This window comes from Netta rufina (genome assembly GCF_964035555.1).
Source record: "Netta rufina genome assembly, chromosome: 1".
Taxonomy (NCBI): Eukaryota; Metazoa; Chordata; class Aves; order Anseriformes; family Anatidae; genus Netta; species Netta rufina.
The window spans coordinates 123275312-123387824 of record NC_140123.1 but is presented as its reverse complement, the minus strand read 5'-3'; the positions used below and the strand labels follow the sequence as shown (position 1 = coordinate 123387824).

At 44.5% G+C, this 112513-nt stretch overlaps 5 protein-coding genes across 7 annotated transcripts; 3 read left to right on the top strand and 2 right to left on the bottom strand.

The window, feature by feature from the left end:
* Positions 1-10751: 10751 nt before the first annotated feature.
* TENT5C (terminal nucleotidyltransferase 5C) lies at positions 10752-18531 on the bottom strand. The gene is made up of 2 exons (XM_084298827.1): positions 18502-18531; positions 10752-16542 (listed from the first exon to the last, which is right to left on the bottom strand). Exon 2 carries the CDS (start codon positions 16514-16516, stop codon positions 15344-15346), a length of 1173 nt encoding a protein of 390 aa, XP_084154953.1. The 5' UTR covers positions 16517-16542; positions 18502-18531; the 3' UTR covers positions 10752-15343.
* Positions 18532-25167: 6636 nt separating this feature from the next.
* DUSP12 (dual specificity phosphatase 12) lies at positions 25168-28621 on the top strand. 2 transcript variants are annotated; one of them, XM_084291735.1, is made up of 6 exons: positions 25168-25448; positions 25543-25656; positions 25756-25874; positions 26888-26984; positions 27241-27409; positions 27942-28621. In XM_084291735.1, exons 1-6 carry the CDS (start codon positions 25174-25176, stop codon positions 28101-28103), a joined length of 936 nt encoding a protein of 311 aa, XP_084147861.1. In that variant the 5' UTR covers positions 25168-25173; the 3' UTR covers positions 28104-28621. The 2 variants fall into 2 exon arrangements, with proteins under 2 accessions (XP_084147861.1, XP_084147860.1); XM_084291734.1 differs by having other exon boundaries at positions 27223-27409.
* A 276-nt stretch (positions 28622-28897) lies between these two features.
* ATP6V1A (ATPase H+ transporting V1 subunit A) lies at positions 28898-54916 on the bottom strand. The gene is made up of 15 exons (XM_084292372.1): positions 54833-54916; positions 44929-45023; positions 42813-42941; positions 41449-41663; positions 40566-40703; positions 40276-40427; positions 39271-39433; positions 38061-38169; positions 37147-37269; positions 36943-37057; positions 36096-36159; positions 35129-35332; positions 33364-33458; positions 32567-32738; positions 28898-31155 (listed from the first exon to the last, which is right to left on the bottom strand). The coding sequence occupies exons 2-15, from the start codon at positions 45008-45010 to the stop codon at positions 31063-31065; spliced, it is 1854 nt and encodes a 617-aa protein (XP_084148498.1). The 5' UTR covers positions 45011-45023; positions 54833-54916; the 3' UTR covers positions 28898-31062.
* A 239-nt stretch (positions 54917-55155) lies between these two features.
* On the top strand, positions 55156-76133 carry NAA50 (N-alpha-acetyltransferase 50, NatE catalytic subunit). 2 transcript variants are annotated; one of them, XM_084301753.1, is made up of 5 exons: positions 55156-55348; positions 67373-67506; positions 67971-68090; positions 69790-69856; positions 72248-76133. In XM_084301753.1, the coding sequence occupies exons 1-5, from the start codon at positions 55341-55343 to the stop codon at positions 72426-72428; spliced, it is 510 nt and encodes a 169-aa protein (XP_084157879.1). In that variant the 5' UTR covers positions 55156-55340; the 3' UTR covers positions 72429-76133. The 2 variants fall into 2 exon arrangements, with proteins under 2 accessions (XP_084157879.1, XP_084157878.1); XM_084301752.1 differs by having other exon boundaries at positions 55157-55348; positions 67370-67506.
* A 2350-nt stretch (positions 76134-78483) lies between these two features.
* On the top strand, positions 78484-109055 carry USF3 (upstream transcription factor family member 3; the record flags this gene model as incomplete). Its single annotated transcript, XM_084289701.1, has 6 exons — positions 78484-78531; positions 90034-90098; positions 92066-92094; positions 95071-95153; positions 96657-96753; positions 97863-109055. The coding sequence occupies 6 exons, from the start codon at positions 78484-78486 to the stop codon at positions 104300-104302; spliced, it is 6762 nt and encodes a 2253-aa protein (XP_084145827.1). The 3' UTR covers positions 104303-109055.
* Between the last annotated feature and the right edge of the window lie 3458 nt (positions 109056-112513).

Sequence of the window (112513 nt, the reverse complement as noted above, 5' to 3'; positions counted from 1 at the left end):
TCAGTTGTGTGGAAACAACCCCCTAGCAGCTTTTGACTAGCACACACTGCGGGAAGCAGAGGTGGGAAGCCGCTCTTCTCATATTTGACCTGTTATGGTCTACTCTTGAATTATCTTCTCTGTGCAGCCGTCTCCTAAACAGGCTTTGCCTTGAGACTTCCTTATGCTTGGCTGGGCTTCTTGAGGAGGAAGCACAGGAATCCGTGCAAGCCCACGCTGCAGCGAGGAGCGTTTCATAGCATTTAGCTGGAAGGGACACAACGCCGTGTGACTATTTCAGTTTTCATTTCCTTCTCCTTACAGGTCTCCACTAACAAATTAAAAAAAAAACGGGGTTTAAAACTCTTTCTCCCCCCGGCTGAAAGGCAAATCGATTGACCCAGGGCGGCGGGGTGGGACGGCAACAAAATGGCGGCCGCCCAGCGCACCCGGCCCGGGAGCGGGATGGGGCCGGCGCTGTCCGCGGTGCTGAGTGGGGTTTCTGCCCCTTGGGGGGCTGGATTAATGGGGTGGGGACGAAGTGTAGAATAAAATAGCGATTGGACGTTGGAAATCGGGTTTAAGGCATGGAATCGTGGATTGTAGAATATCCCCAGGTGGACCCACAAGGGTCATCGAGTCCAACTCCTGGCACCACATAGGTTTACCCAAAAATTCAGACTATAGGACCACAAGCACAGCCCAAAAGCTTCTTAAACTCCAACAGGTTCCATGACTATATCCCTGGAGACCCTGTTCCAGTGCCCAACGACCCTCTCGGTGAAGAACCCCTTCCTGATATCCAGCCTGAACTGCCCCTGATGCATGAGTTTCTCCACCCTGTACCAGCTCTGGGGTACCATCATCTTCCAACCCTACAGACAGAAAATAACACCCAGTCATCTTGTGTGCTTCACAACATAATCCATGTTCCAAACCAAATTTTCTAATGCTGCAGGAAAGGGCCTCTTGCTGAACTCTACAGCAACCTGAAGTCTGGGGGGGAAGCAGAGAGGCCGAGGAGTTTCAGAGAACCACTTCTGTAAGGACACACTAATAAGTGTCCTTACACCTTTCAGCTAGCCTGCCTCTTCACAGACACTACGAGAGTCCCTCCAGGCTGTCTCTGACCTGAAATTAATACAAATCATAAAATGAAACTCAAGGCAGAGGTGGCCCATTTATCACAGGCCCAAACAGGCACATGCAGCAGCTGAACAGGTGTGTGATACATACAAATTATGGCAAGGAGCAATAGAAAATGACTGAGGGATTTACTCGAAGAACACAGCAAGCACGCACAAGTAGAATGAGTTACTGCTCATTCATTCAGGCAAATAATCAGAGACAGAATAGAAAGGGGAATGACTTATCTCAGCCTAAATACAGGCATTGAAATACCTGCTTCTTTTCTTTCTCTTAATTGTAGAGCCTGTGTTTCTCTGAAATGAGAAATAAAACACAAAAGCTTTCTTCATTAGCAATATTTATTTAGGGTGAGCAGAACTGGTTTGCAGATAACATGACCTGTCCTAGAAAACTTCAGAGAATAAAGGTAATTGGCTAAATCATGCAGGAATTAAATAAAAAGGTATATATATCCACTTCTGCAGACAGGATCGGGGGTCTGAACGTTAGCCATTGCCTTGTTTTCTCTTTGTAAAATGAAACCTCTCTCTTGTACCAGCCTCACTGATCAGTGCACATTACACCATCCACTTTTCCCCTATATGGATCGGGGATGGATCAGGGAAAGCAGGAAATTAGAAGAGGCAAAGAGATAACATCAGAAGACTAGGATTCAAACAGTCCACCATGGTTTTAAGCTTTGAGGCCAAGAAAGCTGAAAGTCAAGAAACTCCAGTAACACTCTCCACCTCCTAGCATACATCTTCCCTTTCCAAGCACCAAAACTTTGTTGTAGAAAAAGAAAAAAAAAACCTCTCGGGTATAAAAAATGGTTGTCAAAACCTCCTCTCTAAAGCTGTAATCACTTAAAGGTGTCCATGTGAAACTGTTTTAAGGAGCATGTACCCATTTTTTAATACTGTGTAATAAGCAGAAAGCATGCACAATCACCTTTTCATTGTCATAAAGGAAAATGACTTCTTTGGCTATGTGAGTTTGTCAAGCTATCCTGATTGTACAAGACATATTCAAAAGCAGGATAGTCATAAGTGGGCAACAAACACTACATGAATGTGTGGAAGTCTGACCTCCATCAAGACACTTGTGAGGGGGCTCAGATGTCATCTTTTCATTCAGGAGGGTCCATCTGAAAGACTTTCTTCTGTATTGTCCATCAGGATGGTTTTTGGTGGGTAGGGTGAGGACACCTATGTCTTTCCATGAAGATGGGGTGGCTGATCTCCTAAGTACTATTGTCCCACTGTCAGAGAAATTATTTTTTGTCTCCACCAAGGCCTGTTGCCCTTAGGGTGGCTCTAAGGAAGGGAAAAGCTGCCTTGCACTCAGCGGAGGCACCGTGCACCTTGTGATGACCACTGGGACTGGTGATGCACTCTGCTGTTGAGTGCATCCTAGCTGCCACTGCTCAGCAGGACAGGAGTAAGTGTGGAGCAGGCTACTGTGGGGGAGCCCCTATGGCCAAGCAAGGCTATGGGAGGATTCTCAGAGCTGACACCAGACTTCCAGCCGTATGAGGTGTGTAATCTCAGATCTGGGTGGACTGACAGGATTGTTTACGTGTGCTAACTGGGGCTGGATGGGGGCTTACACATTTGCTAGCTGAAACTGGAGAAGGCCATTTGTACGTGGTTACTTGACCCCTCAAGCCGGTGCCACAAAATGAAGGGACATATCTTGTATCATCTCTCCTTAGCCTACTTCCAGTTCCTCTCATGTGACTTAAGCAAGTGGGGATGGCTCTGTTGCTCTGTAGTCACAGCAACACCTCAACACCTGCGGCTGCTGGTCAGGACCTGTATTACCCCATGCTCTGCAGCGACACAACAAACTCAGTGCCCTCACCCACAAAACAACATCCTGAAAAAGCCCATGTACTCCCTTACATGGACAAGGCATTTGTTCACTAACCTGTAAAACTGGAGTCAGAAATGAGGATTTATGCGGTTCTTCCTACATCCCCTCTTACAGTACTGGAACAGAAGCCATATACTTTCCTTCTCCTGCAGTTTACCCTGTACTCCGAGATTTAACATTAACATCGGCAGACCAGAATGCTCTCCAGCCAACTCCTATCACAAGTTACTGTTTTCTAACAATTTCCCCCATTACTAATGGGCTGAAGAGCAGTTTGTCATTGAAGCAGAGCACCTTCCCTTCCAAACATTGTCAGAAAAAAATATTAAACACTTCCATCTTTTTGAATCTCTATTAAGAGACTTACTTCCAAACAATAAAAGGGTGCGTGCCTTCAGTATTGTAAGTTTTGTTCCAAAAATGAAATATCTTTCTATTATCTTCAAGGAAAATACTTCTTTAATGTGGGAATATAGCTATTTGGCTATCTAATATGTTATTCCTAAAGAATTTTCCCCTTTTGAAAGCTTATTCTTTATCCACAGAGTTTTCTTCCCATCTGTTTTACTCACAATTTCCTCCTGTTGGGATATTAGGCTTCTAGAAACATGCCACAACATATCAAATCACAGTTTCACTGTTTCACATCCTGAACTTGCAAACACATTTCCAAAACAGCCTCCAGACCCCTGCACCCCTGCTCTCTGAACCAGTCTCGTTTGCACAGTCCCCAGCCACTTCTCAGCACTGACTGAGTAGAGAGACTCAGTCAGACTTGTTTTAGAGAACAAGTCTTATGAGGAGCAGCTGAGGGAGCTGGGGTTGTTTAGCTTGGAGAAAAGAAGGCTCAGGAGAGACTTTACTGGACTTTACAATTACCTTAAAGGAGGTTGTAGTGAGGTGGGGATCAGGCTCTTCTCCCAAGCACCAAGTGATGGCCTCAAGTTGCACCAGGGGACATTTAGTTTGGATGTTAGGAGAAATTTCTTTACTGAAAGGGTTGTGTGGCGTTGGAACAGGCTGCCCGGGGAAGTGGCTGAGTCACCGTCCCCAGAGGTCTTCAAGAAACCTGTAGATGTAGAACTTAGCAGCATGGTTTAGTGGTGGACTTGTCAGTATTAGGCTAAAGGTCATACTAGATGATCTTCAAGGTCTTTTCTAATCTGAGTAATAGGTGAAAATGGCTAGGAGAATGGGTTAAACATAATTGAAAGATGTGAGTCTTTCCCCTTTGACAAAGCTATGGTCTCTGAGACAGACTTAGCCCCTGAACACTGCTCCTGTCATCACAGCAGGGCTTCCTGGCACGTACACAGAAGTGAAGGAAAAAAAAAAAAAAAAAAAAAAAAAAAAAAGGCAGAAACAAGCAGGTCACCAGACTTTAGGGAAGACTGGATGTCAGAGAATGTATAGACATCTCTTCCCTGAAAGGGACTTCTCTGCCCTGTTCCCTGCAGACCTTGGGCTGAAATGGCTCCTAACACCCAGCTTGACACGAAATGGCAGAGACTCAAGCAATCTGCAAGAACAGACCATGAGACAGAAAGAAATGCTTGCAAAGAAAGTGGGCTTGAGAGAAAAATTCCTGGTGTTTTTGTCTGATTTCTGACTGCTTGAGATAAGATTCTTCTTGACCCTTGTCAGTGTAGATTTCTGAGCCAGTCACTCTGGGATTTCTTCATAGTCACTGGAGGCAAATTGTCATTTTAGAGTCTGAGTTTGGACCCCAGCTAACCTGAAACCAGAGCCTCAGAGAGCAAAATGCCCCAGCCAGGCTGCGCAGCCCGGCTGCCTGTTCTCACAGTGACTCCCCGGGCTCAGGACGCACGCTGTGTGAAACGCTATGAGCAACTTATTTTAGGTGGCTGCACATCAGGAAGCCTCGGCCAAAATAAACGCTGAGGTTTGTTCCAATGCATCTAGATTCTAGAAAATAATTTTTATAAATGATATTTCATGAAAGAAAAATATTGTTGCAGGCCTGTGCAATATTTCACCCTGATTTTTCAAAGAAAATGTGATCTTCACTCCGGAGCATAAGTACTACATTAGCCTGAATACCAGTCAGAGCTACATTTTGCTGTCCTTATCACCTACGACAGGAATATCGAAGTAACATCTGGGAGCAAGGCTACAACTGGTACATACCTGAAGAAAAATTAAAGTGGCAACTATGTAATAAAAGTAAGATTTTAGTTCTTTAAAAATATCTTCAGTAATAGATTCCTCTGACCTTTAAACCTTTTTTTTTAAGTTTCATTAGAACATTTATATGGCAGTTACACCTTATTTTTAAGTGCTTCAGTTCTCTGCTGCTCTATACTGCGAGAATGAAGATTTGGTTAAAGTCTCGATAATTTGCCAGCACTCTGGCATGTCTGGATTCTCAAGAATCCATCGCTACGGAAATAAAAAGGAAATTAAACCACTAGAAAAATAAAAAAAGTATGTTAGGTTGCTATGGAGCCTGATTAACAAGAGCAAGGAAATGTGGAGGTAAGATTCTTACTTTATGCTTAATTCACTCCATTATGCAGTGGCTATGGCAGGAGATTCAAGGGCCCCGTGCCACCGCTCCACACTCACCTGAGCACCGAGCCCTCTCCAAAACCCACCAGGCACCCAGGCCCCCTCCTCAGGAACCAGACCGAGTGCTGCCAGCTTCTCTGGGCACCCGAACTTCACGTTTCTTTTTGCAGGTTTAGCCATTTATTCAGCCTGTTTCAAACAGCCCCATGAGCCAGTACTATTACATCGCAGCCTATTTTTGATCTATTACAACTGCAGCAATGGAAGGCCTCCTCTGAGATGGCCCCTCTCACAAATTACACATCGTAATTTATTAAGCATGCCTGGAACAGCCTTGGGAATCATCAAGAAATCAAACTGTTTTTCTGCCGTTTTCCACTATTCGAGTACAGACTAATATAATGACCTACGACAGGACTACTACTTTTCAATGAAATCTGTGATCCAGAGTTCTTGTCAGCAATGGATGTGTGCTCTTTGATAACAAGCGGGTATTATAATACTGCAAGAAAAGTCAAAGGATCTCTGAGATGGACTGGAGCTCCTCTCACTGCTCATTCTTTATGAGCAATAAGTCAGGCAGTGGGGGCCTTCAAAGTAAAAGCAGCTGGTCTGGAATTAAAAGTCATAACTTTACAAGTAGTTTTGCACTTAAGGACAAGACCACTTCCATCAAACACAATATTGTTAATGAACTCTCATTAACAATAATAATTAGTAAGTAATTATTAAGTAAATAATTAGTAAGTAATAATTAGTTAATGAACTCTCATTTCTGAATTACTTTTTTTCTTTCTTTTTCTTTTTTTAACTAAATGAATGCTTTCAATTTCAATTTTCTATTTCAGTGAATCTGGATTTTCGGCAGTTAAAACAAAAAAAAATCAGGTTCTGGTCACACAAAACAAAAAGCCAAGAGTACCAAAGGGCAGAGTTGACACCCTAACTGCTGAGGCCAGCCGGGTTTGTAGCACACGATAACAGAGCAGGGTGTTAATCACCATGATTTTGTATTGCAGTTGAGTAGTGCAAGAAGTTACAAACCAGGAGGGTCTACAACGAGTACCTGCATGTGAACGTGGGCACAGTGTGGCCCCCTGCGAGTCTCACTGGCATGTTGCTTCCATTGCAAGAGCCGGATGTGCCTGTAAGAACACGTATCATGCAGCTCTACCTCAAAACTACAATTCCCCAATTCATCTCTGTGCTTTAAGTTACCCTATCCTTCTATTCTGTTTCTGAAATGAGTGAAACAAATGCCCCAGCACCCCCACCCTTCCCTCTCTACCCTAGCAATATGCAGGGCTTCCAAAATATCCACTCCTGGCCCTGTCAGCAAGCCACCTGGTTACCTAACCATGCTGCTTCCTCTCCTCAGGGCTCGTTTTTTGTCTGTGAAACGGTAGTAAACAGGAATCCTCCTGTCACAGGAGTGCTGCGAGGAGGGAGGGTAATGGCTAGTGTAAAGTGTCCATATACTCAGCTAGAATATTTCTCCCTGTTCAAAGCTTCCTCCCATCCAAAACAGACACCATTTTTTTAACAAATATATATTTTTTTACAAGTATTCCTCCGGAGTAACTCCATGAATTTGATCCTGAAGGCACAGCCCCATCTGCACGCGTTGCTTCCTCAGGTTGAGCAGAGCTGCAGAGACACCTTCCAGGGCAGCCAGCAAGGCAGGAGCCCCGGGCACATCGGTCTGCCAGGCTGTTAGCAAATCCATCCTGCTCTTTGATGAACCCCCTTGGGAGCAGGCAAGTGGGACTGATGGCAGGCTCTCTTCCCAAAAATAGCTTACTTCCCCCTGGTCTTGAGGAAAGCTGCCTGGGAGGAGAAAGCAGAAGGCGGCTGCTCATGAAGTCTATAAAAACTACATCAGCCCTGGCAATTATTCAGTACTACACACCATTTGGGGAGCCCCAGATGAACAGTAAAACAGCCCGGCAGATGACATGATGACTACCAGATGTAACAGCAAGAGCAGTTCAGTCATGCTGCTAAGTCCTGCCCCTGGGATACTCGTCACTGCGGTATTTTAGGTGGAGGGGTGCAGAGGAAAGGACTGAGGAACTGCTGTTAAGCACAGTGGCAGAATATAGGCTTCGTCTGCTGTCTGTACCTTGCATTTGAAAAAAATAAAAATCCCAAAATAACCTGCCTCCTGTACCTTTGTGGACATGGTGCTGACATTGTTTCTAAGCCACCTGCAGGTTTCAAAGTGCCCGCAGCAACCTCAGGCACACTTCAGTATGCAAGAACAACCCCAAACCATGAGTGCTGCTGTCATTTGCAGGCATTTCACCACACTTGTAGGTCGGTGAGCTCGTGAACAATGAAGTTGAGTTGCTCTGTCCTTCTACTTTGTCAGGGTTTGACCACAGGACTCAGACAAAATGTTTTTCTAATACCACCAAGTGCAAAGCGCTACATCTGGAAGCCAGGAGCACAGATGTTGTCAATACCAGATGGGAGACGGAGCTTTGAAAAGCAGCAGATGGACTCTGAGCTCGCTGCAAACAACTGCCAGCAAGAACGCTCAGCATGCCATAACGCTACGGTAAAAACAGCAAGCACAATTTTGGGACGCAGGCATCAAGAAGTTGAGAAGTAATCTTAGCACTATTTCTTTTCTGTGGCTACGTGGAGCACTGGGCTAGCCACTGGTGCTGGTTCATTAGATACAGAGAAACAACAGAGCTCCCAAAGAAAAGGTTTCCAGCTTCCAAATCCAATACATGCAATATCAGGCTTCAAGGGCTCATTTTCCTCAGTTCATCCAAGAGCTGAAGGGATTAGTGGCTAGCACGAGACAGCCTGGGACGTTTCAGCCGTGTTGATAAGGAAGCAGCAATCCCCAGGTCACAGATTCTCGGGAACCCATCACTACAGAAATAACGTCATTCTCAGCGAGGGCTACAACCAAATATTAGAACAGCTTCCCAGAGCACACGCTAAATTTCAGGCAAGCGCTTTAGAAAGATTGAATGACTTTCCAGTAGTTATACAGAGATATAGCTTTCAGAGTAAGTAATTCAGATAAGGGAGATATAAAGGGTGGAGAAGGGAATTGCTGCAGGTGGTGGGTTGACTCCGAAGGGAGAAGAGTGCCCGCAATGAGACCCATTCGTGGGTGCAATTCACGTGCTTCACATCCTACATGCTCAGAAGCCTTGCCTTGCAGTGCGAAGGCAGCAACCGAAGCCGAAGGCTCACATTGCAACCATTCCCTTGCAAGGAAGGCAATTTTCCCTTTGCCTGATGTACAATCAGTATAATCTGTAGGTTTCACCCTTTTCTGAAGCAGTTTTGCTGTCCAAGCACCATACGAGTCAGATAGAGAACAAAACTAATGTTTCGGGGATGGCAGTGAATGGGCACAGAGCGTTCCCTGCACAACTTAGCAGCCGTGAAGACTCAGTGCAGCATTTTGCTGGATTAACTAGCCTAAGTAACTGGTTCCTGGTGGTTTACTGAACCTCCCATCTGAGAGCAAACGTGGTAACGCTGCAGCAGATAGCAGAGCTTCCCTTCATTTACATAAGCGAACTACCAGCTTCCATCTAGCAGCTGCTCTGCACATGGCTCTTGGCAAGGCTCTGTTTTTCCAGCACGATGACTCAACTCCTTCCTACTAGGAAAATTACTAAGGTTTGGGAGGTTAACTGCTCCCTCCACTAGGCAGCCTTGCCCAGAGGATATGGAGCTTATCTTTTTATCACCGAACCAAACCCGGTAGATTACAGCACTGCTACTACAGCAAGACACGTCTGGTACGTCTAACACCCACACTCGAGTGGTGTATTGCATCCTTTGATACATCTCCCTCCTTAGTGGAGGCTGCATAAATGCAAACCCTATTTTACTGCTGAAGACAGCAACCACCCCTGTTCAGTGTGTTAGGGCACTAAATCTAGTAAATATGTAGTGAGCAGTGCTCAAAATAAGCAGGCACACAGTCTGGTTCTCCTACAGAAGCATCTGCTCTGTCTGTAGGAGGGCACATCGAGCGCTGGCTTCAAAATATTAAAGTCAACAGGAGCCACCATCACAGGAGGCAGGCAGGAAGTAATTACATCCACCAGAACAGCAGTGACAATTTGGAGGACCAGTCCTCTCAATCCTCCTCCTCCCCGTCACAAAACAGAGCTCATCTTGCTCAGCAGGGGTGAGGCTGGGTTCTGGCAGTACCACCAGACAGGATGCTTGTTTCCACTGACCATGCAGCAGCAAGAGGGTAGAGCAGTTCACTTCTTCATTTATTATCAGTTTTCACCGTGCTGGAGGTTCCTCGTGGAACTGAAAGTGTGAGCACAGCCACTCGCCTAACCCCGGCCGCCTGGCTGTGGCACCGTCTGACCCCACACATTTTAAAGTCTGGTATCCGAGAAACCTACGGGAGGCTGCCCAAAATAACTCCCGAAACTTTTACGACAAGATAAATGGAGGGGTTGAGGTAAGGGAGTTTCAGGTGACAAACAGATGGTTTGTGGCACCCACCCTCTGTGCAGCTGCATTATCAGTTCTCCATTTAAGTCCATAAGGGAGAAACTACACCTTGGAAAGGGACTACACAGGCTCCACGATTGCCTTTGTAAGATCACGGTGCTCCTGCTAGCCTCTGCAGAAGTTTCCACTGCAGTTGTTACAAGGTCCTGAAGGCTGGACTTTCCTCCAGCGTTACCTAACTGAGAGGGTAGAGCTTCTCTGAGCTCTGGGAGGGATTAGGAGCAGGCATGCTTTTTATAGTACATTTATTTTTGATTCTATAGCAGCAAATATACTGCCACACATCCCCAGCTTTTATTTAGCTTTGACCCGCTCAGCCTACGTAGACCAGTAAGTTTTAGCAGTTCACTGCCAACAGAAGCATCCGATCTCAGGACAGAGGGAAAGCACAAAGACATTCAGCTTGTAGGTACCTTAGAGGGTTGCTGCTCATAGGACTAGGGACATGCTCCCACATTTCACTCTCAGACCAGCAGCAGAGGGCAAGTGCTTCTTTAGAAACCATCACTGTAATCTAAGTGAAAGATCAAAATCACCTACCTGCCTCATTTAACTCACTCATCCTCAGCCAGTTAAGAGGCAGATCTGTAGATTAGTGATAAAAATTCTTGAGGAAGATCTAAAAACCAACCATTTCTTCCCCTCCACCAGTGTATTTATACACACCACTCAATAAGCTCCATGGACTCCCAGTCAGCACGACTCCGGTGCAAGAATAACTCGAGGCAAGCAATGTTTAGCATAAGTTTATTTGTACAGGAATTGCAGGATCATTAAGGTCCAAAACCCAGTTCCCAAGGGTGAACAAGTGAATACCACAGTGCAGAACAGCAGATCGAGTTCTTGTGACCAATCTCACATCAGGGCTCGTCACGAATCCAAGTACTCCTAGTATCTTGTTCTGCCAGCCTAAAGGAAAAACTCACTTTTTCGAACAAGCGTGAGATTTTCCAAGAGCCGACTTCTAATGGTAAAAAAAAAAAAAAAAAAAAAGGAAACAAACATAGAAAAAAAGCTTTCAAATTTCAACAAAAAGTGCAGTTTTAATCAGAAAGAAAGACAGACAAGCCCAATGCAGATACTTCAGTGAGCGGCCTTCTCTTCCCATGGAGGAGAGAAACTGGAGTGCTCCAACCATTCCCACAAAAGCTCCTACAACTATCGCCCAGCATCCCACCTCGTAACGAGTTTCAATGAAATTAAAGAGCAGATATGAAAGACACTTTGCCATAGTTAACAAGTCATTGACAGCAATGGTTTGAATAAGACTTCGACGCAAAAGCTACAAGTATCACTTATCCATTTGGCTCTCCCGATGCCCAAATTAGACCGATTTGCCAGTAACGATGGCCAGCTTATTGCTTATTTCTGTGCCTAACATTTATGGCACTCTGATTCAACAGGTTTAGTAAGAGGGACAGCAAACAATTTCTGTCAGTACGCTGAATTGAAACAATTTGCCCAAGTTATTTCCTAAGAGGCCTTTTCCCAACCAATGGCACGACAAGCAGAGATCCCTACAAACGTTTGCAGGAACTCTAACGATCAGAAAAACCCACAACATCTAGGCACAAAAACATACCAAGCGCTTAACTCAGCAACTCCATCACGAAAACCGTGGGGTTTTAAGTCTCAGTAAAATCTCCAGGTACTTGGACTAGATTTAAACACTACCTTCTTCTTTGTAGATCAGCATAGGGATTTCAGGGAAGTGACTAAAATCCACCCTGGTCTCCGTGGTAGCATCTTGATCAAATATAAGACTTCATCCAGCTTACAAATGAGCAAAAATATCAATAAACTGTATGTAAAGGAGGACTCGGTGATAAATATTCAGAACAGATGCTTAGCCTCAGACTGACTTAGCCCCGCAGAGTTTAAGCTACAGGAAGAAGAGAGCTATTTTATGCACGGGGTCTAATTTCCCAGAAGCCTAGCCCTTAGGAATGATGCACAGACACAAGTCCTGCAGTGCAGCGTTGCTGTAACTTTGCTTTGATGCTGCTGCCTTGAGGGAATTGGGGTAATAGCCTGAAGCGTAGCAGCCTGTCCCAAACCTCCACTTGCTACAGAAGCAGAGGAGAGTGCAGGTTTGCATCATTTAGCACCAAAGGGAGACTGAATCAGGCAGCCTGAACTTGGCCTAGGGTCATCACTTTAACCTAGCACTTCTTCTCGTGTTACTCCCAGCTACAGGGCCCCCAAAAACCTGACCCCAAACCAACCCACACGCAGCAGATTAAGCTGCTGCTACCTGCAACAGCAGGCTGCCAGGACAGCTTGAAGTCAGGAAGGGGCAGGCTGCTGGCAGCACCACGATGAAAAGCTATTAATTATTTCAGCTCCACCTAGACTGCCGAGCCGGGCTTGTTTTGAAGGCAATGAGACCACACATCGTCCCAGCAATCCCTTATAACTTAGTGCCAATGCAGTCGGTAATGTGCAACTCCAGGCTACGGTTTAACTGCTCAAGACCTTCACATCCAGACTAAAAAGCATCAAGTATTTATCATCCCAGAGCAACGTAAGATGCTGACAGGGGAACACAGCAGTCCTGCAAAGCTTAAACCGAGGAAGGCAGACGTTCAGAGAACAGCCATTCGACTTTTAAGAAAGCTTCCTTAGGATCCTCTGTTACAAGAGTCATTAGGAAAAGCACAAATACTTTTGGCAGGAAGCTTGAGTTCTCCATAGCTCTGTCCCAACATAAATCCAGGAGAGCTTTCTAGCACTTTCTTTTCTATTAGATACATCTGGCCCAATGTACAGCAGCCAAGGTACTCAAAGACCAGTAAGAAACAAGGCAGCTTGCTTCAAGCTAATGAGGACTGTCCCCTGAGCATGGGCTGCTTCTCCCACAGGAGCTGATGCACAGAAAGTTCCTAAAGATCAGCCATGAGATTTCCTAAAGGTAAGCTGTGAGATGCTGTAAGACCAGAGTGTAAGCTACTTGAAATGAAAATCAAACACGTTCCTCTAGGCACAGCTATTTTTTTTTTTTTAAAGCCAACTGCAGCTATTTAAGAGATGAGAGCAATTAAACCCTTAAAAAGGCTTCCTTCCTTCTGGTGATACTCCGTGCTGGTCCAAGTATTGCTTCTCATGCAGAAGTTACTCATTCTGGCAGTAAGCTTGCTCTAAGTCTGACACACATGACAACACCAGCCAAACCATTAGCTTTTAAAAAAAGCCTTCCAGCTAGTGTCTTGGGTGAGAGGTACCTTGCCTGTATGCTACTCCAAGTCCAAGCCACAGTTTATACAAAAGAATGGGTTTACTTTTGAATCCAACTCCTTTGGCAGACTATTCAAGAGCCTTCGATAATAAAAAAGCCAAACTGTCTATTTGCTACTGAAGATGCTTACAAGACTGCTGGAGAAATTAACCTAAAGCATGCCTGGCTGCAGCCAGCTTCCTCAGTTGGATCCCTCCCTGCCTTCCTAAGCTAACTGAAGCAAACAGCAGCTCTGCTGCTGTACTGATGTGGTCTTCATCAATCAGTTACATTGCAAGTTCTCCCACTTTTCATAACCAGAAGTCTTTGGTCCTACCAAGAAGAGGCAGTTTTTCACTGCCAGGTAAGAGCTGCACTGCTACTGTTTTCTACCTTTGTTATCAGCGGTAGGTGTTTCATCTGCTTTCTGCTTTCCCTTCTACACAAAAATCATTTGTTTGATCCAGCACTTTGACTTCTAGCTGTCTGTGTGAGCTTGTGAGACCCACAAAGGGTTAGCAATTAAGTATCCTTAAACACTGCACCGCTACATATTTAATATCTCAACAATTTGCCTTTCTAGTTCTGCACCCCTTTCTGTTTCTAGTACTTCTCTGGTGAGGCAAAGGAACCTCAAGATCATTTGCTATACGTATTTTATTATTGCAGCTCAGTGAAAAAGTCTTCCAGTCAGTTTCTAGTACTGCTGCATACAGCACCGTGGAACTCTGAACCATCCTTATAAAGCACAGGGGCATCAAAGCAGCAAGTTCAGCACATACCCGTTAAGAAGGTCAGCCTCCAAGGGAGCACACGCTCTCTCAGAGGCTGTTCTGAAAGCAGGGGTAGACTTCCACTACACACAGCCTCTGTGGAAAGCTCTGCTTAGGGTTTATATACATGAAGTGAAGGTTAAGACTGCTAAAGACAAAGATCTCGGCTTTAACCTCCCCAAATCCTATCTCATACAGTGACCAAGTGATAGTGACAAACTTAAAAAAAGAAAAGTGATAAAGCTTAACCCTTAAGAGGAGACAGAAAGGCAAGCCTTCAGGACCTCCTGAATTTGTACAAGAAAAAAAACCCTTAGGAGGCACTTAAGGAATTTATGCTGTGGCAGACGTGCACATCAGACTACAAGTTAGTGGTTTGGTTTTTCTTTTTTTGCCTGCTGTGGACCCATGAGGAAGAAAGTTAAGTCACACTTCAGTGTAAGAGCTGCGCTACTTTCCAACTGTGCCAATAACTCTTTTGAAAGAGACTTTATCTTAAGCCTATACTTAATAGTATTTTCCCCATCTTAACCATTCAAACAGCAGTTCCAATTTAAAGGTTTTAGTGCCTTATTCCAAGGACTTAGTCATTTTTTTAGATCAGGTTTTGGTGCATGTTTAGACAAGCCACCTTCCATCCCTTTTTGTACTCAAGAAGGGTTTAGCCAGCTCATGCTTTAGGGACAGATTTACTAATTCATCTTCAACTTCCAAGACGTTATCTTGAACTTGAGGCAGGCCCACATACACCCGTGTACAACAGAAAACACCCTTCAGGCCCTCTATGAGAGGGACAATATCCATCCTGTCATCAGTTCTACACAGCCAGAAAGTAGAAGCAGCCCAAGCATGACACAAGCCCACTCTTGCACAATTAGTTCAATAGAAAGCTGACTAAAAATTGAACTGAGGAAGTATAAAGTAATGAGATTAGGCAATAGAAAGCAGAGTTCGGGATCAACTTCTGCTCTGCACAAGACGTTTTCCAGTCTTTGCTCTATTAGCTAACCCAGTTCACTGAATACTCCACACTTAGGTGACATTAACAGCCATTTCCAAGACTGGTGCCTAGTTTTGTAACTATTCCTTTAACACTTGGCTGCTGGTTCTCTTCTCCCAGTGAGGAGGTAATAAGGCTCCTTGGCATTTGTAGAGATATACTGAAAAAGGTTCTTCACACATCACCTGGCTGTGCATTCCTACCGCACACCAAGAAATGGATAGTCCGACAGTCCTATTTATTAGAAAGCCTCCAACTGGCAGTCATTACTTGTGTATTTACACTCGGCAACTCGGCTTTTAGTAGCCTCCACTCAAGAACGCTGGAGAGAAACGATCAGTTGCAAGGCAACCAAGTCGGGTAGGACTGGCTATATGGCACGGGAGCATTGGCAAGGTAGTAGTTGCTGAAGTTCACGTCACTAACGTAAGGTGCTGGCTGGTAGTAACAGGTAACAGTAGTGGCATTAGGGATGATGTTCTGCTCCGCCAGTACTCTGAGAGCCAGCAGAGAAATCAAGTTGAGAGTCTGCCTTCGCTCGTGCCCCATGAGACAGACCGTGCTCTCGTTCACCACCCTGCGCAGGATCATGAGGTAGTCATATTTGCTCCTCTCTTCTTTGGAGAAGTGGTTCTGGAGGTAGGTCTCGAGCTTGCGCTGCTGATCCAGGATGTCTGGGAAGTCTATGAAGAACCGGGAGCACATGTAGCGCTCCAGTGTTTTGATCTCATCTTTATCCATGGGCCTGAAGTCCCGCACTAAGAGGTTACTGTACTTCAGAAGCCCACCACCTCGGATCTCTTCAGGATTTTTGGTAGCTATCAGCTTGTTCTGGAGGTGATCAAAAGCTGCTTCGAAGTCTCCATACATACTCTCCCCAATCACAGTTGGATGGAAGTGCTCTGACATAGGGTTTTCCGAGTAGTCATAGTAGAAAAGCAGGGAATCCAGTATGATTTGGAAGGAGTCCACACTGAACTCGAACTGCCGTCTTATACAGTCTACAAACTTCAGCTCCACGTTCCTACCATGTTTGTTGGAGAGTGATATCAAGCTCCAACGGTCCGATTCTGTGGACACTTTAACCAGCTTCTGGATGTAGGCTTCCTTCAGTGTTACTGGACTGATTTTTAGCTTGCTTACTCCTTCTGGCAAGAAATTCAGGAGGGAGCGCAACACCACATCTCGAACTAGCTGAAACTCTGCCTCACTCGGAAGAGACACTTGAAAAATGAGATCCAGGTCTTTGCACCCCAGACCATTATCCTTGACCAGGACGTGGCCAGCTGCAGAGCCGTTCAGACGGACATCATGTACCGCAATGCCTGCTTCATTCAGCCTGCTCCGAACGGTCTGAACAATGTCCTTCAGAGTTATCTTCAGCGTCGGGAAGTTACCTCGTCCATGGATCGGGACCACCTCTGTAAGAACCTCATGCAGGCGGCTGACCTGCTCCCAGTTCAGTACGCTGCATGACATGCAGTCTGCATTACTTCCTTTGCTTGCCATGTTCAGGTTTTTCTTCTCCAAAGAAACTGTAAGGAGGTGGAGGAAGAAAAAAAAACGTAAGTTAAACTTTCGGTTTGCACTTCCTAAACATACATCTTATGCTCTGCTTGCTGTCTACATGTAGAACCTAAAAAGAAATAATTCTACAGACTAATGATTATCAGCAAGCCTTTCACCCGAAATGATTCTCAGCTTCCCTGCTTGTTCAGGCACAAAATGTAGTTGTCTGTGTCCTTCTTGGTGATGCAGAGTTAAGTACTGCACCACAGAAGTTAATTTCAAAGGGCAATTATCAATGAATAATACAAATAAGCTTTGCCCAGGTTTCCAAGATCCGCAGTACCAGCTGAAGCCAATGAGAACCATAAGCACAGAAGGCTTCCAAAAGCTAACCTTGAACTTGTTCCATTATAGGTAAAGCTCAAACCTCTCTCCAGCTAACACAACAGTGGAAAACACTCAGGTGTTTTAGTTCCAGGGCTTAGAGATCCAATCCACTGAAAGCACTCCAGTTATGCCAGAGGCACAAGATTGCTTTTTCATAGAAGTTTTTTTGTTTGTTTGTTTGTTGTTTTTTGTTTTTTTAAAAAAAACTTTTAGTATTTCCAGTAGTTTCCATTATCTTCCTCTTACAGGCTAAGGGAGAAGTCCACCTTGCTCCTGCAAAAACTATAGAACTTCAGCATCTTGGAGAGCATTTCAGCTACAAAGCCAGATAACAGAACTTTTAAATTTGCATTCCAGTCTGCAAGCAATTCTTTTTCAGATACACTACATAATCAAATTACCTTTTGGGCAATATTCCTACTTTCCCTGACCTTTTTAGTCGTTTGTGGAGGGAAAACAAGCTTGTAAGAGCTGGCATATATTCAGGTGGGATTAAGGCGTACATGTCAGCATTACACTAAGGACCTGAGAACCTCAATGACCAGATTTTGTCACAGCCTAGTCCAAGCATTAGCACTTTAAGGAGTGCTGTCACAGCTCTCGTAACAGTTGAGCAGATATTCTCTGGTACTTCAGCAGCTTGTTTTGAGGTATATCAATACTTACATATACTCTACAGTCACTCAACTCCAACAGGAGTTAATATGCTTTCCTGTTTTAAGTGCTACAGCTTTTTATGGTGGCCAGGTGCTCCCTGACAGCCACAGACTGAGGTCTCACCTTCATCTGCCCCAAGTACTTGTGAAGGCTGCGCTGGCAGCTGCCAAGGTCAGACCTCTCAGACTTAGCTCAGTTAACTCCTGCCTACCGGGAGCTGCTTAAAAAGCAGCCACACTGTTTGGCAACACGAACCAGCGCTGCGTGGGGAACGCTTCAAGCAAGATTCAAGCAGCAGCTCTTGTTATCTCTTGCTTGTCAGCCTCCAGCTTTTGGCTTTCAAGAAGCTCTTTGACTGTGTTCACAGAGCGAGACGGCAACGCAGAAGTGCTCCGGGGGAAGCAGCTTCTGTCCTTGGGCATAAGCAGCTGCGTATCATATCAGCTTCAGTAGCCATGAAACAAGCTTGCGATTCATAAAATAATTAATCCAGGACAAAGCAAGGGTTTTTTCAAACACAGACCTTAAAGCTCCAGCACAGTATAGCCCCAGAGGCACCGAGGCTGACAGGAGCTGCCCTCAGGCATATTAAAACACGCTTTCACCTTAAAGCACTATCTTCTCCACAGCATGGGAGCCTCTCCTGACTCCTGGCTCACTCTGCAAGCCCACAGGCTCCTCCTTTCCAGCTGTGGGCTCCTCAGCAGCTGGGGCGAGGCACACAGCACCCCACGGCAGCACTTCTCCAGCGGAGCTTTCCACCCCACCACCCGCGCCTGGTTGGGCTCCAGCGTTTTTATCGTGCAGGGGCACAGCGTGCATCGCTGCCCTTATTACCACAGAAATCATTACCACACGCCTAGCCCCAGACGCTCGAAAAACGAGGAGCTCCGCGCTCCTCCGCGCTCCTCCTCGCCTCTCCTCACCCCGTCCCCGCTCACCTCAGCCCGGCCCCGCCGCGCCGCCCGGCCCCGCTCCCGCGCACGCCTCCCTGCCCCCTCCGCCCGCCCTTTATGGCCGCGCCGCCGCCCCGCCTCCGCTCCTCCTCCGCCCTCAGGGGCGGCTTCTCCGGACACACGGACACACGGACACGGTGCCGGGACCGAGCCCGAGGAGAAGGGGACCGGCTGCCTCAGTCACGGGGAGCCCAACGCCACAGTGGTTGTCCTGAAGAGACCCCCCCCCCCCCCCGGGGCAAGAGCCTCAGGGAAGAAAAATTGCACTTGCTGCTGGAAACCCTCAGTATTTGGGGCAAAAGAGGAGAAAAGGGAGCTGGGGTGGTTGCTGTGCGCCTCGCCGTGCCACAGCTGTGTTTGCAAAGCACTGGGAAAAGCACATCTGGAGTGCTGTTCTGCCACACGCACCAAGGGGAGATGGAGTCAAAGCTGATCCTGTGAGAGGAGGCTGAAATGCTGCTCTTCGCTCAGCCACCAGAAACAGGCCCTCGGCCACCAAAACAAAAGCCGGGCAGGGATATGGGTGGGTTTCTTTTCTTTCTGTATCTTCCTCTATGAGCACACTTGGCATAGGTCAGCATCTTTTTGTCTGCTGACAGCACCATCCCTTCAGGCTAGTGCAGTAGAGAGGGAGGAGAGTAAAACTAACTCATTTTAGATACCTGCTAGATAACAAAATCCATAATAGGGTTGCCTGTGACAGAGTTACAGGGTTGAACTTCTGAATGCAGGACATCTTTTTTTTTTTTTTTTTTTTCCTGTGCTTCTGAAACAAGAAAGAGAAATAGGGAACTCAAAAAGGAGTAATAGCAGACATGACAGAGGCATAACCACCAGTAGGGAAGTGTCTCACTCGGAGGTTAAAATACTGAATGGTGTCCCCTGTTAAAAAGGTGTTTTCAGCAGTACTTCTGCCTCACATGCCATTGTCTATTTTGGATGGTATGTTTTCTGTTCCCTCTTGGAGAAACAGCAATTACACGTTGAAAAAATATTTTGTAATATTTATTTGACATCAATAAAGGCAAAGAAACTTGCAACACAATGATATTACAGATGTTAAAATACTGATAGAAGGATCGTACTTTATTTGTTTAGAAGTTCTTGTTTCACAAAAATGTGAAAACAAAGGGGTGTCTCAACCATGTCTTAGACATTGAGTATGCTTCAGTGGAAGTGCGGAGCTCTTTGTCATGAATTTAAAGCTCCCAAAAATATGTCAGTCACTATCCATCGATCCTACAGGAAGGCCAGAGGGACTGGATTTTGAAACCTGCTGGGCCAGACTTGTGTAGGTTGCAGGAGGAGTGAGGAATGCATCTTTGAGTAATGGACGCCTAGGGGAGCGAGCCCATTTCCCCCTGGCAGGAGCCAGCCTCCTGTTATCCATCTGCATCTGCGCGGTGGATTCCTGTGCCGTGAGGATGGAAAACACGGGAAGGCACAGCCCACTGGCGAGACAAGAGATTAAAAACACACGAGTGCTGTGGCTGCTGAGGGGGTTCTGACCCCGTCCCAGAGCACATAGTGCCTGACATTTAGGCAGGACTGACTGTCCCGCTGTCAGCTCGAACACCAAGCATAGGGAGAAGTGGCAGGAGACAATCCCAGTCTCAGCAAACCCTCCTTTCTTCGAGAACAACTGGAGGACAGATTCCTGCTGAGAGGCACCGTCTCCCTCTGCTCCTGGATGATCACCCTCTTGTCCTTCTCCCACAGCCGCTCTGTCCCTCATCTCTGCCTGCAGTCCCACTGCCTCCCCACAGCTACACTCACTCTTCTCCTGCCTGTAGCTTCCCTGTGTTGGGTTCCCCTTTGGGACACACTCTGTGGGAACCATTTCAAAGAGTTTTCAGAGAGGATGGGGAAGGAAGAAAGACCAAATGGGTGCTGGGACATTACCGTAACAGAGGGGGAAAAAAAAAAAAAAAGAGTCTGGAAACCGCCAAAACAGAGCTAAGTATGAAGTTTTATAAACACAGAGCAACGTGTTCATTTTAATCCAGTAAACAGGGCAGCAAATTTGGCAGATGAAACGCACTTAAAAACTTGTAAGTCAGCTCAGTGACCTGGCACTGTCAGATTAGTTTCCTTTCGTGATGCATTGCCGAACGTAATGTGTCACTATAAATCTTGCTAGCTGCAACTGTTAAAGCCATAAAGTGAAGTAGGGTTATTAATACACACTAGTAAAAGCTGTCAGGCTCTATTCTGTAATTGAGCATCAAATCTGCAGTTGGAAAACGTTCCCTTTTGTTTGACATGTGGGATAACTGCATGTCTGCTGATACGGAGAGCATGGAGACAGGTAAGAACATCCCCGTCATGTGGGGTTATTGTGAAATCCTCCTTCAGAGTATCAGGAGTGAGCTCCTCTCTCTGTTAGTAGCTGCCTCTACAAGTCTTTGAGGTTTCCTGTGGGGAGACGCAGCAATTTTCCCTCTCCATAAATCAAAATAGACATGTAAAGTCCTGTATAGACCCACAGAGTCTAATGCTGGGAAGAGTAGTCTTTCACAAATCTGAGGTTAAATTTGCCACTAAAAGCACAGCAACAGCTGAAAGGTTGTCCGAGGGATGAGATGCTGCTGTGTAGGGCTCTCCAGCTCCCACCAAATTCCCGAGCTCAGCAAAAGCTGAGAGGTTTTTCTCCAAGAGGCAAGAAATGCCACCGGGGTGCTTCACCAGCAGGACCCATGCAAAGCATGACCTTCAAATGCTTGCTACATGGAGACCTGAGGAGGATGCAGAAACTGAGTCATTGTCTCTCACAAATGTCTTAAGACGTGTTTCCACCTGTTGGCCCTTTCACACAGCATTTTTGCTTCTGCAGTAGACCCAGTTTTGCTGATCTGGAGTGGGAAGCCCAGGGAAGCCCAGCACTTTCTTTTCCATTACGAATGAGCAGCGTTGAGATTTCTCCCACGTCAGCCCTCCCTCGTGATGCATGCTGAGATGGAATGCACTTACTGGAGCAAGTGGGCAGTGGTCCGTCATCTGAGTTGTTTTTCCTTGCACCTGAGCTTGCCCCAGCTACTTAATTAGTCACACGGTTTCCCAGAACCCGGGGGAGAACGAACCGTTAACAAATTTCGGTGGCGTAGGAGAAGACAAAAGCTGAAGAGGGGGAGGAGGAGGGGGAGTTTGCAAATCAAACTGAAAAAAATATTTACTCTATTTTGGGAGTTGTGAGCAAACCCAGGATACATCACCATATGCTCAAGCTGCAGGTGGCAGACACAGCAAAGGGGGGTTCACAGAAACAGTGAAGCTGTTTAGGGAGTGCAGCCTCAGTTGTGTGAAGCTCTTGCACACGAATCTTGTACTTTCCCTCACCACAGATTTTCACTTTGAAATTACAGCTTTTTCCCATTCCCTCATCATCCGTAGCTCAGGGAGCTGATGTACAGGAGCATAGTGATCACACCACACCTGCAGCAACCCCACAGGCATCGGACAGCAGTCTTCTGCATGCGAGCTCAGTCTGTTGCTTCTGTCACTGTAAAAAAAAAAAAAAAAAAAAAAAAAAAGGCTACTGGTCACCCCTACAAATTCACAGATTTGAAGGCTAACAGACATGATTAACTATCACTTAGTACTAAAAAAATACTGACATAAAACTCACAGCCCCTTCAATAACATATACTTTCCTGCAGACTTCATTCAAATCCCTCCAGAGTTGGATAATCCAGTGCTTTGCCATAATAGTTTGTTGCAGCTGTTAGTTACTTTCACAAATAAAGGTCCACAGAGTTTGATCTGGTTTTAATTTTCACCTACCTTTATTTTCAGTATGCTTTTCTTTTTCCCTGCTAGATGATGGGGGCTTTTATTGAAAAGTTGCCTGAATTCTTTATGATTTTTTTTTCTTCAACAAGTCCTTTTCTTCTAGCTGGTGGCAATGGTAACTGGAAAAGGAGGTTTTGCATACATAAAGTAGGTATGTAGTTTAAAATAATCTAAATCAGAGCTATCAGAGACTCTCCTAACCCATGCTCAGAGGTCAGGTTTATGCCACTGGGCAGTGAGGCAGCTCAGGGAACTGACCCAGCTGAAAACTGATCCAGCCAAAGAGGTCAAATTCAGCTGGGCTAGCCTGCTAACAGGGCCACCACGCAATCGCATGGGCACCAGCACAAGCACGGGAGGTGAGGCAGGTTGACAGCAAACTTTACATGGACTGAGAAGCCCTCTTGGCCTGCTTTGTGGGCCACCAGCACTGTGCATGGAAACTCTATAACCCTGTAAGCTGCTGTGTCCCAGCACAAGGCTGACAACCTTGCTCCCTACTGGCATGGGTCAGGGAGTCCTTGAAGAGCACGTGGGTGGGTAGCATCTCTGTCAGGATTTCTGCTGTGGCCTGTCCTGCAGTGTGACAGCTGCTCCTCCAAGCCCCAGCTCCATCCACCTCTCTTGGTGGATGGGGATAACAATCTCCCTTCCCACCAGGTTTAATCTCACCTTATCAGGTCTGAGGTGACTGCCAGCCTCACCCCCCTCCATGGCCAGCTGGCATCCTACAATGCTCTGAGGGGCCCCTGCAGTCTGTTTTTGCAGCAGTTCAGCCTACAGCTGTCTCATCCAGGGCTGTGCAAGAACAATCCTCCCAGAGACAGATAATCGGGGCTTTCAGGCTCTCTTATCTCATACAGGGGAGGTAGGGTAAGGTTACACATCTCAGTCTGGGAAAACAGCATTACCATACCTCTTTCTAATGAAACCCAACATTTTCCTTCTGTTTAGAAACTTGTCAAGCAGCCTATGGGCCTTTCTGCCTATGCTGGGAAAAACTTGCAGCTACATGCTAGAGATCACTTTAGACAAATAAAGTTTGAGGAAGTAAAGTATCAGGATCTTTTGAGATAAGGAAAGGTTAAGGCTGTGGATGTACTGCATGGTGATGTTTTCCATGGGTGTCCTGCTAAGACAGCACATCTTCCTCTGTGGGAGTGAGAGTGCTCTATCTCCTTTCGTCATACGACAGGTCTGAACCCTATGCAGGGCAGAAAAAAAAAGTAGCTGCACCAAGATTTCTGCATTGCTCCATGATCTTCCATAGCTTAACTTGTAATAAATCTTGGATTCAAGGAAGAAGGGTTGCCTCTGTCTACACGGTATCAGATTTCAGCACCAAACACAAGTCATGGCCTGGTTAAGAGATCAGAACAGAAATAAGGAGTTAGTTAGAAGTCTCTTGCAGTTTAAAGTCCACTTGCTGCATGAGAACCAGCACAAAACAGATGAGTGTGACAGGTTTCAAGCTGGGACAGGCATTTGATTTTTAGTAGCAAGAAGCTACTCAGAGTTTTTACGCAAGGCTCATGAGGAATTACTTGGTCTGGACTCAGTTCTAGGTTACAGTGAGAAGCACAGTCAGTCCGTAAGGTGTGTAACAAAAATGTTTACAGGAATGCAAAATCTGTGATAGTAAAAGGTGCTTATAGTTTGAGTCCCAAATGAGAAGCCTCAGTCTAGAAAGAGTTAAAGCTAACTGCTGGTAGTTTTATTCTGTAAATCAATTTTACTCATGTTTATGTGGATGTGATTGTGTAACAGATTTTACAAGTGAGCTGATTTTGTTTCCCACCAGATTTTCTGTGTGGCTGATTTCCTGTAGAAAAACTCAGCTCAGATAAAGAAGACTGCTTATCGTGAATATCCTACAAAGGTAACAGACAGGGAATGAAGGGCCCTCACAGCCCTAGGGGTTGTTTTAATCTCCAAGCCAGCAATTCACAAACACAAACCTGCATACCAGAGTTGGTTCCAGAGGCTTCCCAAATAAATACTCCTCCAGGCCTCCTTTCCTCACTGAATGTAGTGTTTACATCGCAGGACTACATTGAGGTAGAAATTTAACAGAAATCTTTGAAAAAATGTAGGTGCTAGGTTGTCCTGCAGTGACTGATCTCACCTTTAATCTGTTTGTCCACTCAGGCCCTATTGTTTCAGCAACGCATCTGGAGTTTTATTAACAATGCTTGCTTTCTGAGTATTTGTAAGACCACAATATTCGATGCTTTCATGGTTTTCTCTGTGACTAGAATTTTTTCTGTGACTGGAATTAAGTACATTAAAGGAGGCTGTAGCGAGGTGGGGGTTGGTCTGTTCTCCCACGTGCCTGGTGACAGGACAAGGGGGAATGGGCTTAAGTTGTGCCAGGGGTGTTTTAGGTTGGATATTAGGAAGAACTTCTTTACTGAGATGGCTGTGAGGCATTGGAATGGGCTGCCCAGGGAAGCAGTGGAGTCACCATCCCTGGAAGTCTTTAAAAGATGTTTAGATGTAGAGCTTAGGGATATGGGTTAGTAGAGGACTTGTTAGTGTTAGGTCAGAGGTTGGACTCGATGATCTTGAGGTCTCTTCCAACCTAGATGATTCTGTGATTCTGTGATATTCCAGAGCTGGCATGTTCACAGCCTCATCGTAGCACTTGAAAGGCTGGCAGCACTGAACACGTATCAGCTGGTACTTCTCGCCTTATAACGTCTTATAAATGCAGGTTGGGGAAAAGAAGAGTGGGGGGTGCACCGCTGCCAGCCGCCCCTCACAGCTCCCCACAGACCCCGCCACCGCCTCCATCCCGCCCCCCTCCGCCATTTTGTGGGCGGCCGCCGACGGCCGCCACCATCTTGTGGGCGGTACCGGGCGGCCGCCATGGCGGAGCCCGGTGCGGGCGGCATGGTGCCGGTGGCGGCGGGGTTGTACGTGGGCGGCGCGGCGTCCTGCTCGTCCCCGGCGTCGCTGGCGGCCGCGGGGGTGGTGGCGGTGCTGACGGTGGACGCCGAGGAGCCGCCAGCGCTGCCGGGGGTGCGGAGCCTGCACGTTCGTGTGCTGGACGAGCCCGGCGCCGACCTGCTGAGCCGCCTGGACGAGTGCGCCGCCTTCATCGGCGCGGCGCGGGCGGGCGGCGGGGCAGCCCTCGTCCGCTGGTGAGGGTCGGGACCGGCACCGGGACCCGGACCGGGGCTCGGCTGGCAGCCCCCCGGGGCTGGCCTCGCCTCATCCTGCGCCTTTCCCTTGCAGCCATGCCGGGGTGAGCCGCAGCGTGGCCGTGGTGACCGCCTACCTGATGAAGACGCAGGGGCTGGGCTGGGAGGAGGCGTACGCCGCTGTCAGGGCGGCCAAGCCCGATGCCGAGTGAGTGCCTGGGCTGAAGGAGGGGGTGAGGAGGCGCTGCCCCTCTCCCCTTGCCCGGCCTCAGCCCCTGCCCTTCTCTCTCCGTCTCTCTCAGCGCAGGGTGAACCCGGGCTTCCAGGGGCAGCTGAAGCTGTACGAGGCCATGGGCTGCGCGGTGGACAGCGGCAGCGCCCTGTACAAGCGGTACCGCCTGCAGATGCTCAGGGAGAGGTACCCCGGTGAGTGGGGGGCTGGGGGAGCGCTGCCCATGACAGGCACTCGAGCTTGAGGTGAAATTTGCCTCTGTGGTCTGCCAAAGGCCTGGGTGGGTGATCACAGTGTAAGGGCAGTCATACGGTTTTTCTGCTCTGTTTTTTTTTTGCCCCATGGGCAGCACCAGGCATCCAGGTGGATCTTTCTGCTGTGTGCTTGCTTTAAGTTCTCATTGTTCACAGTTTTAAGGCACGTGCCCCCATCTGTGGTCTCTGACCTGTGCTGCTGTGGTTTGTGACTGTCTTTCACTAGCTGTGCATCAAGATCTCTGTGTCTTGTGTGCTGTAGTGTATGACTATGGTGGTGGGCCATGGTTCACAGATCGTTAAAAAAAAAAACAACAACAACATACTAATTGCAGAGCCTATTTGATGTCTCTCTGCATGGACAGCAAAGCAGTGGATGTCCTTCCATAGCTAGACATCTCAGGTGGGATGAGCATGATGCATCCATCTATCCTTAAAGGCACACAGAAGCACATCAGTGAGATGCCACTTTACAGACTGAGCTCAGTTGTTGTTGACTGTGAGTACTGCCCTCAGAGTAGTCCAGCCTTGAGTCAACCAGACAAACAAATGTTCACATCATATTCTCTACACAGTTCTAGCTCATCAGTGGGAGAAAAAAGGGTATTTGAGGCGTTTCTGAGAAACAAATCTGTGATGAACTGTTCTCTAACAATTCCTCCTATGCTTTTATTTCCTGTTTAAGTGAGAATACAGGGCAAAAGGCAACTAATTTGCCTTTATTAAGGCCAAATTCTAGATTCCATTTCACTGGGCTGAATCCTAATCTTACTTGTGGTGGGATGAAGCTGTTTTAGTTTGACCTTACCTAATGGAATGGGTGAGTGAATGAATTAATGTGAAGAAAGTAGCTTTTACATACAGTGACTAGGGCAGAGGCATGGTGCTCTCCCGCTGTAATGTATCATGGCTTTATTGATCTGATTTGCAACTTAATCTTGTCTGCTCCGCAGAACTTCAAGACTTACCTCGAGAAGTCTTCGCTGTTGATCCGACCAATATGTGTCAAACGCCGAGCACAGAGGTTCTCTACAGGTGCAGGAAGTGCAGGTATTGAACCATTCATATTTCCCACAACATAGCATTTTGAAGTGATCTCAAGAGGAAAACAGCCTGTGTAAATCAGTGGGTATGTCATTATTGTTAGAATAGGGATAAGATCTTCTGTAAATGTCCACATAGCGTGTGCCACACACACTATATATATTGTGTCTCTAAGTTTCCGCAGTAAAACCAAGCATTTTACTTTTTTTTTCTGCTTTTTCCTCCCTTCTGTCATGGAGGACAGGCGCTCTCTATTCCGTAGCTCCAGCATTTTGTCCCATGTGGAAGGAGACGGACCAACAGCCTTTATTCACAAGAGAATAACGGAGTCAACGCAGCTTTCTGGCGGTGGCCCTGATAAGTGCACCTCTTACTTCATTGAGCCCGTGCAGTGGATGGAGCCAGCATTACTAGGAGTCATGGAAGGACAGGTGAATGTGTTTTATTTTTTATTTATTATTATTTTTTGCCAAGATAAACTGTTGCTATTCTCTCACGTGAAGGCCCCCACACACTGTCCTAGGTCTCCCAGCCTCTCCTGTATCAATTTTGCAGATTACTGACAGATTCTCAGATGTGAAATATCCTTTTATAAGGAAATGAGCTTGAGATCTTGTTGGCCTGAGAACACTGGCAAGGGTGTTGGACGAGGGTTTGTGAGACTTAAAAACCTGCTGTGGTCTCAGGCTGGCTGAGGCCTAACTCCTGGAACCACACCAGGTCTGATGAGCTGCATTTCCACGCCATCCCTTCTGCCAGCACAGCTGTCTCCTACACCCGAGGGCATGGCAAGCACCAGCCCATTCAGCTCTCTTTTTGGCCTGTTTTTCTGTATCATTTCAGCTACGGGGACAGGAGCTGGCTTAGCGCAGGTTGCCATAACTTAATGTACCGCAGAATTACATTTCACGTGGAATTACATCTGAACGCAGCTTGTAACGGGGTCATTTGTTGTTCTTGCAGCTTCTGTGTCCCAAATGCACGTCGAAGCTGGGCTCCTTCAGCTGGCGGGGTGAGCAGTGCTCTTGCGGCCGCTGGGTGACTCCTGCCTTCCAGATTCACAAGAGTCGAGTGGATGAAGTGAGAACGCTGCCGGTTGGTAACCTCCTCACTGCCAAAACCTGAACTCATCGCGGCTCTTGGTGGACTTCTAAAGGACCCCAGAAATGCTGGGTAGCCCACGATTGCCAGAGCTGAGGTTATGACTCGCACCCCCTTTGTAATACGATGGAATTACTTGAACACCTCCTCCGTTCTCACTTCCAGCATCTCTAATACATGATGTGTATGCATGTGTATATATTTGTGTGTATATATATAAATATATATATAAAGGCAAAGCATGGCCCTTAAAGAGGTGTTACAGTGTCAAAGATGTACAGAAATGCCTGAACGTGAGTGAGAATATACTATTTACAGAAGGTTCAAACCCTTATATAGAAAGAATGTTACCATATTAGTTTAAGGGTGTGGACAGTCATGCTACTACTCTGATACAGGAGTTCAGAACAATTTACCTGAAACGGGCATCTCAGATTTTAAGAGGAATATTCCACAACATGACATACAAGGCAGGGAGATACTTCAAGGCTTAGGGAAGTGCCTTAACCTTGGCACCATTACCGGGTGTTGCATTAGCACGTGTCACAGCAAGATTACAGTGATGCTTCTGTTACAATAAAGCTGCTACACTACAATATGACACTTTCCAGATAATGTCTGAGGAGATTACGTAAACTGTACTGGAGTGGGGGAACTGAGGTAAAGTGTCCCTGCTAAGTTGTTTGTTCCAAGTTTAAAGAGACTCCAAAATGATAAAAGTAAGATTTTAAGGAAGGCGCAAGCTTTGCTTAGGGTATACTCTGAACACCACCGTGGCACAGCTTTGGTTGGACAGCAGAAAATAGGACAGCTAAAACTACATTAAATCCATTTTATTCTCATTGACTTCAACAATTTTTTAATCTTTTTTTACACAATTTCCAGCAACATACATTATGAAATATACAAGATAAAGTAGGTGGCTGGGTTCTGCCCATCTTTTTGTTCCTCCCACCTCTGTGGAGGGAAGACTTGCAGTACACAGTGAACATCAGAATCTCAACACTGAAAACTGAGACACAAAACAAAACAAAAAAAAAGACAAAAATATATATGAAACTGTTTGAACTGGTCACACGTCAGGGCCAGGTACAGCACAATAAATATTAGAACTGCATTATCTTAGACATCTTCTGTAAAGTTTATAACATCCTCTATTTAAAGAGATAAGAACATCTGTTTTCTAGCATGAAATGCTACATAGTACAGTGCTGAAGGGTATGAACAACGAGGAATCCAGCAAGAGCTTGAGTGGTGACTATTCATTCACACATGCTCATCGTTAAAATAAGCAGCATTCACTGAAAGTTTCGTGAACTGTAAACCTAACCATTCACTACCAGAGTATCAGCTGTAGTAGTAGTTTCTTTTGGGAGAACCAAAAATAGGAAATCCATTTAGGTTTTGGCTGGGCTTTCCATGGCAAACAGCGAGCTGATACCGTCATGGGAGTGGCAGCGTTTGGTCCTTAGCGCCAAGATCCCTTTGCACCACTACTATTCAAAGCTGGCAGCTGGTGGAAGAACACTTCAGTGCGGAATGAACGCTTAAACAACCAGGCCACTGCCAGTGTCAGCCACAAGTTATGTTTGGTGACCATACCAAGTCAGCAGCTGCCAGCCGGGCGCGGTGCTGCACGACAAAGAAGTGTTAGATGTTGTCTGACCCAAGTGAGAGCCCAAAGACTGGAGAGGATGACAGCATCTTTTGCTCTCTCTGCAGCAACGGAGTGCTGGCACTTGAAATTTGTCAGCAAAGCTGCGCTATGCTCACTCCTCACCTCAAATCTAGTTTTGCCAATAAGCGAGCCCGAGACACAGCAGTTTCGGCTGCTTGACTGACTGTGCTTCCAGAGCATGGTGCAGAAGTCACCGGTTTCTCTTGCATCATAATCAAGAAGGCAGAAGTAAATCCGCTCTGTACTGTCGCCCTTCCTCCTCCTCACCCCCTAGCCCCAGCAGCTTTACATCATGGCATATTTTTACGCATGAACCGAGGACCTGTGCCACTGCCAAACAGGCCAAGGAGGCAGAGGTGGGGCGGGAAGGTTAAGCACGTGCTTTGCTTTGCCTAAAAGCAACCCGGACACTGCACTGGAGGCAAGTGTTGGTAGAGAGCACCACCTAGGAAGGACTGCGTTCCTGGTCCACGCATGGAATTGCCACAGCCCGTTACGGCCTGTAGGACGAAGCAGCAGTGCCACGCTTCACAAACTAAAGCAGCTGAGTGTTGTGAATTTTTATGGGGTGAGTGGGATGCGAGAAGGCAAAGATCTGCTGGAAACCGAGCAGCTATGGCTTTGACTTTAGCTGATGCTCAGTCCAACAGTCCCATCTGTATTAGGTAGGAAAATAAAACTCTGTTTCTCCAGTGTACAAAAGCATACTGGCTACTTGTACATGCTCATCTTCTAGTCGGTCCTTTCTTGGAGAGAGCCACAACTACCACAATTCGATACCGACAGGCTCGGTTGGAGGTTGCAGAAAGGCCAGGGTAGTGAAGAACTTTGGTCATCACAGTATGGTCAAAAATTCTGCTCAAGAATAGGGAGTTTCATGATAGTCACTTAGCAAAGTGCTAGACCTAAATGCCCTTACCACTGCCAGCTCAGACCGTACCACACGACTGCATTAAGATTACACCTCCTCTGCCAGTGCAGCTCACTTGGTTGGGTCCCAAGGCAAGAGACGGCTTACCAAGAGAGCTGGGAGAGGGCAAGGGGACGTTTTGCCTGCCCTAGAAGTGTACAACAGCATTTCTTCACTCAGCCGGGCCCATTCGCACGTCACTCACCATTTCAGACATACAAAGCAATGCCGAACACAAACTGAGAGGAATGTTTTGTAAAGACACTGAGGATGAACAGGGAAACGGGGCTATTTATCAACTCAAGTACTGTTGCATCATTCTTGTAAGGTAGGGAAGCAGAGGAGTTGAGATGAGGAATTCGGAGGACAAAACGGAGTGGTCACAGAGGCCGAGTCTAGTCTTCCAGACTGCGGAACGCATTCTGCATATCCTCAAACAGCTGAGCGTAGTCTGCCTTGATTTTTGCTTCACCATCTTTGACAGGGTCCTGGAAAACACCGCGGCGGATGAACAGATCAGTCTTGAAAAGCCTCCAGTACTCGAGACAACCCTGCTTTGCCAGTGCTATCGTTTCCTGACCTCAGCATTAACACCTGCTAACTACAGAGCAGGCAGTTATAGCTCCATGTCTGCTTTCTGTCTGCCCTTTGTCTCAGCAACAGCCCCAGGATTTAAATCTCATCCACTTCCCACATTCAGCGAGCAGGCAGAGTGGATGCTGAACAGAGAATTATTTGCATGAGCAGTGCTTACTTTACCTACTGAAAAGCAACTGATTTGGAGAGGATCCAATAACGCTTAGCGTCTTTTTTAGTCCTGTGTGATCCAAGAGCTGCAGTAATTCCTACCAGCTCCTGTCCTGAGAGCAAATGGAGTAAGGTTCTTGTGCCTCAGAGAAATGCTCTGCTGTATTTTTGGGGGTGCATTCCCTGTAAATGCAAGAGTTACTTTGCCATCACTCAGATGTTGATCAGTTAATTTAAATAGCCTTGTGAAATCCTAACAAGCTCAAGGACATTTTTGAACAGCTGCATTTTCCTCAGAATACCTTTCACTAAAGGCAAGGGCAAATACTGTAACAATCAGCCTTGTTCTGAGGCTCCAAGGCCTTCCCTGAAAGAAGCAACAGCGGTCAAGCTATGAAGTCTGTTAAATGCCTTCACCATTCCCCTCTCAGCATTACGTTCCTCTAGGTCAGTGCAGCTCTTGGTGAGTGCTCTGTGTTTACAAGTACGATTGCATTACCTATCACTCCAAAGTGCACAGACAGCAGGACATTTAAATTCATATGCCTTTTTAGTTGCTCAGGAAACACTTTTCTTTCATAACTATTACTGTGTTAGAGGGCCACCTCCACGCAACGTTTTCATTGTACAGATTATATTTTTCAGCCATGCCTATCCCCTGCTATGCTGCATGCCAGATGTCTTCTAGTGGCCAGGGTTTGTAAATGAAGGTATTACTTCCCCTATTTCCACATAACCAGCTCTCAAGCAAGCTCCCACGCCCAAGTGTATCTTGTTTTGTTCTTGATGGTTTCAGAATATATACCAGGGATCTGCTTGTTGCAGAAACAAGCCGGTACCCTGCAGGAATAGAACACTGGCACACAAGAATGCTCAACTTTAAACATAATCTTATCTCACGGCATCAATTCTTGAAAGCTTTGTGATACTGGCTTATAAGAGTTTTAAAATAAGCCTCGTGTTTTTTAGAGAATATTGCTTAGCTACTTCAACATCAGACAGTGCCACAGGTTACTGTCCTAGCAGTAAATGTTATGACCAGCAAGCTCTGCGTGTGTTTTAAGAGAGGAGTAGGAAAGCTGCACTTTAAGAAGATGGATACCAAAGTTACTCAGAGGATAATCCAGTGTGTAGACCTACAAACAAACATACCTTGAATTTCATGGAGGTAAGTCTGTAGAGGATTTCGCTCATGTTCTCTCGGATGATGGACCACGTGATCTTGTTGTCACTCTGGGCTGTGGTTTCTACAGCACGGCGTGCCATGTCATAAAATGCAATCATATTGGAGAGCATTCCCACGGTTTTATAGAAAGGGCAGAACCTGATGGAACAGAAGAAGATTCGTCAGGCACCTTGGAACAACTAACAGGATCAGCCTTTGCTCCTGCCTTCACAACAATGCTGAATTCTCACCTGAGATAACAGCCTGCTCTATTCCACAGGTTTCTGATACATGCTGTCAAAGGAGATAGTGAGCCTACGATTCACCTAATCAAAAATGTGGGACCTATTAGAGGCAAAGGCAATCACCCTGAAGTGAGGTTTCCTGAACACCCAAACACTGAACAAAACAGGAGATCAGTAACCATCGCTGTACAAGTCTCACATTCAGTCCTTCCTGTTTGGTCCGTTATGGGATTAGGCTTTCTGCAAGCAGCCTGGGAGAACCTGGCAGTTCCACAAGTTTCTTTGCTCACAGGAACGGGAGTATTTTTATGATAAGAACAATCCAGAGGCTCAACACACAGAAAGTTTCTTTTTTAACAGATAAGTGACTGCCACAGAAGGTTCCTCATTATTATTTCTATACATCAAGGTACTTCCTGTGCCTCCCTGTCACATACAAGCATTCCTTGCCTTAGCAACATAACCCAAAGGCACACACTGTTATAGAACATGTCTAAGTTTCTAGTGATTAACAAGAGAGCTACAGATTCAGACCTCACCTGTCGTAAGGCGTATAACCATTCTGTTGCAAGAAGTCATCTTTTATCAGCTTGGCAACCTCCAAGGTAATCTTGTCTGTTTCTGCCAAAGAAGCCTAGAAAGAAAGGCCCACCGTTAGTTTGGTACTCAGCTCCACTGAAATCACAGAATAGTTTGGGCTGGAAAGGACCTTAAAGACCATCTAGTTTTAACCACCTGCAATGAGCACAGACTTCCACTAGACCAGGCCAAATCCAACCTGATCCTGGACACCTACAGGGATGGGACACCCACAACGTCTCTGGGCAACCTGTTCTAGTGCCTCACCACCCTCACAGGGAAGAATTCTTCCTGATATCTAATCTAAATCTATCCTCTTAGTTAAGAGATACATTGAAACATTACCTTCCTTCATAAAGAAGTAAAACCATTCGCCCTTCCCTAAAATTCTGATATCCATGGAAGAACAGCAAGATCTCAGCATTTTAGATCAATAAGTAATATTAAGGATTTGATAGGAGCCTCCACAGCTAACCGTGGACTTTCCCTTTGTGGCAGTCAAGAAAAATAAAGACGTTGATGCCAGCAGTATGTCGTACTGTGCAGGGCAGACACAACCCTGCTGCAGAGTTATTACTGGCACCACAGGGCACTCACTCTTCCCTACCAGTCTGAGTGCTTCTGTGGTGGGAACACCACCCGCAGTTACAACCACCAGGCTCAGTATCACTTCCGTGACAAGAAAGCCATTCTATCCTGTTCTGTAAAGTAGTCTTTTAGAACCTATTTTTGTAAGAAAGAAACTGCAGAAGGCCCTAAGATGGTATTTCCTTTCCTTCCAAGGCATATCTAAAACAAAGAGCTCTGCTAGGCAAGATCTGGTGAAAGGCCTCCTCATAGCTGGGCTACAATATCGGTGAACAGGGCTAGCATCAGGACCAAACTTTCTTCAAACAACAGCAGTTGCAACGTGTTACAGGTAGCATTAGCTGTACCCTGTAAATCAGGGCAGCTCACCTATGTACCACTGAATTAAATTACTCTCAAATATGTGCTGGGCGCCTTTCAATTATCATATGTACAGTGCTAAGCTAAAACAGTTTTCACTTGGTCCCTTTTGAGAGCTCTCCGGGGAAATTTTGCTGTCCAAGTTCAGCACTCCATCCAAAACAGTGAAGTGAAGGAAGGAAATTAAAGGATGCCTGTAAAATGGAGCCATGTGTCACGTCACAGGTCTCCATACAGAAACTAGATAACCGCCAGTTTTAGAACAAGGAGACCACTTCTGTTTCTGCGTACCAACTTGTAAATACCAGCACCTCTCTTCTGCTGCTGGGAACATGGTTTCTGAGAAATTGTAACTTTCCAGGCTACTAAAAATAAAGGTCCGTCTGCATCATCTCTCTTACGAGGTCTACTTCCAACAGTGCTATTGCAGTTTGCACCACAGGGCACTTCAGCAGGACTTGAACACTGGAGCGAAGTTTCTTAACTCCACCATTAGATGCCCTGCAATCTAATTTACGTGAGAAAAGTAGCCTCAAGCCAAGATTTATCAAATCCAAAAAGATATGTGTCATTAGAAGTCAAATAACATACAAGAAAGTTTCATAAAAACATGGTTAAATGCAGGAGAGCCTGGCATCTCCCAGCAAATGTTTGCCTTTTTTCCACAATGCAGTATCCATCAAGTTTGGCCTAGGATATGGTCAAAAGCCCGTGCTTGCAGTAAGGAAATGGAGGACAGTTCACAGACCCCCTGTTCCCTCCCAGCTGGCTACTCACCTTCCCCACAAGCTGCACAATCTCTGCAAGGTCTTCCTCTTCTTGTAGGATCTCTTTTGCCTTTGTCCTGAGAGGGACAAACTCTGTAAAATGCTTGTCGTAGTACTCATCCAGAGCGCGCGTGTATTTGCTGTAACTGATCAGCCAGTTGACAGAGGGGAAGTGTTTGCGTTGTGCCAGCTTCTTATCCAGGCCCCAGAAAACCTGCCAGAACCAGAAAGATCCCCTAGTTTTTCAAACTGAAAGCAAAACAAAATAACTGAAAGCAAAATGAAAACACACACACACACAAAAACACAACACAACAAGCAAGTCTGAGCCAACAACACAGCAAAGGCTATCACAAAGAAGCCTGAGAAAGAAAAAGAAAACCTGCTTTCTGCTAATTTAACTATAGCAGTGACTTTCAAACACGTATCTCAAAAAATGAAGAAGTTGTTTAAGCTGAATTTAGCTTGAGACTCCTCCTAACGGAGGAATAAGCAGTAACAATGTCACTAGTGGAGCCTAGTTAAGCAGAGCCCTATTTAACTTTGCTCCTTTTCCCAAAACAGGGATGGGCAATCAGTTGCAAGATGTTCCTCTCCCAATCAACTGCTGTGAGGATTTTTTCCTGATTTTGATGTACCTACTAAAAGTGCTTCACTTTCCATCCTAGCCATGAGTGGCCGTGCTTCAAGTGCAGCTCGAAGGGCTGCAATCAGGAGGCACACGGATATTCCCGAGCAGTCACTGTTGGCAGGATTTGCCACCTCTTCTCCCTCTTCCAAAGGCTTCTCAAACACATCAGTTCAGAGACCGTCTCGTAAAGTCACCTCTTACTCTGTTAGAACATTTTCCAAAGCACCCTACAAAGTTTCCTGTATTGAATCGAAGCTCTCACATCAGCACTGGCACAAAGGTACTGAAGCAAAACCATTTTGAGCCTGACAGTGTGGGCAAAAGAGCTGCAGCTTGAGGGACGTACCTGCACAATGCCCAACGTAGCTGATGTGACAGGATCTGAGAAGTCGCCACCTGGGGGAGAGACACTGAGCGGGAAGACAGAAGGAGAAATAATCAGAATCCCTGTCACGGTTTAAGCTGAAGTACCAAACATATGACTACTCGGGTCAGTGATCACAGGAACAAGCAAGGCTAACACCGTTTCACATGAATAACAGATCGCAAGCTTCTGCTGCACGATAGTGGCAGCGCATTTACACAGGGGTGATACCAAGCGTACCATGGATTACAGTTATTTCAGTAACTGATTGGTGATATCAAGGTATGATTTTAGTCACTTCACCTTCAGGTAGTAACTCCAGCTTGGATTACCAAACCCATCTCAAGGGGAACAGATTCAATAGGCGTGCCGACAGGGCAGCTTGAGACACAGTGAAAAGATTATTTTACAGAAAATATCCCCCTTTGAAATTATTTCAGGTAAATATCACATATTTATCTATACTATAACCAATTCAATTCCATTTGGGCTTGACATGCCTTCCCAAACAGGTAAAAACCTTCCCTTCCCTTCTCCCTGGTTTGACATCCCTTGCAGTGCCAGTGCTAACGACACTCTTCCTGGAGCCGCTGACTCTGACTGCTGCGACTGTGACTCCACACTTCACAGAACTACCCTCCACACTCATTCTTTCTGCCCCTATGCACGTTTTAGCATTACTTAAGGGTGAACAGAGACTAAGCATCTGTTTACAGATCTGTAGCTCTGCAGCTGGACAGAGCAACGAGGCCTTCTTCTCTGAAGGCACTTTGACTTACAAAGATATACGGGAAGAACTGCAGCCAGTGTAAATAAAAGAAACACTCACGCTCCAACAATGCTGACGCTGCCTTCCCTTTCGGGATTTCCCAGACACTTCACTCTGCCAGCTCGCTCATAGAAAGAGGCTAGACGGGCACCAAGGTAGGCTGGGTAACCGCTGTCTGCAAGTATCAACACACAGGAATCGAGTCAAAGGCTCTGAGTTTAAAGGATGCGTTTACAAGACCGGACTGAGGAAAGGACTACTCACCAGCTGGCATTTCAGCCAGTCGTCCCGAAATTTCTCTGAGGGCCTCAGCCCATCGGGAAGTAGAGTCTGCCATCATGCTGACATGGTAGCCCATGTCTCGGAAATACTCAGACAGGGTGATTCCTAGAACAAAGACAACAGCATGCTGCAGGATACAGTTTAGAAAGGAATTCTACCCTCATGTGTTGCCACTAAGAGGCAAACAAGATAAATTATTTAAGTTTACGTTCTGATGTCAACAGAGACTGAAAGTTACTCTATTCCCACAAGATCATGTTAATGCTGCCTTTTTTTTTTTTTGTTTATTTCATTTCACTCTCCCCATTTTTGCATACAAACCACTCTGGCCCATCTTATATTTCTGTGCGTTTCTTGAAGGAGACAGGGCAATATCATTGCCAGTGTTCTTTGCCTCACTGAAACCATGAACAAAGCCTCTTCTTACTGTAAAATGTCTCCTTCCTTTCTAAGCTACCAGAACACAAATGTCAGAAAAGATGTTTTATCTGACAACTTTTCATTAAGAATATTAAAAAACAAAACAAAAAACTCTAAGAGGCTGCAAAGGAAAGCAGACGACTCAGAGAGCACTATTCCTGCCCACTGAGTAGCTGTACTTGTCAGTAAAAAGCAATTCATGAAGAATGTAAGCTTACATAATTAATACATGGGGCAAATCTAAATGAGACCTGGTGTGGCGAGTTCAACTTATAAGCAAGAATTAATGAGTGGAGATCATAGTTATATACAAGCAAGTCAAATTCAATTGTGACACTAGAAAGACAAGGCCTGAAAGGGTCGATTTCTGTAATTAAGCATGTTTCATGGTACCAACCATCTCAGGAACTGAAAATATTAGAGCATGATGGCTTGCTCTACACACAGAGCCTTTTCCAGCCTGCTGGAAATCTCACCCGTGTAGATAGAGGCCTCTCTGGCAGCCACAGGCATGTTGGAGGTATTTGCAACCAGAGCTGTTCTCTTCATGATGCTTTCTACCTTACCATCAACTTCCATTGTTAACTAAAAGGGGAAAAACAAGACAAAACAATTACTTCAGCTAATTATTTAAACTGTAGTTCTCACCTTGTATCAGGACGCTGTACCACAGCCAGTCTAACAAAAGCAGCGACCAGATACAAGATTTCAGGACGCTACACAGTTTCCCCATCCAGATTGCACACAGCTTAGCCCTAACGTACACACCTCAGCCTCATTTCACCTTCTGCAAGCGGCAATCCCTATTAAACCCACTTCTTACCACAAATGAGTGATGACAGATCCACTGCGTCAGGTAGTACATTATGTTCTTTCAGCCTCACTTTACTAGGCCAGAAGAGCCAAATATCTTACCCTCCCCTCCTAAGTCCATGAGGAAACAGAGCGTTTTTTCTCCCACCTATACCAATCTGAGATCATTTTTGACAACTGGACATAAACCCAGATACATCTCTCAGATGAAGTCTCACAAGCATGTGAACAACAGAACGCACATCCTGACATTCAGGCAGAACTCTTAAAAATATCCTGGGATCTACTTTTTTCATGGCCGCTCTCCAGCTTGGCATCCTCATCTTGCAATCGACACAAGCAAGATTTCTACCCCTCATTTCTAACAGTGGAGTTTCAACCTAACAGTTCAGACTATCTGCTCTTTCCCTTATTTTACAGAAGGCTGTGCCACAACTAATCCACAAATATCTAACAGGCAGGACAGAACCTGTTGCATCTTTTTTTTTTTTTTTTTTTTTTTTTTTTTTTAAATCTAGGTATTTTCTACTGCATCCTTTAAACCTGCATTTGCTATATGTGCTAAAGCTAGAAAAGTTAGAGAGAACGCCAATAAAAAGTAATATCTTTATAAATTACACCCACGCATTCATGTTGGCTTTATTTTAAACAAGTTAAAAAGCACATTCAAATACTAGCCCAGATGTTTCTTGAGGGGCCACTGAAGTCATTCCTGAATGAGCCAAAAGTAATTTCTGCTACTACAGTCAGAACTAACAGCCAGGAAGATCTTTTCAAGCCAATGTACCAATATGAAATTGTACTCAGTAACAATACAGTATAATAGCAAGTCTTTCCAAAATGGTTTAATCTCCATGAATTCTCCGTACTAACCTCAGGGAAATCTCTCAGCACTTCAGACATTTCATTTCCTCGTTCTCCACAGCCTACATAAATGATGACATCACTGTTGGAGTACTTTGAGAGAGACTGGGAAATCACAGTCTTCCCACAGCCGAAGGCCCCGGGAATCGCTGTTGTGCCCCCTTGTACACACCTGAGAAAAGAAAAGGGACTCTGATTTGCAAGGAACTCAAGAACAACTCTCTCCCATCTCATAATAATTCCAATAAAGCTGTGTAATTAAAAGCAGAACGACAGGAGTAACATTCAGTGTTCTAGGTGAGAAGCACAGAGGTATTTCACTAAACCAGAAGACTGAGGGAATAAACTACCCTTTCCTTCTACTGCCCTTGAATTATGTGAGTTACGCTGGTACAACAGCTCTGCTTTCAGGCTTGAAACATGGTTGTTTTCACAGCTGGAAGCACTGATGGAATGCAAACGTCAAGAAAAGAGTATCAACTGCACTTAAGCACACATTATAAGAATAAGAAGCACAATATTTTAGGACCAAAAATTACCAAATTCAGTGCCTTGGAGGTTAGCCATTTAAAAGGGCATTCTGAGTTACAATTCTGCGTGATAGTTTTCACAAGTAGTGATTCTAGAAATGCACAGCCTCAAGACTATGGAAACAGATCCTACTCATGTGCTCAGAGATATCCAAGCTTGAAAGCTATAGCCTTGCTGTAGATTTGGCAGGGTTACATTTAGACTTGTCAGTTCTTTACTGGATTAATGCACAAGAACTATCTTGTCAAACTTCCTTTTAACCTTTTTCCACTAGTAGGTTCTCCTGGCAGATATATTATCAATCAATATTATCAACTAGGTGTGGGTATTTTTTTTCTTCTGTTCTTTGTTTTGTTTTTCTTTTTAGATTTATGCTCAAATACAAAGTGAAGGTTTGGCGTCTGTTTGCCCTTAAGAAATTAACACCGCCCTCTCCCCTAAAAGAGATTTCTTCCATACTAGAAAATTAAGGGTAATACTTACGGGAAGAGGGCATCCAGCACCCGTTGGCCAGTTAGCAAAGGATGATTCGCTGGTAACTTTTCAGTAACAGGACGGACTTGACGTACAGGCCAAACCTGGACCATAGTGAACTTCTCCTTCACACCTTCAAACTCCAGCTCTAAGACAACATCCTACCAAAGAGCACCAGACATCTGAAGTAAGCAAACAGTTGCACACTTCATATAGAACTTCATACAGAACAGGAAGGGTACATCAACCCTATGAAAGAGACATGGAATATCCTGGTAACCGCTGTTTGGGAGACTTACTGAAGTGTCATAGTTTCCCGGTGGAGCAATGTATGTAACTGTACCCCTGTTCCGTGGGGGCAGCATGATTTTGTGCTTGATAAGGGAATTTTCATTCACTATGCCATAAATATCTCCACCCGTGATGTGGCTGCCGACCTGAAATCAGAACAAGTCTATTAGTCATAAGTGAGAACTCTAGTTTTAAAAAAAAAAATGCTGACAAAGAATCATATAACCATAGCTATTAAGTCTAGTACCGTGATTACTTCTTTTGTAAATGCTTTGTTACAGCACAGCAGCCCATTTACATAACTCATTGCTCCAACATCACATTGCTAGCAATACTACGTGTGTTCAGAAGCATTTCAAGGCTTAGACTGAAGCAATTACTGACTGGTGCAAGGAATTCTCCTTGTTCCTTCTCTACCTCTCAGCCTAATGTGCTAAGTAGAGAAAGGACAGCATATGCTAACCTGAAGGACTGGAATAAAAAATAATAATAATTAAAAAAAAAAAAAGCATATGCCAAGGGCTAAAGCTATGATATTTTCCACTTCTAAGGCTACCTTCACTGCGTGCTGTTGTTATTCTTTTTGCAGAGGTAGCACCTGCTAGTGTTTAGTGCAATTCCACTGGGCTCTTTATAGCGCTGCAAGTAAATTAAAGCTTTGAAAGTTTTCCATATGCAGCAACAACACCCAGTAAGTCACACAGGGTAAGTTTTCATGATGCTTGTCTAGTCCTCACTCTCATATATCCCTAACACCTCCTTGCACCCCTTTTCATGAACTTAATTCATTGTCACCACGGTTACCAGCAGTGACAGCCTTCACACTCTGCTGTGGCTCTATACTCCAAGAGGAGAGGAGCACAGGAGGACGAAAGGCTTACCAGAACCTACCCGCAAATTTCTAGAAGGTGTGAAGTCCCATTTGACATCTCGGCTCAAAGCGGACACATTGACACCTCTAGGGATATAGATACTTTTGGTCAGAGTGCTGATGTCTGACAGAGGCCTCTGGATACCATCAAAAATAGCTCCCATAATGCCAGGTCCCAGTTCCACCGAGAGGGGTTTGCCAGTACGCAGTACTGGATCTCCTACAGAGACACCAGCTGAAGATTGGCTGAGGAAAAGTTCATCCAGACAAAGGACAGGGAAGAAGGCATCACATCCACATCATCATACTCTTAAGTCATCTTTCTAACCTTAATATGATATTTTTGTTAATATATCATCATTTGAGAAGCATGTCGCCTAATTTTAAAGAGCGTTTGTCTTAGATTAGCATTTCCCTCATCTCTAATGTTGAGCTGTCCAGTCTATGAGCTCCAAAGACACAAAAGGCCCTATCAGAATACCAGAGAAACCCCCAAAAGCCTATGTAAGACTTGAGAGGTTAAATGCAAGTTGACCTCAGAAAGCCTTCATTATCCTCTCATGAGAGATCTAAGAGTAAGAAATACTTAGACGTTGGACTTGTTCAGTGTATTGACGGAAGGCTACTAAATAGTGCAACGACGAGCCAACTAAAATCACAAATTATTAGGTACAGACACAGTCTAGTAACCAGTTTACCACCCAACTCTCCAAAACAAAGCTTTGGGAGTCAGCGCAGGCTTTTTCCTGGCCTTTACACACAGGCAGAGCCAACTCTTAAGTTTAAAAGACTGAGAAAAAAAAGTCTGGCTTCAAGTTTAAAGAACTGCTCTTATGTTCTCTTTTACACTTGCAACAGGAAATCCACTTTAAGGCTAGATTTCAGAATACAGGCTGTGCCTTGGCTGGACACAGACTCCACAAGCACAATACAGAAGCAAAAAGAAGAATTTATCACATCTGTCAGAATAGTCTGTCCAGAAGAAATCCTGCCCACTCTGCATTTCCTTCTGAAGTGCAATACAAGCAGAATTTTCAAAAGCAAAGAAAAAAACGATGACAAATACTACTGCTTGGTAGTTTTGCCAATCGTGGTCGACATCTGTCAAACAACTTTGTTAGCAAGGAGCTGTAATACTTGAATTCACGTGAACTTAAATCTATATTACTTGGTTTCTACATAAAATAACAGGAATTTCTTTGTCACACAGCCAAACAAGGTAAGATTTACCTCAAAAGTGTCAGAATTTACAAAAGATGTGGCAGAACAGATGCTGCTGCCTGCTGGCATTGGAACTACCAAGCGCTGGTCCCAGCCAGCTTTGCTCATCACCTTTACCATAACCATCGCAGTGTTCTGGACTGAACAGGCCCGAAAAGGATACACGTTTCTTCATACACCTGGACAGTTGCCAAATCACCTTCCAGTCGGATGATTTCCCCCACCAGTTCGCTGTGGCCTACTCGTACCAGCTCATACATGGCAGCTCCTGCCATGTTGCAAGCGGTGACCACTGCAGAAGACAGACACACACGTGAATGTTTTTCCTGTCGTTCAGCAAATTTGCTCATCAGGAGTCAGTAAGAATTGGAGAGCACACGCCTGGTATTCGCCCAAATCAGAAGCACAGTTTTGATTTAACAAAGGGATAACTTGGCTGCCACAAGTCCTGATATTTTTAGTTTAAAAGCCTACAGAAAAAAAAAAGCCTTCTTTTCACATTTTACACTGTTCCTTTATGTTCATAAGACAATACTATCAGAGCATAGTACGCAGACAAATCCTCTGGTGTATCCTGACAGACGGTGAACGTTAAGGGTTTTGGAGGTGCACTGGACTTTGCAGGCATCATATTTAATAGTCACTTCTCCCTTTAAGTTAGCTGGGCCACTTCCCCATCTGATTAAATTAAAACATACAATAAAATGTCAAAAGGTCACCTGATACCTGGTAGTTACAGCAAGATGCCGTTGGGGACTTGCATTTTCAAGTTTATAAATTTCTGTTTACCTCAGTAACGTTTCATACTAACAAACTGCTTCCATCCACAGATCAATTTCAGGGTATTTGCTAAAAGCCACACATACCTTTATGTCTGAAGTGGCAGACATCTGCGCAAGTTTTAAGGGAACTCTATTTTGATATTATTTTGTAGAAAAAGGATGTGTATTTCAAGCCATTTAGTTAACCTCCTACAGATGAAGTCTACTTTACAACAAAGTTTGGGCCTGCAGCCTTCTACCATGTTGACTTAGATTTTAGCAGGTTGTACATGGACTACTACACAGGGTGTTGCTTTTACTACAGAGGGTTTTAGGACAAAATTTATCATGTCTTATATCGTATCCCATTTGCAGTTAAGGAACAGGCATTTTTCTTTAGGTAGATACAAGCCGTGGAAGTTTCTCAAACCAGCTCCACTACCAAAAATACATGCTCTTCTTCTGTGCTCACATTACTATCCTTTCCTTCATCTCTTTCCCTCATCTCTTGAAGAAGAGGAAAAGCCAGTACAGTTTGCATGTAATTCAAAAGCTGCTAATAGCAGAACCCAAATAAACCATTTAAGGTGATAAAACAGGAGGAGCAGTCATCCTTCTCCCAGCTGTAATACCACCACGTACTGCCACCCTCCCTGACACCTGCAGCGCACACACTGTGCAGTAACACAGGGCAGCCTGACAACAGCAGAGAATTGAGTGTTACAGAGTGCAAAGGGTCAAATGGAATTGGGTCTGGAGCACAAGTCCTATAAGGAGCAGTTGAGGGATCTGGGGTTGTTTAGTCTGGAGAAAAGGAGGCTCAGGGGAGACCTTATTGCTCTCTGTAACTACCTGAAAGGAAGCTGTGGGGAGCTGGGGTCGGCTGCTTCTCACAGGTAACTTGTGATAGGACCAGAGGGAATGGCCTCAAGTTGTGCCAGGAGAGGTTTGGGTTGGAAATTTGGAGACATTTCATCTCAGAAAGAGCAGTCAGGCACTGGGACGGGTTGCCCAGGGAGGTGGTGGAGTCACCGTCCCTGGGGGTGTTCAAGGAAAGGTTGGACGTGGTGCTTAGGGACATGGGTTAGTGGGTGACATTGGTGGTAGGGGGATGGTTGGACCAGATGATCTTGGAGGGCTTTGCCAGCCTTTATGATTCTGTGATTCAGTGAGAACAGACTAAGCATCACATACGTTTATAGAGAAGCTTCATGCAGTTTCCTGAACAAGTGGCTTTATCTCAACAAGAATGCTTGCTAACTATTTTTTTTGAAATATTATTCCTCAGCCTGCTTACTGGTAATTATATCTTTCAAAAAACTAATTAGCCTTAAAACCTTGTTAGTATATTTCTTAATCTTTTATCAGAGTAAAAGGCAGCGATCCTTCTTAAAAAGGAAAAAAAAATCCCACCCAGAACTTTATGATACTTCTTCCAAGTTAACAAGTAATAATACTTCTCGATTAATAATAAACTAGATGAAACAGAAGCTATGATTTTGCTTACAAAATACCTACCAGGTCCTGAGACTCCATGGACGTAGCCAACAAATGCCTCTCTGTCCTCATCACGGATTTTGGGTAGCTTGGAGAAGTCCATTTTGTCTATTTAACTGTTCAGAAGAAAAAAGAGAAAAAAGTAATTTCAGAACACAAGCATATGCAGGAAGTTCCTTCTCTCCCTTCCCTCTGCACTCTTTGTTTCCATTTAGAGAAACCACTGAATAACTCTGAACTCATACAGCCCGAAGCACCTTACCTGCTCTGGTTTCAAAGCAACAGAACATTAAAAAGTAACTCGTTTAAACAAACGAGCTAGCTTCCACTATTGCAGACACACACGGTGAAACATCACTCCCCAATATGCTCCACAGAAGAGACACTCTCCAAAAATACCTAAAACTGCTGGTCTTCTTTCAAGCCAAAGAACAAGATATTTAAACAAGGGAGAACCTCTTCTGCCATCCACGTCTCATCTAGCCTCCTTCAAAACCCAGAGTTTTCCACGATTCTGAGTCCATGATTCTGATGCTCTATGCAGAATGTTCTGGGGCTGCTTTACCACCACGGTTCTTTAAAAAGCAAGGCTTCAAATATTAGTTGTGGAAATTCGAATTTTGCTATCTCAGATTGCTGAATCAGAGTGTTCAGAGCAAAAAATAAATAAATAAATAAAATGACAAGCACCAGCACCCCAACGTGAAAGTCTGCTCCACATCCCTCAACAGTCAGCAAAAGGTTTGAGGCAGTCTTTGCTCTTGGTGAAACCTGTGGAGCGTTAGAGAAGAACTGTGCTGAATAATGGCCAAAAAAACCCACCGCACAGCAGTGAAACAATAGCCTTGCCATTTGCTGCCTAGAGAAGTGAAACAAGGAAAAGCTCGTTAGCAGCAGACCTCACGGATCCCTGCCTGTCCTGTAATTGGCGGTTGGGCTGTCCTGCTTCTGGCGCCGATAAGAGCAGTTCAGGGTTTTGCTTTGTCAGCCCTTATCATGCTTTGTGTTACCTTGGAAACGGAGCGGTGTTCAAGCACAGCAAGGCAAATGTCTGCCCACTTCTACCTTACTGACACTTTTACAGTGCTGGTGGAAGCTGCAGCGTGGTAGCCCCAGCACACGACGTGCTCTGCTCATCACCAGGGCCTACCCAGCGCTGTGAGCCTCGTGCTGCATCTGTGCACACTCACAGTCCCCCCGAGAAGCTCGAGCTGACCCGGCGGTAGCTGATATTTGCCATCCTTAAATCTTACGATTATTTTCCATCTCTTTAACGCTATGTTACAGATCTTCTGCCTATTTGTCCCGATGAGCAGCTTCTTCCAGGCTGCGTTTCTCACTGGAGTGGGTTGTGTAACACGGCTACCAGGGGTTCCTCTCCCAGCAGCCACCCCAACAGTTGATCGTGACTCAGTCCCTACCAGCCTGGAGTGGAGCTGGTAACTCAGAGCTCAAAGCTTCTCTAAGTGAGGCATCTGTGAGATCCCCCTAATCGCTAAAATGGCAATTTAGCCTTTAAGCTGCCTATTGTTCGGGCCCTGAAGATGACTTGAATTTCACTGCTTATTTTTCAGAATTCCCCTCTGACAAGTGGCAGAGGGAGGGCCTCACAAAGCAGTCTGCAGTCCCTGAGCAACTGGTAAGAGCTGGTTCTAATTGGACCAACACGATCGTTTCCTCTTTTTCTTTGCTTCTGACAATTAAAATATTGCAAAACTCGAGCACAATTACTGTTTGTACTGAAAAAAAAAAAATGCAGCCGGTCTTATAAAACCCACCCAAAATGCTCACTTCAACAAACCGCACGAAACAACCTCTAGAGTCTAACTACCAAACCTTCTAGAGGAGCACAACGAAGAAAGGGTTAAACCATCTTTTCCTAAGTGAATCAGTGGCACCCTTTGGCAACTGGACAGTACGTGGTCCCCTAGCAAAGACTCAAATGACCAAGGTAAGCAAAGGTGGGAAGAATACTGGCCAGCTTCAATTTAAATTAACTTTTCGTATCCAAGCCAAAACCTGAAGCTGCTGCTTGAAGCAAGCGTTTATTTTTCAGGGAGGCAAAGAACCACCTCAAAACTGTCATTCCACAGTCAAAAGGCAACATCTTCACACCCAACATTGGCCTCTCTTGTTCCTGTGGCTGCTCTTCCTACAGCCTTCCCCATTTAAAGTGCGAGCCAACTCCTGCTCCAAGTGTAAAAGAAGCAGTGAATTCTTCCTCACCTTTGCTGACCCCTTCTTTAAGGGGCTACACATCTTTTAGCCTTGAGTGCAGATTAAGAAAAAAATGTTATTTGTCTCTGCACTGCTTTCTCATCGTTGCATATCAGCCTTAGATGTTTATTTTGGATGGAAACGTCTCAGAGGGCAGAAATGTTATCTGCCTGCACTGTTACATGTCTGCCTTGATAACACGACTTCCCTCAGGCGTGCCAGAATTTGCTGAGCATCGCTTCACGTGTGGGCAGACAGCACATACTGACCCCCGAAGCCACAGCAGCAAGCCATTTTGGAAACCTGCTGATTCTTACAGCCTTCCAGAGGCCTCTTGCCAGCACACGATATGCAGCTCACTCCAGCAAACTCTACTAGCACACCTACACGGGGTATTAATTTTAATTTTAACCCCCATATCATAACAAAAATGCATCTTGTATCCTCCACAACTTATAAATTAGTAACCTTCCTTCTCTCAAACTGTTCAACTATTAATTTGAAACACGCTTTAAGCTCTAACACGGTCGTATTCTGCATCACAGTGCCACAAATCAAAATATTACGTGCTGCAGTAACATCGCAGACTGAAGGGTGCTTTAAAGTAACACTTTAGTCGCCGTTAAAGAAGAAATGGCCAGCAAACATGATTTTCTATCTTGATTTTTCCCCAGCACAGTAATTTGGCTACACAGTAAACCACATAATGAAAGTATCCTGCTCTCGGTGCTGTTTTCTGTTACCATTTCTTGGTTCTGCGGCAAACATTTGATCAGTTTGCACAACGACCTGCCTACCCACAAAGATCTCCTCAAAATTAAGACTCCAGTGAGATTTTTAGAAGGAACCTCCTTACAGCAAGGAAGAAAATCCGTGAGTATTTCAAGTAACCACAGTCTTACCTTATTTTGCAGAAATACAGAGGAACGCAGACCCCTGCAAACGAAGCGGCGCAAGAATTCAGCAGCTAAGCATCACCACTTGGGAAAAAAATTGTCCTTCTGGTGCCCCTGTACACAGGGATGAGAAAGCCTGCTGCAGAGGGGAACGAAATTTCTGACACACAGCAGAGGCACAGCCACCTGACTTGATGAGTCATCAGTCTCTCTCCCACCAGCGCTGAGGAATGCCGCAGTAGCAAACGCGGCTACCTAAAGCCCGGCCGAACTCCCATCTGCGCCCTCCTTGGCGCCCAGGACTGAGCCCAAATAATTCAGCAGCGGGCTCCAAGGGATGCATAAAAATCCTGGAGAAAGGGAGAGAGAGATGCCTGCTTTCTGCCTCCGGTGTAACAGATCCGTGCCGGTGTGCTCGGCTCCCCACCAGCTTACCAGCACGAGTGTTTAACGACAGAGTGCCCAGGGAGGCGCTGACAGCACCGCAATGCTAATTGCGGGAGGATTTAAGCATAGGTATTGATTCCTGGCAAAATAATCTTGTGGGGCTTACCGCTAACATAAAAGCCCTCCCCCTCGTCGGCAGAAGCACGGATATAGCTGCATGATAGCCAACGCCTCAGCTACACCGACTGATGCTCCGTACTGAGCGACGGCCACGTGCACGTGGTGCCAAAGATCAGCAGGCACTGACACTGTCCTGCATATCGTACAAAGGTTGAGAAGCTGGGGGGTCTCTCCCAAAAAAAACGCGTGATCCCAAGAGCTCCCTGCAACTGTCACAAGTTTGCGAGATCATCTTTGCAGGTTCGAGGGTAAGCAACATGTCATGTTGGCACAAATGCCCAAATACGCCAAGCAAAGCAGTATTAAATAGCGCAAGACTCGCAGTTCAGAGGCAGCAACATCGTGTTAGCAAGTCAACAGCGCTTGGATTCATTCTGCTGGAGTAAATCTGAAGTAAGGTCACGGATTTTACTGCATCTGAAACAGAGCAATGTGTTTCGACTTCTTGGGTAGGAAAACAGAGTTAGAATACAAGCCCATATGTTCAATATCCAGGAAAGCCTAACAGGCGGACGCAGTAAAACCCAGACAAATAAAGTTTTCCAAAGAAATAGATAGAGGGCACAAATCCCACTATCCAGATGCACAAAGATGTGTTGCAGGGGTCCCATAAATATGGCAATCATTGACGTGGATTTGCTGGAAGTTGGACACTTCATACTTCCCCTTTGAACAGATGATATTTTTAAGAGGAAGTATTAAAAAGTACAGTGCCGGAGTTACTAGACAAATGCAGAAGTTCAGCAGCATTTCTGCACCTACAGTCCGGGAGATTTTCCCGGAAGGAACAGCATGGCCAGAGCTCTGACACAGGTCACTGGGAACGGAGGACAAACGCTCCTTCACACCACACAGTTGCAATTTTCCCATAATACAGCAAGGAAAACGATTCCAGGTTGCTCAGGCACCGAATAACAGAATTCCTGAGGTTGGAGAGCGCCTCTGCAGATCGTCCAGCTGGGTTCTGGTGACCTCCAAGCATGGAGACTCCACAAACTCTCTGCACGGTGTTCAATCACCCTCGCAGTAAAGAAACAAACAAAAAGCTTTTTCTGATGTTTAAAGGGAACCCTGTGAATTTCAGTTTGTGCCCACTGCTTCTTGTGCTTTCAGTAGGTACTGAGAAGAGTCTGGCTCCATCTCCCTTGTGCCCTCTCATTATGAATTTATGCACTTTGTGGTCAGGTTCTCCGAGCTTTCTCTTCTCAAACCTAAGTTCTCAGCCTCCCCTCTTAAGAGAGATGCTCCAAACCCTCAACCAATCTGTGTCCCTTTTTCCCCCATGTGCAAGGCTTGCCATTTGCCATTGTTGAACAGCATCAGACTCCTGTTGGCCCATTTTTTCTAGGCTGTTGATGCCCCTCTGAATGGCAGCACAGCCCTCTGGTGTGCCAACAACTACCTTCCAACTTTGTTACCAGCTGCAACATGAGAGAATCATGCAGGATTTACCTCCTGTAACATGCCTTAGTTTGCTCTTCATAACGAACATCACAGCACTGAGGCACTGACTGTACCAACCTTCATGCCCTAAGCCCAGAACTAGAGGTATCGTTGTTTCCTAAACTCAACAATACAGACAGCCTCCCATTTAAATATTCAGACGGTTCCACTTGCCACAGGGCACACTGAGGTTGTCTCTGCTCTTGGTAGGTCAGGAATTTCTGTAAATAATGCTCACTTAGAGCTATGGAATGACCTGCAACTCATTCACTGCATAAGTGCTTTGACCCACGGGGGATTTGCTCAGCTCAGTAGATAACCAGCCTTCTGACTTCAAACGCAGCGGTCACACGGTACTTTGAATCAGTAAAGATCCCAGTTTTGGCAATTAAAATATTCCCGTTTCCAGAGAAGCCATTTTGTGTGAGCAAATCTTCACCACCTGACTGCTTAAAAGCCACCCAGGGTTCCACAATACATTTTTCTACAGGGGTTCTTTCCTCTCAGCCCAGAAGGCTTCTCCAGAAGAGCTTTAGAGGTCGAAATGGATGAGCTTCCCCTGATTTCTGAGTCATTACATTAGTTTAGTAGCTTCCAACTGTGAAAAATTTGTCATTCCTTTCAGGCTGTAGTGCCTCCTGCCCCTTCTTTGGCTTGATAGGCTTTCACACAGAATAAAGATCTAACACAGCAGAGATCCAAGCTGTAACAGAGAACACCAATGCAATATTCATTTCTGTGTCCTATAGTGACCGTTGTTTCTCATCCTGATCCCATCTTCTGACTGCTAGGGCTGAGAAGTTCTGCAGCCATCTGTTTTGTGCAACAGTCTGTCATTTCTCCTAGACGAGCAGTATTTTCATTAACCTCACTAACCTTACAGCAAAGCTTAAGTATCCACCCTTGTTTTCATAAAATAAAACAGTCACTCAGCTTTTAGGTGCATTTGGCCTTGTTACTTGAAGTATTTCTCATAGGGATATTAAGGACTCTTCATTTTATTATGTGATGTATTGGACAAACCAGCTAGCTTGAAGGGCTGAATCAAGAATGATTTTGCATGAAAGCCTTTAAAAAAAGATCTAATACACCTCGGAGATAGAAGCACTCTTTTCCAGCACTTTGGTGTAATGAAACACCTGGTTGGAATCACAAATATACACACTGGCATGGGACTCCCATAAAAAGGAAATTAAATTGAGGTTGACTTTCCCTGTAATGGAAAACTTCACCTTTATGTTTTAAAGCAAGTTAAACCACATTTGGGGATTTTATGTTCAATTACCTGAAGTATTTACAGATTCTTCGGAACAGCTAGAGCCCCTCCAACGTAAACTATGTATGATGGCAGTTGGCTGAATATCTACTAGGTGACACATATTTGTCACAATAACAAACCCCTCAAGATTTCATGGATCTAGAAGAAATTCAGTAACAAAATTGACTTTTATGAAGTCCTTATCAATGCTCTTTGCATTTAGCCACAAAACACCATGTGAGTTTTTCTGAAGAGCTGCTTTTAAAACTTTCTATTACAGTAAGAAATGAAATAATGATGTAATAATGAGAAGGACCAAACGTTTGTCCCACTAAAGATTTACTTTCACGTAACAGAGGCACCCTCTAGGAGCACCACTGTCCCTTAGGAGCTTGCATCTGCGACAGGTCAACTTTCAGCATGAGTTTCAGCTCATTTAACGGTCTAGCAGGAAAAATCTCAGTTGTTAATTGATGCAGCAACCATCTTCAACATTATCCTGCTCAGGAATGCAAAAAAGCAAATGCTAATGCAAACGGCCCAGTGCTATGGACACATGGTCATGACTGCAGCTTCTTAATACTAGTTTTAGTACTCCTTGATTACAACATCTTAGAACAGCCACAATGGACTCTCCAAAATGATGCGAACAATGATAGAAGAGCTGTCGACAGCTACCACGCATGCATTAGATCACTGTCCGACAAACTATTTCTGGATTGAGCAGTGACACTGAAATTTACTGTCAGAAAAGCTCAGTGCAGTAACCAAAGTGATGACCTAGGAAATAAATTCAGCAGCTTAGCGGGATTTTCATCTGCTATTTGGTTAAGTGATAGGAATAGTCTGCTAGACTATGACTTTCGGGATTTATCCATGTATCTCTAACCAGTTTCAGAATATCATTTTAGTACAGAAATGATGCTATTAGGTAAATTACATATAGAAGTCCAAAAAGCTGGCAGCAAAAGGTCAGTTGTTCTGAGTGGGAGAAGGTCAGTTGTTCTGAGTGGGAGGTGCTTAGGAGAATCTGACAGAATCAGACGAAATAAACGCATGCAGAGATGAGGTAAGCTAGCCAAAACAAAAATTACAGATACACATTGTAGAACTTATTGCTGCAAGATACAACCAAATCCAGGCGTTTAGTATAAGCTCAGTCTTCCACTTTCAAAGGCGGAAGGGAGAACGATGACAACACACACACAAAAAGCCCTTTTTCAGAACAAGGCCAAGATCCAGTGCTGACATCCAGAAGATCCAACCTAAGGCAGTTTTGCATGATGGATCTGTAGGTAATCACCTACTGAAGAAGGAGCTTAGCCTCTGTACAGACAGAAAGGGTTGATTCATTCAGCTTCCTGTGCTGGAGCAGATCCCCATTTCTCTCCATCCAGCTGGAAGGCTGAAGAAGTCACATGCCTGAGGACAGTGAGTAAGAATGAACAAGCATGATATCCCAGTTGTTCCAATCACCTGTTTTCCTTGATTGTGTTCCATTCAAAACAATCATGTGGATACCATTGCTCAACAATACCTCAATATTTCCAAATCTAAAAAAAAAATACTTTTCTTTGTAAAAAAATGATACAAGTATTGGGGAAAGAAAATCTGTTTTAGTTCACTGTGGTAACTTCTGCCTAAGTGCTAATATATTTCCATGCACTTTAGTTAAAAAAAATAATAATAAAATAAAATAAGGGCGCTATTATTGGCCAGCAACAGCATGCAACGTTTTTTCGTCAACACCAAAGTAACCAAATAGATCTAACAAGTTCTCCTGTAATGCTTTCACTCTTTTTAAAAGGCTGGGGATGTCTAATTAGGAACATAGCTTCAGCACAAGCAAGCATGAGAACTCGAAGAGACAGTACTGTGATATCAAAACACAAAAGGAGGACCAAGGTGCATCTAAATGCATCTCCAGGGGAATCCTCCAGTAATCTGCTGGTCTACAGCTGTTTCAGATGATCACAAGTCATGCTAGTACCCGTGTGCATCTGGAAGATAAATGCTCCAAGTTTCTACTAGGGAAAAAAAAGACTGAAGCACACTGAAGCCTACAGACTTTGCAAGTTTATATTGAGTTATAAAGCAGTTAACATATACTTAGATCAAAATAAAAGTTAAACTTAATCTAAGATGGTATGAAAATTAAGGAAGTAGTACTAATCGCTCCTGGATGAACTTTAATAGCAGCACTATCTGTAGAAAACTGCTCTTGATTGGGAAAATGGAAGGGTGCATTTTCAGGAAACTGAGATCTTGTGTTACTATTGCAACACAAGACTTCAACCCCCATTTGAAGAGTCAGCTGATGTCAGCTGACATTTTCCAGCCTCGTCTTAGTTTCTCCTTCTCCACCCTACCAAACTGATGCTTCTGGTTGTTTATCATTAATGCCATGCTTTGTCTCCTGATGATGGAATTAGCACTAGCCTTTTCCACCATACAATAATACAACAGTTTTCAAGAAGACCTGACCTAATAACCTGGAAAGCACAGTAAAAATAATCTGCAAGATTTTGGGGGTATTCAAAGACACTGTAGACACTGACTTCAAAACACATGTTCTTAGTTAGCAAATAATAAAACGTAACAAAATTACGAACAAATAATAAAACACCTTTAAAAGTACTGCATACAGAAGCCAAACCTTCATCTGCTGCAGGCCTGCGGAGTGCCAAAGTCAGTACAAATTCAGCAATTTACACAATATATTAAGAATCTGCCTTGTAGTTGTTCAAACTTTCACTTGGTGATGCCAACCTACACTAGGCACATGCTCACTGAGGTGCTACAAGTGGGCAGGCCCACGAACCAGCTTCAGCTTGCTGTCGGCAGGTTTTCCTTCTTCTCCCTCTCCACTTCACCAAGTCCTATTAGCATTTTAAACACTGCAAGGGATCAAATGGCTGGTGTGCTCCGCTGAAGCATTGCATTACAATGAATAAAATTATCACCAAACTGCTTTTATTTCCCGCTGGAGTATGAATGCTGTAATTTGTCGTAGGAGAAGAGAATAAAATGTAGAAGAAATCTCTTTGGACGGACAGATCCTGATACACACGTCACATACCTGAGGGTCACAGCTAGCGACGTGAGCACCCGGAACGAAGCCCCTTCACCCTTACCTTACCTTTAAACGAATTTTACGGGCAGATCACCTCACGAGGGCTCAGCTTCCACCCCTACCTCCAGGAACACAAACCTTCCCGGCCTCACCAGCGGCGCTTTCAAGCAAACCACCACCGGCAGGCCCTGCCAGCAGCACGGCGGTGCCACAACACCCTCAGGGCACAGCGGGGGAGCCCCCCCGGTGCTGGAGCCCCACAGCCCCCACACACCGGGCCGGGCCGGGCCGGGCCATCATGGCGGCGGCGGCGGGCACCGGCGGCCGTTGGCGACCGTTGGCGGCCGTTGGGGGCCCTGACAGGAGACCCCCACGCATATAACGGAGGCGAGGGGAGCGGATTAGCGTGGGTAGGTGGTGAGAGGGGGGAGTGAAGGAGGTGGAAAGGGGAGGGGGGGGCGCGATCCTCACCTGCGGCGCCCCGCTCCCTGCAGCGGCCGCGGCCCGGCTCAGCTCAGCTGACGGCGGCCCCGTGTGCGCATGCGCCGCCGCCTCACCACCCTCACCACCCCTCCCTCCCTCCCGCCCAAGCCACGTGACCCCCCGCACGCGCGCGCGGCGCCAAGCGCGCTCCTCTCCCTCTTCCCCCCCCCCCCTCCCCTTCTCGCCCTCCTCCGCCAATCAGCGCGGGCGGCGCGCGGAGGCCCCGCCCCCGCCGCGCACGCGCCGCGCTAACGGCCGGAGGTGAGGGGGCGCCGGGGGGCGGGCGGGTGGCGGCAGCGGCCCATGTGGAGCGGCCGCGGGGCGGGGGGGCGACGGGCAGCGGCCGGGGCAGGAGGAGAAGAAGAAGGAGGCGGCGGTTCCAGGACGAGCCCGGGACGAAGAGGACGAGGAGGAGGAAAGCGAGGCCTGAGCCGCGCCGCCGGGCCCTGCACGCAGCCAGCGCGGACGGCGGGTAACGGCCAGGCCCGGCCGCGCCATGAAGGGGTGAGTGCGGGGGGGCCCCCCCCTCACGCCGCGGCCGTTAACGGCCGTTAACGGTTCCCACCGGTTGGCTCCCGGAGCCCTTCAACGCCGCGGCCCGGCCCTGCCCCGCTCGCCGCTGGCTGCGGGTAGCCGAGGGCCTCGCCCGGCTTCTCCCTGCCCGGTGACCTTGCGCAGGGCTCGCCCGGCCGCCCTGTGGGGCCGCGGGCCTGCCCCTCGCCGTGTGAGGAGAGGGTTTCCCCCGTCTGCTTCTTAAAGCCCGCGTTATGCGAGGCTGGGGGTTAGTGTTCCCGTCTGGAGGCTTGCGGCAGGGTGAATGGGCGCTGAGGTGCTTCAGGTTTTGCTAAGGGATGGTGAGGGGGTTATTTTGTTAGCCGCAGGGGGGAGGTCGTGCAGCGAGGCTGCTTGATGGCAGGGGCTTTGCTGTTTCTTACAGCTCATAAGCAGCTTCCAGCGTCGTGAGTGGCTGGTGAGTATCAGTAGAAAGGCTTAGCGATGGCTGCGGTGAAAAAGTAATGAGCTAACTCTGTTAGATAGCTGTGCTTGGGGTCCCGGGCAATCCTGTAGTCACCTGGGTGCCCTCGATTTAAAAGGGGCCCTCTCATAGCTGGGGTGATGGGCTTCGTGAGGAGTGCAGCAGCTCTGCTCGGTGAAAACAGTGGTGGGGACGTGATCCTTGCTCAGCAGTGCTCCTGACACAAGAGATGTGTTTTCCTTCCACCCTCCACCCACTAAATGGAGCGGCTGAGCTGCCCAGGCCAGGCGGCAGCTGCTGAGGTCTCCTGGCAGGTCGCAGCCCGAGTTGCCTGCTCTTCTGCCGTGCTCCACTAGGGGCTGGAGCCCGGCCTTGCTTGTGCTGCTCAGGACTTCTTACAGGAACTTCTTTTAAACTTACTTTTTAAAATATGAAAAACTATGGAAATAAAGAACCCACAGCCCCCTTCTGCTCCCAGAGCTTTGATTAAGTTTTTGTTCTCACTTAAAGGCAGTTTTATCACTAGTGTGGCTTGAGAATGAATCCCTTAAGGTTCTCTGCTTGCATATTTCTGTTTTTCTGGTATTCCTTCGTGTCTTTGAAGAGCAGAGCACGTTCCTGTCTTGTCAAAGCACTGTTAGCACCGTGCAGCCAGTTCTTGTGTGGGATAAAATCTTAATATTGAATCCACGTGTTGTCTAAAAATTCAGATTGAGGCAAATGGGATGACAGAACTCAAACTGAAAAATAACTGAGTTTCAGTACGATGAAAGGGCTCGATGAGCACTGCAGAAGGAACACATTAAATTACATAGGGATACTCTGGAACAAAAGCAAATTGTTTGTCAAGCTACAAAGATCAGAGGAGATCTCTAAAAAGCAAGTGCTCTCAGAAGATAGATCCCAAAATAGATCTAAAGCTTCAGATAAAGCTTCCAGCTTAGAGAAACTAATGTGTTGTTTGAAGAGATTCGATCTGTCTTCAGCATTTAATCCAAAATTGTGGACCAGTTCTTCTGAACAAACTAACTCCATCTGAGTGCATTTTCTCTGGGAGTGCATATGTTGCATAGTAACACACGCCACAAAGCCCAGCGATAATTTTGGGAGCACAAAGACCCATAACATCAGCTGTAATTATGAACAGTCTACTTTGGCAGAGAAAGAATTAAGAAAGCAACTAGCAAGTTCACAGACGTTTTTGAAATTTCAGATCTAAAAGAGACTGTATAGTCAGCGTGTGTTGCTTTCAGCCCTCTGTTCCCCAAATCCAACGTAACACTGGTAATGACACAACAGATTGTGGTGTTTCTGTCATCCAGGTATGTGAGATTAGGTGACCTCTTTTCCAGAGGACCTCTGAGTTCAGGGAAAGTGAAAGTTTTGTTTCATTTTAAACTTTCTCAGCTGCTTAAGGTTTTTTTTAATTGATGGGCTAAATACCAGCGTCTGAGCTTGATAATTGCTATTAAATCCCACCTGGGTTTGTGTTACTTGGTATTATGTTCGCTCTTCTCTCATCTTCTGAATGATTTAGGAGGAGACTTCTGTTTCCCATTTTTCTTAGACATGATTTGGAAAACTGAGATAATTCACTGTTCTGTAAGCGAACTTGATGAATCTCTAGAGGTCCATTTCATCTTTGTCATTTATTCATAAATGTTGTCATTGTTAGTTCTGGAATTTGAAAATCTATTTTAGAACTGTATTTGCATGAGGAAAAATAGCAATGATAAGGACTCAAGTTTTACTGCCTGTAGTAATTTGGCTCTTTTTGTGGAGCAGATGTAAATAATACTCCCTGTGCTTTATTGGTTTTGCGGGGCTGATTTAGTTGTTGCTCAATAGTTTTGTAGTTTTGTTACAGTTGTTATGCTATTGCTTTTAAGGAAAGAAAACAGAAAATCTCATGCTGATTCTTGAGCTGCTTGCTGTCTGGGGCCTTTTGATGCCTTTATTGTCCTGACTCATGTCAGTTCAGAGGAAGCCCGTGAGGATGCCCTCCAGCCTTTCCCTGTTGCCCTTCTCTCAAAGCCATGCTACCGGAGGGGTGCAGAGCATGACTAGATGCACACAGACAGCAGCTGCTGCACCAGGGAGCTGTGTAACCGAGAGGTTTTGTGGTCTCACACTCCTCTAGCTGGCTTTGTGCAAGTGGCACCGCAGCTGGGGAACGCTGGTTATAACAGAAAAATGTCAATATTATATATAAACACGGTGAATAGTTAGGGTAAGCTCTGATATCTCAGCTTGTTTTGCCTGGATTCAAGCAGCAAACCCTTCAGGGCCCTGAAGCTGTACGTGTTTCTCACAAGAACAGGGAATTCCCCCCCCCCTCCAAGTTAGCATTACAGAGTTCGTGCAGAACTGTTGATTTGTTTCCATTTGCAAGGCACAAGGCACAGCGCTAAGCTTAACGTATATGGGAGGAAGTTCCAAGTTTATGAGAAAACTGCTGAATTGTCACGTGTACTGGAGGCAGGACAAAAAAGGTAATTAAGCCTGAAAATCAGTGTTTGGTTTCGGGATTTTTCTGAACCTAGAAACGTCCAAGCGTGAGCTGTATTTTCTGCACTTGATTTCTTGGTTAGTAAATGTAGACCTTGCCTAAAGCGTGCTTACAATCGGCTTAATTTCTTCTAAATCAGCTTATTGAAACTCAGTGCAGTTTAGTACAAGTTCTTTAACCAAACTTTTAACTTCTACCACTTCAAGTTTAATTCCTTAACCAGGTTAAGGTGCTCTGTGAATTAGGAAGCTTTGGCAGGAGAGGAAGAGAGTTGGGGTTGTAGTCTTTTTGTGAAAGCATCCTGCAACCGAATCATTGCTCTTGAGTGGAGTTTGACCATTCAGTTCCTTTTACATATATGTATGGGCTTGCTAGTTTGGGACATGTTGATTTGGGCAATTCTCCTGTGAAAAATGTATCTTTAGTTACCAAATGCCACAGACTCTGCTGCCATCTCCTGAAGACAAAAGAAATGATGCATCCTCCTCCTCCCCACTAAAATGGGGAATAATGGGTGATGGTTGAGCCAGATAAATACTTTTATACAAGTGGAAATGATTCAGAACTTAAAAATCCTGCCCATTTGGCAAATACTAGAAGTGTTCAGACCAATAATCTGAGAAGGCACTAGATATTTTTTCCCAGAAGAGGAGGAGGGAAGGACAGGAGAAGTCAGATCTCTGTATTTGTTTGGGAATCGATAAAAGAGAAGTGCAGCGGTCCCTTGCATCCCTTCTGCTTTAAGTGAGGCAGGCGATGTCAGGGTTACTTTCTGCTTCCTGCTGAAAGAGGTGAAGGGAAGAAGTGACCCATGTGTTCTTCCTGGGAGCTTCAGAGGAGCAAAAGTTTGCCAGGAGGGAGATTGGAGGTGGCGGCGGAGGGGAAGAGAAAAGAGAGGAGCAGTCAATGCGTAGAAGACTTGCTGGTTATCTGGAGCCTCCTGGACTCGAAGACCTGAGAGCAGAGAAGCACAGCATTGAAATGGGGTAACCATATTTGTATCGAAGAAAGCATATTGAATTAATTCATTAAGGGGAGGAAATGAGGCTTCGTAGAAAATAGAACCAAACCCGCTTCCACAACAATCTCATTAGGAGACTAAAATTAAGATATTTGAATTTTCCTGGGGGCAGAGTTATTCTTTGGCTGGGTTGAGAATGCCATGCAATGCGGTAAGATCTTGATGTATGAAATGCTTCCTCAGCTCACGTGACCTTCCTTCTCCCTCTCCCCTTTCTTTCCCAAGCTCTGTTTGATTTTTGGCCCTAGCAGACTTGAATCTAAACCCCTGAAAAGTTTTCCCATTTCCCCCATCTCACCATTGTATTATGTGTTCTCCTGAGTACAGGGCTTGGGGCACTTTTCTCTACTTGGTGCTTATTTCTTGCCAGTAAGGATCACAAATTAGATGAAAATTTGCAGTTAAAGGAGGTTTTGTTTGTTTTTAATAAGTGGCTCTTAAGCACAAACTCTTTGTTTGAGACCATTTTATTCTTCTTGAAAATTAGGAAAATGAGAGGGGAAAAACATCCTTTTGTGCTTCGTAAGTCAGGAGCTTACAATGACTGTTGCCTTTAGAAATGTTGAAGTTAAGCACATAAAACTGATAGCACATTCTGTTAGTTTTTCATAGTATGTTTCTATAATATGTGATTTGAACACCTGAAATAATATCTGTGATTAAAATCCAAAGTATGGGCAGGAGACCCACAATGAGTTGCCGTGTTTTCTTTACTAATTAAGTGCTTTGTGAGGAAAGGTGTTTTGGCAACTTACCGAAATAGTTTGTCTGATAGTTCTCCGTGGAGAAGTTTGTTACCTAGTAGAAGTACAAGAAGCCTCTCTGAGGTATGTAAATCAGGCACTTTGTGAACCCAGCATCACTCCTGTTTTGAATCTGCAGGTAAACCTCTGTTCTCACCTGAGGATCATTAAGTACTTCATGAATGTTCATTAGTGGAGGTTGGTGATTTCCTAGGGGGCAAAGATTATAACTTCATAGCCAGGGGTATTGATGGTATGGAAAGGGGCTGTAATTTGTAAGCAGTCCCAGGGTATCAGTAGCGGAGCCGCAAAACTAATTTTAAGTCGTTCCAAACTGGTGAAGGATTCCTGCTTTGACCAGAATCCTGGTTCAAAACGTGAACGTGGCTGTGAGCTTACCTGAGTAATGAGGAGAGTGGTTAGACCAGCAATGGAGAGTTAGGATTTCTGGCAGTTCTTCATCTGCTGGGTGATCATGGGCAAGCTGTTTCCTCTTTTGCCTTGATTTGATGCACCTGGGTCAGGTAGCACAACGAGCCTTTACCTCATGAAGTGCTTTGAAGAAGCAAAGTGGTGTGGGCTACTAAGTGATGTATGCATGGCTGCTTCTCTGTTCTAGACCAGCTATTAATTATTATTATTTTGGGGTTTGGAAGTTCTGCCTGCTGTGTGTGGCGATTCCTGTTCTTTGTGTCCAACTGTGGAATGGGAAAGCTTTTAATTTTCTTGGGAAAGTTTATTTTTGACACTTGTTGAAATGACCTTATTGTCTCCCCCTTGCTCTTGCATAATCAGACAGCTGAGACTCTTTGTGATTGTACTACCACTTTAAGGTTTATTCTTTGCCTTTTTTAGGGATGGGGAGCTCAAAATGGAGATTTGAGCTTCAGTACATCAAAGAAAAGAATTGAGGTGGGAAAACTGTGGGGCTATTTTAGCATGACTTTTTTTGCATGGGAAGATCATCCAGTCCTCTGTATGATGCTCAAATTTTCTAGATTGAGGCAGAGAAAATTGTCCAAATATAATGAAGAAAAATTTGAGTGAAATGCACCATGTATTTTCTGTAATAAAGGAAAGGGGACAGGGTGGTCTGGAGTGTGTCTTGTGGAATTGCATCATGTCGGTGAAATCTGTTCACATCTAGACCCATTTGAATTGCAATATGGGCAAAGTCTTCTGTTAATTCTGGTTCTAAAACTACGTAGCTTTATGTCTGTTGCTGTCCCTTTTTACAACCCAGCACCCAGCTGGGGGTAGCTTCCAGCAGGGTATCAGGTGTTGTGAATACGTGGTCTCAGTAGTAAGTGGGGCTAAAGAAGACCGGGGGCTCAGGAGCAAATGGGTAAGAGTTCTTGCGTGTTCGGCTTCTACTTATCCTTCTGGTTTTCTGACAAGTGAAGTAGAGCAGATTTACAGCCCGCAGATCTTCTGGATAATTGAAAACATACTGGTCTGCCCACAAGAACTAGACTAACTTGTGCGCCTAGCAAGACAGCTCATCTGGTTGGGTTTTTGTTGCTTTTTTTTAATCTAGAGAGGCTCCTTTGGCTTTGGAGCTGAATCTGAGCAAAGCCACACCCTTCAGGTCTATAGCTTTCATAGCTCTGGTTTGGTTTTATTTTATGGGAGTGGATTATCCTGTCTAGACTCCTGCTTTGACTTGGAAGCCAAAATAGAAGCAATAAAGCTAGTTGGCTGCTTAGTGGGTGACAAGCCTTCTCTGAAGTCCTCTAATTTGTTCGGGTGCTCTTCTTCCCCTGCTCCCTCTCCTGCCTCTTCCCCTATACCTCAGTGAATTTTGTGAGTTGCAGATAGGGTTCTGCTAAATTTAGAGTGCCAGATGCTTTAAATAAGCCTGAGCCCAGCTATCAGTTACACAGAGATCTGTTTCAGGCAAGCACATCCCTCTGGGGAGGGACTTGCACTATTTAAAGCTGAATGGGACTGAGATTCGCGCAGCATGAGGAGACTCAGCATTTCTCCCTCTTCTCCCTGATGCCTGCTCTGAACTGGTGTCCAATGTTTGCTGTTCCCTGTGACTGAATTAATTTCTCCTCACAAACTGTGACTCTGGAAATTGGCTTTTATGAGCTCTCCTCCTCTGTAGCAGTTCTGCATTACTATAGAGCAGGAGGCAGAAATGCTAATGTCTGTCTTAACCTGTGTTACTTCCAGTCTGAATTTAAGCCACTACTGGAAAAGCAGCCTCTGTGCAAATTGCAGCTGCAGACAGGCATGCAGCTGCAGTATAATTAATTGGGTTGCATTTGGTCCTGCAAAAGGTGTTGTGTGTTTTTTTTTGTTTTTGTTTTTTCTGGCAAGTGCTTGAAGGATCTTAGGGTAGTGCATGTGAGAGCAGGAGTGTTGGTGCTCATGCTCTGGGCGTGCAGCCAGTTTCAGTAACTACTCCGTGTCACCTCTCTCAATTCCCACATCCATCAGGACTTTGTGAATCACGCTTCGCTCTGCTCTGACGTAGCAGGCGGCGTTGCTGTGCACCAGAAACCAGCTCACCTCACAGGCGAAGTCTGGGCGTGTGCCTTCTCAGCAGCTGAGCTGCAGTACGTTGCAGCTGGGAGAAATGCAAGTGTAGTCCCAGGATATGTCAGGAAAATACTTCCCGTAGAGATGGGGAAAAGCTACTGGGGTTGTACAAGGTGCTAGTTTGCATTTAGAGTGCTGTGAGCAGTTTTGGTCAACCGTGTTTAAGGAAAATTAATCTGAAGGGTGCAGAGAAGAGCTAGGATGACAATAGGGCAATAAAGAAGGAGGCTGGGATCTTGGCTTTAAGTCAAGATTAGGAAAGTTGAAAGAGGGCATGGTAGGTGTCTGAGAAGCCAGGCTGTGGGGTTTGATGCCTCACATCAACTGCTGAAGCAAATGAGCAGTGCAGAAGAGCAGATGGGTAGGGCTTGAATACATTCAGGGTGGGAATTGGAAATAAAACTTTGAGGATGATGATGGCTTGGGAGTAGCCTTGCAATGGACGATGTTTAAGAGGCTCCAGGGGCTGGAACTCCTACGCTTTCCTAGATGAGCGCCGTGTGTAATGAGGCCTGATGTGATGAGCCATGAGTCCCTTCTGCCTCCCTGTTAAAACTAATTGCATGGGGTGTTGGGCCTGCAGTGCTCCAGAAGCTGTGACATGTAAGATGGATACACTTGACTGCTGCCTCCTGCATATGGGGAGATATTTGAGATGCAGGATGACTGTATTAAGTCTGTATCTTCTTAAGGATATTATTGGAATAATAGAATAACTTGTTAAGGAAGGACAGGTCACTTCCCAGTGCTTCAGGTTCTCTCATGATGTAAATTTTTCCTTGCAACAGTAAAGGATAGATGTTTGTGGTATGGCCTGTGCCCAGCTGGAATACACAGAACAGGCCTAATCAAACTAACTGATACAGGAAATTTGTTACTGGTTTGACTGAAAGTAACTTGAGAAAACTGGTCTACTTGTAACTAGCTTGCTTTAGGAAAAAAAAAAAGGCAATAGAAAAGCTACTGCAATTACTCTAGTGGAAAGAAAGGAGTGGCCAAGTGGTGTACTTTGAAACTAGGGCCTTAAAACAACCCTAGCCTCAAAAGATCTGAGACACAGTACCCGTAACAAAGTGCATGCTGTTCCACATGTGATAAGGTAGAGCACAAAATCACCTACTCACTGAATTATCCCTGCGCTCCTCTTGCACGGCTCTTCCAGAAGCAGTTTAAACTGGGGTAAGCTAGCGCTTCTGCTCAAGAAGCAGTTCTGCCTCTGGCAGTTTTTTTTCCTCTGTGTTGGCAGCAGACTTTATGTGGTGAACCCAATCGGGGGACTGATGTGGGTTAAAACTAAACTTTTCTTTTTTTGGCTAAGTTAGTTTTAATTGGGGTTGGTTCACCACATTGTTGCACAAACCTTTGTGCCAATAAGAGGGTGGAAATGAGTGGCTTGGGGACAGCAAAAGCACTGCTTTCATTCAGCAGCAGGGAAAGCTTTCCCTTGTTTTTACTTGAGGCCCCAGTGGCACTTTGGCTGTGCTGTCCTCCAGCAAAGTGAACTCTCATGATGTGGGTCTTCCTTTCCATTGGCTCATTTAGTTTACTTATTAAGGGTGTGTAATAGATGTGGTGTTGATTTAATCAGCCAGTGCTATACATTAACATAACTTATGGTTTGAGTACATAATATTTAAACATATGTACTTAGCATACCAGTTTACGCTTCCTGTGGTGGTTCTTAAACTTCTTTTGTATTATCCTCCAGGATAACTTGCTGGCCCTGCTGCAATTCTCAAGCCAGGAGGAAGCAGCTAGTGACAGAGCAGAGGAGGTTGGCAGGAGGAGATGGCAGGAGGCAAGCAATGAATGTGGCAATAGGTGACGGGTGGGGAGCCCAGGGGCTACAGGAAATCGGTCAGCAGCACGTTTCAGCCACCTGCTGCTGGAACTGTTTCTCTGGCCTGACCGCTTGAGAGGTTATGTCTTGGTCTGTATCTTCTGAAGAATATTATTAGAATAATAGAATAAAATAACTCCTTAAGGAAGGACAGGTCCCTTCTGAGTGCTTCAGGTTCGCTCATGATGTAAATTTGTTTTCCTTGCAACAGCTCCCTTTGGTTTCCACTCTGATGCAGACTGCAGCAAAAGAGGCCTTCTCTTTGCACCTGGTATGAGATTACTGAGGTGTTTTTCTTGAGCACAGCACTCGTGGACACTAATACATGTGGGAACCTCACATGTTATGGTTTAATTCCTGCCCTTTTTTGAGTAAAGGTGGCAGCAGTGCTGGCTGGGATGAGGCAAGGATGCAAGTTGCTTTGTGCATGCCTGAAGAAGCCCTGCCATGCTAGGCTGAACAGCTGTGCCAAGCTGGGCGTAAAACAAGTGTTAATTACCTCACTGTCTAATAACTTTGCTATCATTTGATAGCACACTTGTTTACCGTGCAGTACTTCCGTGCTGTGAGGAGATCGTCCCTTACAAGCTCAGCACTTTATGTTGGAATATAATTCTCAGAAGGGCTTGCACAAGTGGTGAAACATGAAGAAGGGAATCCTACTATTGAGAGCAAACTCTTCTAGAAGGTGGAAGAAGTTGTAAAACAAAGGGCTCGTGGCAGTAGGAGCCATGGAAGATGGATACTGCTTACTGTTTGAGCAAAGCATATTGGCTTGTAGCTAGAAACTTCAGCGATATATCCTGCTGCTGCTTTTAGTATGCCTGGGGATGTTGGCATAGGTAAAGTGTAAGATTATGGACACTCTGGTTTCTTCTGTCAGTTCTGAGATCACTGTTGGAGAACATACTGTCCATTTCTGATGAGAGGTCCTTCAAGAGATTTCTGTGCAACAGGACAGAGCTCACGAGCAAACTACAAGCCTTCATGCTTAAGAAATCCCCCTTGCATTGAGGAGGGGGAAGAAAATGACCTGTTCATTGTGATGTGGGGAAGATGAGGAGCTGCCTGGAACAATCTGTAGGCATCCGTGCTGCCACGAGATGTTTGACACAGAAGATTTTTGATCTGTTTGGTGAATATGTGATGAAAGGTTAGACTTTGTACGCAGCAAGGTTCAATATGCGAGTACCATCATTAGTTCTTTGTAGTTAGGATAGTTGAAACATATTAGTCTGATGGAGAATTGCACACTCATTGATAGTCCATTAGTTATGGCCAGGTGGTTCTCCAAAAGGGAAGCCTTGCTTATCAATTGTTCCTCTCTTGCAGGGCTCACTAGGTAGAGTGAGATCTGTGTCAGAGCGGGCAGTGGCGGTCCTTGGTGCATGAGGCTGAAATACATGTAGCTTTGCAGAATGGGAGGCTGTGGTTCTCCCTGTAAAAGAAAAGAGGAGAGGTGGGTGTGAGGGCAAGCTAGGCTTGTTGAAGTAACCGTTAAACTCTCTGTTCCTGTAGTTTTTTTTCTGTTAATTGCTCTGCAGCCTGCATAACTGCCTAGAAAGCATTGGATACCTATCACCATCATTGGTAGTGGCAACTAAAACCGATATGGTATCTCGAGTACTAATTGTTTAAGGTGATTTTTGATGCATAATAAAGGTCAGTTAATAAAGCAGACAAAGATTATGCTCAGCATTGTTGGTACAGTTCCTGTAGGAAAAAACGCTGTTGGTTATCATCTCTTCTTTGCTTTACTGGATTATGTAAATTGAGCTGAGCTGTTGTGCCCTAGGCATCAGCCTATTTGAAAAAAACAAGCTGACTAGGCACAAAAGGCGTTGGAGATGGAAAGCAGCTACATGTTACTAGAAGTAACGTTGAAGACTGGCATACAAGGATCTCATAAAACTGCCTTTTTTGAAAACATGTACATTTTTAAGAAGTAGCAAACAACATCTTTAACAGTGTCGAGGCAGAAAACAATCTGCCTGTGTGTTTGGTAAAGACGGGGTTGCAGACGAACCTAGACTTGTCTATATTTCTAACTCTGTAGGCATTGGCTTTGTTCCTGCCTGTGTCTTCTGATGACTATTTTAGAAAGACATTGCTTAGCTTCTCTTTTATTTTTCATTCTAGTAGTCATTGCTAAAACTACCTGCCCCCGAAGAAATTGGTTTGGGAAATACTGCAGAAAAAAAGTTGTTCATATGCTTCTGGATATGATGCAGTGTTTTTACCAGGAAGTTAGCCTCATAAAAGGGGAAAGCATGGAATGTTTCTTCTCAGCATAATTCATCGCAGTACTGGTATTTCAAGTCTGTCTCAGTCATTCTTCCTGTTGACTTTGGTGATGATCATAACTGATGTGTGTGCCACCCTGAAAGTGGCATTCTTACATATTAACAGGCTTAATAGGAGTTTGCTGCTGCACACAGTATTGCTGCATTTTAGAGAGAGATGTGTAATACCAACTTGTCTAAGCATTAACTTCATATTGATAGTTGGTAGAATTAAGGCTGTCTTTGGAGCATGTGTGAGGGCTTCATTTTCTTGGTAGCTGTCTAGCCTCTTGTCACTCCCAAGATTTATTTCTCTACTGTAATGTTCCTACGGAGGTAAGTATTCTCCTGAATGTTCTGCTGTCTGCCAACCCAATAAAACACATGTATTATACAGTATGTGAGTGTTAAGTGTGGCCTGAGAAACTTCTGACTGTATATCACTACTTTTTTGTTACATCAGCTACCAACAAAAGAGTTGATTGTATGAACAGTGTAGTTCAGATATGCATTGAGCTGATTCTTAGACAGGACAGTTCCCTAAACATGAAGTAACTCATTTTTGGTGGAGTGTGTCAGATGTTAAGCATGTTTTGGTTTGTTCCAGTAGCCGGATCGAGCTGGGAGATGTGACGCCACACAACATTAAGCAGCTGAAGAGGCTAAACCAGGTCATTTTTCCTGTGAGCTACAATGACAAGTTCTACAAGGATGTACTGGAGGTTGGCGAACTAGCCAAATTAGGTACAAACTTTTTTTTCCAGTAACTGTGGGCTGTGGTGGCAGAAATGCTCATTGTTGCTGTCCTTAATGGTTTTGAATTGCAGATCCTTCTATTTTGTTGCTTAACATAATGAGAAATAACTGTTTGGGAGCCTTAAAAAGCTACAGTACCAACCTCAAAGGGTTTGTGTTCTAAATAGCTTGCATTTCACTGGGAATAGACATGTTTTCTGTTACAGCAGGAAACTTGATGTTTGCAGCCAGCTTACCTTCTGAAGTCACTGCTAGTTGGTTTTAACTGAAATAAACCAGCCGTTGTGTCAGAGCACCGCTGGTAATTTCACTCAGTGTTGGCCACAGTCTGATTTTATCTGGGTGGGGGAATTAGCAACAGGGAAAGAAGGAAGATACAGGGCTTAACCGAAGGAGTTGCATGTGCAGTCTGAGTCTTGTGGCTGATAACGCTTTGTTTCTCTCCCTGGCAGCCTACTTCAATGATATTGCAGTGGGAGCAGTGTGCTGTAGGGTGGATCACTCCCAGAACCAGAAGAGACTGTACATCATGACACTTGGATGCCTGGCACCCTACCGAAGGCTAGGAATAGGTAAGGAGATCTTTTGTGTCTGAGTTCTAAAAAGAAACAAGGTTTCTGTACAGCTACTGAAATTCCATTTTAGAGTTTTTTCTACTTTAACCAAGATAGCCCAAGATTGTGCACTTCCAGAGCAATGATTTCTCTGGAAGGAACACTGGGGAGAGAATGATGTATGACATGCTGTTGCTTTCTTGCCTTTCGGAAATTGACTTTATTTGTAGAACTGCGTTAGGTCAGAGGTTGGACTCGATGATCTTGAGGTCTCTTCCAACCTAGAAATTTTGTGATTATCTGTGATTGTGATTAACTTTGTAAATCAGTACTTCAGATTCTTTTAATCACATCATCCTGTGATAGAAAAACACAGCTTCTATAAATATGCAAATCGAAGTATAGAGATACCATGAAATAACCTGCATGCTGGCTGCATACCTCTCACAACTCACACTGAGTAGCATAGTTCAGTTGGAAGAGACCTACAAAGATCATCTATTCCAACTGCCTGACCCCTTCAGGGCTAACCAGAAGTTAAAGCGTATCACTGAGGGCATTATCCAAATGCCTCGAATGCTGACATCCATGGGGCATCAACCACCTTTCCAGGAAGCCTGCTCCAGTGTTTGACCACCCTCATGGGAAATAAACTTTCCCTAATGTCCATTCTGACCGTGTTCTGGCACAGTGTTGTGCCCTTCCCATGCATCCCATCATCAGTGACAGGAGCAGAGGCTGCACCTCCTCAGGGAGTTGCAGAGCCATGGGGTCATGTCTCAGCCTCCTTTTCTCCACGCTGGGCAACCCAGCTGTCCTCAGCCTCTCCTCACAGGACATGTGTCCTGCCCTTCTACCAGTGTTCCCTTCTTCTCAACACTTTCAAGTACATAAACAACCTTTTTGTATTGCTGAGACCAGAAACACAGCTGTCCTTAATCGGGTCACTTCTTCAGTCTTCTAAATGAAGGCTTTTTGCTAACTTTTTATATTCTTTTCCCACTGCTGATTATTGCTACTCAGGGGTAGTACCTGTGTTCTGTCTATACAGCAACAAATATTTCTCAATGTTGCAAATCTGCAGGCCAAGTTAATCAAAACCTTATGGTATTAGCTACTTGCTTTAAAAAACACGAAACCAAGAAAAATATTTTAAATTTTACTAGAAAAAATTAGCAGTGTTCTCCCTAGTTCATACATTGCTTTGACCACATCTTATCCGAGTTTGAGACCTTGAAGCTTGTATTTAGATAAGGTGCTCCATACTTGTGCTTATGGGCTGTTTTTTCTCCAGAGATATAAAGAATAAAACTGAGTGGAATTTTGTATACAGAAAGATGGTGAAGTACTTGTATACTGTATTTGATTTGCATTTCCTAGTTCTAGTAACCTCTTCCTGAATGCAGCAGTGGAGAAAAATCATAAGCTATTTAGAGAGTTGATTTATTCAAAGTTGGTGCATTTATAATTATAAGAGTATCATTCACAGTGATGGCTTTGCAACATGTATTTCTTACAACTGATATTTTTTCAAATTCTGGTGCTCACAGACGACATCTCCATATTAAATTTTATTTTCTGATTTTAGAGCATAGTGCTGATGTCATCAGTGCATGCTCTTTCATTTTAGCCTACCTATGGTTAACCTGCCTCTGCTCAGGAAAGCTCTTATTGATTGTGCGCTTCTGGTTTTAAGTATTTCTTTACCTTTTGGCAGGAACTAAAATGTTGAATCATGTCTTAAACATCTGTGAAAAAGATGGCACTTTTGACAACATCTATCTGTAAGTAACTAAGTCGCACCCATACATTCAAGAGAACTTGAGGGGTACTTGGGAACATAGGGAGGGAGATTCAGAAGCTTTTTAGCATCTATTTCAGGGGGGTCATGAAACATCTTTCCTTGTAAATGCTAACAAGAAAGCTGGGGGTTGTATTTTGAGCTGCCTGTGTGATGCAGAGAAAACCAAGAGATTGCTTGCTTTACAACAGCTTCTCTACATTTGCTGAATTTGAAAGCAGTTTAGTTATAAAGCGATGATCTTTAACAGAATTACATTGCATGAAAAAAAAAGGTGGTAAGTTTTCCATTTGAGGACAATGCTACAGTAAAAAAAAATAAAAATAAAAAAAGTATTGCATGTAGTTTTGAGTCATTTGCTATCTTTTATGATGGTATGTGTTAGACCATCAGCACAGGTGCTTGCAAGCCTGACTGTTTATTCCCTTTCTTGTGGTGTGACAGGTCAGCTGTTGTGCAGCAACACAGTAAACTTGGTCAGTGACCTGACCCAGCTGGGGAAAATTTTTTTTTTGGCATTTTAGTTCTGGGGTTGGTTGGTTTGTTTTTGAAAAAAATCAGCCACGTGTCTACATAAGCACTTGGCATGTTACCAACATGTGGAGTACTAGGGTAGGGAACTGGGCTGTTTGAGAGGGCTTTGCCATCTTAATAGATCCCAATGGAAATAGAGCCTGAAATCCATGGATGCCAGAGTTTTGCTTCCCCTCACTGCTGGTTGCACGCTTCTCCTTCTTCCTGTGCATTGGCATCTGTGATTACCAAGTGACCCAAAGCATTTTTGACCAGATCGCTTTTCTAAACTGTTTTCCCTGCCCATCACTGCCTGGTTGTACCAGCACAGGCACTGGGCACTGCTGGGGGTAATCCCACAGCAGCTTTGGTTAGATGTGCTTAGGCTGCCACAGAACTGCACCCTGAGCTCTTGCCAGCACTGAAGATGTGCAGTGAGGACTGTTTCATACACTGATACTACTGTAGATAGAGTGACTTTCTCCTCAAGCTGAGTCCTACTCTGCCAAAAAGGTGCAAATCCTCTACTAGTGTAGCTCTGTGTGCACTCTGTAAGAGGGGCAGGTATTTCAAAGAGGAGTTTGATTAAAGCTGCTTTTGGCTTACATTTCTGTTCTCTTCTCAGAGGAAGTGGTAATGAATTCTCTCTCAGATGCCTGCTAATTGGCACGGGCTTTCTTTTTTGCACATTACTATGTGCACAGCAGAGGAACTGTTTGCTGTTATTAATGAAAAAAATCCTTCATAATCCTTCTTTCAGTTTAATAGAGTGGGATTCTGGGATGATGATAAATAGCTCCCACAGTTGGGCACAACAAAATTCTTTGATTGGCCCGTTGGTTTTACTGCTCTGTTGCTTGTGCCCCTACAGACTGAACATACTTCTGCAGGATAGGCACCCAATTTGATATCGCTGGTTAAGTTTGTTGTTATGACATTCACTTTTAGATACTTGGTGTTTATTAGACTTGACACTAACATCTTTTTGTTTTGCTCTGCTGTTACTTCTAAAGTTGCTTTGGTTCTATGGTTATGCAGCACGTTGTCATGACAAAGTGATTCATGAGCTAGTGCAGTGTCCACTGAATTTGGGGGGTATTTGATGAATACCTTTTGCTGAGCCAAGCTTTTTTTTTTTTTTTTTGTAGAACTTGTGCAAATAAATGCCTTAGTTGCTTAGAGGGAAGAACAAGTAGCTGTTTTTTTTTTTTTTTTTGGAGGCCTTCAAATTCTGGGAATACGCTGGAGCAAGATCTGTAAAACCTGTGGGGGAGGGAAGGGAGGAAGAATCTGTAAGTTCATAGGGCTGATTTGTGCTGACTTAGTTTTTTGTGAGGGGAGAAGCTCGGTTAGCAATGAGCAAAGAGTTAAAATCATATCAAATGGCATGTTAGTGCAATCACCAGTTAGTTTTGTGTTACAGGATGTAGGGATCATCACTCAGACAGCTGTTTTGGGCCATCTGAAAAGTGTTTCTAAAGGAAGTTTAAAAAAAAAATTCCAAAACTTTTTCTATGTATTTCTACAAAATTTCTTAATTTAGAAATGATAGATAAGTTGGGATTACGCAGCAGTATTGCAGAGTTTCTCTAATATGTGTTCTTTAAAATAGTTTTATTGAGGTTTGAGTTTTATTTGCCAATTCTCAGAATGATTGCCACAGGTCAGATAGGAGCTGTGTTAGCTCAGGATTAAATTAAGATCAAAATTTTGAGTCCTGAACTGCACAGTCATTCCTGCCTCTGTCTAGATGGCTCCTTTTCTTACCTTGTTTATATTTATCCTTTGTTCACAGTGTGGATGCACAATTTTAACCCACAGAGTTCTGATACCTGTCTGTCTCTCCTCCTTTCTATCCCAGGCATGTCCAGATCAGCAATGAGTCAGCAATTGACTTCTACAGGAAGTTTGGCTTTGAGATCATTGAAACGAAGAAAAACTACTACAAGAGGATAGAGCCCGCAGATGCTCACGTGCTGCAGAAAAACCTCAAAGCCCCTTGTCTTGGCCAGAACGCAGATGTGCAAAAGACCGACAACTGAACAAAACCCCAACGAACACTTTCTTGCACTTGCTTGTCGCCAAATAAGGAAAGAGAGGCCTATTGATTTTTTTTATTCCACCCCTTAATTTTTTTTATCTTGACCTCTCTCCAACAAAATGTAATGCTTCTTCCAAGGATTGTCAGATCATGGGGTTTTTTTTTTTGATCTTTTTATTTTTAGGGGTGGGAAGAGGTGTGCAGATCTCTTTAGTCTGAGGTGCAGAGGGCTTGAGCAGGTTATCCTGATGACAAGCTTCCTTCAGAGAATTAATCTCTTTCAGTAAGCAGAATGTAAATCTGAGGTGGGGGGGGGAAAGGAACAGCAATATCTCATCCTTTGATTCCTACATGATCATGTTTTTTATAACCTACAGGGTACTTTACTCCCCCCAGCCTTTGAATGTTACTTCAGTACTTCCCACACTTCCTCTTAATTCCCCCCACCTCAAAAAAAAGTATTTTTATTTTTTTCCCAATATTTTTGAGTATGGCTTTTTCCTCCATCTTTTGCTGAGAAGGGCGGGCTACTTTACCATACCTTTTTACTCTGCCTGGGCTGATCTTTTTGAATGCGCTTTTTTTTTTTTTTTTTTAAATAATCCTCACCCAAGCTGGTGCTACATTTCTTAACTGACTAAGAGGAGGGTTTAGAGTGGTCTTTGTTTTTTTTTCTTATCTTCACTTATCAAATTCCCAGCAGACTTCTGCCAGAGTAAGAGCTATAGCTGGTGTTGGCAAGAGAAAAAAGAATCCTGAGGCAAGATCTTTGTTCTAAAAATGGGTGAAACGCTGTCGGGCTCATTGAAAGTTAGTTTTACCTGTGTTGTTGGAATGGGAAAAGTGATTGTGACCATCTTACTTGCTTTGATCACATAAGGCAAGGGCCCGTCTCCAGGTAAATCTGCTACGGATACTAAATCTGTGGTGACAAATCCGAGATGAGGAAATCTGAGATGAGGCAAGGGTTGAGGAAGCCAGGCAGCAGGGTTGAGAACATAAGTAAGAATCTGACCCTAATCACATAGCTTTGCATGGGTCTCCTGGATTTGCTTGGGAGTGGCTTGGCTTGCTGTGTTTGTGCTCCTTCGGGAGGAGGTGGTTTAAAAACTGCACGTTTTGCCCCCTTTGAAGATTCTTTTCCCCTTTTTTCCCTTCAGCTGTAATAATGCAGTTCTCCTCTCTTCAGAGGGTGTTCGTGGAGCACTGGAGAAAGCAGCATATTCTAGACCACTTTACGGGTTTAGAAAAATAAGCTGAATCGCTTCTTCCTAGTACTGTAACCTCCAAGCTACAGTAAGCTCTGTTAAGCTCTGCTTTACATCCTTCCACGCTTTCTTTGTGTGACCATCAGTGCTCCTTTCTATGCACTGTTGGCAGCAGTTTTACGTATGCCAATACAAATACCAACCTGAGCTTGGACTCTTCTCCAAGCAGCTGGGAAAGTGCACTGAGCTGAGACAACACCAACCTGCCCCATTCCCCAAGTAGATGCAGAACTGCATTCCTTTCCTGTTTGAGTTTAAGTTTGATCCTGCATCTTGAATTCCTCCACTTTGAAAGCCTCCAACCTGTAGTGCGCACTGCAGCATACATCTTGGTAGTAGGTGCTGTCCAGTCATTTGAGGGTGACTTGGGAACCAAGGGTTTTGAGGTGAGAGCTGTCATAAGGGAAGGGATGGCACCCCTCATCGCACACTGTTTGGTCTGTGCTGCCTGAGGGGTGACCGTACAAGCTGCTCCAGAATTACTGCTCCTTTCCCAGAGGTGTGAGGTGTTTCATCTGGACAGACCTATGCTGGGAACCAGCTACTCTCTTTGCTGGGTTTGCACTAATTGAGTCTTGGTGATGGGCAGATGTCTAACAACAGAAGCCCCTCTGCATGGCCTGGGCACCTGTGTTTGCAACACTTGGTAGCAGGCTCTGGCCAGGAAGCTGCACGCCAGTTTCTTTGGCCAGAGGCAGCCTACTGATGACAAAAGCTTATTTTTAGGACCTGCTTGCACTGGTGGTGTTGGCAGTTCCAGCATCTTTCTAGAAGGGGATGTACTGAAGCACAATTAGCTTGTCATATGCCAGCATAGTTTCCCTGGCCATCTGTAGACCAAATCAAGAGAAGTATGTGGCAGGAGAGAGAGAGAGATAGTATTGTACTTGAGGATGTTTGCGCAGCACAGCTGTAACTCAGACCATAGCTGCCTCTGGTGCCAAGCAAAGTGCTCTTCATTCTTCTAGAACTAAGTGGTAAGTGTTTGGGTTGGGTAGATGGGTGTGGGGATATGAACTCTTAGGATTTGCTGTTGTCGTAGGCTTCCACAAATCGGTGTGTTTCACAGACAGTTTTCCTTCAGGTTTAAAAGTACGAGTCTGATGTCTGAACTTACTTGGATTAACCTTTGTTTCTGTCTCTTTTTGCTTTGGGCTGCCATCATTCTATGAATGTATCCCTGAAAACAATTCTTAGAGCTCCTATTCCACAGCAAACCTGCCTCATTGTAACTTCTGATGAAATGTATTGTAGGAGACGTGGACGAAAGAGTAACCACGCATCCAAGACTCCTTTTCCCAGGCTATTAATCCTGGAAAACGGTTGTTGAATCTTGAAAACAAGGTTTAATCTACACCTCTTAGAAAGCTGTGTTCCCTGTACATGGAGGAGAGTGAAGGTCAGTCCTTCTGAATGACAAACAGTTGCGTTAGTGTATCGGCTGTGTGGCTGTAGGAGGACAATGCCATAGTGCTGTTTTCCAGAGACACTGAAACTGCGTGAAGCGTGAGCTTACTGCAGAGAACTTCAGTTACTTTATATTTTGCTGCAACAGGACCTCCTTGTAGCTCAAAAATGATGACTTATAACGGCTTACGAACAAATACTTTTTTTTTTTTTAAGTTAGGAGTTTAAGTGGAAAGGAAAAAAAAAAAAAAGCCACCAGCATTTCCTGTTCTGGATGAAGATGTAGCAAGAAAAAGGTATGCAACTAGCAGCTTTAGAGCATAAGGTGTGTGTATAAGCGTTATTCCTGAACCTCTGCAACCGGTTTTGTCGTACATGGATTGAAGTATGAAGATGATACCTACAAAGAGACTCCTACTGGAGGACACCATGGTACAGGGGAAAAAGAATCATCCAGGAGAGATATCCCTCATTTTTGGGAGGGGGAAGGGAGAGAATTTATTTTGTGTATACAGAAACTGGCTGAGTTTACATGATGCAGCTAATGGTTAAACCTGCCAACTAAATATGACATACTGTTACAATTGAAACAAATTTATGTGATATTTTGTTAATTCTTGATGGTGCCCTGTGATGTCTAGTAAAAATTTGATCCCCCCAAACATCCATTGTTATATTCTCCCCCATGTTGTAATCCAGGGTCAGCTGCTATCCACAAAGTCTGTGTTTTGTAAAGTGTTTGCTGACTTGGATGTTTCTTTTGAATCTGCGACTGCTTCCTGATTAATTTGGCTGAGACCACCCCTGGTCTCTTGAGTTTCAATTTAGTTCAAGGTATGCTGTTTGCAGTTTACAAATGCATTCTCAATGTTACAATTTAAGTTGCAGGGGGAGCAAATTCTTTACAAATAAGATGGTCCATTTTTAATCTATATCATTGCCCTTGTTGTACATCAGGAGCATGTTTTTGTTTTTCTCAAACTCTTTAGAAATACCGTTCAGAATAAACGTGCACTATTTGAGTTATGTCACTTCTGACTGGTTGTGTGTTTTTTTGCAGCCCAGCTGTGTCCTTCTGAGATCAGATTTAGAACATTCTTCCACAGCTTCATAAACTAACTGTGAAGATTTCTAACATAAACCGTAAATTAGGCTGCTATGTGATGAATGCCATGTGTGTCTGATGACTGAGGAAAGTGGGAGTTGTTTGTTTTCCCTGAAATCATGAGCCTTTTCTCAGAAATCCTCAGCCTTGTGGCGTGGAGGGAAGGAGAGGAATTACAACTGTCCTGGATTACTTTTGCATCAAATAGTGAGCAGCCTTGAAACAAGCAGACCAGGCATCAAGAGCCTAGTGCTTTATAGTTAAATTATTAACTGTATATTATTCATAACTTATTTGAGTTATACTCAGGCTTTTTATAGGCTAAGTATTTTTAAAGGATTGAAACTAATTGCTAGCTATCAACAGACAATCTTTGGAATCTTTGGAAAAAGAAGTCTGTACATGTAAAGTAATTTATTGTCCTATGTGGTGAGTGTTCTTCAAAGCTGACCTTTTTTAGAAAGGTACTTAAGTGAAACTCACCTCTTCATAACTATTCTAGTTCCATCTTCTTACAGACATTTTTAAGCTGATTTTTCAGTTCCTTTCGTGCTTTGAAGTGCCATTTATGGAGTGATGTGTTGTGGTACACTTTTTTGGGGAGGTGGAATGTAACCCCAAATCTGTTACAGTGCATCTGCTTATGGAGATTGCTTTATCAGTGCTTGGAGTCTGCGTTCGTTAGGATACCATGCAAAAGTTGTCTCAGACTGCAGACTTGACTGAATTCCTGAGCTGCTGCTAGCAGCTGTCTTCCCTGACCTCTACTGGAGGGCCTAGAAGGCACAGCTGGAGATCTGCCTGGAGAGCAACCCTCATCTGCTTTAGCACCACAAGGCAGCTGCAGAAGCTGGAAGATTTGCTGGACTTCAAACTGCCTCAGCATTCCAAACCCCTCGGCTTACTTTGATCTCTTCAATGTTTCTTTCCTTCTCTGTGCTTGTCCCAGTCACCTCTCCAACCAGTCTGTAAAGTTTCAGACAACTCAGTGACTCCTGTACAGGAAAACTAGCAACTACCTCTGATTGTCCATGTTGCCCTCTTCTACAAATTAGGTGGCTCCTCTACTACTAGCTGAAGGCACGCAGTTACTCCCCCACAGTATCCAATACTCAGGTACTTACATGGCCCTTGCAACACCTTGTGGTGTTCTATGATCTCTTTTAGCACTTTGCATTTGTTCCTGAGGCGATGCAAAGTACAATTACAACACTAGTATCCAATTAAGTGGTAAATCAACTCATTTACTTCACATGGAAAATTGGGATATCTTTCTTGTTTCTCTGGTACCCAGTACTGGAAGGCTCATCTGTCACTCCTCATTATTATCCTTACTAAACTCCACTAAACTTTACCTCACCCTACTCCCTTTTTACAGTATGATAGCATTGAGGAAGATGGACCCCAGCATTGATTTTTGTGGGAGTACTTTTGTAGAGTCCTGTAGTACTCCAGGGCACCATGGGGTAGCAAAAAGTGAACTTGTTTTTCCTTGTTTGGATAAGGGCTGCCTTTTTAGGGAAAATCCTTGAAAAAGCAAGGTAAGGATTTTACCCTTTATGTGTAAGTGAGGGGGCAGCTAATTAGGAGCGCTAATTGCAGGGGGATGGTGGGGAAAAGGGTAAGGAGTCTGAGGCCAGTGTTTAATGACAGAAATAAAATAGATATATAAAAAAATAAGTTATTTTTAAAAATTTTATCACTTTTTTATTTATTTTATTTATTTTTTATTATCCCTATCACATGAGTGTTCCATAAGCAAAACGTTTTAAATGGGGGGGGGACAAAATAAAACTTTTATTTTATTTTAAACTTTGCTGGCCACCGGCTGTGGAAGCACTGGGAGCCTGCAGCGCTCCCGAGCCCCCCTCAGGGCCCTGTGGGGCCGGTAACGGCCGCCCTGAGGTAACGGCCACCCGCCGGGGCGGGGCCTCCCGGGAGCTGCTTCCCCTTTAAGAGCTTCCGCCCTCCCCCGCTCTCTCATTGGCTGGCCGAGCTGCCCATCTCCCCCAGTTCCTGTTTCGGCCACCTGAACTTGCTGACGGCACGCGCCGCCAGCCTCGACCCCTCCGCCCTCCGATTGGCCCCGCGCCGCCTTCGCCCCTCCCCCTTCGAGCGAGCACCACCTTTCCCAGTCCACTTCCCTCTGATTGGCCGCGGCGGCTCGGCCCGCGCCGCCTGATTGGCTGCGGCGGGCCGCGCGTGCGGGCAGCAGGCTCGGCTGCGCGGCAGGGGAGCGGAGAGGAGCAGAGAGGAGACGGCGGCGGCGGCGGAGGATGGTGCCCGCCGTGGGGGCGCCGCCGCCCAGCCCGCCCAGCCCGCCGGTGAGGGGAGGGGAGGGGAGGGGAGGGGAGGGGAGGGGAGGGAAGGGAAGGGAAGGGAAGGGAAGGGAAGGGAAGGGAAGGGAAGGGAAGGGAAGGGAAGGGAAGGGAAGGGAAGGGAAGGGAAGGGAAGGGGTCGCCGTTAAGCCCCCCCCTCCGACCGTTATTCTGAGGGAGGTGACGGTTGGGGGGCGCGCGCCGGGCTTCGTCCTGTTGCCATGGTAACGGCGCGTGCCCCCCTCCGCCCCCCCCCTCCCAACCGGGCCCCTTTGTCCGTGAGGGGGGGAGCGAGCGGGGCCCGGTTGTGTCCGGGGTTTGTTCCCGGCGCTTCCCCCCCGGCTGTGCCCTCAGCTCCTGGGGGAAGGAGGTAAGGATTCGGGCCGAGTTCAGGCAATTTTGGCGGCGGCGGAGGCCTCGCGTTGAGCGGGGTAAGGCAGGAGGGTGCGCTGGGTCGCTGGCCGTCAGCACCTCGAAAATTGCATGCCTTGATTTCGCTTTTCGCATAACATCTTCGCTTTCTATTATATCGCACGCAGATGAGGTTATGGAAAGCATTAAGCAAAGGTAACAGTGGTTGCACGCCCGGCGGTCAGAAGTAGGTGATGTAAAAGCTTGGTTTGGGAACACGACTTTATAGTTTCTTTATTTCCTCCGTATCCAGTGTGTTGGAGCAATGCTGGTTATGTTGATTGTGTTATACAGCGCTTTAACAAACTGTGGGGTGCTACCTGTCACACGTGTGCAATAAGCAAACAAGAAAGAAGGAATAAATACGGAGAAATGGTCCTTCGTATTATTATAAGGATTTAGAAGTTTAATTCTGGCTTTCAGTTATTATTTTAGCACAATCATTATTATAGCAATAAGTGCTTTTTGGAGTGAAGTAGTTTTGACAACTGGAAATACGTTCATCACTGGACAGGAACTAAACTTAGAAACTGTTCATGTTCCAAGCGCGATTTTAAGGTGAGAATAGATACAACCACATAGTATTTGGGTGTTACTGCCTTCCAGAATAATGTTATCAACAGCTGGAAGGATTTTAAGAGTGGAGAGAAGACTGGTGCTGGAGTCTGGAGGAGTCTGACAGCTGCAAGGAGAGAATTAGGTTGTGGGTGCGTGCTGGGGGCTTTGCTCCTTTGGCTCCTGGCTTTCTAAGCAGTAAGTGCTCCCGAGAGCTGAGCGGGGATGGACTGAAGTGTCTGTCAGGTGTGTGGTGTTGTGGTGTGCGTCTGGCACGTGCCTGCTGTGTGCATCATAGGCTCGACTGTTGTAGCCAAGCACTAGCCTTAGGTTGCGATTTCCAAGACAGCACGTGAAGAAGGTGGCAAAAATTAAGCAACAGTGTTCTGCTGACCCCACGGGCTGAGGTGCTCCAGCCTTTCTCTTCTTGTGTCAGTGTAGAAGGTGCTTCCAATTTCTTTAAGGGGAGGAATTACAGAGCTGCTTCTGCGTGTTGTTTGCTTGTTGTGATTTCAACATGCTAAGAAAACAAACAACACCTCAGGCTTCCAGGTATTGAAGTCTGACGAATCAGTCAGCGGGGCGACTTGGAATTGAGCTCTGTTCGCATGCGCCTTTACTTCGCAAAGCCGGGTGGCACAACGTGTGTGGCACTGCACAGTTTGGGCATGAGTTAATGTAATGTATGGATTGAATTTGTTTTCTAAGCAGCATAGAAGTCAAATACTCATGGAGGACATGGGTGGGGTCATGCTGAATTTGGCAAGAGCCAGTCAATTGTTTAATTTTTGTATGAGTGCTTGTGTTCTTATAATAACCCTTTGGATCCAGGATGGTCTTAAAGTTAACTTCATAAATGACAGATGCCTGGGAAGAAATAGAAGTAGCATTTGATGTGAAGGGATCTTCAATGAATCACGGCTGCTTACATCTTAACTTTTAAATATATATATATATATTATTACACTCGTGTGTGTGTGTATAGATATATAAACAAACTTATTGTGAAGCCGTTGCCACTCTGAAGGGTAGTGAATGAGTGTCACAGCACAACGTTTCAGCTGATGCTGTTTTCTGTTAAGTAACATAATAATGAACATTGTCCACAAATACCAGAATCCCGTTGGAGATGCGTGCCTAGCTGTGTGCACAAACCAGATGGTTTTAGGAAAGTGGGTATATAAACTGTGTGTATATGTAGCATCTGACAACATTAATATCTCTAAGAGTTTAATAACAGGTTGAGTTACTGTTTTGGGGCCTCTGAAGACACGTTACACTTGTCTTCAGCTTTAAGGACTGCTCACCTCTGGTGTTTGGAGTCCCTTTAGCTAGCATTCTTCATCTCTGTTATATTTGTGACTCCAAGTCGAGTCCCTCAGGTACATACTTTCCTATTTCGAAGGGTTTCAATCACAACGTGGTTCTGGAAAGTCAAGGGAAAGCATCTTGGATGAACCACTGAGCAGTAGGGCTTCCCTTTTTTCAGACTGCAATAAAGTTTGTAAGGATTGTAGCTCCCTGATGAAGCAACACCGTGCAGTGCCACACTTATATAATGGTAACGTAACTCCACGATTAAATACAATTCCTTCTTTTACGTGTGCACTTCATGTATCCAAAGCGTGCTTTGTTGTGACTTGACAAGTGTAGCACTGCTGCCATGCTCTGAGTAAGCACAAAAGTGATTCTGCTGTGTGCACAGGGTTGACAAATCTTGTGCAAACAAAGTTTGTTTCCTGTATGAAGAGCTGTGGCGTTACTCTTCTAAGATGAATGAGTTACTTTGAAGCCAGGACGTGATAGCGGGGCTTTGACATCAGCCAAGCCGTGTGCCTTCGTGCTTCAGATGAGAAGAAAGTAGCGGGCTGTTAAAAATGTGCAACCCCGATTGTGCTGGTACTTTCAAAGAACCAAAATGAGTTCTTTGGGGCCCCTCTCTAGTGAGGCTGGATCGATTAGAGCTTGAATCTAGTAGCTTATAAGTCTACGTGCACATTTCTCAGATCTTAGGATCTGGCAGTCATTGGGATGCCTGACTGCTTCTGTAGTCTGTAGAGAATGGTTGGCTTGTGGGGCATTAAATTCATGCCGGCCTTCACCCTTTGCCTGCTTTCCTGCATCAAAATAGCTAGAAATTGTTAGCTAGAAATTGAACACTGGTCTTAGGTTGTCTGCAAACTGCCTTTTCCTCAGTGCCACAACTCTTCTTTCTCATTTACTACAAGAATAACATGGTTCTATGCCAACGCGCTTGCACAGCCCCGTGTTTTCCTCTCTGTGGCTCAAGTTCAAAACTTCTCCTGCTGGAGGGCACTTAGCTTGTGCCTCTGTTTGGAACGGGAAACTTCAACAGTTCTTTCCTTCATTTAAGTGGAAGTAGGAGAGAGCTGAGAGCTTTAAGATATTCTTGCCAAGGTAGTCCCAGGTGGCAACTGGGGGATAATTTCAGACAATTATAGAAAAAAAGAAGATGGAAATAAAGCATTTCCAGTTTAGAGGAGGGTTTTCTAGTGAAGTAAAACTTGCAGGATCATGATATTTGTCTGTCTGTTGTTCCTGTCCCTTGCCATTACCCATTTGTTTCAAACTTCCACAAAGTAATAACTTGGAAGTCTGCTTTTAGCTTCTTCTCCATTACTGGCGGTGAATTTCTAAAATAGTCCTGTGTGATTTTTCTGGTGTTCACAGAACTATTTACCTCTGGATAGCTCGTGTACATTTATTCTCCCAAGCTAAATAACTCGTTCCTAAAGTAGACAAAGTAATTAATCCAGATTTCCTATGGATTGCATCTAATTGTGCTGTTTTTCTGGTGTCTAACATACTGATCTCGATTTTAAATTTCTTTCTAAATGTGGCTGATAAGACAGTGTGTCTGTCCTAGTCACCTGGTCTCAGGTATCTTTAATTCTGACCTCTCTGCTACATCTGAGATAGTTTTGTGTGCTACTGGCAAGGATAAAGTTGCAAACTATCTGTCAGACGTCCAGACCGCAAGGTGAGTCCCTTATTCTTGGAACTGAAGAAGGTGCCTGCTGACCCCTTTTATCTAGAAAAAAAACTTTGGAGAGCAAAGGGGAGAAATAGCTCTCTTCCAGCTGCTAAAACCTTTTGATAGGAGCCTGGAATAAAAAGGACATTGCAAGGTTGTGGGGTTTTGCTCATTTTTGTTGGGTTTGGAGTGGTGGTGGTTGATGTTAAAGCTTGTTACAGCTGATGGTAGTGAAAGTACTGTTTCTGAAATCCTGTGCTGACCTTTTCTGAAGGACATGGCAGTGCGCTCTGAACAGGTGCTTGGGAAGCGCTTTCACACAGTTGCTGTTTTGCAGGGAAGTTTGCTGTTCTCATGCTGGGAAGTTGATGTTCGTAACTGAATCTCAGGAAGGATCTCTTCTGCATGTTTTGTAGCATTTCAGTTCTAGGATATTTTGCACTGCTTATTAGTTAGGGACTTCAAGAGAGAGAAGCCAGTTGTGTTAGCGAGTACCCGTGCTTCTGGCATAGCTACAAGAGGACGTTCTTCCAGCTAACTCGATACCTCCTCAAGACCTTATAAACAGACTTTGCGAGGATCATTTGTAGTGGCACAGCAGGTCAGGTTTAAACCCAAAAATTAAGAGTAGCATTCTGGTTGCGGTAGCGAAAATAAATGTTTCTGTGTTGATTTTAAATCGATTATCGAGCCCTGTAACCCAGTACTGATCTTTGACTAGAGATTTCTTTTGGTGGCAAGGTCATATCAGAAAGCAGAATCAGATTAGCTGTTGCTGAATCTAACTTCTCATTTGTTCAGTCTGTCTTGAATGTTTTGAATACAGCTCTCCAATGGGAGGCTTCCTCAATTACAAATAATCATCTAGCTTCCACTAATCAGAGACCAGGAAAACTTGCATGTTACCGCTTTTTCAGGAAAAAGAAAGGACCTGTTCTTCAGGTGACATCCTGCCAGAAAGGTTTGGCTCCCTGTTAGATGCTTCTGCACCAGAGTGGAAGTGCACTCACTGCCGTGGTACAGGCTGCTTTTGTCCTCTGCTACAGGGAATGACGGCCTGTCACAGAAGGAAGCTGTCTGCACACCACTCTGCATCCACTTAGCCTTCCCCTCAAAAAAAAGGTCTTTGATGCCTTTTTCAAGCGTGATGTAATTAGCTATGTCTTCAATTTAAAATTAATCTCATGTTTTGAAGTGCCCAGTGGATCACTGAGCATTGAAAACCAGGGAAATGAGCAGTGTCTTGCAGCTTAAAGAAGTGCCTCATTTTTTCTCACTTCTTTCATGAAATGGGTATGGGCTAACTTTTGAGTCTTAATGAAATATCCAGTGAGCATGGATGTTATCGTGAGGATTTCCATGGTCATTTTTTTTCCCGATTTCCCAATAAGAGTTCTGGTCCCTTTATTTTGATTTAAAATAGCTGGAGACTCTCTTTAGGGTTTGCGATTTTAACTTGTGTGCTACTTGTGCACTAATCGCTCTTTGCCCCCTGGGTGCCTGCTTCCATATAACAGTTCATCCTAGTCACGGGAGACAGTTCCTGTAGGCATTTCATACCACCTCAGTCTGTCTGTAATACCACAATCATCCACACAATGAGTGAAGGTGGCAGCAGCTCGCTTTTGGATGCTAAGGTCCAGGGGTGCCTCTCCAAACAGCTTTCAGAACAGCAGAGCAGGTAAGAGAGTTGGTTCAGTGAAGTGGTAACTCCTCTCTGTCTCCCACAAGGTTTCAGTGAATGAGGTCAGAGCAAGAAGAATAAACAGGACAGGTGGATCTTCAGAAGTTTCTTAAGCAGATCTGGTCGGGATTTTTAAGATGAACGGCTCTACAGCAATGCTGTCTTGAAACGGCGTGTTAGGAAATGGTCACAAGCAATTATGGCTTTAATATTATGGAATTTGTAAGTATAAACCAAAATGACTGTAGATGTGGGAGAACGTTGCGGGAAGAAGCTGGCTTATCATTCAAGCAATGTAGTGATAGAGGGAGCAAAAAAAGACTGCCGTTCTAGTTCTCTTGCATGACCTTATGCAACATCCTTATGGAAACTTAATTGCTTTAAGTCAGTAGGAGGGAAAATACCAATGTCTTTGAGGTTAGATAGTACAAACAAAAGAGGTAAAAAACAATTCTCTAAAAGCAGTGCCTTTTTTTCCCCCATCTGTTGTTTCCGGACAAGTTAAATGAATGAAGTGGATTCTATAACGAGCTGTAGTTGGTCGGCATTGGTTTGCTGACAATAACTTTTGCAGAAGCTCTTGGAGCAGCCCGCTTGCTCAAGGAAATTATCAGCTGGTTTGAATCGGGAACCTGAGTTCTGTGAAAAGCTGAGGTAACTCTCTGCCCTGTCATCTCTCATACACCCTCCTAGACCAACCTGGCCCACCCTGGTCAGCCAGCACGTGGGTGCTGTAGAGTTAGTTGGTGGCAGAGCTGAGCAGTATCCATCTGCTCACCGTCAGTGTCAGCGCTGACCTCACCCGTTCTTCTCGGCCCGGACTCAAGTTTTTTTTGGAAACAATTGGGAATTTAATGTCTTGGATTTCTTTTAAGTCTGTCAGTGGGCCCGGCTGTCATCAGCATGTGCAGTAACAGTGCAGTAACAATAAAACCTTCAGTTCTTCAGAAACCAAACTAAAAGATACCAAAGGTATTTTTCTTCTTGAAAAAGACTGTTTTTTCCTGTTGGTTTCCTGTACAGTAGTCTTAAAAGGTTACTTTTAGCAGCAAAAGCAGTTGGTAGGTAGGTAATAATCACAAAGATAAAGCTCCAAGTTAAATTTTCTGCAACTGAGAATGTGAAATGAGCATCGAAGCGTCTCGAGGGGAGAATAAAGAAAAGGCAGTAAGTCGTGTCTTTTTATCTCAAGGGCACCTTGCTTGTGATTAAAAGCTTGAATTAAGTCCCTGGTTGAAGCTAGCCTTGTGTAAAACATACATGGAAGACTGGACAAATAGTCACTTGAATGAAGAGTACACTCTTGCTGGAAAGAAATTAGCATTTGTGTAGTAGTTACCCATGCCTTGGAACTGATCTTGGCCATAAATCATGACCTGAGGTACCAAACTCCTAAGAACTGCAAGACTGTAGCGCTGATTAAAGTGCATTAAACTTAAATCTCCAGAAGACAAAATATCTTTTCATTTCTGGGGTTGGCATTGCATTTAAACTAAAACCAGTATTTCAAGCTGACGTTGTAAGAGCTATAAACTACATAAGGCTTGGGAGTAAATAGCCATAAATGGCCAATTGCATCTCCTTGATCTGTCTAAAGAATTTATAATTTGATACATTATTTCTGCAAAAGATATTCAGCTGAGTCAAGTGAGCATGTTGCATGACTGAACTTAAAATATATTTGCCCCTGAGCTTATAAAGCAAATACTCGTCTTCTGCTGTGGTGAATCAGAAAATGAATCTCTCCTGGAAGCATTACTTGACATGGAATAAGTAAAGAGAAACCATTGTTCAAGCTCTGGTGTGGTCACAGCTGCTAGGAAGAAAAGGAGGTAGGATAAACATTATGCAGCAGCCCACAAATGTCTCTGCCTCAGCAGCAATAATTTAATTTTTAATTTTTAGAGTCTGTGTTTTCAACAACTCTTTAGAATTCCACCTCCCTACTGTTGCCAGCTGTGTTTGGGGGTTTATCAAATAAAATACAAAGGATTTTCTCACTATAGGATAAGAACAAGAAAAAATCTTCAGTTCCCCATCTTTCTTTTCATACAGTCTTGAAATAGATGCCCCAGGGTGGTATACAAGTGCTGTTTAATACATCTAACCACTTCTTTTCAAGGAGCAAATTGGAACATGAAATAAACTAATGGGTTAATTAGCTAATGCGTACAGCTTTGTTTGTTCTTATCACTCCTCTAAAACTGCTTTGAAATTTTGGGGGAAACATTGTTTGAATTGTGTGAATCTCAATAAGCTTCTGGCTTGAAGTAATCCCACAGTAAAGTGAAGTTGGAATAACACTCCTGGTACTCCTGTGCCCTGTTCCTGCTGTAGGAAATGAGCTATGCCTCCCGGCAGAACTGAAGCATACGAAATGCAAACTTACTAGGTACTTATATTTGATATTTTGTGAAGCTAATACACTCAATGTGGTGGCATCTGGCTTGAAATATGCAGGGAATGGCACTGCTTAGAAGAAGGTTGTTGACCCCCATTAAAAATAAAAAAAAATAAAAAAAAAATGAGCAAAGGAAGATGAAACAGGGAGATAAGACATCTTTGACACTTTGTTATAAGAACTCTCAATTTTCTCAGGATCTAAAAATGTTTACAAGCTTTATTAATAAATTTCAACACAAACTTCCCGTAAGACTTTGCCTTTCTTCCCAAATATGGGAATATGGGGTATCGCTGAATCATTTAAGGCATCTGCTAGGGAGGAAGGAATAAGGCCAGTGGAAAAATACAAAGATCTTGACTTTAGGAAATGGGGAGCCTGGTATTAGGAGTAAGAATTCAGCTGAGGGAAGGCAGACCCTGGACAGAAGAAGCAGCTTTAGTGTGACAGCATGGAGAGAAGATGAAAATAGGATGTGATCTGGTTTGGGAGAGGGTTGGTTGTTTTTATACCCATTAGCTCGGACACATCTGTGCTTTATCTGTAGCCTCGCACAGTAACTGGCCATCTAAATTCACATTAATGCTTTCTGCTTTAGATACACTGTACTTCAGAAATATTTCTTTGGTTCTGAAATTGTATAAATTTGAAAAAAAAATAAAAAGAGCTACTTGGTAAATACTTAGTCTTTTAAAAATGTTAAACTCACCAAAATGGAGATGTATTTCATCTTTTTTTTCTCACTTCTAGAGTACTTGACATGGTCTAGTAATGTCCAATAACAGATGCCAGCTCTACCCTTACAGATAGCTGCAGAAAAGTCAAGGAACAAGGTGCATGACTACCACAGGATGCAATCAGTGTCTTCCATCTTCTAAACACAATGTTTGTTTGTGAGCTTTTCAGTACCAGAACTACATCCACACACTCTGTTGCCCACATATTTAACCCACTGCATAGAAACAGCACAGCATATGCTAAATTGAATGCCCCCTGTGCCCTCTTGCCTAGTGAGTTCACCTGGTACACGAGGTGCTGTCTTAAAGATGGACAGACAAGAGCGTAGCATCGCCAGCCAACGAGTCTGCTTCTCATGCCTTTTCTGATGGCTTCAGTGACAATAGATTTTGCTGTTCTGCTATTACACAACTGAAACATCAAACGCTGAAATGAGGTGTGCAGACCTCAATCCTGCAATGTGTATGTGAGCACCTCTCTGGTGGCCAGCAGTGTAAAAGATGCCTGGGGTCTGACCAGTTTTACTTTTATAATCAGGATTGGACATCTGCTAAACTCTCCCAGTTAATCCCTTCATCATTTAGTGTGGCCCCACCTGCCTGGTACAATGATTGCAGCTAGGATGTGTGCAAGGACTGCTGACCATCACCTCAGGGGAGAAGTTATAAATGTCTCGAGTGTGGAGCTGGGTTTTCTAGCCAAATTTTCAGTAACTTGAAGGACCTGAGATACCAACTGGACTAGTCTTTTTATACATAAACAAAGCCAAAATTGTTAGTGAATTCAATTAAATGGGTTTAGCTTAAATTAATTTAAAGAGAAGAAATCTGTTTTTAAGATAGTATCACAAGGTAATCTATAAGAGAGTGAATGAAGTGCTGAAGTCGCACCACTACTTTCTCCCACAATAAGAGACTACATTAACTCTCAGTTTTTCTCACACCTTAGGCAGAGCGTGGCTGGTGAGAATGGAGAAAGCAAAGCCTGTCAAGAAATAGGAGTAGGTAGTGCTGTGCTCCCTGTGGGTGAGGTGAGTTTTGCCTCAGCTAGGCTGTACACAGTGCCCAGCGGAGTGGTGTAGTGCTGTAACTCATCCTGCACAGCACTGCGTCTAACTTTGTGTTGGTGTGCGTGCTCTTGTGTCGGGTGGAAGGGCTGACTTAGGTTCTTGAAACCTTCACGCACTTTGTGTTTCCTGAGCTGGATCGATCTGCAGAGTACTGCCTGTTTGTTTTATTTCGTGATTCGCCAACTTTTCCTCTGTCTTCCTAGGAATAGATACAGTGCTTAAATAAGAGACAGTGTGGTCAATGGCATCAGCTGCAATGTTCATCAGTTAAGGTTTACTGAGTGAGAGTGCCACGTTCAACTTTTAAAGGTGTTGAAAACACCCATACTGAACACTCCCATACTGGAGAGCAACTCCCAAGTTCTGCTCTGGCCCAATGAGGAATATTTCTGTGAACTTTACACATACATGCATGCATACTCCCTTCCAAATTGTGTGCTTCAGTGTTTTGGGAGCTCTGTAGGTGGCTGGGTTCCTAGTCCACAGGGATTTTTTTTTCCTCATCTTTTGAAGGTCTGTGTCAGTAATGGTAGACTCGGTTTACTGAAGAACAGCTTGATGTTGGAAGTTGTATTAGAACCTACCCGCGCTTCCTTACAGTAAAAACAAGCAAGCAGACAAACAAAACGCCCTAAAGATACAAAGCCTGGTAAAAGAAGGCGATGGGCTTTCCAGGAGGAGCCAGGGAGAGGTGAAGCCACCAGGAGTCTGTGGGCCCATGGGAAGAGTTGCAAGAACAAGTTGGCTGGCGAGAGAATGAGCAGAAGCATGAAGCTAAATACAGACCTCTGTCTTGTCAAAAATAAAATAAAAAAATCCCCTGGTGTCATCTACAGTATGCTTCATGTTACTTGGTCTATAAAGCTCCTTGCTCTAGTAGAAATGGGATCGTTCATCACTCATTTAACCTTCTGTTTTCTTTTTGACATATTTTTGTTTGTCTTAATACAGGCTACTTATGTGCTCAGGCTGAGCACAGGTGCAACGTACTCAGTCATCACCTATAACTTAATTACATAACTTTATTTTTAACTGAATTTTATGTATCTGAAAACATGAACAGAGGGTATTGGTTTGGTCTGTTCTAAACTGTACACTAACTCAGTAACAAGCAAGTGTTGTGACTTTCTGCATTATGAGGTCATCTCATTAGTGTGCTATTAAACAGTCTAATAATTAATGTCCTCATTGTGGTTTGTATTTTGCTTAGCATTCCAACTTCATTTAGAACTGGGAATTGAAAGCCTATTCAGCTAGGAAGTGTTGATGAAAAAGACAAAGATCAGCTGTACCTCCTCCCATTCAAAAAAGCAAACAAAAAATCATATATTCTAATTTTCCTTTTTGCTTTCTTTAAGTAGTTGGGATTATAGTTTTTTTTGTTTGTTTGTTTGTTTGTTTTTTAGTTTAGTTTAAATTAACTGATTAGAAACCAGTTCTTCATAGACAGCAGCAGTTCATACAGCATCTGTATAGGTAATGTACTTAATTTTTAGTGCTCACATGACTAGCCCCTCCACAGCAAGCTGATAGACTTCTTTGTACTGTGTAGTGTGGCCCTATCCTTGTGGTCAAAGGCAAAATGGTGTAACGAATGTGTGCTAAGAAGTCTGTAGAGTGCAGTTATCGTTAATTCCTTCCCCAATTTTCTTCAGGCTCTCTTCTCTGAAACCATGCCAGAGATGACAGAGAATGAGACACCTACTAAGAAGCAACATCGGTGAGTTTCTGTGGAAAAACGATTTGTGTGGTTCTGTAGTCTGTGGTCATATTGCAATGACAAAATTTCTAGCCAAACGTTTTTATGGGGTAATAAGGGTATTAATGAGAAGCTCTGAGGGTTGACCAGGATTGATCCAAAAGTCAGGGAACTATGGCTACAAACCTGCCTCTTGCTCTTCCCCTGTCTATGGTGAGTTATTTGTCAGGTGTGTCTACCTTGGCCACCAAGGCAAAGGAGTTTCTTTATCACACAAACTACCCAGATGCATGTGTAAGACTGCGTCACCACCTAGGTTAGACTGCAGCCTGTATTATTGCAGAGACTCCTTGCAGGTGTTGGGGGAACACTGTGCTCATTTTGATAGACAAGTTATTATCTCTATCTTAAATCTTCTCAAATCTCTGCTGGAAATCAAAACACACCCACAGGTTGACTAGCAAGTCTATAACCAAAATTTCTAACAAAGGGACTCAAAGTTCATTACAACCTCCCCAAGTCTTCATTCCTGTGTAGTAGGTGATTGATCTAACACTTGATGTGGCAGGGCAGCCCTTCATTCCCTAGTAACAGCATCCATCTTATACTACCTAGCCTTGTAGAATATGTCTTATGGTAAGAATGACAGATGATTGTTTTGTATATAAGTGGGAAAATTGTACTTTATTGTAAATTAAGAAAACAATGATCTCCTGCATGCATTTCAGTTCTGGTGGTGCATATTTTCAATGAACAGAAGATTCGTCTCTTCTTGAGTAGCTGTAGAACAGATGTGCAGGCTTCAGTGGCATTTATTTGACTTTAAGATGTTCATCTTCTGGCATGATTTCTTAGCAAATGTCTCCAGATACAGCCATCTGCAGTAACAGCACTGTCTTGTAAAGGTTGTCTGAGTTACACACTGCTTTTGGTGAGTTACCATAAACAGATGCCAACTCAAAGCACAAAAGGGTACGTGGCTGATAATAATCACACGTGTCATCCACATAGATCTTGCCTTCTCACTTCAGATTCCTTGTTACGTCTGGACTATGCTTTAACAGTGAGTGGAGAGCAGAAAATGCCATTCCACTTCTTGCAACTAGACTAAGAGGGCGCTGCTGGACAGAAATACTTTTGATTTTTTTTTTTTTTAATGAAACATTTCTTTTTCCATAAGACATGTGCTTGCTTTAGTAGATTTCCTGAAAGTATTTGCCTTACTGCATGAATAAGCTACATTCGATTTTTGTATGGAGAGTACGTGTTTAGGATTTACTGACTTCAAGCAAAGCAATTTGAGGCTTTGCACAGTGATCCTGCTTGTTGCTGTTGGTCCAGAAAGCCCAGATGAACATATGAAAATAAAGACAACCCTCACACCCCAAAAGCATAGACAGAATTTTGAGGCAGTAAAGAGGAAAAGTTGCAGAAGAACAGTAATTCAGGCTTCTCACACAAGGGAAACATTTCATACTAGAAGGTATGATATCTGAAGGTAACAGATCTGAAAGAATCAACTTGTGCGGTAATTTTTTCTCCTGTTTCATTGATTCTGTGAATGTAAAAGCAATGTTTCAAACAAACAGCATTCCTGTTGCTCAAAATTAATGCTTTTTTTTTTTTTTTTTTAAATAATTAGCTTTATTGAACATTGGATAGTGTAATAGTTCCTGCTGAACAAAACCATAAAAATTCTGCTCTGTCCTGTAAATAGGTAACAATAACCAAATTGAGTATTACAGTATGCTGTTTTGCTGGAATTGATTTAAGTCTGAACACTAATGATTTTTTTGTTAGAAACTGTTTAGTACCAATGTCTAATACCAATCCTTTTGAGTGTAACTTCTGCTGTGTTCTTGTTCAGAGCAGAATACAATATTCAGTATTTTTAACTGTAATTGAAATAAGAAAATGAGAGAAATTCATTTGTATGCAGATTTTTTTCCCTCTGTTTCATATCACTGTTTTCCCTTTATGCTTAACAGAAAGAAAAACCGGGAGACACATAACGCAGGTAGGAACATGATTTTTGGGTTTTGGTCTAGAAATAAGCACATATTCTTTGAACTATTAGAACATACTTTGCATGGAGAAGGTCCCCTCATAGGAGTTTATTACATTAAAAAAAAAAAGCCACCCTAACAAAAGCATCTTTCTGTGGTCCTGCTTAGAATACCTGTGCATAAGGGCCTCTTGATTGGTCTCCAGGTTGCTGTTTTCCACACAACATGTCCAAGTGTGAAAGTACGACCATGTACCCAATCTTACCATTGCTATTAAACTAAAAAGTGAACAATCTCTGTTCAGTTATAAAGGAAAATGAATGCACAGGCATTCACTTACAAATAATTATCACCTCATTTAAGACAGAGGTAAACACTTAAGCAAATCAGAGAGAGGTATCTCATCCAAGAGCTTTACAGGCTACATGGATTAGAAATACTTCTACAACCTGTCCCTTGGGCACCCACCAGCAATTCTGTGTGAATACCATCTGTATGTTTTAGGACTTACTTCCCTCGCACAGCATGCAGCCTTTTGTCTCTGTCAGATTTTAGCTTCAGTGTCATTTGATAGGTATCAGCAGAAAGGCTTCAGAAGAGTCTGACAGATTCATCTATATAGATAAGAAATGCTAGGCTCTGAATCTGGTCCTCCCTTCATTAAACAATACAAATGTGTGGTCTTTACAAACTCAAATGGAAAAAGCACTGAGCAGTTTCCATGTGGAAGCCGTGGAACATAAAGCTTGTAGGGCTGTACCCAGGGTGCGGCCAATTTCTTAAGGATTAAGAAGTATTAGGCAATAATCTTATCAAGCCTACTTTTAAGATTGCCAAACTCATTCTAATTCTCAGTTCCTGTTTTGCTTGCTGATAGCTTTCCAAAGTCTTCATCTTCTGGGCTGAACTCTGCAAGATGTGGGGACCAGCTCCCTCCAACCCTGTAGCTTGCTTAGTCATTAATATCTGGACAATCTGAGTAGAGCAGATAATACTATCAAAACAAAGGACTAGCACTTCACAACCACTGTGGTATCTGTATGTATAAAGAACAGTAAGAGATACAAAAACAAATTCCCAAGGATCATGGGTTTTAATGTCTATATAGCTGCTCTTGTATGACTGACCACTAGGAATACTGGTGAAACTGGCATCCATTAATGAGCTTTTAAATCCGTATATGGTGTAATTGGATAACATTATGTAAAAATTACAGGCTTAACTCTTCAGAGCTGTTAAATTGCTTTAGAAGGTAGGCTATAGGATTTCTTTAAAAGCTGAATGCAAATGTCTGCCTTGGCTTTAAATAATAGTGTGAAATGCAGCTTTAGTTCAGAGTAACTGATTTGATCAGTTTTTATTTCTTTAAGGAGAAATGTCTTTAAGGAGTCTGTTGTTCATTTGTTCTAAATGAGGGTAGCCTTTTGCTGTAGACATGTTAGAACTGGGAAGAAGTGCAATGATGTTCAAACATTGCCCCTGCCTTATGTCTGGCAAGTGACTTAGTCCTCAGAGCAGAGAGGACACCTTGTGGATATACTTTAAATGAGGTGTATGAGACAGATTCCCATGTGCTTCAGTTCCTTTCTAAATGGAGACTTGGGGCAATGCTTTTTATTTTCCCCCCCCATCAGACTTTGTCTTTGTTTTACATCATGAATTTCTTGCAGAGGACCCTTTATCTTGCTGTATTAGAATAGCATTTAGTGTATCTAGGCCTGTCTCTGTGAACACCTTTCAGTCTGCCCTGAAATAACAATAATAAATAAAAACTTCAGTAATTTGAAAAATGTAAATTGAAGTGACAGACTGCTGAAATAAAACTGCTTAAATCAGTATATCCTTGGTAAAGGAGCACAAAGTAAAGCATTGTTTCACCTGTAGAAAATGTACAGTAACCTTTGGGTATCTGTATGTATAAAGAACAGTAAGAGATACAAAAACAAATTCCCAAGGATCATACAGTACAGTAACCTTTGGGTTACTGTATGTTTCTGTATGCCATTAAAACAGCCCTGCTGTACAAAACATAAGGCACAGTGAATGACACATTGCTTCAAATCTTGACAGAGCTATGACAGAACTTTATTCAGGCTCTTGTGTAAAAAGAGCTTGCAGAGAAAACGTAGAAATCTCAAAAAGAAAAAACAACAAAAACTTACATAAGACTGAACTATATTGGAAAGAAACTGACAATGGAGGAAGACAGAGATTAATACTATCTGGAAAAAAAAAAAAGCCCAGAGGTACTAGATATGTAGTGTAGACCCTTTTTGCAACAGTGTCTAGGCCTCATGAAGAATTAAATGATGTTACTAGAGGACTGTAATTTAAACGACCTTCTCTAAATAGGTAATTTGCCGGAAATATTGTTTATTAAATATTTTCCTTAGTCCCAATTATAATTAGAACTTGCACAGCAGTTATAGCTTTGAACATAAAAATGAGAAACTGATAGTGCCTAGAGCTGGAGCTAGATTCTGTGTTGGCTGCTACATCAATATGAATTTAACATTCAAATCTGATAAAAAAAAAAAAAAAATCTCTCTTTTGGTGCTAAACTTCACCTTAGGATTTAAGAGACACACATTTTGTTCCTAAACCTGCAACTGATTCTTTAAATAATCTTGTTTCATTTGTTTTCTGTATGCATAGTTACTCTGTCTGCCTTGTGAAAAGGGTTTCATAGAAATCAGCTAAAAAGCATTATCAAAACCTGAATTATGAGTTGCAATAGCTCTGCTTTTTCCACAAAGGGGTCCTGAACATCCCCACCTTTTAAAGATACTGCTTCTTACATTACAGCTCTTAGTGTCATTGAATGCTAATTCAATAACTGAGCTTTACTTTAGAGGATTTTTTTACCCTACCATATTATTAAGGTCCCAATAGCTCAGGAAATAATATATTTACGAGCCCTTACGTTGGTATTGTCCTGCTGTTGACTTGTCCAACTAGATGACAAAGTGTGTATTATCTTTATTTAGTGGAGAGACATCGAAAAAAGAAGATTAATGCAGGGATAAACAGAATTGGAGAACTCATTCCCTGCTCTCCAGCACTCAAGCAGGTAAGTGTTCATTCAGAGGTACATAGAAGTTTCCTGTAAAATGCTTGTGTGTTTCCTTGTCCATAGAAGTATAAATACTTATTTCGCTATTTATCTCACAAAGATCACAGAACTGTCTGAATTAACGTGCTTGAAATCTTATTAGTTCTTAGTACTATTAAAAAAAAAACAAATAACAAAAAAACAACGATATGTAATAGACTTCCTTTTTGGAAATACAGGGCCACATTAATGCAGTTGTACAGACTTTGAGCTTCATATCTGAAGGTGTTGCACATAACTGTTGAAGGAATGAGTTGGACATGTGACCAACCAACTTTCTCTTTGATTCACATTTGCGGTATTTTTCAGAAGGCATGAGACAGACTCATTTGCCTGTAGCCATCTAGTCATCCTGCCGATGTCTGCCTGTCTGTCTGATCCACAGCTTCCCAAAGTTCTCATTAAAGGCGCCTGAACATTACTAACAACAGAAGATAAAAAACCTATTTCAGCTGCTGCCTTTCCTGTGTTGACCAAATAGCTGCTCACCCTCTCCTCCGATGAAAGGGTGGCAGGATGGACAGAAGTAGGTTGAATCTGGCCGATAGGTTGCTGGTTGGATTGTGCAGCTCCTGTTTGTCAAGTTGTTTTCTACTGCTTAATGTGGTCTTTGCAATGCTCAACTGGTGAAAACTATGGGTTAAGAAAAATCATTTTTCAGGTCATTCTCCAGTCCCTCCTCTGCCCTTTGCTGGTGATCGCTTAATGTCCCAAGATATAAATTGAATTGCATGTACATTTCTTTCTGTAGTCTTCGGTATAATGAGATGAAAGCAATTCTGAAAGTCAGATGCTAATAGTGAGGTAAGACAGTGTCCTTGTGAGAGATGAAAAGACACAATGACAAAGGCTGATGCACAGAAGCATCTTTTCCCAGACACAACAATCTACAGCAGAGACTATTACTACAGAACAGCAGAACAAGAAAGAAACAGAAAAATGAATGAGAAGTTTAGCAGGCAGAATGAACATTATCTTACAAAAAGAAGATGGTGGAAGGGTTATGGTATGTTTATTCATCCCATAGTATCCGGTATATTAGTTTCAAAATTATGCAAATGCTTCCCTGGATAATTGTTCTGTGATTGCTTCTTTTCTAATAAAATATGTATGAAGCCGTGTCCTGGAAATTTTGAGTCGTGTATATGTTTATTAGTGAACAATAACGATGCTTGCTGCTTGGATTCTGTGGCTTAGTATTTAGGTTTTGGCATCAGAAAATTTCAGCTCCGTCATGAAATATTTAGTTCTTTAAAAACTCAGAGCATTTTAAGGTCAGTATCACCCATGAAATTTCTGGTTCATCTTTTAATAAACAAAGAACAACAAAAAAAATGTTCAGAGAATCACTCTTTTTTTTTTTTTAAATGAAGACTGTTGGAATAGTTACAAGATCTGTTATTGGTAGATCCAATAATGATGAGGTTTCTCCTAATTTTTTCTTTGTTTTTCCTTTTAAAGAGCAAGAACATGATCCTGGACCAAGCCTTTAAGTATATAACAGAAATGAAAAGACAGAACGATGAACTTCTGTTAAATGGAGGGAACAACGAACAGGGTAAATAAAGATTTCACTGGAGGCTTTAGAATTTCTGTCACTTCTTTCCAATGCGTGTCTGTTAGTATTGGCTGACAACAAAGCCAGGGACTCAAAAGACTTGATGAATCCCAAGACATGCATGCAGGAAAAATACATCCACTTAGAATAACTTGAAACAAGAAGTGAAGAAAAGCCCAAGTGCATGTTCTTGTACATAGCTATGAGATATAAAGCAATTGTATTGTGATGTAAAGTAAAGAGCTCACAGGTAATGCAGTATCATCTAGCAGATTCCATCCCCATGTATTCTACTGTAACACGCAGACCAATTTCTGACACTGCTAGATTTTTTTCTTTGGAAAAACGGGGTTTCCTTCAAGCATATTCTTTTTTTCTCCTTCCAAATACTTTGAAAGTAGTAGCAATCTATAAAAATATAATACATAATATAAATTCTTATTTAACAGATGCATAAAAATACAGTGACGGAGATGTGACAGAAATAATCTCAGAGCTAATGTTGTGGTTTGTAGTTTTTATTTCTCCACATAGAATAGAATTCTATTAAATTGTTCATCTTGTTGATGTAATTGCATTTGACAAGCGTAGTTGATTTTCCTAGATAGGTGAGCTGACTTCCAGGTGCTGTTTTTTGTGGCTTTACAAAAGCACATTGTATTTAGTTTTGCATATCATTTTCGTACATAATGAAACTTAGTGTCCTGGAAGGTCATGAGATTACCGATTCAATAAAACTAATTTTAGTGCCTGCAAAGGATCAGGGAGAAAAAAAAAAAAAAAGATAGCTCACCATGTTTGTTTTTCAATTGGTAATTAAATGATTAGTGTTCAGTTTCATCTGTGTTTTTTTTTTTAAACTAATTAACATACTTAACTATTGGTAGTGGAGTATTCTGTGGCTTTCATTACTTTCCTGATCAATTGAAGGGTTTACCAGGATACTCTTAATTTACATTATTTAAACCATTTGAGGTTATTATTATTATCCATACATTGCTAGTGATGTATTTCAATATTGCATAGAACTTACTCTCCAAATCACATGGTAGTATTACCTGGTATTTGTACAGGTGCTGAAGTAACGGATTGCTCTCACTGTTTTGCAGCTGAAGAGATAAAAAAACTCCGGAAACAATTGGATGAACTTCAGAAGGAGAACGGGAGATATATAGAACTACTGAAAGCAAATGATATTTGCCTGTATGACGACCCTACGATCCACTGGAAGGGGAATCTCAAAAATGCAAAGGTTTCGGTTGTTATTCCTGGTGATCAGGTTCAAAAGAACATCATCGTCTATTCAAATGGGAGTCAACCCAATGGAAATAACCAGGGAGCATCTGTCCAGGGAATAACGTTTAACGTTAGTCATAATTTACAAAAGCAAACAGCCAATGTTGTGCCAGTTCAGAGAACTTGCAACTTAGTGACTCCTGTGACAATTTCTGGTATTTACCCTGCAGAAAACAAGCCACGGTCTCAGAGTACGGTTTCTCCGCTGGCACCCGCTCAGCCAGTCCCAGCAGGGAACGTTCTTGAGCTTTCCACCCTAGAGAATGAGCAAGGTGTGCTTGTTACAGCCACCTCACAGAGCACTTCTCAATCTGGAACAGAACAGGAACTCCAGCGTTCTCTAAGTAATACATCACAGAATGATCAAAATCTCCCCAAAAGTAAAAATGATGAGGGGTGCCCGAAATTAATGAAGAAAACACTCCTGCAGGGAATCAGCCTTCCTTCCAGTGCCTCCACGGAAGCCTCTCAAGTTCAACAGGTGAATGCAACCTGCTCAAAAACACCCAATTCTAGGAATGAATTTCAAGAAAGCTGTGTAATTTCAACCAGTGACACAGGTTGCATGCCGTCTGTGAGACTGTCTAGTACAGATAGCTTTTCCTCTGTCAATGTCCTCAAAAGTACAGACTTGGTAAGTAGTGCTGGAATGCCCATGACTTCTGCAGCAGAAGGAATTAAGGCTGTAACGGCAATAAGCACTCTGCCTGCCAGTCCCCTAGAGAACTGCTGGTCTTTTTCAGGCTCTACAGGCGTTGGCACTTCAGACTTGAAAAACATGAGTAGCCTTACACGCATGCCTTCAGCTGGAAACACACAGACCACGTGGACAACTTTGCAGCTAGCAGGCAATACGGTTCAGCCACTAAGCCAAACACCATCCAGCATGATGACTGCGCTCCTGAATGAGCCCGGTAACGGCGCTGGTACTGTATCTCCTGCTCACAGCAGGCCTTTGACTACAAGCATTAGTCTAAGTACTTCTCTGCCTGGAGACGTGCAGGCAGCTGAACAAATCGTAGTTACCTTGCCCTCGTGTCCGTCCTTACCTATGCAGCCATTAATCAGCCAGCCACAGGTTAAAACTCAGGCTGCAGGAAATATCCTTCCACTGAATTCAGCTATGCAGGTGATTCAGATGGCGCAGCCAGTTGCGTCAGCCGTAACAGGAGCACCAGCCAACCAGAATGTCATAATTCTCCAGCCTCCAAACACCACGCCGTGCCCTCCAATCGTGAGAGCAGAAGTCCCTAGCCAAAATGTCAGTCAACAAATTGTAATTATACAAGCTGCTAGTCAGAATCCGCTTCCTCTCCTCTCTGCCCAGCCTTCTGCTTCTGTAAGAGTTCCCATGAATGGGCCTGCTGCGATCGCAAACTCTAGCAACTCCGTACAAAATGCCCCTCTTCCACAGACTTTTGGGGGGAAACACCTTGTCCATATATTACCAAGACCATCCTCTTTGCCATCTTCTAGCTCTACACAAACATTTTCAGTTACGATGTCAAATCAGCAGCATCCTCAAACTATCTCATTGAACGGGCAGCTTTTTGCATTGCAGCCCGTGATGTCTTCATCTGGAGCTGCCAACCAAGCCCCTATGCAAATTATTCAACCCACCACCAGCGAAGATCCAAACACCAACGTTGCCCTCAATACATTTGGTGCTTTAGCTAACCTCAATCAAAGCATATCACAAATGGCCGGACAAAGCTGCTTACACTTGTCTCTCAGCCACCCTGCCAATCCCACGACTGTCCATAACCAGATCGCCACGGTTAACTGCGTGTCGTTACCAACTTCGGTGGCGTCTGCAATATCTGCAGAGGGTTCAGTCTTAGCTAGCGCATCTAATTCAATAAACGCTTCCCCCAAAAAAGCTGCTGCTGGCTTGCCAGCTAATACAAAATCAAAAAGGACAAACAAAAAGCCAAGTACTAAAAAACCCGTGGCAGCCAACAGTAAAGTGTCCTGTCCAGCGATTCCTTGCAAAGATGCGGGGAAGGTAGACTGTGCTCCTGTGGAAACTGCAGCAAAGCTTGCAAACAGTGAGGGGCTGCCTGAAACCACTCCGGCAGCATCGCAAGCTTTGGCTACGTCGCAGGCGAGCGGTGTGGCAGCACCAAGTGTTGCTGAGTGTCATTCCAAAGAGCCTGCGTGCTCTGAGCAGGTGGCAGGATCCTGCCCTGTGCCAGAGCTGCCTGCATCCTCGCCCCTGCAGCCCACGGTGTCCGAACCATTGGTGCCAGACCCGCCGGCTGCCAAAGATGCTGCTCCTCTCCCGCAGGTGTGTCGGTCTCAGAGCAATCCAGCCGCTGCTTCTGCCTTGTCAGAGGCTTCTGCACCCTGTGAACCCCCTGGCACCTTAACGACCTCTCGTACTGAAGCACATGTGACAAATCCTCAGGTTGCTGGGATGGCAGCAGCACAGAGCAGCGCAGCAGATCACACTTCCAAGGCAGGAGCAATTTCAGAGTCCTGCACTGTTGCGCAGGATTCTTCAATTATAATGCAAGATGCGGACTTGTTAGAGGGGCAGGGTCTAACCAAAATGCTGTCCGATCTCACAAAAGAAAGAACAGCTGAGGAAAAAAACTCTTCTTTTACCGTTCATGGGGAACATTCTAATTTTCCCATGGAAAACTCAAAATCAGCAGAATCAAATGTTGATTTGCCTGAGAAACAGGAACTTCTGTTAATGAACTCGGAGGGAGATTCTCTCTCCCAGCATCACACCTGCATTTCTGATCAGGAAGTAGTTAGTGCTTCCCTCATTGCCAGCAGGCAGGCAGACTCCCCAATGTCCACCAGCTCTGGTAGCAGTCGAGGCTTCTCAGTGGCGTCGATGTTGCCAGATACCACCAGAGAAGATGTTACGAGCAGCACATCAACCAGTACGTGTAACAACTGCACGTTTTCAGAACAACCCGACATCGTAGCTCTTGCAGCAAGAGCTATTTTTGATCAAGAAAACCTTGAGAAAGGTGGAGGAGGAATGCAAGTTAACATGAGGGATGCCATCCCTAAGTCAACTGAGGTTTCATCTTTGGAGAGAGAGCAAGCGACTTTCAAACCTTTACCAGCGAAAGAAAGCAATGCAGGGCCATTAGAGACAGCATCCAACAAATTCAGTGCTCAGGATACGGTGCAAGCAAACGTTGATAGACAAGTTGAAAAACCAAGCTGTTCCGTAGGAGGTGTGGAGACCTCAAACACTTCTTTGCAGATTTCAGCCTCCCAGTCACCAAGCATAACCAGTTTAAGCGTGAATAATCTCATACACCAGAGCCGCATTGTCCATCCCCTTGTGAGTTGCCCAAGTTTATCCCAGCCTTCAGAGCCACCAAGTGTTCCTGCAACGGTGAGCCTCTCCCTCCCATCTAGTTCGTATGTCAACCAGTCTCCGGGACCAGCTATGATGAATGAATATGCTCAGGAGCAACTGAATGCTATCAGGGCAAACACCATGCAGGCCCCCCAGCTGCAGGAATCGCACTTAAAGCAGCAAGGCCACGAAGGTCGCAAGGACTCCGCCAAGCGGGCTGTGCAAGACGACCTTCTGCTCTCCACAGCAAAGAGGCAAAAGCAGTGCCAGACAGCACCTCTAAGGCTCGAAGGGATGGCGCTGATGAACCGAACACCGGAGAGCATTGCTGATCAAACGCAGATGCTGGTCAGTCAGATTCCTCCTAACTCATCAAATTCAGTGCCATCGGTGAGCAATCAAGGGCACACGGATGGCCTTAGCAGGTTATTCCCATCAAACAGCAACTTCGTAACGCCAGCTTTGCGACAAACTGAAGTCCAGTGCAACTCTCAAACATCGATTTCAGAACAGCAAGGTCAAGCAGGGCAGCACTTGCAGCCGATTCAGCACGGTCCCTCTCAAGGCATATCTCATCTCCACAGTAATCATCCCTACTTAAAACAGCAGCAGGCTGGGCAGTTAAGAGAAAGGCACCACTTGTACCAGCTGCAGCACCATGTCACTCACGGGGAAAACTCAGTCCACTCTCAGCCCCACGGTGTCCACCAGCAGCGAACAATACAGCAGGAGGTGCAAATGCAAAAGAAACGAAATCTTATCCAGGGAAGCCAAGCCACGCAACTTTCTCTACAGCAGAAACACCATGGGAGTGATCAGACGCGGCAAAAAGGTGGTCAGCCTCATCCTCACCACCAGCAAATGCAGCAGCAGATGCAGCAGCACTTTGGAGCTTCCCAGCCTGAAAAGAACTGTGAAAATCCCGCAACAAGCAGAAACCATCACAGCCACCCTCAGAGCCATATAAACCAGGAAATTATGCATCAACAGCAACAAGATGTTAGCAGCAGACAGCAAGGTTCAGCTTCTGAACATGTATCAGGGCATAATCAGATGCAGAGGCTTATGACCTCGAGGGGCTTAGAGCAGCAAATGGTGTCCCAGGCAAGTATCGTAACCAGGCCATCGGATATGACTTGCACTCCTCACAGGCAGGAGAGAAACAGGGTCTCCAGCTATTCTGCTGAAGCACTCATTGGGAAGACACCCTCTAATTCAGAGCAGAGAATAGGAATCTCTCTTCAAGGCCCTAGAGTTCCTGACCAGCTCGAAATGAGAAGCTATCTCGATGTTTCTAGGAATAAAGGGTTGGTCATTCATAATATGCAGGGCCGTATATCTGTCGATCATACGGTTGGCTCAGATGTGCAACGGCTGTCTGATTGTCAGACCTTTAAGCCAGCAGGACCCAATCAACAACCAACAGGCAATTTTGACGTACAGGCCTCAAGGAACAGCGAAATTGGTAATTCTGTGCCATCCCTCAGGGGCATGCAGTCGCAAGCTTTCCGAATTGGTCAAAATACCGGGCCGTCCATCGAAAGACAGAAGAGGTTGCCTTACCCGCCAGTGCAGGGTATTCCAACAGGAAATACCCTTCCATCAAGGGAAAATGAAAACACATGCCACCAAAGTTTTATGCAGAGTTTACTTGCCCCTCACCTCGGAGACCAAGTTAGCGGAAGCCAAAGATCCCTCCCAGAGCATCAGAGGAATACGCAGTGCGGCGCGTCCTCCACGATCGAGTACAGCTGCCCCCCGGCACGAGAGAGCGTCCACATCCGAAGGGATGGTGACGGTCAGACCAGGGAAAGCTGTGACATGTCTATCGGTTCAATTAACACAAGGAACAGTTCTTTAAATATTCCTTTCTCGAGTTCTTCTTCCTCAGGAGACATTCAGGGTCGAAATACAAGCCCAAACATTTCCGTACAGAAGTCCAATCCCATGAGGATGACCGAGAGCCATGGGACAAAGAGTCACATGAATACGCCAGTTTCTAGCAACATGCATGGCGTCGTGAGGCCCACTCACCCTCACCCTGCAGTTTCTCATGGAAATGGTGAACAAGGGCAACCATCCGTTCGTCAGCCAAATTCTTCAGTTACTCAACGGTCCAGGCATCCCCTGCAAGATAACGGAGGCTCTAAAATACGTCAGCCCGAAAGGAACCGGTCTGGAAATCAAAGACACGGGAATGTCTTTGACCCTAGTCTTCCCCATCTTCCCCTGTCTACCAGTGGCAGTATGATCCTCGGGCGCCAGCAGTCTGCGATAGAAAAAAGAGGAAGCATCGTCCGCTTTATGTCGGATGGCTCCCAGGTGTCTAACGATAACGCAGCCCCCGACCAACACACGCTCTCCCAGAACTTTGGCTTCCCTTTTATTCCAGAGGGTGGCATGAACCCGCCAATAAACGCCAACGCCTCTTTCATCCCACCCGTTACCCAGCCTAGTGCCACTCGGACGCCAGCCCTAATCCCGGTTGATCCTCAAAACACGCTGCCGTCCTTCTACCCGCCGTACTCCCCCGCCCATCCCACTCTTTCCAATGACATTTCTATCCCTTACTTCCCCAATCAAATGTTCCCTAATCCGAGCACAGAAAAGCCAAGCAGCGGAGGTTTGAACAATCGGTTTGGATCCATTCTGTCCCCTCCCCGGCCTGTTGGTTTTGCTCAGCCGAGTTTTCCTTTGCTTCCAGATATGCCGCCGATGCACATGACCAACACGTCACACTTATCCAATTTTAACTTGACGTCTTTGTTCCCAGAAATAGCCACAGCTCTTCCTCCAGATGGTTCAGCAATGTCGCCTTTGCTTTCCATTACAAACACATCTGCTTCAGATTCTTCCAAGCAGTCCTCGAACCGACCTGCCCACAATATAAGCCATATTCTAGGTCACGATTGCAGTTCAGCTGTATGAAGACTGATCGACTGACTTCTAGTCTGATGCGTTGTTTATATATTTAAGGAAAAGAAAACGGATCTTACTGGCATCCCTGAAGAGCCCATTCATAGCATCACTGTTTATTTGCCTAAATGTATGTATATGGGTACGTTTTGTATTTATATACACACTGTATTTCCACCCACCTTACTAACTTTAAAGCACCAGTGCCTATAGCAATGCTTACTTACAAGAAAACGGTAAGAATGCAACATTTAGAGCTGTGCAAATATTGATTGTTGATTTTACAACAATCGAGTCTGATGGCTGATTGTCCCGGGATAATCGCCACCCTCAGTAGTACTTGGATGTAAAGAAAGAAGTGAGAACATCCGAACGAGAGAGAGGAAAAAATGCTACAGATTTCATTTTAATTGTGATGTGTTTACCTAAAACTATAGACGAACTTGAAGTGGCTTGGGTTTCTCTTCTTCCTTTGTAAAATATTTTCAGGAGCCTCATAACAAGTCAAGTCTGTGTTAATCCAGCATTATTTGATAAAGCCATTCGTTGTGCAGCTTTTGTCTCTTGAAGCTTGTCACATACACGTGATTTAAGGCTGACTTTACCTGGCAAAAATTACTGTGTCTCTATGGTCAGCAATTAAAAATACTGGTTTAGAAAATTGAGATTTCTTTAAAGCATGACTTTGCGTTTCTAAGACAAAATTTATTTGGATCTGTTTTAGGAATGGCATCTGTTACTGCTGAACTTGGTCAACATTTTAATGCAGCTTACTACCCCTCCTGGGGTAGTCAGCAGAGACAGCAGCCCTCTTTGTTGCCATTTCATTGTTCATATGCTGCAAGTTACCTCAGGGTGTTTCTTGAACCTTGTTTAGCACCTTCTTAATGTCTTTTTTTTTTTTTCCCCCCATCTCCTCTTTTGGCCCATGCTCAAACACCAGCTTTCTGGTTTCTAGGAGTGTCAGCCCTATTGGACAGCACATGGGAGGAGCACTGTGCCCACGGCACCCCACAAAATTAATGGGGATCCTCGTGGGCACAGCAGCTCCTTAACATTGCCGACAGCGTCGGGGCCTAATTTAATATCAGTACTTTGCACTTGAATGCACCTTTTGTCTAAACCCGTATGACTGTGGGTGAAGGAGGAACACGAACGTGTCAAGATTGAAATATTGCATACCAGGAAGACGTGGTTTGAGCATTGTGAGGAAGGGGGGACGTGTTTGTGCGTGCATGAGGGATGCAACGAATGTGTGTGCGCTAGCCAAGTCTCCAGTATGCTTCCACAGATTTTGATCCTATTTCATTGAATGGAAAGGGAAAAACTAGGTAAGGTTAATTTATTTAATGGCTCTACAGTGTGATTTTTTTTTTTTAAGGCACAAATACGTTTTTTAAGTGTGTGGAAATACCATTTCCGACTATATTCTTCAAATAGCATGGTAGCTTCAGGTTTCCTCATATGCAATCTTCCCACACCCGGCTGGCAGGCTTTAGCATAAAAAAGAATTGGGCAAAACAGGCTGTAGTCCATCCTGGTGATGTCTCCTTTCTTATAACCTGGGGTATGATGTTTTCCTGCAAAGCTAAGTGAAACGGTTCTGCTTCCAATCGGGGATCACCTTTTAATTCAGATGAGGAATATCTTTAGGACACTAAACGTAAGTGGTGCTTCACTATTTTTGTGTTTATTAGAGCTAACTGATGGAACCTTTATTTTACTTCAGAGCACGCCTGCTTTTCTGCACTTGCCTCAGACCAGCAGCGTGTGCTCCATGCAGAGCCGTAGCCTCAGGAATGACTGCCAGTCCTCAGAGCTGAGCGGGCAAACTGCAGGTCTGTGTTTGGTCTGAGCCATTCTTATTCTCATGAAGTGGCATTTGTTATGAGTAAGCATATTTGGCTTTCAAGATGTGAGAAGTTAAGCCCTGGTTTAGGGACTTTACTTAAAGATGTTAATCCTGCTCATCACCCACGTCGTACTGCATTAGTGTCCTCTGCTGGGAAAGCTCCCCTGCTCCATGATGTCTTTCAAAACTGGAGAGAGCCTGTAAGCTTGCCTGGATATCTTTGTTCCTTCATGTTGATTTCACAATTAATTTCATTGGTCTTGTATCAAGGTTTAATGCGATCATGAGTATTCGGTATAGAACATATTGCTTGTGTTGGTTTTTTGTTTGTTTTTTAAGGTGTACATTGTTTTCTGAACAGGCAGTAACTGCATCAGTAACATTCGTGTGCCCCGTTTCTGTTTCCAAAGATGACCAAAAAAGCAATCTTATTCCCAGGACACCTGTAGCGCAGGCCATTACCACGGAGGCATCTCAGTGGTGTAAGGACTGTGATTTTGCAGCAACTGCACAGTTTGCTGGTGTGTGGCTCAAAACTAATCACTGTATCACCTTCATTCTTCTCTAGAGGATTGCACCTTGTGTTGTCTATTCTTCCCCCCCCCCCCAGATTCTATTATTTTCACTGTTGACTGGCATTCAAATCAATTTAATTCAAGAGAAATTGGCTCTGATGTGTGGTGCTTTGGGCTAATTGGCAGCTGGGGCTGGTTTTTGCTCTGTCTGGCCGGGTGCCCTGCTTTGAGAGTGACTTGTGGGCTTGCCATGGAGCTCAGCTTCTCACATTGGTGCTCGCCTGCCTGTAGGTTTGACGTTTGATGGGCTGGATATTTTGCATCAAATGAGAGCAAACGAGATGTTAGGTACTTCTGTTAGCTTTTAATTATGGAATTGCTTTGGTTTTCCTCTTCACTGCAAACTGATTACCCCCGCCTTTCCACATGGACCAGGCCACAACTCAGCTTCTTGCATTTTTTCTGTAGTTCAGGACTTTGGCACCTTGGTGCTTCAGCTGTCTGAGCGCTGGCCCTTTCCGAGGGCTTTGCTCTCAGCATGAGGAGCGAGTGGAGCGTCTTCACTGTTGAGCTGAAAGAATATTTTTCTTTTTCCCCTTCCCCTAACATTGAAACTGTTTCTAGGTATCAGGTTGATGAAATTTTAAGGAAGGCTTACCTTACCTCAGACCATGCCCTTTTTTGGGAAAAAAAGCGTGTGAAAAAGGAGCTTCTGTAAGTTTTGCTGATGAAATAATTGCTCTACTTGTTGTCATAGGAATTCTATAGGCAAATGCATTTTATTCAGCAAACTTCCATCATGCCAAGAATAATGACTTGGTATTTTAAAGTCCTCTTGTTTTTAAAAATATATTTGGAAAAGATTTCGTGGTTTTAATTGTAATTTATTGTTCTGAGAGTGGAATTGTCTCTTCCAGAACGGTTCCACTGGATCTTTCTGAAGGCTGCTTACTCTAAGTGGGGGGTTGCTTTGTATTTGAAGAGAGGAAAAATACTCCGTATCGGTTAATTTAACAATATAGTAGCGAAAGGGAAATGTTCAGAACTACCTCCGGGGTGGGACTGCCACAGTGGACAGGCGTTGTGGCTTTCAGCTTGTCCTAAACGAGTTCAACAAAAATAGCAAACGGGCAGAGGGCTGAGTTGCGGGTATTTTCATGTAATCCTTGATTAATCCCTTAAGAAACCTGGGTGAATACGAGCAGGATCAGATTAAGCTGAAAGCAGGCAATAAACCAGTAATGTATTAACACTGCTGTGAGTCTGATTGAGAGAGAGGAGCTCATTTAAGCGCAGCTAAGGAAATGTGGAAATGACTTGAGGGTGTGTGTGAGCCGTACCGGAGTGTGTCTGGTATCTCCTGCAGCCACAGCACTGCTGCCCGGGGGCAGAGCACCTCTCTGAAGAGAAACTCCCTGTGCTGGGGCCGCCACGGGTTTGCACAGCTTGCATACGGCACTTTAAAGCTGCGCTGCTGCTGCAGTCAGTCACCAGTGCTGTTGCAGAAACAAATCGTTCGGCAGGGCGACTGCAAAGGGCGTCACTTTGTTATTTCTGATCTCCTGGTCTCTTTTTCACCTTGTTCAGAGGTACTTGTGCAGCCCTGGCTCCAGGACTTCATTCATTCATTCCTTTCCTCTTGTTTTCCTTTCTCCCACTGCCGCCGACCCAGCACTGCCAGCAGCTGTGAGGACAGGCATGCCCGTGCAGACGCAGGTTTGCACGCAGCTCTGCCTTCAGCCTCACGCTGCCTCCCTCTGCTGTCCTCAGTTAGAGCTAAGACCGACGCTTCATTCCCACTTGTTACACTGAGAGCAAATTATCCTGTGAAGCAGTGATTTACCAGAAATGTTTGGTCACGATGATACGAAAGTCTTCTCTCTGCTAAGAATCCTTACTTAGTTCCATAAAAGCCATTATTAGTTGCTGATACCAGTTTTTGTACGATAATTTCAGAAGAAACCTAACAATTTTTACAAGCAGGTTCCAGGTTTGCAATATGCTGTGCAGTTGCAGCGATCACAAATGTGAAACAGCCGAGACAGCAGTGGTTGTACCCCTGTTCCTGCCTGCTCACTGTGAGAAGGAAAGCAAAGATGGATTTTGCCAGAGGAGATTAATCAAAGATGCTGTTGCCCTCCACAATGTAAATTATTTATATTCAGTCCAGAATTTTCTGCTGTGCTCCTGTTTTATACAGCTGTAAATTACTTGGATACAGCGCCACTGGAACGTCCTTACTATTTTGTAATGGAAAAAGGAAATCCGCAGTAGAATATATAATGAATGAATAGGAACATCACCTTGCAATTGTAAATAAGATCTTGTTCTGTTTATTTTGACATCTTTTTACAAATGTGTTGCATTTGGGTGTAAATATCCCAAACCATGACCTTGTTCAGAGTTCTGAGATTTCTATTGTTAAATGTAATACTTTGTTTAATAGCTGTAATAATTATTTGTATAGATATGAACATGATAGTATTTTATTAAAAAAAAAGGAAAAACGTTCTCTGAGTACTGGGTTCTTTTCTGGTGCAGCTTCTTTCCCTGTGTAAAAAATAAAAATGAAGTGAGATGGAAGGCTTTCAAGGTAAGTAAAAATAAAGTTTTGCTTTGAGAGTAGGAATTTAGTTATGCTTTTCCATCAATCCATATTCAGTAAGTATACGGGAATGATGTGCCACTTTATTTGGATATATATAAAACTATGTGATCCAGAAGAAATGTGTACTCAATCTAAATAACGCAAAGCAAATATTGGCCCTGCACAGGTGGCAGTCATCAGTGCCTTATCGCACCTTCCCGCCCATCACGCTTGCAGGCCTGCTCTGGGACAAAGGCCCCGATCCTGCCGGGCTCATACAGGTGCTGCGAGTACAAAAGCACCGCTGAGCCTGCCTGGAGCTGGTTCTTCCCCTGCACCACCCAAAGTCACTTGACTCGGTGACAGCGCTGCGCTGGCTTCTGCTCAGGAAGGTGTTCAAGGCCAAGGCAGGTGCAGCACTGAGAACGGTGTTGCAGGAGATAGATATATAAATATATAAGTGTATATATAAAGCCAAAAGTTAGTAGTGCTTACAGAACCAGCAAATGCTTGTACCATGACTTAGCAAATCAGCACATGTTTGTATTTAATAACCAACTGTTGAAAACAGTATCCGTGCAGATAGGGTGGTTTTCACCGAGGGAGGAAAAAAAAAAAAAAAAAGGAAAAGATTCACTGGGAAACTGAAGTGTTTGTTCCTCTTCTCAAGAGGTGTCAGAGCAGTTTGTGCTGAGCGTAGGAGGGATGAGCACATGGTAGTGGAAGCAGGGACCACGCGACCAGTGAGTGCTGCAGGACCAGCACCAGGAGCTGCTCTGTCGCTGCTGAGGGCTGCCCGGCCCAGAGCTGCTCAGGGGCCAAGCCAGAGCCAGAGCCGCTTCTGCCAGCACTGGGTTTGAGGTGAGAGAACTGAAGCACGAACAGACAGCAGGGAGGGCAAAGGCAAGAGGAAATTTAAGTCGCCGCATCAAGCTATAGGCACAGAAGCAGCAGGGAGACGATTCCAGCTCCTCCTCCCCCCTGTCTTGGCGTGAGGCGCCTCTCCTTGTATTTAGCTGTTTTTCTGCTCCTTCTGTGCCAGCCGCTCCCGCACCGCTGCTGACACCTTGCTGTGTGCCTGCCGTGCTCAGCGCAGCGAGCCCATATGCTGCTCTCCTACCTCCTACGCTGACCCTTCCCACTGCTGTTCAACACTGCAGTTTCTGCTCTCAGAGACCATGACCAGCTTTTTGGTTAGCAACAAGAGCAGGCTTGGAACAACCTCTGAGACTACAAGAGGCGAAGCTGCCGCTTTTTCTCCTCAGCTAAACCCAGGTTAAAGCAGTCCTGCAGGCAAAAGGCCATCCTGCACCCGGCTGAGCAGCGCAGAGAGCAAACAGGACTTTGGATCAGCCCCACCAAGAGCAGGATCCTGACACCCTGCCAAGATCAACAGGTTCTGAAATTGACGTCACTCCCCTGCCCAGCCCTGTCTCAAGGGGTCTGAGGGAGGCAGAGTCTGCAAAATCTTGTAAGAAACTGCACTGGAGGCACTGGCCAGAGCTGCCCACTTCGTGATGCTCCAGCTGCTGGTGTTGACGGGCCATGTTCTCAACCCCTCTGTGCTCCCAGCATCGAGGATTTAGCCCATGCACTGCAGTGTAGCCCACACAGAGCCGTGTAAACCCACCACAAAGGCCCCCACGGGGCTTGGCCTGCACTTCTCCAGGCACTTGCTAGAACAGGAGATGGCCAGCGCAAGGCCCACGGTGAGGACTCCATCAGGAAGTTTTCTCCCTTCTCCTGCCACATCTCCAGTCCTGCCCCAAAAGCACTGCCTTGCTTGCTTGTTGACTCACCTCACCAAGTGACTTCTTCACACAGCCCCCAGGTGCCCCCACGCAGCCCTGCCTCCGTCCTCTGCTCCTCCTCGTGGAGCCAGGAATAAAGAGGCAGAGAGGAGAGGGCACAGAAGGTGCTGGCAGCGCTCAGTGCCATCACCGAGCATTGCTGCCTGACCTTAAAGCTCCGGGAAGAGCGCATCCTGCACACCTCAGCCTCCTGAGCCGCACAGAGATTGCTGCCACGGGCGGCGGTTTCGCTGCACAGAGAACTGGAAGTGCAGAACCTGGGCTCCTGCAGCAGCCCCTGCATCTGTGGGTAGCAGGACAGGGTAGCACAGAGCGTGTGTTGCAAATGTGTGTGTATGCACACATATAAAAATGTATTTTATATATATATATATATATATATATACACACACATTATATATATATGCATATATATAGCCAAACATTCTTACACTTCTAGGTACAGAAACCCAACTGTCTCCATCTGTACAGCAAGCTCACAGCTGTGCTGAGCAGGAGGGATCTCCACAGCCCCACTATGAAGCCCAGATCAGAGTGGCCCAGTTTGCTGCCCTCAGCAGTAAGGATTTGGGGTTATTGCACCTCAGGTTTCCCTGCAGCCTCTGCTTATGGAGAAGAAAAAAGAAGCTGCGGGCAAGCCTGTGTAGCTGGTGTTGGATTCTGTCGCTTTATCTAGACCAAGAACAGACGGCAAGGCTGCAGGGTGGCTGGATAGACAGCAGGGACGCTCCTCAGCCTGAGCCTCCTCTGCAGGCGCTTCTCAGAGAAAAGCAAGTGGCATCTTTTTTTTTCTGCAGCCCACGCTGATACCTTGAAGGAAGAGCAGCTCACGCTTAGCAACAGGTCTGCAAAACCTGACCCTGTTCATGCCTATTCCGAGTACTGAAAATACACAACTCCATCTGCACAGCAAGCCTGCAAGCAAGCCCAAAGCAAGCCCAAAGCGTTAAAACCCAGCTCAGCACACCACAGGAGGGGCTGCCACACCAAACAAGAGCCTCTGTTCCCCACTGAATTGTCCTCATGGGGCTAACTGGAGCAAAGAGAACAAGCAGAGGCTCAGGAAACTTTGCGAGGGTCACTGCTTGCTCTTAGTGACACCTGAGGATGCCAGCAGGTGTCCCTTGCCCCAGGCACTCCCCTTGCCGCTGCTGAGAGCTGTAGCGGGAAGAATTCAGATCAACCTGCAGAGCAGGGAGCCAGGAACATTCATTTTATTGACCGTCTTGACAAACTCCAACTTAAAAAAAAAAAAAAAAAAGTAAAATAAAAACCAGTTAGTCCAAAACCTTCCTAGGAGATACAGACTTCTCAGAGTAGGAAATTACCAGAGTCTTCTACTTTGGTAAACACAACTGGAACGGAGCCGTTGCATCACTGAATACATGCATATACACCAAGGGAAAAAACAAAAGGTCAGATAACAAAAATAAGGACAGCAGGCCTTAAAGAATAGTT

Excerpts from the sequence above, each read along its gene's own strand:
- ATP6V1A (XM_084292372.1), bottom strand. The coding sequence starts at position 45,010 with ATGGACTTCTCCAAGCTACCCAAAATCCGTGATGAGGACAGAGAGGCA. Across the intron at positions 38,170-39,270 it reads TGCTGAGAGATTTCCCTGAG|TTAACAATGGAAGTTGATGG; the intron begins GTTAGTACGGAG and ends TTCCCCTTTTAG. Across the intron at positions 31,156-32,566 it reads TTACCTCCATGAAATTCAAG|GACCCTGTCAAAGATGGTGA; the intron begins GTATGTTTGTTT and ends GGTGTTTTCCAG.
- TENT5C (XM_084298827.1), bottom strand. The coding sequence starts at position 16,516 with ATGGCAAGCAAAGGAAGTAATGCAGACTGCATGTCATGCAGCGTACTG.
- DUSP12 (XM_084291734.1), top strand. The coding sequence starts at position 25,174 with ATGGCGGAGCCCGGTGCGGGCGGCATGGTGCCGGTGGCGGCGGGGTTG. Across the intron at positions 25,657-25,755 it reads GCGGCCAAGCCCGATGCCGA|GGTGAACCCGGGCTTCCAGG; the intron begins GTGAGTGCCTGG and ends CTCTCAGCGCAG. Across the intron at positions 27,410-27,941 it reads TAGGAGTCATGGAAGGACAG|CTTCTGTGTCCCAAATGCAC; the intron begins GTGAATGTGTTT and ends TTGTTCTTGCAG.
- NAA50 (XM_084301752.1), top strand. Across the intron at positions 67,507-67,970 it reads TGGCGAACTAGCCAAATTAG|CCTACTTCAATGATATTGCA; the intron begins GTACAAACTTTT and ends TCTCCCTGGCAG. Across the intron at positions 68,091-69,789 it reads CTACCGAAGGCTAGGAATAG|GAACTAAAATGTTGAATCAT; the intron begins GTAAGGAGATCT and ends ACCTTTTGGCAG.